Here is a 144,179-nt window from a genome sequence, read left to right as displayed (position 1 = left end):
TAGTAGGGGGCTTGGTGGTCCAGTGGTTAAAGAGTCAATCCCCGCTCAGCCATCGTGTCATGCTGAGTGTGTGAGACCCTGAGCAAGTCTCTTAACCTCCTTGTGCTCCGTCCCTCGGATGAGACGTTAAACAAACGAGGTCCGATTGGAAGTGACTCTGCAGCAGTTGTTGAGTTGCTTTGGATAAAAACATCTGTTAAATAACTAATTCATAATAATATAGAGCTATAAATATGTTTATAAAGATGAAAGTCTTAACAGGCACACATGGTTCCTTTCCTCTTATAAACAACATCTTCAATCTCTATATCAGTTTAAACATAAAACTACTTAATACATAAAACTCACAGACCCTACAACCGAATCCATTACACTACAACACTCAATGGTGTGAAATTTCGAAACAATCAAATAAATATCTTAAGTACAAATGGCTTCAAATCCCATTTACTAAGAAGCAAGTGTAAATGCTTCCCATCAGGTAAGAGAATAATTAATGGTACCGTTTATTAATAACTATGTATTAATCTGACATTCTAGTGCATACATTTCATTGGGGATTATCTGTGGTAACGGTACTTGAGAAATAAGACTCATGAATAACAGAGGTTTTAGTAATGACTAGTTAGTCAGGTAACCAGCTGAATCCCTTAACCACTGCTAACAGCTAATTTGACAGGTCCTTTCGTAAACTATTGAAATCAATAATGTGTTGTGCATTTTACAGGAAAACCTACAGAGCTGATATTTTCAACGTGAGCATATTATTATTATTATTATTATTATTATTATTATTATTATTATTATTATTATTATTATTATTATTATTAAGAATAAATAAATTAATTAATTACAGTATATATATATATATAATATGACAATGTATATTATGTTTTCAAACCTGTCGCATCACCTCTGTGTCGCTTCTGGTGTATGGTCATGTCGTTTCAAAAGTGTCTCATTGGCAATTTAAAAATCACATCGCGTCTGTGGTGTGGTGCTCGCGAGACTTCAACAGTGAGCTTTCTAATATAACTAAAGGCTGTACCAAGCGATCATTTATTAACAGCTGGGTTCTGCTGGAAGTTACCCTGTCGAGCTAGTTTGACCAAATAGATACAAAATAAAATTATGAGGGGTTTAGAGACCTCTTCATTCAGTTTTTTTTAACAGCATTTAATCAACATTTAAAATGATTGCCATTTGACTCTCAAAAGTGCTTTCATAGTTGTTTTAAGCAAGGTGTAAAAAAAAGTACTGACTGCTCTGTTTATATAGGAGGCTGTGTGGTCCAGTGGTTAAAGAAATCGGCTTGTAACAAGGAGGTTCTCGGTTCAAATCCCGCCTCAGCCACTGACTCATTGAGTGTCTCTGAGAAAGTCACTTAACCTCCTTGTGCTCTGTCTTTTGGGTGAGATGTAGTTGTAAGTGACTCTGCAGCTGATGCATAGTTCACACACCCTAATCTCTGTAAGTCGCCTTGGATAAAGGCGTCTGCTAAATAAACAAATAATAATAATAATAATATATGTACGTTTCATAATAAATATATATGCAGTCAAAAAAATGTATTAGAACACCCCGTTGCTTCTGTAGTTTTGATTTGTTGGTAGCTGTTAGTGATTTTATTAACAACATTACAATAGTATCTGTATTACCGTTACACAGTTCTCCCTGACAGCACTCATCTCGCGGGAAAGCTGTTGTTACAGTACAAGTTGATGCACATCCCTTGCTGACGGTGACACCTATCAACAAATCCAAAAAGAAAGTTAGTCATAATTCTATAACTATTATCTCATCAATTGACAAAGTGCTTTATTACTCTTGCCATTTCAAACATTGTATTAGAGAATAAAGACAGTGGGAAGCATGTAATAAAAAGTGTTTTAGCTTGGATTTGTAGGTGGAGGTACATTTACAAAACAACCCTGATTGTAGAGATCCATTTATCTGGCTTGAATACTATTGTTAGCTGATTGAATGGCGACTTGAATGTGGGAAACATTAGTGCAATGTAAACTTGACTCTTGTGATGGCTGCAAAGATGTTCTTGTGTTTATTTAGAAAGAAGCTGCTGGAAAAATCCATGTTAATCCCAACACTAAGTAGGAATGTGCGAGAGAAAGAGAAGTGAGGTAAACTTGTTATATTCAGAGAAACCCGGCTCATAGGGATCATTACTTACCAGTTCCAGTTAGTTTGTAAGTGGTTTTACAGAACTTGTCACCGAACCCACAGACTGTTATATCTTTACACTTAGTTTCGTCTGTCAAGTCGGTGCAGGTGTAGCATTTCAACAGGTCCACTGCAAAACAAGCCAGGGAGAGCCAATGAATAAGGAAGGAGAGGCTGGGCTACGGCTGGCTCAAATAGACACATAGCTGATAGTGTTTCAACACGTTTATCAATCTCTTCATAATGAAACATTTTTAAAGTCTTATTGATAAAACATTACTGTCTACCTGACATTTGTAAATGTGAACATTTCACTGCTCCCCATATCATTGACTGTTACCCAGCCCATCTCATCTCAGTATCTCTGCTAAAAGCCTAACCTGGATGCAGCTGAGTTATAACTATTAACTTGAACGATAACTATTTTTTAGCAATCTCTTTCTGCAATGAGATCCCATTTACCAGGGTGAAGTTGTGTGACTACACAAAGAGACAGTGTAGTGCAAGGATTCAATAAGGTTTCTAGTTTGAGCGAGAGCAGCTACACTGGAGGATGATTACAGCCCTTTTATTTTTTATTTTATTTCTGATTCCCGTTGTTTTGTTTGTTTGCCTCCAGGTGGTGTTTTGTTAAAGTTCTCCAGTTAGAACATGTGAACATGTGACCAATCAGTGTGCCACCTCAGTGACTGCCATTGTATAATTAACAATAACGTTAGCATTACCGTTACACTGAGATGTACCGCAGCACTTCACAGTAGCGGATGGTGTGCAAACCCCAGCACATGTCTTTGATACTGGAACATCTATAAAAGGGATACAACAAACAAGGTTCAGCACCAGACACCCTTGGCAATCAATTGACATTGAATGTATTCTCATTGTCAAGGGGGTCCTGGAAGGCACAACACCACTGCATGTAATGGATGTAAATATAGATCTCAATACCACCATCGTATGAACTCTTCATTAATCTCACAAGTGATTCCCACAGCCTGGGTGATATAACAACCCCTTATTAAAATACAGTGCAAAAAGGTCTGTGATAAAGTGCCATATAGAGCAAATTACAGGTCTGGAAAACCACAGTTAACTATTGTATTAATTTTATTGTTTATAAGTCAACTCAGAGTGTAATCATGAACCTGCAACCTTCAAGACTCTCACTGTACTTCACAAATACTACAACATACATTTACTATGGAGTGGACCCACAGGCTCTTGTCCTTTAAATGTGCAGAGGAGGAACGAGCTGGTGACAGAGACACAGGTATCAGTCACCTTTCCACTTGTGATCACAGCTTACCTGGTGCAGTGAGAGTATAAGTGCTCTGACATAGTTTGTCAGTTGCAGCGCAGGCTGTTGCTGCACATTTAGGTTCGTCAGCTTCATTAGAACAAGTGTTGCAACTCAAGGCGTTTCCTGAAAGTCAAACAAAGGGGTTTAATGAATAGGTCTCCAGCAGCTCATTGCACTGCCACCCAGAATCAAAGGCATGTAGGGCTATTCAACTGAGCTAAACTGTGGTCGATCTGTAATGGGTAATTAAAATAGGAGCCTGATGCTTTGTGTGGCAAATTTAAGAAAGTCAAACCTCTTCCTGTAGAAATTTCTATGTGAGCGAGGAGAAGGGCTGTCTTCATGATACAAACGAAGAGAGGATTTAGGGATTAGATCACTTGAATATTAATTTTAAACAATAAAAAGGGTTTATATAACACTTTAGTAATATTGTGTCCTTGTTTCTCATTTTGTAACATAAACCTACATTGTCTCTCTTCAAAAATGTAATAAAAATATAATTAATAAAACATCCCATGGTGTTTTTTAAACTATATACATATCCGAGATTAATGTGAAAATAAAACATACACAAGCAAACCAAAAATGTATCAATTTGGCGGATTTTAAGGCTTGGGTGGAACTGTTTTAACGTTTAATAGCAGCCTTACCATTACAATATCCCGTTTTGCAGCAAGTTGTCCTCACGTTTTTGTCTGCTGTATTGTCAACAGCTTTGCAATCAGCTGCACAGGACTTAGTGACAACAGGCACTCCTGTAAGGTGGAGAAAAGCAAGGTTAGTGGTGGCAGAACCAGCTAGTGCCAAATCAGTGATTCTGACAAATCAATAAGCAGGGCATTTATACAGAATCAAATCCTCTGTGACTCTACACTAACATGTACATATTACGGTACCAGCATTCTGCTTTTATTTTTACATGTGGGACAATATTGCATGCTCTTGAAAAAAGAAAGTGTCCACTGAAAGTTAATAGGTGAGGCATAAGTTACTGTACAAAATTATGTGTTCTGTTATTCTAAAACAGGGCTCTACCCTGCTTAATAATAGTCAGTTAATGTTAAGACAGTTATGTATTTTAAATCTCTAAACATGGGAAATGTGGATGCAAAGTAGCAATGAAGCAGTGAGGTGTATGTAATGTTAGATTTGAGGATTACGAAAAGGATTGCTAGGAATGGACTCCTTAGACATGAACACAACTGCTCTCAACGACCTCCGTTCACCAGCTGGAATTCACAAGCACCAAACTGGAAACGCAAAGAATAGAAACCCCAAATGAAGGAGAAGCGCTTACCTGCCCCGTTGAGTTTGTAGTCACTCTTGCAGAATGCTTCAGCTGCACATGGACTCGAAGTACAGGAACTTTCATCGGTTGTTTCAGCACATTTGAAGCAAATCAATTTATCTGTAAAACAAGCAAGACCTAGTTTAAACAATACGTTTGAGTTAGTAGGGGGCTTGGTGGTCCAGTGGTTAAAGAGTCAATCCCCGCTCAGCCATCGTGTCATGCTGAGTGTGTGAGACCCTGAGCAAGTCTCTTAACCTCCTTGTGCTCCGTCCCTCGGATGAGACGTTAAACAAACGAGGTCCGATTGGAAGTGACTCTGCAGCAGCAGTTGTTGAGTCGCTTTGGATAAAAACATCTGTTAAATAACTAATTCATAATAATATAGAGCTATAAATATGTTTATAAAGATGAAAGTCTTAACAGGCACACATGGTTCCTTTCCTCTTATAAAGAACATCTTCAATCTCTATATCAGTTTAAACATAAAACTACTTAATACATAAAACTTACAGACCCTACAACCGAATCCATTACACTACAACACTCAATGGTGTGAAATTTCGAAACAATCAAATAAATATCTTAAGTACAAATGGCTTCAAATCCCATTTACTAAGAAGCAAGTGTAAATGCTTCCCATCAGGTAAGAGAATAATTAATGGTACCGTTTATTAATAACTATGTATTAATCTGACATTCTAGTGCATGCATTTCATTGGGGATTATCTGTGGTAACGGTACTTGAGAAATAAGACTCATGAATAACAGAGGTTTTAGTAATGACTAGTTAGTCAGGTAACCAGCTGAATCCCTTAACCACTGCTAACAGCTAATTTGACAGGTCCTTTCGTAAACTATTGAAATCAATAATGTGTTGTGCATTTTACAGGAAAACCTACAGAGCTGATATTTTCAACGTGAGCATATTATTATTATTATTATTATTATTATTATTATTATTATTATTATTATTATTATTAAGAATAAATAAATTAATTAATTACAGTATATATATATATATATATAATATGACAATGTATATTATGTTTTCAAACCTGTCTCATCACCTCTGTGTCGCTTCTGGTGTATGGTCATGTCGTTTCAAAAGTGTCTCATTGGCAATTTAAAAATCACATCGCGTCTGTGGTGTGGTGCTCGCGAGACTTCAACAGTGAGCTTTCTACTATAACTAAAGGCTGTACCAAGCGATCATTTATTAACAGCTGGGTTCTGCTGGAAGTTACCCTGTCGAGCTAGTTTGACCAAATAGATACAAAATAAAATTATGAGGGGTTTAGAGACCTCTTCATTCAGTTTTTTTTAACAGCATTTAATCAACATTTAAAATGATTGCCATTTGACTCTTAAAAGTGCTTTCATAGTTGTTTTAAGCAAGGTGTAAAAAAAAGTACTGACTGCTCTGTTTATATAGGAGGCTGTGTGGTCCAGTGGTTAAAGAAATCGGATTGTAACAAGGAGGTTCTCGGTTCAAATCCCGCCTCAGCCACTGACTCATTGAGTGTCTCTGAGAAAGTCACTTAACCTCCTTGTGCTCTGTCTTTTGGGTGAGATGTAGTTGTAAGTGACTCTGCAGCTGATGCATAGTTCACACACCCTAATCTCTGTAAGTCACCTTGGATAAAGGTGTCTGCTAAATAAACAAATAATAATAATAATAATATATGTACGTTTCATAATAAATATATATGCAGTCAAAAAAATGTATTAGAACACCCCGTTGCTTCTGTAGTTTTGATTTGTTGGTAGCTGTTAGTGATTTTATTAACAACATTACAATAGTATCTGTATTACCGTTACACAGTTCTCCCTGACAGCACTCATCTCGCGGGAAAGCTGTTGTTACAGTACAAGTTGATGCACATCCCTTGCTGACGGTGACACCTATCAATGAATGCAAAAAGAAAGTTAGTCATAATTCTATAACTATTATCTCATCAATTGACACAGGGCTTTATTACTCTTGCCATTTCAAACATTGTATTAGAGAATAAAGACAGTGGGAAGCATGTAATAAAAAGTGTTTTAGCTTGGATTTGTAGGTGGAGGTACATTTACAAAACAGCCCTGATTGTAGAGATCCATTTATCTGGCTTGAATACTATTGTTAGCTGATTGAATGGAGACTTGAATGTGGGAAACATTAGTGCAATGTAAACTTGACTCTTGTGATGGCTGCAAAGATGTTCTTGTCTTTATTTAGAAAGAAGCTGCTGGAAAAATCCACGTTAATCCCAACACTAAGTAGGAATTGACGAGAGAAAGAGAAGCCAGTTAAACTTGTTATAGTCAGAGAAACCCGGCCCATAGGGATCATTACTTACCAGTTCCAGTTAGTTTGTAAGTGGTTTTACAGAACTTGTCACCGTACCCACAGACTGTTATATCTTTACAATTAGATTCATCTGTCAAGTCAGTGCAGGTGTAGCATTTCAAGAGGTCCACTGCAAAACAAGCCAGAGAGAGCCAATGAATAAGGAAGGAGAGGCTGGGCTACGGCTGGCTCAAATAGACACATACCTGATAGTGTTTCAACACGTTCATCAATCTCTTCATAATGAAACATTTTTAAAGTCTTATTGATAAAACATTACTGTCTACCTGACATTTGTAAATGTGAACATTTCAGTGCTCCCTTTATCATTGACTGTTACCCAGCCCATCTCATCTCAGTATCTCTGCTAAAAGCCTAACCTGGATGCAGCTGAGTTATAACTATTAACTTGAACGATAACTATTTTTTAGCAATCTCTTTCTGCAATGAGATCCCATTTACCAGGGTGAAGTTGTGTGACTACACAAAGAGACAGTGTAGTGCAAGGATTTAATAAGGTTTCAAGTTTGAGCGAGAGCAGCTACACTGGAGGATGATTACAGCCCTTTTATTTTTTATTTTATTTCTGATTCCCGTTGTTTTTTTTGTTTGCCTCCAGGTGGTGTTTTGTTAAAGTTCTCCAGTTAGAACATGTGAACATGTGACCAATCAGTGTGCCGCCTCAGTGACTGCCATTGTATAATTAACAATAACGTTAGCATTACCGTTACACTGAGATGTACCGCAGCACTTCACAGTAGCGGATGGTGTGCAAACCCCAGCACATGCCTTTGATACTGGAACATCTATAAAAGGGATACAACAAACAAGGTTCAGCACCAGACACCCTTAGCAATCAATTGACACTGAATGTATTCTCATTGTCAAGGGGGTCCTGGAAGGCACAACACCACTGCATGTAATGGATGTAAATATAGATCTCAATACCACCATCGTATGAACTCTTTATTAATCTCACAGGTGATTCCCACAGCCTGGGTGATATATCAACCCCTTATTAAAATACAGTGCAAAAAGGTCTGTGATAAAGTGCCATATAGAGCAAATTACAGGTCTGGAAAACCACAGTTAACTATTGTATTAATTTTATTGTTTATAAGTCAACTCAGAGTGTAATCATGAACCTGCAACCTTCAAGACTCTCACTGTACTTCACAAATACTACAACATACATTTACTATGGAGTGGACCCACAGGCTCTTGTCCTTTAAATGTGCAGAGGAGGAACGAGCTGGTGACAGAGACACAGGTATCAGTCACCTTTCCACTTGTGATCACAGCTTACCTGGTGCAGTGAGGGTATAAGTGCTCTGACATAGTTTGTCAGTTGCAGCGCAGGCTGTTGCTGCACATTTAGGTTCGTCAGCTTCATTAGAACAAGTGTTGCAACTCAAGGCATTTCCTGAAAGTCAAACACAGGGGTTTAATGAATAGGTCTCCAGCAGCTCATTGCACTGCAATCCAGAATCAAAGGCATGGAGGGCTATTCAATTGAGCTAAACTGTGGTCGAACTGTAATGGCTAATTAAACTAGGAGCCTGATGCTTTGTGTGGCAAGATTAAGAAAGTCAAACCTCTTCCTGTAGAAATAACTATGTGAGCGAGGAGAAGGGCTGTCTTCATGATACAAACGAAGAGAGGATTTAGGGATTAGATCACTTGAATATTAATTTTAAACAATAAAAAGGGTTTATATAACACTTTAGTAATATTGTGTCCTTGTTTCTCATTTTGTAACATAAACCTACATTGTCTCTCTTCAAAAATGTAATAAAAATATAATTAATAAAACATCCCATGGTGTTTTTAAACTATATACATATCAAAGACTAATGTGAAAATAAAACATACACAAGCAAACCAAAAATGTATCAATTTGGCAGATTTTAAGTCTTGGGTGGAACTGTTTTAACGTTTAATAGCAGCCTTACCATTACAATATCCCGTTTTGCAGCAAGTTGTCCTCACGTTTTTGTCTGCTGTATTGTCAACAGCTTTGCAATCAGCTGCACAGGACTTAGTGACAACAGGCACTCCTGTAAGGTGGAGAAACGCAAGGTTAGTGGTGACAGAACCAGCTAGTGCCAAATCAGTGATTCTGACAAATCAATAAGCAGGGCATTTATACAGAATCAAATCCTCTGTGACTCTACACTAACATGTACATATTACGGTACCAGCATTCTGCTTTTATTTTTCAATGTGGGACAATATTGCATGCTCTGGAAAAAAGAAAGCGTCCACTGAAAATTACTTTGTGAGGCATAAGTTACTGTACAAAATGATGTGTTCCGTTATTCTAAAACAGGGCTCTACCATGCTTAATAATAGTCAGTTAATGATAAGAAAGTTATGTATTTTAAATCTCTAAGCATGGGAAATGTGGCTGCAAAGTAGCAATGAAGCAGTGAGATGTATGTAATGATAGATTTGAGGATTACGAAAAGGATTGCTAGGAATGGACTCCTTAGACATGAACACAACTGCTCTCAACGGCTTCCGTTCACCAGCCGAATTCACAAGCACCAAACTGGAAACACAAATAATAGAAACCCCAAATGAAGGAGAAGCTCTTACCTGCCCCATTGAGTTTGTAGTCACTCTTGCAGAATGCTTCAGCTGCACATGGACTCGAAGTACAGGAACTTTCATCGGTTGTTTCAGCACATTTGAAGCAAATCAATTTATCTGTAAAACAAGCAAGACCTAGTTTAAACAATACGTTTGAGTTAGTAGGGGGCTTGGTGGTCCAGTGGTTAAAGAGTCAATCCCCGCTCAGCCATCGTGTCATGCTGAGTGTGTGAGACCCTGAGCAAGTCTCTTAACCTCCTTGTGCTCCGTCCCTCGGATGAGACGTTAAACAAACGAGGTCCGATTGGAAGTGACTCTGCAGCAGCAGTTGTTGAGTCGCTTTGGATAAAAACATCTGTTAAATAACTAATTCATAATAATATAGAGCTATAAATATGTTTATAAAGATGAAAGTCTTAACAGGCACACATGGTTCCTTTCCTCTTATAAAGAACATCTTCAATCTCTATATCAGTTTAAACATAAAACTACTTAATACATAAAACTTACAGACCCTACAACCGAAGCCATTACACTACAACACTCAAGAGTGTGAAATTTAGAAAGAATCACATAAATATCTTAAGTACAAATGGCTTCAAATCCCATTTACTAAGAAGCAAGTGTAAATGCTTCCCATCAGGTAAGAGAATAATTAATGGTACCGTTTATTAATAACTATGTATTAATCTGACATTCTAGTGCATACATTTCATTGGGGATTATCTGTGGTAACGGTACTTGAGAAATAAGACTCATGAATAACAGAGGTTTTAGTAATGACTAGTTAGTCAGGTAACCAGCTGAATCCCTTAACCACTGCTAACAGCTAATTTGACAGGTCCTTTTGTAAACTATTGAAATCAATAATGTGTTGTGCATTTTACAGGAAACCCTACAGAGCTGATATTTTCAACGTGAGCATATTATTATTATTATTATTATTATTATTATTATTATTATTATTATTATTATTATTATTATTATTAAGAATAAATAAATTAATTAATTACAGTATATATATATATAATATGACAATGTACATTATGTTTCAAACCTGTCGCATCACCTCTGTGTCGCTTCTTGTGTATGGTCATGTCGTTTCAAAAGTCTCTCATTGGTAATTTAAAAATCACATCGCGTCTGTGGTGTGGTGCTCGCGAGACTTCAACAGTGAGCTTTCTACTATAACTAAAGGCTGTACCAAGCGATCATTTATTAACAGCTGGGTTCTGCTGGAAGTTACCCTGTCGAGCTAGTTTGACCAAATAGATACAAAATAAAATTATGAGGGGTTTAGAGACCTCTTCATTCAGTTTTTTTTAACAGCATTTAATCAACATTTAAAATGATTGCCATTTGACTCTTAAAAGTGCTTTCATAGTTGTTTTAAGCAAGGTGTAAAAAAAAGTACTGACTGCTCTGTTTATATAGGAGGCTGTGTGGTCCAGTGGTTAAAGAAATCGGATTGTAACAAGGAGGTTCTCGGTTCAAATCCCGCCTCAGCCACTGACTCATTGAGTGTCTCTGAGAAAGTCACTTAACCTCCTTGTGCTCTGTCTTTTGGGTGAGATGTAGTTGTAAGTGACTCTGCAGCTGATGCATAGTTCACACACCCTAATCTCTGTAAGTCACCTTGGATAAAGGTGTCTGCTAAATAAACAAATAATAATAATAATAATATATGTACGTTTCATAATAAATATATATGCAGTCAAAAAAATGTATTAGAACACCCCGTTGCTTCTGTAGTTTTGATTTGTTGGTAGCTGTTAGTGATTTTATTAACAACATTACAATAGTATCTGTATTACCGTTACACAGTTCTCCCTGACAGCACTCATCTCGCGGGAAAGCTGTTGTTACAGTACAAGTTGATGCACATCCCTTGCTGACGGTGACACCTATCAATGAATGCAAAAAGAAAGTTAGTCATAATTCTATAACTATTATCTCATCAATTGACACAGGGCTTTATTACTCTTGCCATTTCAAACATTGTATTAGAGAATAAAGACAGTGGGAAGCATGTAATAAAAAGTGTTTTAGCTTGGATTTGTAGGTGGAGGTACATTTACAAAACAGCCCTGATTGTAGAGATCCATTTATCTGGCTTGAATACTATTGTTAGCTGATTGAATGGAGACTTGAATGTGGGAAACATTAGTGCAATGTAAACTTGACTCTTGTGATGGCTGCAAAGATGTTCTTGTCTTTATTTAGAAAGAAGCTGCTGGAAAAATCCACGTTAATCCCAACACTAAGTAGGAATTGACGAGAGAAAGAGAAGCCAGTTAAACTTGTTATAGTCAGAGAAACCCGGCCCATAGGGATCATTACTTACCAGTTCCAGTTAGTTTGTAAGTGGTTTTACAGAACTTGTCACCGTACCCACAGACTGTTATATCTTTACAATTAGATTCATCTGTCAAGTCAGTGCAGGTGTAGCATTTCAAGAGGTCCACTGCAAAACAAGCCAGAGAGAGCCAATGAATAAGGAAGGAGAGGCTGGGCTACGGCTGGCTCAAATAGACACATACCTGATAGTGTTTCAACACGTTCATCAATCTCTTCATAATGAAACATTTTTAAAGTCTTATTGATAAAACATTACTGTCTACCTGACATTTGTAAATGTGAACATTTCAGTGCTCCCTTTATCATTGACTGTTACCCAGCCCATCTCATCTCAGTATCTCTGCTAAAAGCCTAACCTGGATGCAGCTGAGTTATAACTATTAACTTGAACGATAACTATTTTTTAGCAATCTCTTTCTGCAATGAGATCCCATTTACCAGGGTGAAGTTGTGTGACTACACAAAGAGACAGTGTAGTGCAAGGATTCAATAAGGTTTCAAGTTTGAGCGAGAGCAGCTACACTGGAGGATGATTACAGCCCTTTTATTTTTTATTTTATTTCTGATTCCCGTTGTTTTTTTTGTTTGCCTCCAGGTGGTGTTTTGTTAAAGTTCTCCAGTTAGAACATGTGAACATGTGACCAATCAGTGTGCCGCCTCAGTGACTGCCATTGTATAATTAACAATAACGTTAGCATTACCGTTACACTGAGATGTACCGCAGCACTTCACAGTAGCGGATGGTGTGCAAACCCCAGCACATGCCTTTGATACTGGAACATCTATAAAAGGGATACAACAAACAAGGTTCAGCACCAGACACCCTTAGCAATCAATTGACATTGAATGTATTCTCATTGTCAAGGGGGTCCTGGAAGGCACAACACCACTGCATGTAATGGATGTAAATATAGATCTCAATACCACCATCGTATGAACTCTTTATTAATCTCACAGATGATTCCCACAGCCTGGGTGATATATCAACCCCTTATTAAAATACAGTGCAAAAAGGTCTGTGATAAAGTGCCATAAAGAGCAAATTACAGGTCTGGAAAACCACAGTTAACTATTGTATTAATTTTATTGTTTATAAGTCAACTCAGAGTGTAATCATGAACCTGCAACCTTCAAGACTCTCACTGTACTTCACAAATACTACAACATACATTTACTATGGAGTGGACCCACAGGCTCTTGTCCTTTAAATGTGCAGAGGAGGAACGAGCTGGTGACAGAGACACAGGTATCAGTCACCTTTCCACTTGTGATCACAGCTTACCTGGTGCAGTGAGGGTATAAGTGCTCTGACATAGTTTGTCAGTTGCAGCGCAGGCTGTTGCTGCACATTTAGGTTCGTCAGCTTCATTAGAACAAGTGTTGCAACTCAAGGCATTTCCTGAAAGTCAAACACAGGGGTTTAATGAATAGGTCTCCAGCAGCTCATTGCACTGCAATCCAGAATCAAAGGCATGGAGGGCTATTCAATTGAGCTAAACTGTGGTCGAACTGTAATGGCTAATTAAACTAGGAGCCTGATGCTTTGTGTGGCAAGATTAAGAAAGTCAAACCTTTTCCTGTAGAAATAACTATGTGAGCGAGGAGAAGGGCTGTCTTCATGATACAAACGAAGAGAGGATTTAGGGATTAGATCACTTGAATATTAATTTTAAACAATAAAAAGGGTTTATATAACACTTTAGTAATATTGTGTCCTTGTTTCTCATTTTGTAACATAAACCTACATTGTCTCTCTTCAAAAATGTAATAAAAATATAATTAATAAAACATCCCATGGTGTTTTTAAACTATATACATATCAAAGATTAATGTGAAAATAAAACATACACAAGCAAACCAAAAATGTATCAATTTGGCAGATTTTAAGTCTTGGGTGGAACTGTTTTAACGTTTAATAGCAGCCTTACCATTACAATATCCCGTTTTGCAGCAAGTTGTCCTCACGTTTTTGTCTGCTGTATTGTCAACAGCTTTGCAATCAGCTGCACAGGACTTAGTGACAACAGGCACTCCTGTAAGGTGGAGAAACGCAAGGTTAGTGGTGACAGAACCAGCTAGTGCCAAATCAGTGATTCTGACAAATCAATAAGCAGGGCATTTATACAGAATCAAATCCTCTGTGACTCTACACTAACATGTACATATTACGGTACCAGCATTCTGCTTTTATTTTTCAATGTGGGACAATATTGCATGCTCTGGAAAAAAGAAAGCGTCCACTGAAAATTACTTTGTGAGGCATAAGTTACTGTACAAAATGATGTGTTCCGTTATTCTAAAACAGGGCTCTACCATGCTTAATAATAGTCAGTTAATGATAAGAAAGTTATGTATTTTAAATCTCTAAGCATGGGAAATGTGGCTGCAAAGTAGCAATGAAGCAGTGAGATGTATGTAATGATAGATTTGAGGATTACGAAAAGGATTGCTAGGAATGGACTCCTTAGACATGAACACAACTGCTCTCAACGGCTTCCGTTCACCAGCCGAATTCACAAGCACCAAACTGGAAACACAAATAATAGAAACCCCAAATGAAGGAGAAGCTCTTACCTGCCCCATTGAGTTTGTAGTCACTCTTGCAGAATGCTTCAGCTGCACATGGACTCGAAGTACAGGAACTTTCATCGGTTGTTTCAGCACATTTGAAGCAAATCAATTTATCTGTAAAACAAGCAAGACCTAGTTTAAACAATACGTTTGAGTTAGTAGGGGGCTTGGTGGTCCAGTGGTTAAAGAGTCAATCCCCGCTCAGCCATCGTGTCATGCTGAGTGTGTGAGACCCTGAGCAAGTCTCTTAACCTCCTTGTGCTCCGTCCCTCGGATGAGACGTTAAACAAACGAGGTCCGATTGGAAGTGACTCTGCAGCAGTTGTTGAGTTGCTTTGGATAAAAACATCTGTTAAATAACTAATTCATAATAATATAGAGCTATAAATATGTTTATAAAGATGAAAGTCTTAACAGGCACACATGGTTCCTTTCCTCTTATAAAGAACATCTTCAATCTCTATATCAGTTTAAACATAAAACTACTTAATACATAAAACTTACAGACCCTACAACCGAATCCATTACACTACAACACTCAATGGTGTGAAATTTCGAAACAATCAAATAAATATCTTAAGTACAAATGGCTTCAAATCCCATTTACTAAGAAGCAAGTGTAAATGCTTCCCATCAGGTAAGAGAATAATTAATGGTACCGTTTATTAATAACTATGTATTAATCTGACATTCTAGTGCATACATTTCATTGGGGATTATCTGTGGTAACGGTACTTGAGAAATAAGACTCATGAATAACAGAGGTTTTAGTAATGACTAGTTAGTCAGGTAACCAGCTGAATCCCTTAACCACTGCTAACAGCTAATTTGACAGGTCCTTTCGTAAACTATTGAAATCAATAATGTGTTGTGCATTTTCAGGAAACCCTACAGAGCTGATATTTTCAACGTGAGCATATTATTATTATTATTATTATTATTATTATTATTATTATTATTATTATTAAGAATAAATAAATTAATTAATTACAGTATATATATATATATAATATGACAATGTATATTATGTTTTCAAACCTGTCTCATCACCTCTGTGTCGCTTCTGGTGTATGGTCATGTCGTTTCAAAAGTCTCTCATTGGTAATTTAAAAATCACATCGCGTCTGTGGTGTGGTGCTCGCGAGACTTCAACAGTGAGCTTTCTACTATAACTAAAGGCTGTACCAAGCGATCATTTATTAACAGCTGGGTTCTGCTGGAAGTTACCCTGTCGAGCTAGTTTGACCAAATAGATACAAAATAAAATTATGAGGGGTTTAGAGACCTCTTCATTCAGTTTTTTTTAACAGCATTTAATCAACATTTAAAATGATTGCCATTTGACTCTTAAAAGTGCTTTCATAGTTGTTTTAAGCAAGGTGTAAAAAAAAGTACTGACTGCTCTGTTTATATAGGAGGCTGTGTGGTCCAGTGGTTAAAGAAATCGGATTGTAACAAGGAGGTTCTCGGTTCAAATCCCGCCTCAGCCACTGACTCATTGAGTGTCTCTGAGAAAGTCACTTAACCTCCTTGTGCTCTGTCTTTTGGGTGAGATGTAGTTGTAAGTGACTCTGCAACTGATGCATAGTTCACACACCCTAATCTCTGTAAGTCGCCTTGGATAAAGGTGTCTGCTAAATAAACAAATAATAATAATAATAATATATGTACGTTTCATAATAAATATATATGCAGTCAAAAAAATGTATTAGAACACCCCGTTGCTTCTGTAGTTTTGATTTGTTGGTAGCTGTTAGTGATTTTATTAACAACATTACAATAGTATCTGTATTACCGTTACACAGTTCTCCCTGACAGCACTCATCTCGCGGGAAAGCTGTTGTTACAGTACAAGTTGATGCACATCCCTTGCTGACGGTGACACCTATCAATGAATGCAAAAAGAAAGTTAGTCATAATTCTATAACTATTATCTCATCAATTGACACAGGGCTTTATTACTCTTGCCATTTCAAACATTGTATTAGAGAATAAAGACAGTGGGAAGCATGTAATAAAAAGTGTTTTAGCTTGGATTTGTAGGTGGAGGTACATTTACAAAACAGCCCTGATTGTAGAGATCCATTTATCTGGCTTGAATACTATTGTTAGCTGATTGAATGGCGACTTGAATGTGGGAAACATTAGTGCAATGTAAACTTGACTCTTGTGATGGCTGCAAAGATGTTCTTGTGTTTATTTAGAAAGAAGCTGCTGGAAAAATCCATGTTAATCCCAACACTAAGTAGGAATGTGCGAGAGAAAGAGAAGTGAGGTAAACTTGTTATATTCAGAGAAACCCGGCCCATAGGGATCATTACTTACCAGTTCCAGTTAGTTTGTAAGTGGTTTTACAGAACTTTTCACCGTACCCACAGACTGTTATATCTTTACACTTAGATTCATCTGTCAAGTCGGTGCAGGTGTAGCATTTCAACAGGTCCACTGCAAAACAAGCCAGGGAGAGCCAATGAATAAGGAAGGAGAGGCTGGGCTACGGCTGGCTCAAATAGACACATACCTGATAGTGTTTCAACACGTTTATCAATCTCTTCATAATGAAACATTGATAAAGTCTTATTGATAAAACATTACTGTCTACCTGACATTTGTAAATGTGAACATTTCAGTGCTCCCCTTATCATTGACTGTTACCCAGCCCATCTCATCTCAGTATCTCTGCTAAAAGCCTAACCTGGATGCAGCTGAGTTAAAACTATTAACTTGAACGATAACTATTTTTTAGCAATCTCTTTCTGCAATGAGATCTCATTTACCAGGGTGAAGTTGTGTGACTACACAAAGAGACAGTGTAGTGCAAGTATTCAATAAGGTTTCAAGTTTGAGCGAGAGCAGCTACACTGGAGGATGATTACAGCCCTTTTATTTTTTATTTTATTTCTGATTCCCGTTGTTTTTTTTGTTTGCCTCCAGGTGGTGTTTTGTTAAAGTTCTCCAGTTAGAACATGTGAACATGTGACCAATCAGTGTGCCGCCTCAGTGACTGTCGTTGTATAATTAACAATAACGTTAGCATTACCGTTACACTGAGATGTACCGCAGCACTTCACAGTAGCGGATGGTGTGCAAACCCCAGCACATGTCTTTGATACTGGAACATCTATAAAAGGGATACAACAAACAAGGTTCAGCACCAGACACCCTTAGCAATCAATTGACATTGAATGTATTCTCATTGTCAAGGGGGTCCTGGAAGGCACAACACCACTGCATGTAATGGATGTAAATATAGATCTCAATACCACCATCGTATGAACTCTTTATTAATCTCAGAGGTGATTCCCACAGCCTGGGTGATATAACAACCCCTTATTAAAATACAGTGCAAAAAGGTCTGTGATAAAGTGCCATATAGAGCAAATTACAGGTCTGGTAAACCACAGTTAACTATTGTATTAATTTTATTGTTTATAAGTCAACTCAGAGTGTAATCATGAACCTGCAACCTTCAAGACTCTCACTGTACTTCACAAATACTACAACATACATTTACTATGGAGTGGACCCACAGGCTCTTGTCCTTTAAATGTGCAGAGGAGGAACGAGCTGGTGACAGAGACACAGGTATCAGTCACCTTTCCACTTGTGATCACAGCTTACCTGGTGCAGTGAGAGTATAAGTGCTCTGACATAGTTTGTCAGTTGCAGCGCAGGCTGTTGCTGCACATTTAGGTTCGTCAGCTTCATTAGAACAAGTGTTGCAACTCAAGGCGTTTCCTGAAAGTCAAACAAAGGGGTTTAATGAATAGGTCTCCAGCAGCTCATTGCACTGCCACCCAGAATCAAAGGCATGTAGGGCTATTCAACTGAGCTAAACTGTGGTCGATCTGTAATGGGTAATTAAAATAGGAGCCTGATGCTTTGTGTGGCAAGATTAAGAAAGTCAAATCTCTTCCTGTAGAAATAACTATGTGAGCGAGGAGAAGGGCTGTCTTCATGATACAAACGAAGAGAGGATTTAGGGATTAGATCACTTGAATATTAATTTTAAACAATAAAAAGGGTTTATATAACACTTTAGTAATATTGTGTCCTTGTTTCTCATTTTGTAACATAAACCTACATTGTCTCTCTTCAAAAATGTAATAAAAATATAATTAATAAAACATCCCATGGTGTTTTTTAAACTATATACATATCAAAGATTAATGTGAAAATAAAACATACACAAGCAAACCAAAAATGTATCAATTTGGCGGATTTTAAGGCTTGGGTGGAACTGTTTTAACGTTTAATAGCAGCCTTACCATTACAATATCCCGTTTTGCAGCAAGTTGTCCTCACGTTTTTGTCTGCTGTATTGTCAACAGCTTTGCAATCAGCTGCACAGGACTTAGTGACAACAGGCACTCCTGTAAGGTGGAGAAAAGCAAGGTTAGTGGTGACAGAACCAGCTAGTGCCAAATCAGTGATTCTGACAAATCAATAAGCAGGGCATTTATACAGAATCAAATCCTCTGTGACTCTACACTAACATGTACATATTACGGTACCAGCATTCTGCTTTTATTTTTACATGTGGGACAATATTGCATGCTCTGGGAAAAAGAAAGTGTCCACTGAAGGTAAATATGTGAGGCATAAGTTACTGTACAAAGTTATGTGTTCCGTTATTCTAAAACAGGGCTCTACCATGCTTAATAATAGTCAGTTAATGATAAGAAAGTTATGTATTATAAATCTCTAAACATGGGAAATGTGGCTGCAAAGTAGCAATGAAGCAGTGAGGTGTATGTAATGTTAGATTTGAGGATTACGAAAAGGATTGCTAGGAATGGACTCCTTAGACATGAACACAACTGCTCTCAACGACCTCCGTTCACCAGCTGGAATTCACAAGCACCAAACTGGAAACGCAAAGAATAGAAACCCCAAATGAAGGAGAAGCGCTTACCTGCCCCGTTGAGTTTGTAGTCACTCTGGCAGAATGTTGCAGCTGCACATGGACTTGGAGTACAGGAACTTTCATCGGTTGTTTCATCACATGTGAAGCAAATCAATATCTCTGTAAAACCACCAAGACGTATCAAACAAAGCTGTGGGGATTTATCATTCTCAAATAAAAGGGTAGACAGGGTTATTGGAGGGGGTTCTGCTAAACTTAAATCATTTACAAATACGAATTGCATTTACCTAAAATGAAATATGGAATATTCCAGTTACCAGTAGACCCATCCATGTTCATCTTGGGGGGGGGGGGGGCATTTTTATTAGGACTTGAAAACAATAAAACAAAGGAGGTCCTATTGGAAGTGACTCTGCAGCAGCAGTTGTTGAGTCGCTTTGGATAAAAGCATCTGTTAAATGACTAATTAATAATAATATAGAGCTTTACAGATGTTTATAAAGATGAAAGTCTTAACAGACACACATGGTTCCTTTCCTCTTATAAAGAACATCTTCAATCTCTATATCAGTTTAAACATAAAACTACTTAATACATAAAACTTACAGACCCTACAACCGAATCCATTACACTACAACACTCAATGGTGTGACATTTATAAACAATCAAATAAATATCTTAAGTACAAATGGCTTCAAATCCCATTTACTAAGAAGCAAGTGTAAATGCTCCCCAGCAGGTAAGAGAATAAATAAAGGTACCGTTTATTAATAACTATGTATTAATCTGACATTCTAGTGCATGCGTTTCATTGGGGATTATCTGTGGTAACGGTACTTGAGAAATCAGACTCATAAATAGGGGTCTACTTAAATCACGGTAAATTTATGTATTTTTCATGGGTATGTTTCTTAATAAAATTAAGATTTCGCAGACATTTCGCGGACCTGTTTAAACATTAAATAAACCTAAGTAGACAGTATTTCAGAACACTATAAATCCTAAAAATAGTGGTACTTGCTTCCTTACTAAAACAGAGATCTGTGTTGACTCTGTGGCGCATGTGTTGTACTGCAGAAATGGGGCAGCAGCCTCGTAGATCCGCCTGTCAGTCATGGAGAGGTGGGGAAGAGGGTGTGCTGGCTTTTCCTCTCTCTGAGTGGCTGAGAGGCGGGCGGGGGATTAGGGGATTGTACTGCACTTGGTTGTGCATTTGGGTGGCCGTGATTGGGAATACACAGAGACGCTGGCTGAGAAGGCCAGTGTAAACACAGACCAGGCAGGAACGCCAGTGGTTGGAGCGAGTGACCAAAACAGGCAAGCCGGCTGAGGAAGACAGCCAGTAATAAATAAACCATTTATTATAATATATTGTTACGTACCCGAGGGGTCGTGTGTAGTGATAGGGGAACCTTGGCCACCCCAGTGTAGAGTGCATAACAGCGTAGGATGGAGATCCCGAGCTGACCGGCTTAGCGGCAGTGGAGGCACTGCGTAAGCAGCACCTTTATTTTATAGTTTTATTACTGTGTTTTATTTTCCTTTTTCATTTCTCCTTTTGTTTTCATTATTATTTTGAGCACCTGTGAGTGTGCCAGCTTTTAACTGTTTACCAGTATTGGTATTTCTGTGGTCCTGTTTACCGTTGTCGGTACTCACGGTCAACAGCGCCCTCTGCGGCCTAAAAGAAATATCCAAAATATTAAAACTGGGCGCCAGTGCAGGGTTTTCAAATAAAACCTCTCCCGTGTGTTTCAGTGAATTACCCACCATCCTTCCACACAGACACTTTTATCCAAAGCAACTTACACAGCCTACACATATTAGATAACATAATTATTTAATATAAATAAATAACTACCAGATTAACACAAAGGGTCTTACCATTACACCCGGGTCCTATGCAGCATACCCCTACAAGAAATGCATCCAGTTGATTAATACAAGTCGCTCTGGTAGCACAGGCCTTTGACACAGAGTAGGTGGCAGTTGTCAGAAATTATTTTATAAGTTAGCCCTGTCCACTTCCGAGGATACGTACCAGTATTGGATTCCCAGTACCAGCAATGGGTGTATGGTCATGTTGTTTCAAAAGTGTCTCATTGTCAATTTTAAAATCACATTGCATCTGTCGTGAGGTGCTCGCGAGACTTCAACAGTGAGCTTTCTACTATAACTGAAGGCTGTACCAAGCGATCATTTATTAACAGCTGGGTTCTGCTGGAAGTTACCTTGTCAAGCTAGTTTGACCAAATAGATACAAAATAAAATTATGAGGGGTTTAGAGACCACTTCATTCAGTTTTTTTTTTTTACAGCATTTAATCAACATTTAAAATGATTGCCATTTGACTCATAAAATGATAGTTGTTTTAAGCAAGGTGTAAAAAAGTACTGAAGCTACTACAAATAAATAAAAACATGCGTAGTCCTTTGCAAGAAATACATAAATAAATCAATTACAAAGCCCTTTGCAAAGCTTTTTTAAAATACTTTACACTTGTGTTATCTTTGAGATCATTGGACAGCTGGTTGCTTTTAGAAATCTGAAAATCTTGGAAAATTGTAAAAATAAGCAAATTAGTCTAAATTAGTCTAAAAAGGAGCACATGGCTGTTTAAGAGTAAAGCACAAAGTGGTCTAACATTTTGACACAAGTGCCAATTGTTTGTATATCACTGATTACTGAGTGCAAAATGTAAATCACACAGGTAGGAATATAAAGCATAGAAATGACACATCTTGAGGTGTTCCGATACATTTGCACAATACTGTACGACTTTGTACGTTTTTGGTCAGCAAGTTTTCTCTTTTTCTTGTATTGTCATTTTCTAGCTCATTTACAAAAGTGTATTTAATTTCTTCTGTTTTTGGTAGAAACCCGAGTGTTTCAAGGTTTTTGTCTTTTCTTGTTTGAAATTGCAAGTCTATTTCAGTGTGTCAGGATGGTTCCATCAAGGAGGCTTGGTGGTCCAGTGGTTAGAGAAAGGGTCTTGATACCAGCAGGTTCCTGGTTCAACTCCCTGCTCCGTCACTGACAGGTCTTTGTTCAGATGTTAATGCAGAGTTCACGCCCTAGTCTTTGTAAATTGCTTTGGATAAAAGTGTCTGCTAAATGACTAATAATAATCAAAAGCACTTTATAATAAGGTCTGCTAATAAACACTTTATTATCCATATATTAATGATTAATAGATACTACATAAATATGAAAGCTCAAGCAAGAAATAGCTTTAGAACCATTTATAAATGAGATTATTAAGGTCAAATCGGTGGATGGAGCTGAGATTATTGAAGCACATTAGAAAAGTAGTTATTAATGATTTATAATGTCTGTTTTTGGGCCGGGGTACCCATGGGTGACTTAGAGGGGTCCCTCTCTGTGAGAACCAACATTAAAATAAGTGGCCCAGAGCGATTTAACCCCTGAAATACCCCAGTTACTTATTCAATTTGTGTTACATTTGCAGGATGCAAATGAGAAGCTGGAATGCGAATAAGAAGCTGGCGAATAAGAAGCCAACTTCAGCATCGTCTTTTCATTTCAAACCAGAAGTGCCTCATGTAAATACAGTAACGCAGAACGATTAGAATAAAGTGTGTCTGGCATCAAACACTTTATTTTTCATTATAAAGTGGGTTGGGAGATATCTGCGTCCTGATTGGCTGGTAGGCATTCCAAGCCATTGAATTATTACAGTACAATCAACAGGCAAGAACAAGTCCCAGCAACTACGGCCTCCTGCCTTACTATGCCCCTTGGCGTGCGGTTATTATTATTAGTTTATTCAGCAGACGCCTTTATCCAAAGCGATTTTACAGAGACTAGGGTGCTTGAACTATGCATCAGCTGCAGAGTCACTTACAACTACATCTCACCTGAAAGACGGAGCACAAGGAGGTTAAGTGACTTGCTCAGGGTCACACAGTGAGTCAGTGACTGAGGTGGGATTTGAACCCGGGACCTCCTGGTGACAAGCCCTTTTCTTTAACCACTGGACCACACAGCCTCCTTATTCTAGCACAACCAACACACTGTTGTGTCTTATTGCTTATAGCGTCTTACAGTGTCTTATTATATAGCTAGTTAAATGTAATCGCTTATTAACTTTGTTGCAATCTCGTTTGTACGTTCTGCTTGTAAATCAAAAATGAAGGCTGATGGCCAATTTAAAAGCCAATCTAGTGGTTTAAAAATAAATAAAAAATCGCCAACCCTGCTGTCTGGTCACTTTCTGAGATAAAATCAAGGCTGGTGTTAGCTTGTCCACTTCCAAGGATACGTATATTTTAATTTGTTATCCTAGTCTCTGTCTAAAATGATTTAGTGCAGGAACAAACAGTTTACCAGACAGGCATTGTAAGATTTTCTACCTTCACCAGTAGGGGAGACCAGGGCTTGCTGTCTCAGTGCTCACTAGATGGTGCAGGCAGGTGATACTAACACTGAAATGTGTGTTCTATTGTCTGGAACTCAACCATCTTGTAATTTGAGGTCAATTCCATCCAGCATAAAGGTTAGCACATATTTCATTTTGTTCATACCCAAAGTAAAACATGTATATCTTGTTATTTATGTTATAACTCTTAGTAGTATTGGAGTTTGTTTGAACTGATGGCCATGTTAATAGAACCAGATACTGGCTATTTTTTGGTGTAAAAACAAAACCAGTAGGTTCTCCCAGTAGTACTGAGAGAATTAAATTGTCATGTGGAGTCGGATTGGGGCAGGTTGTCACATAGTTTTTGGGGTTGGTTGTCACGTGTAAATCCTACAGGAAGAAGTGTTCTATTTTTTTCTTTCTACTTTTTTTACACCAACATGTGTACGGTGTCCATATTAGGACATGGTCATTTCTCACGTCTCAGCGTCAGTTATCAGGAACACACTACACTTACAGTATGCTTTTTTCGTAATGGCTTCAGTGAGTCTTGCAATTTCTTTATGGGTGTATCCACACATAAATACATTTCTAATAATAGAGTCTCCTAATGACACTTCAGGAATAAAGTGCGTTATTTTGCGTTTTATTCATTCACGTAGCAATACTAACATTTACTTCAAGTTATTTATTTTTTTTGTCTTCATATTTTTCATTTACATTTTTCAGTTGATTGACATTCGCAGTAGCCAATGAAAACTTAGAAACGTGATTGGCAGTCGCAGAAAAAATGCTGTCTGATGATTGACAGAGAATTTCATTGACAGAGGTTCGCCATGACTCGAAATTCGAGTGACACAATATACAAATGATACCTGATACAAATAATGGCTGACATAAAAAAAACACACGAGGGATGACAGAAAAAATGATTGAGAAATGACGACTTGTAGCATGGGTCAACATTTCAAATATATATAGCTCTATATTTTTTATGTTCACATAAAAAGTAAAAATACAATTTTTTTCTGTCATTGTACACAGTAGAAACTTTATGTTATTTAAAAAAAACAAAAAATGTTGCATTATTGTCTACTATTGTGTGACAACCAAACCCAGTATGGGGCAGGTTGTCACAGGTGACCAGCGCATTTTCAACCATATAAATATCATATTTGGAATAAAGTTAGGCTGAAATAAAAAACATAAATTTGTACGTGAAGAGTTATTCTTCAATATAACGAGGAAGCTCACAGAATGTCACCAGATCGAAGAAAATAATAAAGAGTGAAAAGTGTGACAACCAGCCCCGGTCTCCCCTATCCTTATAAACGTTGACTATGTTCAGTTTCTACAGTAATTTAGCAGTTTTCCTATAGTTATACAATACATTTACCATGCCTTTTTAATATGCTTTACCATACTTCGCTTGGCTTTGCAATGCATACCTGTGCTTTACCATTCTTTCACTACGCTTTGCTGTGCTTCTACGATGGGTAACTTTTATAAGGGTCGGAATACTTGATCTTGCTCAATATGTTCATCAGAGTCTTAATTTAGTCGCCAATAACTGGGTTTGACCAAAGAACTGCTTGAGGGTCAGGCAATAGTGTATCAGGAACGTCAAAACAGCTTTAAGACACTCACAGATTCCAACGCTAAATGCACAGGAAACTGGAAGGCTAGTAATAGTACTGTAACCTTCCAAACAGGGTTAAGCGCTTTACTCAACTCTAAATGTCATGTTCCTGAGGAAATTGTGCCAACAAATGGCTTTTGTACATTAACAGTACATCTAAAAAAGTTTCATTTTATTTTTGTTTTTTATAATGATCTACATATACCAATATTATTGACGTTAGAGTGACTGATTCGTTTTTATTTTCTAAACTGGAGCATAGCACTACAATTCCATCTTCCACTTGTCACTTTATAATATAAAGACATCAATTGCTATACTGTATCATAACTGTGATCTAAAATAGATTTAATGTAGCAAAACAAATATGCTGTACACTTTGCATATTCCAAAACCTATTGGGGTCAAAAGAGAGGTGGATCTTAATCCCGCCTCCCTAAAACAAAACATGTCTCAATCATAGACCTCTACCTTTAGTAAGGTTTTCAAGAATTAAACAAGGCTAGCAAAAAATAAACCAGCAGGTTACATGTAAGGTTGGCAGTGTTAAGATTGGGTGCTGTTTAGACAATTTGACCATTATCTGGATAGGTTAAGGAAGATCAATTACAAGAAGCAGCAGCATATAACAATGTAATACAATACAATATATGAAAGGTTGATCTTACCTTTTCAGAAGGATGGAGTAGCTTAGACTTTGAAGTAAAAAATATCAACGACTTCACTTGAAGACGATAAAAAGACTTTTCTAGTTGACATGTTTGTAATTGAACTGACAAGCTTTCCTTTATTTCTAAGTGTTTTTTTAAATAGATTTTGAAGTTGCTAGTATTAAGACTCTGATTAGACTTTATCTGGATGCATTAAGAAATATCAATTGCGAAAACGATACATTCAAATGGCATTGTATCTGAACTAAAATCAAATACATAAAGAAAGTCTCCACCTATCTTTACTTTCTTCCAAGTGCGTACTCTAAAAACCCATTGATTGAGGTCAATTCAAATACAATGGAAGAATATAATGTATGTGTTACCCTGTGCTGCGCAGTGGAGAAGAACCAGGATGCCCAACACGACCTTCATGGTGTTCTACAGAGACATATCCAGGTGAAATGGGTGGAGAGAGAGAACAGCTGCTTTTATACACACACTCTGGGCTGAAAACCTGTTCTTGTTTGAAGGAATCTGTAAATTTGCAGGTTGATGTGCAAAAACTGGTTGTGGAACTTTTTAGGCGTCCTATCTTCCTAATAATTATTACCAATTATTAGTCTAAGTAAGTAATTTAGAGCACAGTTGGTTTAATTATTTCAAGTTAAACACAGTGTTTGTGTGTTCAGAGCAGCAACACAGAGAACATTATCAGTTTACTTGGAAACAATTAGAACATCGCAAAAGTAGGAGCTACTTTTTTAAATATAATTTTAGGAAGTATTTGCTTTTGTGGGTTATGGATCCATCAGCACTTGGTTGTTACTGTATTCAGCTGAGCTTTGTCGTTTATCCTCTAATATTATACCATTGTATAGGACAATGTACTCCAACTCGGTATTATTATTATTATTATTATTATTATTATTATTTATTTCTTAGAAGACACCCTTATCCAGGGCGACTTACAATCGTAAGCAAATACATTTCAAGTATCACAGTACAAGTAATAATACAATTAAGAGCAAGTTAAATACAATGACTTTGGTTCAAGCAAGTACAAGTGTGACAAAATACAATTCAATAATACAGCAGATAACAGTGTCAGTGATAGTTACATCAGGATATGATTAAATACAAAATACTACAGATTAAACACTTGGCAGATTACAGTACTCTGAAGTTCAGGATTAAATGCAGTAAAATAGGGGGCAGATAAGAGCAAGTAAAGCACATTTAAGGAAGGGTGATAAGTGTCCCAGGGGGAAAAAGAGGAGTTTCTACAGGTGCTGTCTGAAGAGGTGAGTCTTAAGGATGCGCCAGAATGTGGTCAGGGACTGGGCAGTCCTGACATCTGTGGCAAAGTCATTCCACCACTGCGGAGCGAGGGTGGAGAAGGAGCGGGCTCTGGAGGTAGGGGAGTGTAGAGGAGGTAGAGCCAGTCTTCTAGTGCAGGCGGAGCGGAGAGGTCGAGTGGGGGTGTAGGGAGAGATGAGGGTCTGGAGGTAGCTGAGTGCAGTCTGGTCAAGGCATCTGTAGGCTAGTACAAGAGTCTTGAACTGGATGCGAGCGGTGATCGGGAGCCAGTGGAGTGAGCGGAGTAGTGAAGTTGCGTGGGAGAAGCGAGAGAGAGAACACCAGGCGGGCAGCGGAGTTCTGGATGAGCTGGAGCGGACGGGTGGCAGACGCAGGGAGGCCAGCCAGGAGGGAGTTGCAGTAGTCTAGGCGGGAGAGTACCAAGGCCTGGACCAGGATCTGGGTGACGTAGTTGGTGAGGAAGGGTCGGATTCTTCGGATGTTGCTCAGGAAGAATCGGCAAGTGCGTGCCAGAGTGGAGATGTGCTGGGAATAAGAGAGGCAGGGGTCCAGGGTGACTCAGAGGTTCTTAGCGGAGGAAGAGGGAGAGAGTGTATGGCATACGAAAGCAATAATATATAATAAAATAGATAATTAAGTACAACCACAATATGTTTTTCTTACGGTAGTGGTTTTATGCAATATAGAGAAACTGTTAAACATTTTACTGTTTCCAATCTATCCATATAATTTTCTTTTTTTTTTATCAGACTGCAAGTATAGGGGGCTGGACTCTGACTGGGCACCACCAAAAATTATATAAACCCAGCGCCTATATATATATATATATATATATAAAAGGTTAAATGATTAAAAAATAATATGTAATATGAGAGAATTGGTCAGGGGTCTGAATACTTTTGCAAGGAACGTGTGTATATATATATATATATATATATATATATATATATATATATATATATATATATATATATTCATGACACAACTAAAAGGTTTTATTTTGGGATGGACACAAAACGTTAAATGATTAAAAAATAATGTATTTTTGTGAGAACATAAGAAAAGTTTAAGAAAGAGAAAAGGTAATTTGGCCCGTCTAGACTCGTCCCTTGTTAGAAGGTTTAGTGGGCATCCTCCAATCCCATGACCAAGCCAGCTTCCAGCTGTCAGCGAGCTACCGCCCCCTGGAGGATCAAGGCCAACCCTGCAGGTGTCCGCTCTGAGCTCACCAGGCACCTGACCAGTAGTGAGGAGAAACAGTCTCTGATGGTTTTGCATGAAATCATTTTGTTAGCTACAAGCTGTGCTCCAGATAAGGTTTGGGGTCATTGATTAATGTACTCTCCAATTTTGACACTAAGTATTTTGGGTGAGTAAAATGCAACATTGCCTTGAAGTCATGAGTACTTTCAGGAAATACTGTACGTATGACTTTCCTTATTTTCCACCTGACAAAATCCAGCAATGTCTTTTTCATAAGATATTTAGTCCTGTCTTAATAATCTTAATAATATTACAGTCTGGGAAGTTGCTACTCTCGATGTTGTATGCTACTGTGTTCACTGACTCTCCTCCCACTAGTACTGGACTGTTAGAGTTTTACAGTTGCTTTCTGCAAATCTTCATTTCTCAGTCTGTTGTGCAAGCGAGTGGATAGATTACGTTTTTCTTTTCTATTGAAAACCACTATTGGTCATCGACAATGGATAATTGCAAAGCATATGACGTTGTATTTATATTTCCAGAAATCTTTTGACAAAGTCCTGCATACAAGATTAATTCTCAAACTGAACGCAGTAGGGATTCAAGGAAATGCATGCACATGGATTAGGGAATGGTTAACATGTAGAAAACAGAAAGTACTGATCAGAGGAGAAACCACAAAATGGAGCGCGGTAACCAGTGGAGTACCACAGGGATCAGTATTAGGTCCTAAATTCTAGTATAGCAAGCAAACTTGTTAATTTTGCAAATGACACAAAAATAGGAGGAGTGGCAAACACTGATGCAGCAGCAAAGGTCATTCAAAATGATATAGACAGCATTCAGAACTGGGCAGACACATGTCAAACAGAGAAAAGTATAAGGTACTGCAAGCAGGCAATAAAAATGTGCATTATAAATAGGGCTACTGATAAAACCCGATAAAAGACCCCCGATACAAACAAAAATTAAACCAGTGGATAGCCAATAAACACCAGAAAACACCAAAAAAACTGTGGAAATGGTTCATCTATTCACACTTACTTTGCCCTTTTCCCATTAAAAAGAAAACCTACTACAAAAATAATAATAAATACATTTCCCAGTGCTGCTAGGCAATGTCCCTCCTTCCTGACTTGCATCCATCACTGATTCGTTCTGAATACTTTAAACCCGCCCCAGCTACTGAGTGACAGCACATTCCTACATTTCTATTGGAGACTCCATTTGCAAGATTTAAAACTAGATTACAATAAGGATGGAGGCTTGTTAGAGGGGTTTAAAGCTGTATTACAGTTGGGATGCAGAGCATTTAAAACAGAATTGTTGTAAAATGTACAAAAATGCCTCTCACAAAAACCCCAGAAGAATGTGCCTGTGACCAGAGGGATTTCGCTGTGGAAGACAGCAAAGGAAAGAGGGTACAACTTAAGTGTGCAAGTACTGTCCAGTTACTATACATATTTTGACACACAAAAAAGAAAAACGCTCAAGCATTTTGGAAAGTAACCGAAAACACTAATTGCTTACACTATATCAAAAATGAAAGCCCCCCAAAAAAAGATATACATAAAACTCGAAAATAGCTAAAAATAAACACTGAAAAATACAATTAATAAAACCCAAAAAACAGAAGCTCTAATTATAAATAACATATGGGAGATACTAAAATTGAAGAAGGAATCTATGATAGGTGTTTATGTTGACTTAGAAATGTCTGCATCTAGACAATGTTGGGAAGTTATAAAAAAAGGCCAACAAAATGCTCAGATATATTGTAAAAAGTGTTGAATTTAAATCAAGGGAAGTAATTTTAAAACTTTACAATGCATTAGTAAGACCTAATCTACAATATTGTGTTCAGTTCTGGTCACCTCGCTACAAAAAGGATATTGCTGCTCTAGAAAGACTGCAAAGAAGAGCAACCAGAATTATACCGACTTTAAAAGGCATGTCATATGCAGACAAGCTAAAATAATTGAATCTATTCAGTCTTGAACAAAAAAGACTACGTGGCGATCTGATTCAAACATTCAAAATCCTAAAAGGTATTGAGAATGTCGACCCAGGGGACTTTTTCAACATGAAAAAAGAAACAAGGACCAGGGCTCACAAGTGGAGATTAGATAAAGGGGCATTCAGAACAGAAAACAGGATGCACATTTTTACACAGAGAACCATGGGAGTGTGGAATCAACTCCCCAGTAATGTTGTTGAAGCTGACACCCTGGGATCCTTCAAGAAGCTGCTTGATGAGATTCTGGGATCAATAAGCTACTAACGACCAAACGAGCAACATAGGCCAAGTGGCCTCCTCTCGTTTGTAACCTTTCTTATGTTCTTCTTATGTTCCTATGACGATGTTTCTGACAATTCCCAAGCAAGCTACAAGTTGTCCCATTATTTCTCTATCTACCGCATGCAGTGTATTCACAATTGACCATTGAGATGCTGGGGAACAATGAAGTACAAGAAGCTTGATAACATGCAAACTGCAGCGGCGCAGCAGCATTGCTCTGTGTATTTACATGCACAGTTTAATTATCACGTGTAAAATACCCAGTACACAGCTCATCTGGAGCGCTCACTACAACGCACCTTCAGGAGGCAGTGTGCTCCAATGGTTAAAGCAAAGGACTTGTAGCCAGGAGGTCTCCGGTTCCAATCACGGCTCACTGTGTGACCCTGAGCAAGTCACTTAACCTCCTTGTGCTCTGTCTTTCGGGCGAGACGTTGTTGTAAGTGACTTTGCAGCTGATGCAACAGTCTCTGTAAGTCACCTTGGATGAAGGCATCTGTTAAAAAAAAAAAATAATACCTTATGTGGAATGCTTTTAATGTCTCCACCTAGGAGTGCCTTGAAATTCCAATGTCTTTAATTACAGTTTTTCTCTATTGCTAAGACACTTTTAATGAAACTGGGGTCCACTTGATCTTCATCATAACCTAATGAGCACAACAGCATTCTTTTTTGCAAAACAGTGTGTCATTTCTCATTGCTTTCACACACAGTGCAAATGCTAAGCACATTTTTGCAAAACAGTAAACACAGCTCTCTACAAAAGATGCAAAACTCAGTTGAGTAAATCATGTCAAACAAAATTAAAACATTTGGTCACAGCTGATACAAATTGCTCCCATGAATGTGAACCTCTTCTGCATGTGTGCAAAACTTCTTTGCACAATTGTTCAATCAGCAATCAGTCCTTATTCATGCATAAAAGAGGTCACGTCTGAGTTGCTGTTTTCAAGAATGGACCAAGTAAGAGGCCTAGGGTGAGGGCAAGGACAAAGGAGAGGTAGAGGGGCCCATAGAGGAAGAGGGGTTCAGATGCGTGGTGGTGGAGTAGCTCAAAGGGGAATACAAAGAGCTAATGTTTCAGATGAAATTCATGCCACAATTATTGACCATGTTGTCAATCATGGCCTTTCCATGAGAGAGGCTGGGCAGCGGGTAGATCAGCTGTACATCAATAGTAACAATATTCAAGAATGAGAATAGGTAAGTTACAATGCTATACCTCACTGTATTTCAGTATTACTGTACTGTATACAGTACAATATATGTGCAAAACAGTTGTTCTGTCAATGCCCTTCATGTGACCATCAAAATGTCACAGTTTGTACATATTTAGTGTATTTATAGAATTCAAAGCAATCACACGCTGGTGGCAGAGGTAAAGTCTTCACTGCGGCACAGGAGGCTGCCATAGTGGATATGGTTGTTGCCAACAATTCCATAAGATTGCGAGAGATCCAGACAGCAGTCATTCAAGATCACAACATGTTCAGAAATGTCAACAGTGTGAGTTTAGCCACTATTGATCGGGTCCTTAAAAGACACAAAGTGGGAATGAAACAACTTTACAAGGTCCCATTCCAAAGAAACAGTGACATCATGAAGCAGACTAGACTCCAGTATGTACAGGTAAGGGTTTGTCACTGTAATGCCTTTTCTTACAGTAAAACATTGCATTGCATGCAGCTGGAATACTTTACAATGTATTTGCTTTATGTATACTTAAATACTGTGTTTCTATTGCATTTATAACTTTTCATTAGATAACAAGTTGTATGTTTTGATGGAGGTAGTTGATTTTGTGTCATGTATTTAATGTTTTGAGAGTCTTAGTGCATTTTGCAAATGAAATGTGTCATTTTGGCCAATGTGTTTCAGTTTGAGGCTGCGTGTTAATTGTTTTGAAAAAGTGAATTCTGTTTGGATAAATGTGCTCAAGCATCGTGAAAAAATGTAATTGGAAGCATACCGTTTGCATTGTAATCGTTTGTTTTTTTTTAATGCATCAAGGTGGCAAAGTGGCTGCTGATTGGAAACAGGTGCAGAGGTGATGCCATGCAGAAATAATCACACAGCAGGAAACTATAATCCGTTTTGGAAAAGGGGGTCTTTTGTTTTTAACTCCTGGTCTGGCGACCAAACAATAAACCTCCGTCAATACACACCAATGTGTAAAGCACGAAAGAAACAATAATAAATGGATTGCAGTCCAAATAATAAACACACGTTATCCGCCCCACAATAATACAATACACGGTCACCAGTCTGGGTGCGTGCAGTAGTGCTCGTGGTGGGTGATAACAATTATACAGTGACTGTGGTGGAGTGTTGTTCCGGGTACTGCTGACCCAAGGCGATAGCTCCGGAGACGTGTTAGCCATCTAGTGATTTACAAAAACAAAAGACAATTACTAACAGCGACTAAACAAACAAAACACTCACAAATCCTTTTTCTGATTTTTAGGCTTCTCCCTGTCCTTCCAGTTTCTTGTTTCTAAAAAACCAAGCGAAGGTGTAGATTGTGATTCTCAGTCCCCTTTATGCTGTCACACATGACCCCTTGGTAAACGAGTGCAGCTGTCTCTGCAGCTGCTACGTCGTTTCTCTTCTGGGTCAATACGTTCCTGCAACAGAGTCTTGCGTTCTTCCAGACTGACCGACTTCCCAGCCCCGGGGAAAGAACTGTCAGGCCACCCCATCCAAATAACACTACTTTAGCTGCTTAGTGCCCTCACAGGTCGGGAAGGAGATTATTTTTTTTTTATTAATTTAGTCGTTGCCAATTAGTATTTATTATTTTCTCCCTAATTTGAAATGCCCAATTATTTTTTTAGGCTCAGCTCACCGCTACCACCCCTGCGCTGACTTGGGAGGGGCGAAGATGAACACACGCTGTCCTCCGAAGCGTGTACCGTCAGCCGCCCGCTTCTTTACACACTGCAAACTCACCGTGAAGCCGCCTCAGAGCTACAGCGTCGGAGGACAACGCATCTCTTGGGGGGCTTACAGGCAATCCCGCAGGCGCCCGGCCAGACTACAGGGGTCGCTGGTGCGCGGTGAGCCGAGGACACTCTGGCCGACCTAACCCTCCCTCCCCGGGCGTGCTCGGCCAATTGAGCGCCGCCCCCTGGAAGGTCCCGTCCACGGTCGGCTGTGGTATAGCCTGGACTCGAACTCGCGACGTCCAGGCTATAGAGCGCATCCTACACTCTAGCGAGTGCTTTTACTGGATGCGCCACTCATTTCTATTTCTGTCACACACCACTTAGTAAATGAGTCCTTTAATGTAAAGTGCTTCTGTATTTTCATTTTTAAAAATGATCTCTGGTACTGCACCAGGTTAAAGATCTGTTTGCAGCCCTTGCTTCTGATGAGGAAGTATGTTGTTAGCTACAGACAGGTGATGTACAGATTTCTGTATGTACGCTATGTGTTTGTGGGTTGCTGTTGCTGTTACTATTATTAAATGCATATTTTCCTGTCATCTGAGGCAATTAAAAACATATATAATTGCATACTGTAACTGCTTATTACACAAGAATAATTTAATGTGGATGGGTCTGAGTAGCGTGACTTGGAACTGAGCCAGGAAACTTGACTTTGCAAAGCCGGTAGACCTGTTTTCCCACCCAGTGTGCTGTTTAAATACATAACGTGTTGATGTGGTCTAATTCAAGCACAACGCCTATTCAAGGCAATGTCAAGTCAGAAGCTTCCTAGACATGAAGTTTGAACCATAGCAGTTATTGTTTTGTTGCTCCTATTCTTTGAGTGACACCCATTTGTTTTCTTCACATTTTGAATATGTGTCTGGCAATGAAGCTGTTCTCTGTGGTGAGTGGTGATGTTTATTTAAAGCTCACCTATCCTGCAATTCTATCACATTTTACACTGTAACTTGAATAGACCCTGATCTTGGACACCTTGTTGTTACCATAGATAAGAATTGGATTGCCGCAATTTTCACAAAATGTACCCACTGCCGTGTAATATGTAGTTCCCTGTGGAAATTCAATATATATATATATATATATATATACAGACATGCTCAAATTTGTTGGTACCCTTACAGCTCATTGAAATAATGCTTCATTCCTCCTGAAAAGTGATGAAATTAAAAGCTATTTTATCATGTATACTTGCATGCCTTTGGTATATGTCATAGAATAAAGCAAAGAAGCTGTGAAAAGAGATGAATTATTGCTTATTCTACAAAGATATTCTAAAATGGCCTGGACACATTTGTTGGTACCCCTTAGAAAATATAATAAATAACTGGATTATAGTGATATTTCAAACTAATTAGTTTATTTAATTAGTATCACACATGTCTCCAATCTTGTAATCAGTCATTCAGCCTATTTAAATGGAGAAAAGTAGTCACTGTGCTGTTTGGTATCATTGTGTGCACCACACTGAACATGGACCAGAGAAAGCAAAGGAGAGAGTTGTCTGAGGAGATCAGAAAGAAAATAATAGACAAGCATGGTAAAGGTAAAGGCTACAAGACCATCTCCAAGCAGCTTGATGTTCCTGTGACAACAGTTGCAAATATTATTAAGAAGTTTAAGGTCCATGGAACTGTAGCCAACCTCCCTGGGCGCGACCGCAAGAGGAAAATCAACCCCAGAGTGAACAGAAGGATAGTGCGAATGGTAGAAAAAGAACCAAGGATAACTGCCAAAGAGATACAAGCTGAACTCCAAGGTGAAGGTACGTCAGTTTCTGATCGCACCATCCGTCGCTTTTTGAGCGAAAGTGGGCTCCATGGAAGAAGACCCAGGAGGACTCCACTTTTGAAAGAAAAACATAAAAAAGCCAGACTGGAATTTGCTAAAATGCATATTGACAAGCCACAATCCTTCTGGGAGAATGTCCTTTGGACAGATGAGTCAAAACTGGAGCTTTTTGGCAAGTCACATCAGCTCTATGTTCACAGACGAAAAAATGAAGCTTTCAAAGAAAAGAACACCATACCTACAGTGAAACATGGAGGAGGCTCGGTTATGTTTTGGGGCTGCTTTGCTGCGCCTGGCACAGGGTGCCTTGAATCTGTGCAGGGCACAATGAAATCTCAAGACTATCAAGGCATTCTGGAACGAAACGTACTGCCCAGTGTCAGAAAGCTCTGTCTCAGTCGCAGGTCATGGGTCCTCCAACAGGATAATGACCCAAAACACACAGCTAAAAGCACCCAAGAATGGATAAGAACAAAACATTGGACTATTCTGAAGTGACCTTCTATGAGTACTGATTTGAATCCTATCGAACATCTATGGAAAGAGCTGAAACTTGCAGTCTGGAGAAGGCATCCATCAAACCTGAGACAGCTGGAGCAGTTTGCTCAGGAAGAGTGGGCCAAACTACCTGTTAACAGGTGCAGAAGTCTCATTGAGAGCTACAGAAAACGTTTGATTGCAGTGATTGCCTCTAAAGGTTGTGCAACAAAATATTAGGTTAGCGGTCCCATCATTTTTCTCCATGCCATTTTCATTTGTTTTCTTATTTACAATATTATGTTGAATAAAAAATCAAAAGCAAAGTCTGATTTCTATTAAATATGGAATAAACAATGGTGGATGCCAATTACTTTTGTCAGTTTCAAGTTATTTCAGAGAAAATTGTGCATTCTTTGTTTTTTGTGGAGGGGTACCAACAAATTTGAGCACGTCTGTATATACATTCTAGATTCTAGATATATAAAAAAAATACCAAAGGCAATCATACCTCCCTCGTGTTGACAATCCAGTAAGATGGGTGAATGTTGCCAGAAATCTTCAAAGATGGAGGAAGTGCTGTGTGTGCAGCTAAAACCATCTGGTAGGTAATTTCAACAAAATACCAAGCCAAGTTTCTGAGAAGCAATCTCCCACACAGCCATGTTCAGTTCTCGTCACCTCGTTACAAAAAGGATATTGCTGCTCTAGAAAGAGTGCAAAGAAGAGCAACCAGAATTATCCCAGGTTTAAAAGGTATGCAGACAGGCTAAAATAATTGAATCTATTCAGTCTTGAACAAAGAAGACTAAGCGGTGATCTGATTCAAGCATTCAAAATTCTAAAAGGTATAGACAATGTCGACCCAGGGGACTTTTTTGACCTGAAAAAAGAAACAAGGACCAGGGGTCACAAATGGAGATTAGATAAAGGGGCATTCAGAACAGAAAATAGGAGGCACTTTTTTACACAGAGAATTGTGAGGGTCTGGAACCAACTCTCCGGTAATGTTGTTGAAGCTGACACCCTGGGATCCTTCAAGAAGCTGCTTGATGAGATTCTGGGATGAATAAGCTACTAACAACCAAACGAGTAAGATGGGCTGAATGGCCTTCTCTCGTCTGTAAACTTTCTTATGTTCTTATGTTCTTATTTTCTTATGTTCTTATGTTCTTATCTCACACGTCAGTTTGATTTTGCGGGTTGTACAATGACTGTCGTGGGTCTGCGGGTTCTAATGTCAAATTGAGGTTCACTTGGGTGGGTCTGAATTCCTTGTTTAGTTTTGAATTGTAACAATGCACCCCACCCCCCCTAGATTTCCACATCTATTTGGAATGTGTGCAGTGTTGTCAGATATTTGGCTTTTCTTCACAATCTAGGCAGTTTGGTGAACTGGGAGTGTTGTGTTTCCCAGCTCATAGTTCAGTCTCTCCTGTTGGTAAAGTAAGGGTTTCCCAGCTGACTCCACAACTCAGAACTGCAGACTGGCCTGGGCTGATCTCCCTACACAAGACAAGATCCTGACACTGGAACTGCTGGCTTTCTCTCATTTGCCCTCATCTATACAACTGAGGACCAAGCAAAGGCATTTCACTTCCACATTGAGTGATTTAACCCTTTAATGCATGGTGACCTCATGTAGGGACGCATAAACTCCTCTTTTCCATCTGGACACTTATCACTCTTCCTTAAATGCACTTTACTTGCTCTTATCTGCCCCCTATTTTACTGCATTTAACCCTGTACTTTAGAGTACTGTAATCTGTCACAAGTGTTATTTAATCTGTAGTATTTTGTATTTAATTATATCTTGATGTAACTATCTCTGACACTGTTATCTGCTCCGTTATTGAATCGTATTTTGTCACACTTGTACTTGCTAGAACTGAAGTCATTGTATTTTATCTTGCTCTTAATTGTATTAATGCTTGTACTGTGATTCTTGAAATGTATTTTTGTTTACGACTGTAAGTCGCCCTGGATAAGGGTGTCTGCTAAGAAATAAATAATAATAATAATAATAAAAAAATGAGATTTCAACCCCCCATATAAACAATGGAAAACAGTTGAAAAAAATGTCATTGAAAAATATATTTATTAAGTGACCAAAACTTTTTTTTCCATCTATTTTCAATATTGCATGCTTGAAAGGGTTAAGGGTTGACAGTTAAATGATTGAAGAGCCAATCGGTTCATCTCCTGCCCAGGACAGCAATCCCACAATTCACTGCTTGTTTCCATAGAAACGCGCCGTCTCAGCAAAGCGAAAATGAGGCAGTGAAATTAAAATGATTTTTTATATCAAACGGATAAAAGAAATGTAAGAGAAATAATCTCGGATAAAACGTGTTTTTTGATGATGACAGTTTCTATATTCAAATCACACTGTCAGGTTGCTATTGATTGGGACTCAATAATTAAGCAGACAAGGTCAAACGAGGGGACGCCTTGTTCTGCTGGGTGCAGGGTTAGGGTCAAATCCAATTCCATTTCCAAATCCATTTTAAATTCGATACCCAATTCCATTCGAAGCAATTGGAAGTGACATTTTAAAAGAAATACCAAGTGTTGTGATTGTGAAACTGCTTTCATTGGAAGACCATTTAATTGAGTAACAAACAGTGAATTAAATTAAATAACTGATTGTCACCGTGAGAAGCTCATTTGATCTGCTACTTGCAATTTTGATCAATGCTGTGTTGGAATTGATTGAAAGGGACTAGGAATTGGAATTGGAAATTGCTTTGAAAAAGGAATTAGAAATGGCAGTGTGACTGATGGACTCCTTCACATGACTTGTTTGTTTGTCACTCAATCCCACAGCTTCACACTGCAATTACACAAGCCTCATCTGTCACTGTCAACCTGGAACAGAGTATCTTAGTCATTTTTAAATATACAGTATATACAGATATGTGAGGAGATAACCCAAACTACCCTCCCTCCTCGTTGTCTTTCTGAATAGAAAAATCTACCCATTAATCAACAATTGAATCATTTTTCAGCCCTTGCTTAAGGGGAAGGCGGGCCTGAGTTAATTATTCATTAGTTTCATTGTTTTTATGTATCACATATTCTGCCAACACAGAGGCTGCTAATGAGCTCTTATCGACAAAGCTATGGGCCAACATTTTTCATATCTGTATGGGCATGTTTTATTAAAACAAGAGCTACACAAAATGACTGTTCTATAATTCAGAGTGAGGTCTCCATGCTCAGGTGAGTCTCAATGGTACTAGAATGTTAGGCTATTTTGCAAAAGGCGGGGAATACAAGTCTAGAGAGGTTATACTAAGATTATACAATGCCCTAGTTAGAACCCCACCTACAAAAAAGCATCATTGCACTTGAGAAAGTACAGAGAAGAGCAGGTAGGCTGATCCCAGGACTCAGTGACATGAGCTAGGAGGACAGGTTAAAATAATTCAATCTCTTCCGTTTACAAAAAAGAAGTCTTTGAAAGCATAAATGGTCTACATAGTTAATCTAAGACACTAATAATAATAATAATGCCTTCAAAAGATACATATTATTATTTATTAATTCCTTAGCAGATGCCCTTATCCAGGGTAACTTACAATTGTTACAAGATATTATGTTATTCTTACATACAATTACCCATTTATACAGTGGGGTTTTTATTGGAGCAATCTAGGTAAAGTACCTTGCTTAAGAGTACAGCAGCAGTGTCCCCAACCTGGGATTGAACCCACGACCCTCCAGTAAGGAGTCCAGAGCCCTAACCACTACTCCACACTGCTGCCCGTGCCGTTGCTAGGATCCTTATCAGATGGAAAAAACATGATCACATCACCCCCTGTCTTCCCAGCTGCACTGGCTACCTGTAAAGTTCAGGATTACTTTCAAAATTTCTCCTGCTGGCCTATAAGGCCCTTCATCACACAGGTCCTGTATCTCTGTCTCTCTGTCTCTCTGTATCTCAGTCTCTCTGTCTCTCTGTATCTGTCCCTCTGTCTCTCTGTTTCTCTCACAGCAGATCCCCCCACTCTTTCACAGTACCATATAAGTAAGGCTGTATTTTTTTCATGGTTATCACAGATTTCATGATTTCAGTGAAACGTTCCCATTGTTGTGTAATATGTCGTTCACTGTGAAAATTCCCATTTCTGTTAGAGTAGTGGAATTATACATATTGATGATCACTTCAAAATAAATACAGCAGTGACATTTTAATTCAATATTAGGGTCTCTCTTTATTTTATTTTCTTGAAACACATTTATCAAAGTGTGAATTCATCAGGAGCATGTAGAGACCAGAATACCAGTTACCAGTCACACTTCCTCTTTCTATGCACATGTATCTAATGGAATAGTTTTTGTACGAATCCTGCATTGCACTTCCTCACTGTGAGCCTCGAGCACAGTAATACACGGCAGTGTCTTCAGTCTTCAGGCTGTTCATTTGTAAATACAGCATGCTGTTGGAATCGTCTCTGGAGATGGTGAATCTTCCCTGGACAGACGGGGCATAGCATGTACTACCACCACCTGTGTTAATCCAAGCCACCCATTCCAGACCCTTTCCAGGAGCTTGTCGAACCTAGCCCATGTAGTCGCTGCTGAACGTGAATCCAGAGGCTTTACAGGACAGTTTATGGGACTCTCCAGGCTTTATAACTGCTGGTCCGGACTCAGTCAACACTACATCAGACCGGACACCTTGAGGAAAAAAGCAAACAACGTACAATAACTATATACAGAATCAATGCAGGCTAATTTCCACAAGTGTCAGATACTTACTTGATAGAGCTCTCATTATTATACAGAGAGCTGTTAAAATCCCCATTGTACTGCAGTATTGTGGTTATTGAAAGAAGAAAGTATTGTAACCAGCAGACAGGCTACCTCTCCTCCTGCTCCTATCTGCACTGCAGCAGAGTTAAATAGGAAGTGAAGCCCTGGACATTTGCATACGTTTCTCTGCATTATTTAAAGCAGCTTGTTTATATTGCTGACTCCCAGAAACACTGCACAGTGGAATCCCTCGACTATGATAGAGGGGCTGGGGAAATCCACAACCTTGGAACAGTGTTGATCAGTGGCATTTTAAACACAAACATTATGATCATGTTTTGGAGAAAGAAAATAGAGAGAAAGAAGAAAGAGAGGGGGAGATAGTTGGGTTTTTTGTTTGCTGTATTTTTAACAATATCCAGCCGTAAACTGTTTCCAATAAACCCTAAATGCTTCTTGACTTCTCTGTGTCCTATGAAGCTGCTGAGGTGGTGAAGTGTGACTGTGTTTTGCAGGCAGAACAGCAGACTGATCTCCCTGTTCCTGTGAAGCTCAGTAATGCACATGTGTCAGATCTTTATAGTTACAGTGCTGCCATTCTGTTTGGAGACACTGCCATCTAGTGTCAAGAAATGAGAACTGCTGCATGTAAAGCAATAGCACACAATGAGAAGGAAAGAGACAATGCACTGGTACAGCAGTCTTCAGATTGCAGGCTGTTCATTTGCAGCTACACCAGGGTGGAGGAGCAGTCTCTGGAAATCCTGAGCAAACTAATACGAGAGTTACTTGAGCTTTGTATTGACTGAAAGAGCTTAAAACAAGACAAACAAGCCCTGCCCCTGCTTAGCAAATTGTATTTTTTTTAGCTGCTAAAATATAGAAGATCAGACTCCTTGACAACTCAGTATCTCAGCATCCCTGAACAGAGAATTGTCCATCAATGTGGTGCCAGTGCAGTAGGGAGGACCATGAAAAAGTGTTTGAGCTTTTAGCCGAGATGTTTTGTGTAATGAATAAAGTTCTAAATTACACCTGGTGGTGGGGAGGGAGGGGGAGGGGGGTGTAACAAGGCCGCTTTTACAGTTTGTATTTTCCTGTAGAAAGTGTGGTCTGGTGTTCTAACAGACAGACAGTCTGAATCTCATGGTTGATCTACCACAACTCAACCATGAAAAAGAAAGCAGAACCTGTGAGTGATCAGTGCTGCAGTCCTGCAGTGTGCTGTAGAGCAGTCCACTGTGGGTAGAGTTTCAGTACGAGCAGAGCATTGAACTAACTCACTGTGCAGTAGCACAGTAATACACGGCAGTGTCTTCAGTCTTCAGGCTGTTCATTTGTAAATACAGCATGCTGTTGGAATCGTCTCTGGAGATGGTGAATCTTCCCTGGACAGACGGGGCATAGCATGTACTACCACCACCTGTGTTAATCCAAGCCACCCATTCCAGACCCTTTCCAGGAGCTTGTCGAACCCAGCTCATGTAGTCGCTGCTGAACGTGAATCCAGAGGCTTTACAGGACAGTTTATGGGACTCTCCAGGCTTTATAACTGCTGGTCCGGACTCAGTCAACACTACATCAGACCGGACACCTTGAGGAAAAAAGCAAACAACGTACAGTAACTACTGCTAAAACATCAAGTAATATACAGAATCAATGCAGGCTAATTTCCACAAGTGTCAGATACTTACTTGATAGAGCTGTCATTATTATACAGAGAGCTGTTAAAATCCCCATTGTACTGCAGTATTGTGGTTATTGAAAGAAGAAAGTGTTGTAACCAGCAGACAGGCTACCTCTCCTCCTGCTCCTATCTGCACTGCAGCAGAGTTAAATAGGAAGTGAAGCCCTGGACATTTGCATACGTTTCTCTGCATTATTTAAAGCAGCTTGTTTATACAGGTGCACTCCACTTATAACGGATGCTGTTCAGCGTTCCCTGTGAGGCTACAATGCGCGCATTTTTCACAATAACTGGCAACAGCCTTCGCACTCAGTTTACTAACTTTCACAAGTTATTATCATAAATATCCACCTCAATCGAGACTCCAAAATCGAGGTAAACATCTCATTTGAGAGCATTCTTGCAAAGCGTTAATATGAGAATATTTGCGTCTGTCGAATCGTGCAGCTGATTCGCTGATTTCCAGCCTTAAAAATATACGTCACATTAGTTCAGAGCTCGCTGCCAGCCGCGTAGGTCGGCCTATAAGCTCTGAGCAGAGTTGCCAAGTCCGCTTATAATAAGGATTGGGCTTGTTTTTTGAGAGTCTCGGGTTGGAATTTGCATCAGCGCCCGTACTCTAGCATGGGTTGCGCTTGATTTGGTCAGAAATCTGGCAGCCCTGGATCTGAGTTTACATGAACGTAACGTGCAGGGGAACATCATCACAGGATTGTAGTGAAAATACTAGCGATGCTGCACCTGCTGTTGCTAACCAAGAATGTGTTGAGAAAACATCTGCCCACCCTCCTTCCACAAATATCGCTCCTTCTACCGAGTTAAACACCAAGCACACAAGGAAACAACCTGCAAAGTGCGCTCTGGGACGCTTTTCTGGATGCGGTCTGATCCAAGACTTTTAGAGTTATCATTCCACAACGAACAAAACAAATGCTTCTGTCAGTGAGAATATCTCTCTCTGTATTATTATTATTATTATTATTATTATTATTATTATTATTATTATTATTATTATTATTATTATTATTATTATTATTACGTTAAATGGTGTTCACATTTCGACTGGTTTATTTTCACACTGTGCCGCATCTCTGAAGCCGCACATCCGCACATGTAGGAAAGCGTTTATTTGTATGATGTGTTTGCTGACTGAAAGGTATGAGGTATCAATGGGTGCCGATCACACAAGAAAACTACGCCTGACAGTGTGTGGATGCGCTAAATGAACCGCTTGAGTCAGACATTGTGAATGCTTTGCGAGAGTGGAAGTTCCGTACTTTGATTTGAGACGAAAGCACAGCCATAGCAACAGAGAAGCAGCCCCTGCTTTTCATAAAATATCTGTCACAAGTTAATTTACATTTAACTCGCACTCCCTGCCCTACGTTATCTATTGTAAAATATATACTGTATTAAGAATTGATGTGGCAGCAGCTACTGTCCAATACAGAACTCTTAAAGGATCGTAATGTAGCTCCTGACAAACCGGAGTCCTTAATACAAGATGGATCATTCTGATATTGCAGTTAGGACAAACTTTTAAAGCGATCGTGTGGAAACTGAAACACTAGTAATATCTAATAATGGTCAGTCTGTGTGGGGTTATCATGGGCTTCAGTTATTGATCATAGTTCTGTAACACAGCCTGTGTTCTTATTTAAGTGTGATCTAATAATAAATCCAACTATGTAATGATATATCCAATTGAAATAGATTTGAGCTGATCTATTACACTGTTGAGTGCACTAGTGTGGTTTGGTTTTATTTCTGTGCTTTTCAGTCAGAACTTCAGGTTAAGATTCTCGACAGGGTTGAAGGCAGTGCAGGTGCCAGTGTTTTATACAACATAAAGCAATGCTGTTCAGACCACCAGTTAAGCACACAGTCTATATCTATGATGCAGTTATGAGAGGACCTCACACAGGCTTCATGAAGGGAAATATATTCTGCATCAAAATATTTATTAGACATAATCAGAGGGTGATTGAGAATCACAGGCAGAAGAAATGTCTTCTATATGTTTAAAGGTAAAGCAAATTGTGAAATTGTTGAGATACTTCTCATGGAATATTGTTTCATAATTGTGCAAGGCAACACAAATAATAGATTAAACAGCTGATGCGATCGAACGTTTCTCACTGATAATTTCCCCTTTCTCAGTCGAAACAGCAAGTTCCTCAGCATCTACAAAGCTGAGAGGGAACGCTGTTTGGAATGTGATGCTTTGGAATGTGATGCTTTGGAATAACTGTAAGTCACCCTGGATAAGGGCGTCTGCTAAGAAATAAATCATAATAATGTAAGGACAGTACAGTATCAAGGACAGTACTGTGATCACAAAGCCATGCTTGATTCATTCCCAAGTGATCCCAGTATAATGAATCATTCCACTGTGGTTTCTCACTCAATACTATGGAATATGTTCCCTGGAATGAAAGTGCCATCCAGTCTTTCTTTCTCTTTATTTCTCATCAGTTCCTTTTGTTTCAATGCAATAGCTCAGTGTTGTGTTGGGATTCTCTGGGCTTGGGTTTCTTTCTGTATTATTTCTTTACAAGTTTCCCACGAGTGTAAAGGGGATCATGGGCGGAGTCGGGTTCACAGCACTAAATATCAGTGCTACAGGAGTCTCTTCCTTCTATTATTGTTAATCACATTTAATACAGTCTGATATGAGTTATTCAAGCTCATGTAGATGCCACAATACTAATTAGCATTCACAGTTCCCCTTTTTATCCACAGTATAATTTTGCTGTAGTTTTTGTACGAGTCCTGCATTGCACTTCCTCACTGTGATCCTGCAGCACAGTAATACAAGGCAGTGTCTTCAGTCTTCAGGCTGTTCATTTGTAAATACACCATGCTGTTGGAATTGTCTCTGGAGATGGTGAATCTTCCCTGGACAGACTGGGCATAGTATGTACTACTACCACCCTCGTTTATAGTAGACACCCATTCCAGACCCTTTCCAGGAGCTTGTCGAACCCAGCCCATGTAGTAGCTGCTGAATGTGAATCCAGAGGCTTTACAGGACAGTTTATGGGACTCTCCAGGCTTCGCAACTGCTGGTCCGGACTCAGTCAACACTACATCAGACCGGACACCTTGAGGAAAAAAGCAAACAACGTACAGTAACTTCTGCTAAAACATCAAGTAATATACAGAATCAATGCAGGCTAATTTCCACAAGTGTCAGATACTTACTTGATAGAGCTGTCATTATTATACAGAGAGCTGTTAAAATCCCCATTGTACTGCAGTATTGTGGTTATTGAAAGAAGAAAGTGTTGTAACCAGCAGACAGGCTATCTCTCCTCCTGCTCCTATCTGCACTGCAGCAGAGTTAAATAGGAAGTGAAGCCCTGGACATTTGCATACGTTTCTCTGCATTATTTAAAGCAGCTTGTTTATATTGCTGACTCCCAGAAACACTGCACACTGGAATCCCTCGACTATGATAGAGGGGCTGGGGAAATCCACAACCTTGGAACAGTGTTGATCAGTGGCATTTTAAACACAAACATTATGTTCATATTTTGGAGAAAGAAAATAGAGCGAAAGAGAGGGGGAGATAGTTGGGTTTTTTTTGTTTGCTGTATTTTTAACAATATCCATCTGTAAACTGTTTCCAATAAACCATAAATGCTTCTTGACTTCTCTGTGCCCTATGACGCTGCTGAGGTGGTGAAGTGTGACTGTGTTTTGGAGGCAGAACAGCAGACTGATCTCTCTGTTCCTGTGAAGCTCAGTAATGCACACGTGTCAGATCTTTATACTGTCACAGTGCTGCCATTCTGTTGGAGACACTGCCATCTACTGTCAGTAAATGAGACCTGCTGCATGTAAAGCAATAGCACACAATGAGAAGGAAAGAGACAATGCACTGGTACAGCAGTCTTCAGATTGCAGGCTGTTCATTTGCAGCTACACCAGGGTGGAGGAGCAGTCTCTGGAAATCCTGAGCAAACTAATACCAGAGTTACTAGAGCTTTGTATTGACTTTTTTATTGCAGAAACCCATTGTTTTCGGGTAATGTCCCCCCAGCCCGAGTCTGTTCCAAAACTTGCTAGGGAAGGGGTCTGACCTGTCTGTGTGAATTTACTGTTGGAGAACGTCTCTCTGTGTGGGTCACAGTGTTGTTTCATTGTATTGGGAGAAATGGGGAGGGACATTGTAATGAGGATAGTCAGTGCTTGTGTTTGAGTAAAGGCTTGAGCCACACGTAGGATATTCTAAACCACATTGTTATATTCTGTCTCTGTAACTGTAATGATGCCGTTGTGTGTTAACTGAAACAACACATGGACATGGGATGAATTCTCCATTGACATGAATGAGTGGATTCACACAAGTGGGTTTTTGTAAGGGCTCAGGCTTCACTTCTCTCACTGTGAGTCTCGAGCACAGTAATACACGGCAGTGTCTTCAGTCTTCAGGCTGTTCATTTGCAGCTATGCTGTGGTGGAAGTATCCATGGAAACCCGTAGAATGACCTTATATCGATGGACAGTATTGAATATTGGTTATGTACAGTTCAGCAACCATTCCAGAGCTTTCCCAGGAGCTTGCCGGATCCAGTGTATCCAATAGCTGCTGCTTAATGTGAATCCAGGGACTTTACAAGACATCTTTACAGACTCCCCTGGCTTTCTCAGTTCAGAACCAGACTGGCTCAAAACAATATCAGAGCAGACATCTGTAAACATTCACACTTCCTCTTTCTATGCACATGAATCTAATGTAATAGTTTTTGTACGAGTCCTGCATTGCACTTCCTCACTGTGGGTGTCGAGCACAGTAATACACGGCAGTGTCTTCAGTCTTCAGGCTGTTCATTTGTAAATACAGCATGCTGTTGGAATCGTCTCTGGAGATGGTGAATCTTCCCTGGACAGACTGGGCATAGCTTGTACTACTACCACCAGTGCTAATGTAGCCAACCCATTCCAGACCCTTTCCAGGAGCTTCTCGAACCCAGCTCATGTAGGCGCTGCTGAATGTGAATCCAGAGGCTTTACAGGACAGTTTATGGGACTCTCCAGGCTTTACAACTGCTGGTCCGGACTCAGTCAACACTACATCAGACCGGACACCTTGAGGAAAAAAGCAAACAACGTACAGTAACTACTGCTAAAACATCAAGTAATATACAGAATCAATGCAGGCTAATTTCCACAAGTGTCAGATACTTACTTGATAGAGCTGTCATTATTATACAGAGAGCTGTTAAAATCCCCATTGTACTGCAGTATTGTGGTTATTGAAAGAAGAAAGTGTTGTAACCAGCAGACAGGCTACCTCTCCTCCTGCTCCTATCTGCACTGCAGCAGAGTTAAATAGGAAGTGAAGCCCTGGACATTTGCATACGTTTCTCTGCATTATTTAAAGCAGCTTGTTTATATTGCTGACTCCCAGAAACACTGCACACTGGAATCCCTCGACTATGATAGAGGGGCTGGGGAAATCCACAACCTTGGAACAGTGTTGATCAGTGGCATTTTAAACACAAACATTATGTTCATTTTTTAGAGAAAGAAAATAGAGCGAAAGAGAGGGGGAGATAGTTGGGTTTTTTGTTTGCTGTCTTTAACAATATCCAGCCATAAACTCTTTCCAATAAACCCTAAATGGAGGAGGCTGTAGGTCCAGTGGTTAAAGAAAAGGGCTTGTAACTACGAGGTCCCCGATTGAAATCCCACCTCAGCCACTGACTCATTGTGTGACCCTGAGCAAGTCACTTAACCTCCTTGTGCTCCGTCTTTTGGGTGAGACGTAATTGTAAGTGACTTTGCAGCTGATGCATAGTTCAAACACCCTAGTCTCTGTAAGTCGCCTTGGATAACGGCGTCTGCTAAATAAACAAATAATAATAATAATAAATGCTTCTTGACTTCTCTGTGTCCTATGAAGGTGTTGAAGTGTGACTGTGTTTTGCAGGCAGAACAGCAGACTGATCTCTCTGTTCCTGTGAAGCTCAGTAATGCACATGTGTCAGATCTTTATACTTTGACTTGAGCTGCTATTTGGCATCCTTTGTTTTGTAGTTCATTCACTGGGGTAAAGTAAGACCTACACAACATATGCTTTAATCCTCGGATATTTCTCTATTTTTGTGTTAAGGTATTTTTTGTAAAGTCACACACAAGGGCCACGCCCCCTGCTGCACATTAATATAATGGCTTTTATTACTTTGAAAACAAACAAATATTTAAATTATAAGAACATAAAGTTTACAAACGAGAGGAGGCCATTCAGCCCCTCTTGCTAGTTTGGTTGTTAGTAGCTTATTGATCCCAGAATCTCATCAAGCAGCTTCTTGAAGGATCCCAGGGTGTCAGCTTCAACAACATTACTGGGGAGTTGGTTCCAGACCCTCACAATTCTGTGTGTCAAAAAGTGCCTCCTATTTTCTGTTCTGAATGCCCTTTTATCTAATCTCCATTTGTGACCCCTGGTCCTTGTTTTTTTTTCAGGTCAAAAAAGCCCCCTGGGTCGACATTGTCTATACCTTTTAAGATTTTGAATGTTTGAATCAGATCGCCGCGTAGTCTTCTTTGTTCAAGACTGAATAGATTCAATTCTTTTAGCCTGTCTGCATACGACATGCCTTTTATGAGTGAATATCTGAACATGAAAATGCAGTGATCGTCCCAGCACTAATGAATACATACCATCTTTTTTATTTAAACATTTATGTTAATTCAAGAGTGTTTACTTCATAAAGTGCCACCAAATTTATTAATAAAACGAAACAAAAATGCTAATGTTACCTGGAAAGTTAACTCTTTTCTATCTATTCAACTACGTTTTTTTACAATAGCAACGCAATGGGAACGGATGGATGGATGTACCCTTCTTATTCCTCCATTTATTATTATTATTATTATTATTATTATTATTATTATTATTTATTTCTTAGCAGACGCCCTTATCCAGGGTGGCTTACAATTGTTATAAGATATCACATTATTTTTTACATACAATTACCCATTTATACAGTTGGGTTTGGATTGTGGTTTTCGTTCATATCAGAACAAAAACCATAAAGTTCAAAGCATATTGTTCAAAATCAATACTTCCCATTGCATGTATGTATGGTTAATATGTGCAATATATACAAAGACATTGTAAAATCCTGAATTATGTTTTTTTTTATTCCAGTACAGGGCTGCTGAAAACCAACTAGCTTACCTTGGTTTAAACCAGGCAGTAAAGATGCAGGCTGTGAACATAAAGCAGGAAGTTTTAGAACCTGTCCACATTAAGGAGGAGCCTGCTGACCTAGAACCTGTGCAGTTTGCAAAGGATATCAGTGAACTGGGATTAATCCACATTAAAGAGGAGACCCGAGAAGCTGTATTAAGTAACAGCATGGGTCCCAATACTGAAGAGGAGACTGAGATGGGTCCCACTCCATTTAAACACCCCATCCAAATACATCCCTCCTTACAATCAAGAAATGGTTTGACAGTGAATCCAGTATCTGATAACCATTCACAAACTGCTGGCAACTTCCATCAGTGTGCTGAATGTGGAAAGTGTTTCAGTCTCTTAAAATCGCTCAAACGGCACTTACGAACTCACACGGACGGGAAGCCGTATCGCTGTATAGAATGTGGGAAGAATTTCAAGAAGATAAACGACCTTAAAAAGCATCTGGGAAGTCACACTGGAGCGAAACCGCATTCCTGTACAGAGTGTGGGAAGAGCTTCCAGGAATTGCGACACCTTCGAAGGCACCAGAGAATTCACACGGGAGAGAAACCGTTTCGCTGCTCCGAATGTGGCAAGCGTTTCAGTCAACTGGGAAGCCAGAAAAAACATCAACAGACGCACACGGGAGAGAAACCGTATATCTGTACGGAGTGTGGGAAGAGCTTTAGGGATTTCTACAATCTTAAAATCCACCAGAGAATTCACACGGGAGAGAAACCGCTACGCTGTCCAGATTGTGGGAAGAGTTTCCGACATTTAAATAGCTTTAAAATTCACCAGCAAGTTCATACGGGAGAGAAACCGTTTCACTGTACGGAATGTGGGAAGAATTTTAATCTGTTAGGAAACCTTAAAAAACATCAACGAGTTCATAAATAAAACTGGAATGTAAATAATAATAATAATAATAATAATTCGTCCCGTGACTTTTTGTGGTGGATTTGTTGTCTGTGTTACCCCACCCTCTGCTTAACCCTGTAATGCTTAGCCACTCTGCTGTAGTATTATCTTTGAAATCCAGCCTCACAGTCCAGTATTTTTCATATGCAGTACATTGTGTTGCCAGACATGAACAAAAAAAGTAGCTTTTCTCATTGGGCATTGGCCATTAAAAAATACATATCTGAAAGGACTGTTTTAAAATAAGTAGGCTTCCATTTAGATGTATTGGTTTTGTTGGTACAGTACTATAATTTCAACATTAGTATTTTAATTCAGGACGATAGGATTCTGAAAATATCACTTGCCAAAATTAAAGAGACGACATGTTAACTGTAATACAGGACATACTTTGAAATCCGGTACATACTGTAGCAGTGTGTAAAATTCCTCGTTAAGGACCCAACAGCAAAATCAATTCAAAATGTTATCCATGCACAGAACTTTGCCAAAAGAAAAAAAACACACAGAATTTAAAACAGTATCCCAAGTCAGTATTCAAAATTGCAGAATACATTGCTCGATAAGGCCCTGAGGAGTTTGAATACATTTGCACCCGACTCTAAGTGCTGCAGGTAATACTGTTGGAACAGAAGAGACTCATTGGATCCAGTGTCCTTCTGAAAGTCAGATGGCCTGGTCTCTATGACAACCAGGGCCCCTTTCTTGAGTTAATGATAATTGTGCTGAGCCTTCAAAAATATATATACCCAGAATGAGAAAGGGAGACTAGTTTGGTAACCATAACAACATGGATAAATTTGAGGCCCACTAAAGAGCTGCTAATTCAAGAATAATAAGAAGAACATAAGAAAGTTTACAAACGAGAGGAGGCCATTCAGCCCATCTTGCTCGTTTGGTAGCTTATTGATCCCAGAATCCCATCAAGCAGCTTCTTGAAGGATCCAGGGTGTCAGCTTCAACAACATTACCAGAGAGTTGGTTCCAGACCCTCACAATTCTCTGTGTAAAAACGTGCCTCCTATTTTCTGTTCTGAATGCCCCTTTATCTAATCTCCATTTGTGACCCCTGGTACTTGTTTCTTTTTTTTTCAGGTCGAAAAAGTCCCCTTTTAAACCCGGGATAATTCTGGTTGCTGTTAGAAATATAATTTAATTAACAGAGAAGAGAAACAAACCAAGCTAACAACTATGTAGCCTAAATAGAATGTTTCTATTTTTTGCAATCAACTGCGGGTTCTGTTGGATTCACGGCACTGATAGCGTTTTAAAACGCGCTCTAAATTATCACAACAGCGCGGACCATGGATCAAACCAATGTTTGTGTAGGGTGCGGTGTATCTTTTTTATTATCAATGTCGGCCTTCTGGAGTCGCCTGAATGCCTTTCCACTTTTTATTTAATTTTAAACAGTAACCGTAACAAAACATTGAATCATATTGCAAATACAAAGAGCAAAAAAAAAAAAAAAGTGGATGGACCAAAAACACATCGTCCCGTCTCACCCCCCACCAAAGAGCGGGTGGCACTGTCCTCTCTGCCCTACGGGTTACGTGGATATGCATACAGGCGTATTTGTGGGTTTTTTTGTCCTGTGGTTGCCTTTAATTTATATTTCTGCACATACTACTACTTTGTATATGATGTAGAATACGTGTTTATAAAATCTAGCACCATTACGTACAATACTCTTTCAAATAAACGTGTTATGATTTTGAATGTGCGCTTCTTAAGAACGCTATTATTGTCATTGCTCGCGACCCGGCACCTCTTTCTTTACACATTAAGCTCTGCGAACCAGGACAGTCTAGCGATAAGACAAATTAGTGAAACGTCTGATCACAGTGCCCCATAACTAATATAATCAACCTTATTTCTCAATTTTAAAAAATAATTACGTGTGTCCAGTGCACGAGAATACGAAAGAATGCAGAAACGCAATTGGCTAGGGACTTTCCAGCTCGTGAGCGCCCGCGCGGTTTATGTAAATATCACTCAGCCCGCTCAAATTAGTAAATCGGTGTTGCTCTATTAAGCGGAAGGCTTTTGCAATAAAAATAATAAACGTTTAAGAAAAATAAGAGAAAAGTTTCAAGGTAAGAAGCTTGATAAAAAAAAAATATATGTATATTGTGTTGGATACTATATTGTAACGTAAAACTTAAACAGAAGATGCGTCTGTATATTTAATTTAATTTGCTGCAGTATTTTGAGGTGTTAAATTGTCTTATTTTTTTAATAAAACGTGTTTGGTTCTTTTGTGCATCTCAGCAATGTAACAGAAAAGGAGATTAACAAATGAAGCTTTCTCTTCAGTCACTTCAAACAGGTTCGTCTGAAGTTCAGACAGGCTACTTGTGGTTTGTGTGCTTTTTATTAATCCACTTTAAAATTGTGTTTTAATATTTTTTTTTAGTTTTAGAGGATGTTCTAAAGCATTTTTTTCCAGTCTGAAAACATTTTGTTCCCTAAGATTTATTCATAATGTGAAAGTCCTTCCTTTACCAAGATGGTGGATGTACTGTGACATCATGCCAAGTGGCAGCAGTGACCTCTGACCTCTAGTATTATGTTAGATTTACTTTGACTGATCACTTCATGTGCAGCAGGTATTGGGCACAGGTGGATGCCTAACGCATGTGGCAGAGGAAAGTAATTCAGTTGTAAGAGCCTTGTTTAAGTGTAGTGCCAGCAGTGAATATATATTCTGGAAAATGAAGACAAAACTACATTTACAGATTAGTGTTTTACAATCTAGCCACAGTGTGCCAATGTCATATGACTATAGGTTTATTAATTATACAAGTATAGTGCATTCCAATTAATTACATACATGCTTACATATTCCTGTTAACTGTTACTGAAGAGAAGCACATTTCTTATAAAAATACAAACAGTAGATGCCTGTGAATTACATATCCCTGTGTGCCTCACAGTTCAATGCATTTACCTACAATAAGGAACATGCTTTTTCAAATCTACTTCTATGCTGATTTTAAAGAGGTATTAAAGGCAATTGTAAATGTTTTTTTTGGGGGGGTGGGGGGTGGGATCTGTCACTGTTATCACAGTCATGTCCTGAGAAGCTTACAGAGCTGTGGACTGTGGTTAACTGTGTTTTGTGTTTCATTAACATACATCTTTGTTGGCTGAAGGCAATCAGCTTTGATTCCTGCCTCTAACCTAACTACAGCCCTGTGTTAATGCGACAATAGTGAATGCCTGCAATACTAGTTAAACTGTATTGTTTGTTAGAGCTCTATTAAAATGAAATTGCAACAATATGATATTTTAATCCATTTCACCACTGCCAGCTTGTAATTTAGAAAAAGTGAGCAAATTATTATTATTTGTTTATTTAGCAGATGCCTTTATCCAAGGCGACTTACAGAGACTAGGGTGTGTGAACTATGCATCAGCTGCAGAGTCACTTACAACTACGTCTCACCCGAAAGACGGAGCACAAGGAGGTTAAGTGACTTGCTCAGGGTCACACAATGAGTCAGTGGCGGAGGTGGGATTTGAACCAGGGACCTCTTGGTTACAAGCCCGTTTCTTTAACCACTGGACCACACAGCAATGCCGTTTTGGCACACTTTCTTGGGCTTCTTAAATTTTTATGATTTCTAAAGTCTGGCTATGACCCTGTTATTTTTATAGAATTGTAATCCACTTTAAAATTGTTTTACTTGCCCTTCCTGTGGATAAGTGTGCTGGATGTGTCTGCTCAGAAGAGACAAACTAATACTCCTACCTTACACACTTAAACCAAGACAAGATGTGTTTTAAATGGCCACTGATTAGTTTTCAACCATTTAAGTTTCGCAACTAATAATGCCTCTGTTTTGAACATGTTCTATATACAGTATTTTCTCTTTCAGAATCTTGTGCACTATTCATCAGCTGCAGAACTACGTCTCACCCGAAAGATGGAACACAAGGAGGTTAAGTGACTTGCTATATACCGTGTTCCTTTGCAATGAAGTTAGACTTTTTGAAGCATTTTTATACACAGTAATAAGGCATGTATTAAAATCCCCTAGATATGACTACCGGAGTACGCAAACAGCAATGTGTCTGACTGCCGAGAAAAGATGAACCAGAACGTCGCTGCCCGATCTCGAATCATCCATCACATAAAGGCAGCCATTTACATATGTATAAATTAGTAGGACATGTTTTGTTAATTTGCAAGGGTTCAACATTAAAAAGGACACAGAAAAGAATGTATTTACTAAACAAAGCTGTAAGAATAGAAGTAATTCAAATCAATATACTTTTTTTCTTTTTCTTAAAAGGCTTGCAGAACTCCTAACCCTTAACATTACTACAAAAAGCTGAATTAACCTCCAGCGCTGATGGTTCGAGAATCAAAACGTCAATTTATAGTATTTCGGTTTGTACAATAGAAAATGAGCTTGCAGGACATATTCAAACGTTCAGGTATACGAAGGTTTGCAGAAAAAAAGTGTAGAAAGACCAGAAAATGGCATTTTACAGCTGTAGACCAAACATGAAAACGTGAAGTAAAAAAAACTGACAATGTATAGAAAAGATGGATAAAATGACTTCACACAATAGATGCACACCGGTATTTTGTAGATGCATTGATATATAATATGTGTTAATTATACTGCAGTGTGTTTCATATGCATGCAATTTTGAGTTCTTCAAAGCGCACATTCAGTGAAACTATTTTAAACGTTTTGTTTATAAATCTAAATAGTCCCTGTTGGATTGCATCAAAAGGAGCTTCGGTTACTGAAGCACAGAGTAGAAAGAGAGGGTGCGTCTGTAAAGAATATCAACAGCAGTTTATCATTACAACTGAAAAGACCACTATTGTAATTGTACCACAGAGAAAAGGTAACTTTGTTTTGTGGAAGGTAGTAAATATTATTACTCCCATTACAAATCTAATGCAATATTAGCAATATGATTACAGTAATGCGTTGTGTTACCCCCAACTCTGCATAGCAGACAAAAAACATTTACACAGAAAAAAGAGGTCTGATTTAACAATGATAGTGTCAGAAAAATATTGTTTATTGTACGAAACACGATACATGAACAACATATTCTGAAACACAAGCTAGACAGTAAGTACTGCAGAGTACAAGTCCTATAAGAAATCCCAAAGCCCAGAATTAAAGAAACTCCTCTCTGTGGCCTTGCATTAGCTGGAGCAGCATTATCACAGGCCCCCCTTTCTAGTGTTTCTCATCATTTGGTTCTGGTTTTGGTTCTATTTTTTTAATTCATGTCAGGCAGTTGTCTGAAATATAAATCCTCAATTAAATTACAAACAAACAAATGATTTCCACCACAACGAAAGAGGGGCTTAGTGACAAGACTGCGTACACTGAAGCACAGAAAACTAAGCCTTGGTGCCACTTACTACCGTTACAACCCACCTACATAATTCTTTACAAAGTTACCTTCCTTCCCTTTAAACTAAACTATAGCTACCACATAACACCTGAGTGAGTACTGTGTAATATATGCTCTGGTACTAAATACCTAAGTAATTGTTTTTAATGTATATCTTTCACAACCTGAATGACTCATTGTATTGCCAACCAATTCATTGCATTCAGAGTTTTTGGTGGTAGAATCCTCTCATGCTGATTTGAGCAGCATGGTGAGCAGGCTGATCGACACGGCCAGCAGGAGGGAGCTGGCTTGGGTGGACGGGGACGCACCTGTACCCCTTTCTTGGTTTTCGTTACACTGGCTGGCCTGGCAGCACTCTACAGTTTGGAAGACTGTGCTCGATGCTGTGCAAGTGGCCTCACAGGTCTTCGTGACAGCAGTCATTTTTCCTGAGAGGAAGAATTTACAAAGAAGGTTAACCTTCCCCCAGACTAAGTGCGTTCTCCAATCAGAAAGCAAAGATTTAAACATCCCAACTGCTTCAGAGTCAGGAGCTCCAGTCAACCTGTGAGGTCTCTTCAAGGGGCAACAGTAACATACCATCTGTCCAAAAACATAACCTGTCCAGAAAGTTAGAGCGACCAGCCATACAGAGATGTGATTTCTACAAACACGGCCAGGTTAGATATAAAAAAGGAGTCTGCCCTTTTTTATTTTTTGACTGCCTACCTCTCCTGATCTCTCCACAGATAATCCACCCCAACAACCTCTGGTCCACGTTTGTGCTCAGGGTCTTTGTTATGAATTCTGCATGTTTATATTCTAGACCGCACGTGGATCACTCATTTCAATCCCTAGTGCTGGGGTTAAGAGGGTGCTTACCTGCAATGGTGTTGCGAACTGTCTTGCAGAACTTGTTTTCAGCACTGCATGCTGTGACCGTGGTACACTGCTTTTCATCTGCCAGTCCATTACAGGTGTAGCAACTCAGTTTAGGCTCTGCATAACAAGCACAAGAAACACAGTAAACACAAGATGTAAAACTATTAGAAGCAGCTTACCTTTGATCCATGGCTTTTCAGGATCATTGGACACTTTGTGATTCTCATTTGGCAAATTAAGTAGAATTGAGGCAGGAGAACCTTCAAGGTATCACTGAACTTTTGAGATCTGCCAGGGAAAACCAGGGTGGGTACTAGTGTAACGGGCAGTGCTGTGAGATCCCCTGTCAGTGAGATGAGATTAAAAGCTCTAAAACCACGAGCGCAGACGAGCCCGGCTGTTTTAGCATTGTGGTTAAGACGCTCGCGTGCGATGCGCGGGTGTCGCCCATTCACGCCCAGCCTACGCCCTGTTACACTAGCACCTACTCATCTAAACAGAAACAGAATCATCTCTTTCTTTGTGGAAGTGTTTTTGAAAAATGTAGGGTCTGTCTTACCATTGCACAGGTCTGTAGTGCAGCAAGTTCTCCTCCTTGACAGATCATCAAGACTGGCACAGGTTCTGTCACAGCCCTTTCTGACGGTCGTTCCTAAGAGCAGGTTCAAAGAATATGATTAGCGTTCACCCACTCAAGAATATTAGTGTTTCTGAAATGCAGCCAGCAGGGTGAATGTGTGCAGCCACAACAGCCTCTTGTAACCTTTCTTTAAACCTCCCCTACAGTGGTGCTGGAAACAGTCACTGCTCTGCAGGTTGCATTAAGCACACTGCACTGTGAGAGTTTGGTTAGTTTGCCGTCTACTGTATAGGCCTTTATCACCTATATAAAAGAAGAAGTATCTTGTGTAAGTCAAGAATGACAACGTTATAGCATTACCTGTCCCTGCGTGCTGCTACAACTGTATAAATAATGTACCTGTCAGTTCTTTTCATCCTGACAACTTCTTTACACGTTTAACGTCTGTTTCAAAGCTGTTTTCAAAATGTCTGCTCTAGTGCCCTGGGGTTTGAGATCTGTCCTCTAAATCACTGCAGGAAGAGCAATAAAACAAAAAAAAATAATAAACCTGAACAAGTGCTCTGGCTGTTCTGTTCTGTGCCACATCATGGATCGTTATCATTGTGTTACTGGTTTGACAATGTGGGCAATAATCCTGACACTATTGGTGCACTAGAGCAGACATTGTAAAAAGAGCTTTGAAACTGACTTTAAAGTTAGAAGTGTAAAAATTTGTCAGGATGTTAACAATGAAAAGTGAAATGACAGGTGATTTATTGAAACAGTTGTAACAACATGCAATGAGAAGGCTGTGTGGTCCAGTGGTTGAAGAAAAGGGCTTGTAACCAGGAGGTCCCTGGTTCAAATCCCACCTCAGCCACTGACTCATTGTGTGACCGTGAGCAAATCACTTGTCCTCCTTGTGCCCCGTCTTTCGGGTGAGACGTAATTGTAAGTGACTCTGCAGCTGATGCATAGTTCACACACCCTAGTCTCTGAAAGTCGCCTTGGATAAAGGCGTCTGCTAAATAAAAAAAAAAACCATGTGGGGACGTGCAACGTTCTATTTTTCAGAACCCCGCAACTTACTCTTTAGAATCTGATGTTAATTGGATTGACCAGCAGCACAGAAAAAAAAAAAAAACGATGGAGCAGTGATGTTGTTTCTAGTGTGTGCTAAAGTAAATAATAAAGCATGGCTTAGCAGCCATTCAGTGTGTGTTGAGGTCCCCCTTTAGTTAATAAGAAAGTGGTGCAGACAGACTATACCTTTCTTTAACCCAGTACTGTCTGTGTGGGGGGTTGGGTGTAATGAGAAGTTCCTTTTCATGGGTAAGATATTAACTTTACTATGATTGCAAATGTGATATCATGTACTGGGCAACATATTAGTATGCTTTTTAACAATGGTGTTTATTTCTATAAATGACTAAAAGCTGGATAAATCTGCAGGGTATAAGTAATAGTTTTGTAAATGCTGTCTAAACAAAATAGTCAAAATGGTAACTTTCCATGAAGTGTCTCTAATTACTGTGCATTTACATAGTAAATACATGTGCACTCACACATAATGGCTCACCTGTTGGAGTTGTATCGTAATGGCTCACCTGTTGGAGTTGTATGGTAATGACTCACCTGTTGGAGTTGTATCGTAATGACTCACCTGTTGAAGTTGTATGGTAATGGCTCACCTGTTGGAGTTGTATGGTAATGGATCACCTGTTGGAGTTGTATCGTAATGGCTCACCTGTTGAAGTTGTATGGTAATGGCTCACCTGTTGGAGTTGTATGGTAATGGCTCACCTGTTGGAGTTGTATCGTAATGGCTCACCTGTTGGAGTTGTATCGTAATGGCTCACCTGTTGGAGTTGTATCGTAATGGCTCACCTGTTGGAGTTGTATCGTAATGACTCACCTGTTGGAGTTGTATCGTAATGGCTCACCTGTTGGAGGTGTATCGTAATGGCTCACCTGTTGGAGTTGTATCGTAATGGCTCACCTGTTGGAGTTGTATGGTAATGACTCACCTGTTGGAGTTGTATGGTAATGGCTCACCTGTTGGAGTTGTATCGTAATGGCTCACCTGTTGGATTTGTATCATAATAGGCAAAACAGAACCCGACACTGAAGTCGCAGGCAGTTAAGGTAGTGCAGTCAGTTTCAGACTTAATTTTGTTGCAAGTGTAGCATTTCAAAACTGGCACTGAAAAACAAGCATGAGAGAGATAATGAATATGCAGGAGGGTTTGTGTAATAACTGCACATCGAGGAGGGACAGGCGATGGTTATTTTTTAGTTAAGAACATAAGAAAGTTTACAAACGAGAGGTGGCCATTCGGCCCATCTTGCTCGTTTGGTTGTTAGTCGCTGATTGATCCCAGAATCTCATCAAGCTGCTTCTTGAAGGATCCCAGGCTGTCAGCTTCAACAGCATTACTGGGGAGTTGGTTCCAGACCCTCACAATTCTTTGTAAAAAAGTTCATCATTAGCAAACATTTCAATTACAATGCAAAAGACATACAGATACAACCTGGTACCTTGACTGTACCACAGACTAATTAGCACAAGTCTTTAGACTAGCTAATGTTAATTTAGGTAAGGCAGTCCAAGAGTAGTGCGAAACTGGCTCTGTGAAACTGGGCCATTGAATTAGCTGGAAAACAAAAGCACTTGTTTGATTTAAAAATGGGGGAAGCAATTAAATACTCCTGAGTTAAAACAATTTAAATAAGGCCCACACGGTCCTTCATCTCCTCCCTCCTCAACACCTCTCTACTTTCTGGTATCTTTCCCTCTGCCTTCAAAAAAGCCTCTATCACTCCCCTCCTCAAAAAACCTACCCTCGACCCCACCTCCCTCCAGAGCTACCGTCCTGTCTCCCTCCCACCCTTCCTCTCCAAAACCCTCGAGCGGACTGTACACCGCCAGCTCTCTGCTTTCCTGTCCAACCACTCTCTGCTTGACCCTCTCCAATCTGGCTTCCGCTCTGCTCACTCCACTGAAACCGCCCTCCTGTCTGTCACCAACTCACTTAAGTGTGCCCGAGCTGCCTCTCTCTCCTCTGTCCTAATTCTCCTCGACCTCTCTGCTGCCTTTGACACTGTTGATCACTCTATTCTACTATCATCTCTTGCTGACCTGGGGATCTCTGGCACTGCTCTGGCCTGGTTCTCCTCCTACCTCTCCAACCGCACTTACCAGGTAACCTGGCGTGGAGCAACCTCCACACCTCACCCTCTCTTAACTGGAGTCCCCCAAGGGTCAGTCTTGGGTCCTCTCCTGTTCTCTCTCTACACCCGCTCCCTGGGCCCCCTCATCGCATCCTATGGTTTCTCATACCATTTCTATGCTGATGATGCTCAGATTTTCCTCTCCTTCCCCACCTCTGACTCCACCATCTCCTCCCGTATCTCTACCTGTCTGTCTGCTATTTCCTCCTGGATGCACTCTCATCACCTCAAACTCAACCTCTCTAAATCTGACCTCCTTTTCTTTCCCTCCTCCTCCCCCTCCTCTGATCTCTCTATCTCTGTTCCTCTGGAATCTACCACACTCTCTCCCTCTTCCTCAGCTAAGAACCTTGGAGTCACCCTGGACCCCTGCCTCTCTTATTCCCAGCACATCTCCACTCTGGCACGCACTTGCCGATTCTTCCTGAGCAACATCCGAAGAATCCGACCCTTCCTCACCAACTATGCTACCCAGCTCCTGGTCCAGGCCGTGGTACTCTCCCGCCTAGACTACTGCAACTCCCTCCTGGCTGGCCTCCCTGCGTCCGCCACCCGTCCGCTCCAGCTCATCCAGAACTCTGCTGCCCGCCTGGTGTTCTCTCTGCCTCGCTTCGCCCACGCTACTCCACTACTCCGCTCGCTCCACTGGCTCCCGATCACCGCTCGCATCCAGGTCAAGACTCTTGTACTAGCCTACAGATGCCTTGACCAGACTGCACCCAGCTACCTCCAGACCCTCATCTCTCCCTACACCCCCACTCGACCTCTCCACTCCGCCTGCACTAGAAGACTAGCTCTACCTCCGCTATGCTCCCCTGTCTCCAGAGCCCGCTCCTTCTCCACCCTCGCCCCGCAGTGGTGGAATGACCTTCCTACAGATGTCAGGACTGCCCAGTCCCTGACCACATTCCGGCGCCTCCTTAAGACTCACGTCTTCAAACAGCACCTGTAGAACTCCTCTGTTTGTATCCTGGGACACTATCACCCTTCATGTAAATGTGCTTTATTCTGCTCTTATCTGCCCCCTATTTTACTGCATTTAATCCTGTACTTCAGAATACTGTAATCTGCCAAGTGTTTAACCTGTAGTACTTTGTATTTAATCACATCCTGATGTAACTATCACTATTTAATCATATCCTGATGTAACTATCACTATTATCTGCTGTATTATTGAATTGTGGTTTGTCACACTTGAACAAAAGTTATTGTATTTCTTGCTCTTATTGTATTACTTGTATTGTAACACTTGAAATGTATTTGCTTACGATTGTAAGTCGCCCTGGATAAGGGCGTCTGCTAAGAAATAAATAATAATAATAATAATAATAATATTGAGTGTACCAGAGACGAGGATTACTTGGGGCCCCAACATACGTCAAACTTTCAGTTTTTACGTGTAATTAGGTGGATGCACAGTACATCATGGTGCAGTAACATGAACTCGTGAAATATCTTTAAATATCTATTTTTAGACAGTGAAATGCTGTCTAATAAGTCACTTTTTACCATGACAAATACAGCCCTAATTTTTTCAGGATGTTTCCAATATGCTGCAACAATTTCAAAACTGTTCACATGGGAGCTACAAAGAGAATTGAAGTGTACAACATGTAAGAACAATGTGATTTGTTATATTAAAAGTTAATAAAATTAAACAGCCGAGTATGGATTGCTTAAACCAAGCACTTGCATCTGTTTAATAATGCAGCTTTTCATCTGGAATCACTGCGATACACCCGGTTAGGCTGAAGCTGGGTTTGAATGATTACAAATTGTGTAATGTTAATAATGAAAAAGCTATTCAGTGCAAACACATTATGAAAGAATTTACTGGCAAGGCCACATCGAGGGCATGGCATGCATTCACAAGGCATGGCATGCTAGTTCAAATCCTGTTTGTGCTGAGGTGCTAAGCGTGGCTGCCCATTGCTGTTTGCGTCCCTGTGGGTTGGGGAGGAAAATCCTCTGGTTTAGTCCACCTCTATAGCGACCCCTACTGACACGAGCCAGGCTGTGCCCAAACCTCCAGGATTCAGCTGGTAAAAAGAGGCTATTGTCTTAACAGTGGGAATAGAGGTTAAGTAAATACAGTGAAATTAGCAGTATTGGTATTACCATTACAGAGGTCCGTATCGCAGCATGTTGTCTGCTTGTTGCCCACTCTTCCAGGTACACAGGCACCACGAGACGCCTCACAGCCCTTTGTCACAGTGAGTTTACCTAACAGTGAAGTAAAAATAAAACATTCATCAGTCCACTCACTCACTGCTCAGGCACAAAAAAACATGTTAAGCTTCATCAATCAATCATATGAATTCCATGACTTTTTCTGAGCTCAATTGTAACTGTGTTTTGTTCTTATTTAAAGTAACTAAAAGAACGAGTTCCATTAAATGTCTAGGCAGTGCACATCTATGCGTCTCAAACGGCCAGAAACAGATGTTGTAGCACATGTGTATTTTCATTTCACAGCGTGATCTCTGGTGCTACACTTGGTTAAAGAAAACTATTAGGGAGCCATGCTTTCTGACTGTCTTCAACTTCCTGGGTCATTTCACCAGGAGAGTGAAATTGTTCCCACCCCTTCACTGGCTTCTTTCAACTCAATAACCAATCAGCTGCTTCCGCTATTGACTGACACACTTTCAGCAGTATTATGCTTTCAACCAGAAGACACTGCTGAGGTGAAATGACCCAGTGAGTACAAGTGCAAACATCGAACCAAGAAAAAGGAATAGAAATGAAGAGTCTCCTTTAACCTAAAGTAGAACCAGATAGCATGTTTTCTAATTTAAATACATGTGTGCTATAATGTGCACTGTTTAAATCTGCATATAGCTAATGGAGGTGCAAAATGGCTTCATGGAATGATCTACAATTAATTTAACTGCATAATTTGGAGGTTAAACTTGTACTACAGTTAAGTTCTTCATAAATCATATAGCACTCTTTTATCCAAAACAACTTATAGAGACTAGAGGGTGAACCATGCATCACAACTGCTGCTGCAGAGTCCCTTCCAATAGGACCTCGTTTGTTTTACGTCTCATCCGAAGGACGGAGCACAAGGAGGTTAAGTGGCTTGCTCAGGGTAACACACACACACACACAGTGTGTCAGTGGCTGAGGTGGGATTGAACCTGGAACCTCCTGGTAACAAGTCATTTTCTCTAACCACTGGACCACCAAGCCTGCAATTGTTCACACCGAGTAAAACAGAAAAAAAACATACATTGAAAGGGAAAGGATTTATATAAGCGGCAGACAGAGAAGGACAGGGTACAGAATTATCTCCAAAGCTGCCCATATCAGTCATTGCTTACCATCTACACCTGTTTCATAAACAGATGAACATTTTCCCGAAGCTGATCCGCAGGCTTTTACAGTTGTACACAGCATTTCATCACTCTGTTTGTCACAGGTATAACAGAACAAGGCTTTCACTGCAAAACAAGCAAAGGAGACACAATGAATAACGCTGAAAGGGTTGTTGGGTGATACCTGAGAGACTATGAAACTAGAAAGACCGGAGTTAGTTCCGTGATTAAGAGCAATGTCAGCATTACCATTGCAGTTGGATGTTTGGCAGCAGTTCACTGTGTTGGTCGCTGTGCAAGCGGACTCACATGTCTTTGTGACTTTGATGCTGGCTGTGATAGAGATACAAGAGAGAATGTTAGAGGCCACACACCCACGAGGTTCTGCACACTCTGTACAGATAGCTAGGGCTATATTTTTCAAAGATTCACATGCCATGTGTTTCCAGTGACTGCTGGGCATACAATCTTGTGCAGTACATTTCCTGAAAGGGATCCCAGCTTGTTTAGAGAGTATGACATGCTAATGAATTCCTAATTTAAACGCCAGCATTATTACATTTGAGCAGGAAATCTCACTCAATAGCAGTTGGATTCATTTATTTTATTTTATATATATTTTTTTACTTAAATTCGAGTTTTCACTTGCTTGTTCAGCCATAAAAGGCATAAATAAACCTCAGTGATGATATTACTTCATGAAAATGTGTCTTTTGCCACTTTGTTTATTGCAAAGAAGTGACAATGGCAGGAATTAAAAAAAAAAGTGATATCTGCTTTATTGACTTTTTATTTCTTTGCTTTGTAGATAATTCAGGGAGGGGAGGGTAAAGTAAGGCTTTGACAACCTATTCTTCTGGCCTATTTATTTTCAACTTTAATATCGTTTTAAATATGATGACTTTGACAATGTTTTGTAAATGAACGAATATCCAAGTAGCTGTCTGAATTTTGAACAGATATTTGAACATGAGAATACCAAGTTTATCCCAGTACTACTGTATGTACTATTTCTAGATAAATCTGTCAGTATTGACAAGAAGGAGGCTTATACAGCAGCAATAAGGCAAGAGGCTTGTAACATGGACTGCAGGAAGCCATACAGAGGAAACAGCTTTGCACAGTTAACCCTGCTGTTTACTGCTTACCAAGGTTAGTGAAGGTGTAGCTGTTCTGACAGAAAGTGCCTACAGTGCACACGCCCGCCTTGCACTGAGTTTCATCAGTCTGAGCATCACACTGCAGGCAACTCAAGGTGTTTACTGCAAAGCAAGCACAGGGGACACAATCAATAATAAGGCAGGCGTGCAGTAGTTTTACCCAGTATGAGTTGTGCATGGAGGGTCTGTGTCGTACTGAATCATCAGTTTTGAAACAAGTATACCAAAGACACCCCCACCAGAAATGTACGTTTGCACAACTCTGTCTGCAAAGTAACATAAAGTGGTAAAAAACAGAAAATACTGTATCCCTACTTAAAGTTTTTAAAAAAATCCAAGCTAAGCCAAGTGTGAAAAGCATTTTGGCTATAACATGATTTATAACACGATTTCTTGTTCTAGAACATAAACACTTAAGAAAAGTTTTAGAGCCTACTACTTCAGCTGGTTGGCTATTCCAAGCATTTCTAACTCTGTGTAAAAAGTGCGTCCTACTTTCTGTTCTAAATGTATTTTTACTTCCATTTAGGTCTCTCTGCTAAATTTGAAGTAGTGTCTTGGGCTAACTTTATCTATACCATTTATGGTTTTAAAGACTTCAGTCAAGTCCAATCTGATGCACTGATGTATACTTTAATGCACACTCTTTTGTAATTGCTGTACTGTGAATAACAAGAGATAACACTAATATCAATGAATAAGAAAATGCGCATTACCTCTGCAGTTCGATACCTGACAGCACGACGCTGTGTCACTTGCAGTGCATTGTGCTGCACATCCCTTTGTAACAGGGAATCCTGTAATCAGGATACAAAAAGGAGATTTAGACTCCAGCTGGTTTGGGAAAAGATATCCCCAGGACTAAAGAAACAGGATTCTGTGGGAAAAAGAACATTTGATAATCCAACACACATAACAGCTGAAACAGTGAAAAAATGATTTGGGTCACACGGTGAGAAATTATCAAGCTATGTTAAGGATACAGCATCATTTTTAAAAAGACCTGAATCACTAAAGCACAACCTTCCAGAGGATACAATTTTATTTTGCATGGATGTAAAATCTTGTACCCAAGTGTCCCTCGTAAAGAAACTTTAGAAGCTTGTCAAAAAGCACTAGATGATAGAAAACAGTTTTTACATTTGTTGATAAGAATTACAAACAAAACGATGGTACAGCAATAGGATCTAAATTAGGAATGCATTTTGCCAGTGCATACATGGAAATGGGAAGAACAATTACTTAAAAAATTGGAAAGAGAACCTTTAGAATACACTCGGTTTATAGATGATATTTTTAGGTTTTGGACACATGGAGAAGAATCTCTTTTCCAGTTTCATAAAATAGCAAATTAAATACACAGTAATATTAAGCTGGACCTTCGATGGACAAGAAAATAAATATAATTTTTAGGTACCACAGTAAAGCTTGTAGGTTCAATTGCACCAGTATTTACACATGTCCTCTGCACATCCAATACACACTAAAAGAGCAACCCCAAAGGGTCTAGGAATAAGAATACGAAGAATATGCTCAAAAGAAAGTGACTCTGTAAAACAAAGAAATGTATTAAAAACAAATCTTAAAAAAAGAGGATACAAAGAAATAATTAGAGACGGAGTTAAGAAAAGCAGATAAACTAAAAAGAGATGATCTACTAGATTATAAAAATAGAGATAAAAAGGACTCTCAAAAGAGTCCCATTAGTAATGACTTACTCTAAATTTTTCCTTAATATTTCTCAGATAGTTCGAAAACACTTGCAAATTCTACATAATTAAAAAAAAAAACTGAAAAAAATATTTCTTAAGTCCCCAGTTGTAGCATTCAAAGAGAAGCTAATTTAGGTGATATTTTAGTTCACAGTTAACATAAAAGAATAATTGACAGAATAGGTTCTACAAATAGCTTGGAGCTTTTAACCTCATCTCACTGACAGGGGACAGAATCCGTAACGGCAGTGCATTTCACAACACTGCCCGTTACAACAGCACAAACACTTTTTTTCAGGTAATGTATTTACAACACCATGAAGGCTAAACTATGATACTGTATCATAAAAGGGAACATCTGAAAAATAGAATTGGAACAGAGATGTATTTTAATCACATGGGTGTGCAGGCAACTGGTGGTAATTTTCATTTCAAGAAGAATTGCAAACTTTGCTCAGCTGTAACTCAGAGCTGGAGGAGGCGAGAGATGGCATGAATGTCAGGATGAAATGGAGAAAGACAAACTGATGGCAGAAATGTCGAGAGTTTCATTGCTTACCATCTTTAGTGAAGTCGATTTTTCTTTGGCAGAAGGAGCTAGGGGTTGCACAATCTTTCTCCGCACAGTTACTTTCAACCTTCTCATTATCACATGTCTGACAAGACTTGATTAGAGGTGCTGCAAAATAAGCCCAGAGAACACAGTGGATAATGTGGGAAGTAAAAAGATACACCATTTATAAATGTTTAAATATATTGTATAGATTATATAAATCAAATATAATTGGGATTTAAGGACAAAAATCTCTGAAGGGCCTGCTTTCACACCAGACTGCATGTCTCTGTAGAATCCAGAGTCTTACATGTTAATTTCTTCAGAAAAAAAGTAATATAATGTCCTTACTTATAACTTAATAAAAAAAAGTAGCTTGTTATATTTCTTTCTCTTTTCTTGGCCTGCAAAACAGTTGTGACTATTGCTTGCTTTTTAATTATACGTCTGGTCATTCATTTATTAACTGTGTCACACAGGTTTTTAAAATGTTTCTAGTATAAAGATTTCATTTCATTTTTGGCATAATTAAACATAATGTACTGTATATTTCCTGACTTTGAATAATTTTGCAGTATGAAGAGAAAATCATAGAAAAGTCAGAATTCAATAAAACCACAAATAGCAAATCAACAAAAAATCAATGATGTTTTTGAAGTCTGTCATTGGAATGTAGAGATACAATTTATTTTGTTCCTAGTGCTTAGCCTTATTCAAATACAAGGCTCAGAATGACTGATTTGATTGCCCCCTGGCTAATTATTGCTGTGTGACATCCCAGAAGAGAGTTTCAAGCCAAATGACTTTGTGTTCCCTCAGGTTTAGTGGTCATTTCTAAATCATCTTTGATCTTTTTCAGGACTGAAAATTGACATCATCTTGGTAAACCATCTAAGCAGAAATGGAAAGGAATGTGGATTTCAATGTTTGTATTATTTATCCTTGAAGTGAGATATATCTTCTCTTATTGTTCCTGGTCATAGTAACGACCAGAAAAAAAAAAACAAAGTGTGGATTCTCATGCAATAAAGGGACAGATTGACATGCTGTGATAAACTGTTGCTTCTGCTAAGCAAAACAAATCTGGTGGTAAAGCAGACTGTGAGTGTAAGGTTGTGGATTTAATTTCTTACATTCATAATACTGATTCATTTGACTCAGTATAAGTCCGATGCACTTATGCATCAGAAGAGAACAATATTAGAATGTTAAAATGGTCACTAGGCTCAAAACCATAGTTAGGTAGTCGGCCAGATTACCTTCCCATTGGGAGTCACGTTGGGCACACCTCAGCACGATGCTCGGGGAGGAGAATGGAAGCTGTCTCAAAAGTCTGTCTCTCTGAACGCCTGTGAGCACTCCCAGTTTATACAGACAGATAAACAGGCCTGTGTGCTGTGCTAAAATGACCTCTTATGTCTACATTCTTCTCAGCAGAGTTGTTTCCACAGAACGTTACTTTAATCACACTCTTACCACGTGCTGTTCCATTTCCTGCTCTGTCTCATGATTTTGCAGTTTGCTTACAGCATGCTTTTGCACTGAGTTTAGCAGCAGCTGAAGTCGTGCACCAGCGGTGACCTTTAAACCCCCCCCCCCCCCCCTCTTTGACACTCTTAAACACTTTAGCACTTAGTTATTTTCCACCCAAAGGTTACTGAGCATAAGTTATAGGTCACATTGCAAAGACACTCTCTTATACAGTCCAGTTGGTGTGCATGTGTGTTGGGGGCAGGTTTCAGATATACAGTGAGAAGGAAGACTGGTACTGACAGCAGGAGGTAGCTGTTAGTGATTTTATTAACAATATTACAATAGTATCTGTATTACCGTTACACAGTTCTCCCTGACAGCACTCATCTCGCGGGAAAGCTGTTGTTACAGTACAAGTTGATGCACATCCCTTGCTGACGGTGACATCTATCAACAAATCCAAAAAGAAAGTTAGTCATAATTCTATAACTTATCTCATCAATTGACACAGTGCTTTGTTACTCTTGCCATTTCAAACATTGTATTAGAGAATAAAGACAGTGGGAAGCATGTAATAAAAAGTATTTTAGCTTGGATTTGTAGGTGGTGGTACATTTACAAAACAGCCCTGATTGTAGAGATCCATTTATCTGGCTTGAATACTATTGTTAGCTGATTGAATGGCAACTTGAATGTGGGAAACATTAGTGCAATGTAAACTTGACTCTTGTGATGGCTGCAAAGATGTTCTTGTGTTTATTTAGAAAGAAACTGCTGGAAAAATCCATGTTAATCCCAACACTAAGTAGGAATGGACGAAAGAGAGGAGTGAGGTAATATTGTTATATTCAGAGAAACCCGGCTCATAGGGATCATTACTTACCAGTTCCAGTTAGTTTGTAAGAGGTTTTACAGAACTTGTCACCATACCCACAGACTGTAATATCTTTACACATAGATTCATCTGTCAAGTCAGTGCAGGTGTAGCATTTCAAGAGGTCCACTGCAAAACAAGCCAGGGAGAGCCAATGAATAAGGAAGGAGAGGCTGGGCTACGGCTGGCTCAATTAGACACATACCTGATAGTGTTTCAACACGTTTATCAATCTCTTCATAATGAAACATTGATAAAGTCCTATTGATAAAACATTACTGTCTACCTGACATTTGTAAATGTGAACATTTCAGTGCTCCCCTTATCATTGACTGTTACCCAGCCCATCTCATCTCAGTATCTCTGCTAAAAGCCTAACCCGGATGCAGCTGAGTTATAACTATTAACTTGAACAATAACTATTTTTTAGCAATCTCTTTCTGCAATGAGATCTCATTTACCAGGGTGAAGTTGTGTGACTACACAAAGAGACAGTGTAGTGCAAGGATTCAATAAGGTTTCTAGTTTGAGCGAGAGCAGCTACACTGGAGGATGATTACAGCCCTTTTATTTTTTATTTTATTTCTGATTCCCGTTGTTTTGTTTGTTTGCCTCCAGGTGGTGTTTTGTTAAAGTTCTCCAGTTAGAACATGTGAACATGTGACCAATCAGTGTGCCGCCTCAGTGACTGCCATTGTATAATTAACAATAACGTTAGCATTACCGTTACACTGAGATGTACCGCAGCACTTCACAGTAGCGGATGGTGTGCAAGCCTCAGCACATGCCTTTGATACTGGAACATCTATAAAAGTAATACAACAAACAAGATTCAGCACCAGACACCCTTAGCAATCAATTGACATTGAATGTATTCTCATTGTCAAGGGGGTCCTGGAAGGCACAACACCACTGCATGTAATGTATGTAAATATAGATCTCAATACCACCATCGTATGAACTCTTTATTAATCTCACAGGTGATTCCCACAGCCTGGGTGATATATCAACCCCTTATTAAAATACAGTGCAAAAAGGTCTGTGATAAAGTGCCATATAGAGCAAATTACAGGTCTGGAAAACCACAGTTAACTATTGTATTAATTTTATTGTTTATAAGTCAACTCAGAGTGTAATCATGAACCTGCAACCTTCAAGACTCTCACTGTACTTCACAAATACCACAACATACATTTACTATGGAGTGGACCCACAGGCCCTTGTCCTTTAAATGTGCAAAAGAGGAACGAGCTGGTGACAGAGACACAGGTATCAGTCACCTTTCCCCTTGTGATCCAGCTTACCTGGTGCAGTGAGGGTATAAGTGCTCTGACATAGTTTGTCAGCTGCAGCGCAGGCTGTTGCTGCACATTTTGGTTCGTCAGCTTCATTAGTACAAGTGTTGCAACTCAAGGCATTTCCTGAAAGTCAAACACAGGGGTTTAATGAATCGGTCTCCAGCAGCTCATTGCACTGCCATCCAGAATCAAAGGCATGGAGGGCTATTCAATTGAGCTAAACTGTGGTCGATCTGTAATGGCTAATTAAACTAGGAACCTGATGCTTTGTGTGGCAAGATTAAGAAAGTCAAACCTCTTCCTGTAGAAATAACTATGTGAGCGAGGAGAAGGGCTGTCTTCGTGATACAAACGAAGAGAGGATTTAGGGATTAGATCACTTGAATATTAATTTTAAACAATAAAAAGGGTTAATATAACACTTTAGTAATATTGTGTCCTTGTTTCTCATTTTGTAACATAAACCAACATTGTCTCTCTTCAAAAATGTAATAAAAATATAATTAATAAAACATCCCATGGTGTTTTTAAACTATATACATATCAAAGATTAATGTGAAAATAAAACATACACAAGCAAACCAAAAATGTATCAATTTGGTGGATTTTAAGGCTTGGGTGGAACTGTTTTAACGTTTAATAGCAGCCTTACCATTACAATAGCCTGTTTTGCAGCAAGTTGTCCTCACGTTTTTGTCTGCTGTATTGTCAACAGCTTTGCAATCAGCTGCACAGGACTTAGTGACAACAGGCACTCCTGTAAGGTGGAGAAAAGCAAGGTTAGTGGTGACAGAACCAGCTAGTGCCAAATCAGTGATTCTGACAAATCAATAAGCAGGGCATTTATACAGAATCAAATCCTCGGTGACTCTACACTAACATGTACATATTACGGTACCAGCATACTGCTTTTATTTTTCCATGTGGGACAATATTGCATGCTCTTGAAAAAAGAAAGTGTCCACTGAAGGTTAATATGTGAGGCATAAGTTACTGTACAAAGTTATGTGTTCCGTTATTCTAAAACAGGGCTCTACCATGCTTAATAATAGTCAGTTGATGATAATAAAGTTATGTATTTTAAATCTCTAAACATGGGAAATGTGGCTGCAAAGTAGCAATGAAGCAGTGAGGTGTATGTGATGTTAGATTTGAGGATTACGAAAAGGATTGCTAGGAATGGACTCCTTAGACATGAACACAACTGCTCTCAACGGCCTCCGTTCACCAGCTGGAATTCACAAGCACCAAACTGGAAACACAAAGAATAGAAACCCCAAATGAAGGAGAAGCTCTTACCTGCCCCGTTCAGTTTGTAGTCACTCTTGCAGAATGCTTCAGCTGCACATGGACTCGAAGTACAGGAACTTTCATCGGTTGTTTCAGCACATTTGAAGCAAATCAATTTATCTGTAAAACAAGCAAGACCTAGTTTAAACAATACGTTTGAGTAAGTAGGGGGCTTGGTGGTCCAGTGGTTAAAGATTCAATCCCAGCTCAACCATCGTGTCAAGCTGAGTGTGTGAGACCCTGAGCAAGTCTCTTAACCTCCTTGTGCTCCGTCCCTCGGATGAGACGTTAAACAAACAAGGTCCGATTGGAAGTGACTGCAGCAGCAGTTGTTGAGTCGCTTTGGATAAAAACATCTGTTAAATAACTAATTCATAATAATATAGAGCTATAAATATGTTTATAAAGATGAAAGTCTTAACAGGCACACATGGTTCCTTTCCTCTTATAAAGAATATCTTCAATCTCTATATCAGTTTAAAAATAAAACTACTTAATACATAAAACTTACAGACCCTACAACCGAATCCATTACACTACAACACTCAATGGTGTGAAATTTAGAAAGAATCACATAAATATCTTAAGTACAAATGGCTTCAAATCCCATTTACTAAGAAGCAAGTGTAAATGCTCCCCATCAGGTAAGAGAATAATTAATGGTACCGTTTATTAATAACTATGTATTAATCTGACATTCTAGTGCATGCATTTCATTGGGGATTATCTGTGGTAATGGTACTTGAAAATTGAGGGAGCTCTTCATTCTGTTTTTTTTTTTTTTTATTTACAGCATTTAATCAACATTTTAAATAATTGCCATTTGACAGATAAAAGTGCTTTCATAGTTGTTTTAAGCAAGGTGTAAAAAAAAGTACTGACTGCTCTGTTTATATATGTACGTTTTACAATAAATATATATGCAGTCCAAAAGAAATGTATTAGAACACCCCGTTGCTTCTGTAGTTTTGATTTGTTGGTAGCTGTTAGTGATTTTATTAACAATATTACAATAGTATCTGTATTACCATTACACAGTTCTCCCTGACAGCACTCATCTCGCGGGAAAGCTGTTGTTACAGTACAAGTTGATGCACATCCCTTGCTGACGGTGACACCTATCAATGAATGCAAAAAGAAAGTTAGTCATAATTCTATAACTATTATCTCATCAATTGACACAGGCCTTTGTTACTCTTGCCATTTCAAACATTGTATTAGAGAATAAAAACAATGTGAAGCCTGTAATAAAAAGTATTTTAGCTTGGATTTGTAGGTGGAGGTACATTTTCAAAACAGCCCTGATTGTAGAGATACATTTATCTGGCTTGAATACTATTGTTAGCTGATTGAATGGTGACTTAAATGTGGGAAACATTAGTGCAATGTAAACTTGTCTCTTGTGATGACTGCAAATATGTTCTTGTCCTTATTTAGAAAGAAGCTGCTGGAAAAATCTATGTTAATCCCAACACTAAGTAGGAATGTACGAGAGAAAGAGAAGCCAGTTAAACTTGTTATAGTCAGAGAAACCCGGCCCTTCGGGATCATTACTTACCAGTTCCAGTTAGTTTGTAAGTGGTTTTACAGAACTTGTCACCATACCCACAGACTGTTATATCTTTACAATTAGATTCATCTGTCAAGTCAGTGCAGGTGTAGCATTTCAAGAAGTCCACTGCAAAACAAGCCAGGGAGAGCCAATGAATAAGGAAGGAGAGGCTGGGCTACGGCTGGCTCAATTAGACACATACCTGATAGTGTTTCAACACGTTTATCAATCTCTTCATAATGAAACATTGATAAAGTCCTATTGATAAAACATTACTGTCTACCTGACATTTGTAAATGTGAACATTTCAGTGCTCCCCTTATCATTGACTGTTACCCAGCCCATCTCATCTCAGTATCTCTGCTAAAAGCCTAACCCGGATGCAGCTGAGTTATAACTATTAACTTGAACGATAACTATTTTTTAGCAATCTCTTTCTGCAATGAGATCCCATTTACCAGGGTGAAGTTGTGTGACTACACAAAGAGACAGTGTAGTGCAAGGATTCAATAAGGTTTCTAGTTTGAGTGAGAGCAGCTACACTGGAGGATGATTACAGCCCTTTTATTTTTTATTTTATTTCTGATTCCCGTTGTTTTGTTTGTTTGCCTCCAGGTGGTGTTTTGTTAAAGTTCTCCAGTTAGAACATGTGAACATGTGACCAATCAGTGTGCCGCCTCAGTGACTGCCATTGTATAATTAACAATAACGTTAGCATTACCGTTACACTGAGATGTACCGCAGCACTTCACAGTAGCGGATGGTGTGCAAGCCTCAGCACATGCCTTTGATACTGGAACATCTATAAAAGTAATACAACAAACAAGATTCAGCACCAGACACCCTTAGCAATCAATTGACATTGAATGTATTCTCATTGTCAAGGGGGTCCTGGAAGGCACAACACCACTGCATGTAATGTATGTAAATATAGATCTCAATACCACCATCGTATGAACTCTTTATTAATCTCACAGGTGATTCCCACAGCCTGGGTGATATATCAACCCCTTATTAAAATACAGTGCAAAAAGGTCTGTGATAAAGTGCCATATAGAGCAAATTACAGGTCTGGAAAACCACAGTTAACTATTGTATTAATTTTATTGTTTATAAGTCAACTCAGAGTGTAATCATGAACCTGCAACCTTCAAGACTCTCACTGTACTTCACAAATACCACAACATACATTTACTATGGAGTGGACCCACAGGCCCTTGTCCTTTAAATGTGCAAAAGAGGAACGAGCTGGTGACAGAGACACAGGTATCAGTCACCTTTCCCCTTGTGATCCAGCTTACCTGGTGCAGTGAGGGTATAAGTGCTCTGACATAGTTTGTCAGCTGCAGCGCAGGCTGTTGCTGCACATTTTGGTTCGTCAGCTTCATTAGTACAAGTGTTGCAACTCAAGGCATTTCCTGAAAGTCAAACACAGGGGTTTAATGAATCGGTCTCCAGCAGCTCATTGCACTGCCATCCAGAATCAAAGGCATGGAGGGCTATTCAACTGAGCTAAACTGTGGTCGATCTGTAATGGCTAATTAAACTAGGAACCTGATGCTTTGTGTGGCAAGATTAAGAAAGTCAAACCTCTTCCTGTAGAAATAACTATGTGAGCGAGGAGAAGGGCTGTCTTCGTGATACAAACGAAGAGAGGATTTAGGGATTAGATCACTTGAATATTAATTTTAAACAATAAAAAGGGTTAATATAACACTTTAGTAATATTGTGTCCTTGTTTCTCATTTTGTAACATAAACCTACATTGTCTCTCTTCAAAAATGTAATAAAAATATAATTAATAAAACATCCCATGGTGTTTTTAAACTATATACATATCAAAGATTAATGTGAAAATAAAACATACACAAGCAAACCAAAAATGTATCAATTTGGTGGATTTTAAGGCTTGGGTGGAACTGTTTTAACGTTTAATAGCAGCCTTACCATTACAATAGCCTGTTTTGCAGCAAGTTGTCCTCACGTTTTTGTCTGCTGTATTGTCAACAGCTTTGCAATCAGCTGCACAGGACTTAGTGACAACAGGCACTCCTGTAAGGTGGAGAAAAGCAAGGTTAGTGGTGACAGAACCAGCTAGTGCCAAATCAGTGATTCTGACAAATCAATAAGCAGGGCATTTATACAGAATCAAATCCTCGGTGACTCTACACTAACATGTACATATTACGGTACCAGCATACTGCTTTTATTTTTCCATGTGGGACAATATTGCATGCTCTTGAAAAAAGAAAGTGTCCACTGAAGGTTAATATGTGAGGCATAAGTTACTGTACAAAGTTATGTGTTCCGTTATTCTAAAACAGGGCTCTACCATGCTTAATAATAGTCAGTTGATGATAATAAAGTTATGTATTTTAAATCTCTAAACATGGGAAATGTGGCTGCAAAGTAGCAATGAAGCAGTGAGGTGTATGTGATGTTAGATTTGAGGATTACGAAAAGGATTGCTAGGAATGGACTCCTTAGACATGAACACAACTGCTCTCAACGGCCTCCGTTCACCAGCTGGAATTCACAAGCACCAAACTGGAAACACAAAGAATAGAAACCCCAAATGAAGGAGAAGCTCTTACCTGCCCCGTTCAGTTTGTAGTCACTCTTGCAGAATGCTTCAGCTGCACATGGACTCGAAGTACAGGAACTTTCATCGGTTGTTTCAGCACATTTGAAGCAAATCAATTTATCTGTAAAACAAGCAAGACCTAGTTTAAACAATACGTTTGAGTAAGTAGGGGGCTTGGTGGTCCAGTGGTTAAAGATTCAATCCCAGCTCAACCATCGTGTCAAGCTGAGTGTGTGAGACCCTGAGCAAGTCTCTTAACCTCCTTGTGCTCCGTCCCTCGGATGAGACGTTAAACAAACAAGGTTTGATTGGAAGTGACTGCAGCAGCAGTTGTTGAGTCGCTTTAGATAAAAACATCTGTTAAATAACTAATTCATAATAATATAGAGCTATAAATATGTTTATAAAGATGAAAGTCTTAACAGGCACACATGGTTCCTTTCCTCTTATAAAGAATATCTTCAATCTCTATATCAGTTTAAAAATAAAACTACTTAATACATAAAACTTACAGACCCTACAACCGAATCCATTACACTACAACACTCAATGGTGTGAAATTTAGAAAGAATCACATAAATATCTTAAGTACAAATGGCTTCAAATCCCATTTACTAAGAAGCAAGTGTAAATGCTCCCCATCAGGTAAGAGAATAATTAATGGTACCGTTTATTAATAACTATGTATTAATCTGACATTCTAGTGCATGCATTTCATTGGGGATTATCTGTGGTAATGGTACTTGAAAATTGAGGGAGCTCTTCATTCTGTTTTTTTTTTTTTTATTTACAGCATTTAATCAACATTTTAAATAATTGCCATTTGACAGATAAAAGTGCTTTCATAGTTGTTTTAAGCAAGGTGTAAAAAAAAGTACTGACTGCTCTGTTTATATATGTACGTTTTACAATAAATATATATGCAGTCAAAAAAAATGTATTATAACACCTGTAGTTTTAATTTTATAAACAATATTACAATAGTATCTGTATTACCGTTACACAGTTCTCCCTCACAGCACTCATCTCGCGGGAAAGCTGTTGTTACAGTACAAGTTGATGCACATCCCCTGCTGACGGTGACACCTATCAATGAATGCAAAAAGAAAGTTAGTCATAATTCTATAACTATTATCTCATCAATTGACACAGTGCTTTGTTACTCTTGCCATTTCAAACATTGTATTAGAGAATAAAAACAATGTGAAGCCTGTAATAAAAAGTATTTTAGCTTGGATTTGTAGGTGGAGGTACATTTTCAAAACAGCCCTGATTGTAGAGATACATTTATCTGGCTTGAATACTATTGTTAGCTGATTGAATGGTGACTTAAATGTGGGAAACATTAGTGCAATGTAAACTTGTCTCTTGTGATGACTGCAAATATGTTCTTGTCCTTATTTAGAAAGAAGCTGCTGGAAAAATCTATGTTAATCCCAACACTAAGTAGGAATGTACGAGAGAAAGAGAAGCCAGTTAAACTTGTTATAGTCAGAGAAACCCGGCCCTTCGGGATCATTACTTACCAGTTCCAGTTAGTTTGTAAGTGGTTTTACAGAACTTGTCACCATACCCACAGACTGTTATATCTTTACAATTAGATTCATCTGTCAAGTCAGTGCAGGTGTAGCATTTCAAGAGGTCCACTGCAAAACAAGCCAGGGAGAGCCAATGAATAAGGAAGGAGAGGCTGGGCTACGGCTGGCTCAATTAGACACATACCTGATAGTGTTTCAACACGTTTATCAATCTCTTCATAATGAAACATTGATAAAGTCCTATTGATAAAACATTACTGTCTACCTGACATTTGTAAATGTGAACATTTCAGTGCTCCCCTTATCATTGACTGTTACCCAGCCCATCTCATCTCAGTATCTCTGCTAAAAGCCTAACCCGGATGCAGCTGAGTTATAACTATTAACTTGAACGATAACTATTTTTTAGCAATCTCTTTCTGCAATGAGATCCCATTTACCAGGGTGAAGTTGTGTGACTACACAAAGAGACAGTGTAGTGCAAGGATTCAATAAGGTTTCTAGTTTGAGCGAGAGCAGCTACACTGGAGGATGATTACAGCCCTTTTATTTTTTATTTTATTTCTGATTCCCGTTGTTTTGTTTGTTTGCCTCCAGGTGGTGTTTTGTTAAAGTTCTCCAGTTAGAACATGTGAACATGTGACCAATCAGTGTGCCGCCTCAGTGACTGCCATTGTATAATTAACAATAACGTTAGCATTACCGTTACACTGAGATGTACCGCAGCACTTCACAGTAGCGGATGGTGTGCAAGCCTCAGCACATGCCTTTGATACTGGAACATCTATAAAAGTAATACAACAAACAAGATTCAGCACCAGACACCCTTAGCAATCAATTGACATTGAATGTATTCTCATTGTCAAGGGGGTCCTGGAAGGCACAACACCACTGCATGTAATGTATGTAAATATAGATCTCAATACCACCATCGTATGAACTCTTTATTAATCTCACAGGTGATTCCCACAGCCTGGGTGATATATCAACCCCTTATTAAAATACAGTGCAAAAAGGTCTGTGATAAAGTGCCATATAGAGCAAATTACAGGTCTGGAAAACCACAGTTAACTATTGTATTAATTTTATTGTTTATAAGTCAACTCAGAGTGTAATCATGAACCTGCAACCTTCAAGACTCTCACTGTACTTCACAAATACCACAACATACATTTACTATGGAGTGGACCCACAGGCCCTTGTCCTTTAAATGTGCAAAAGAGGAACGAGCTGGTGACAGAGACACAGGTATCAGTCACCTTTCCCCTTGTGATCCAGCTTACCTGGTGCAGTGAGGGTATAAGTGCTCTGACATAGTTTGTCAGCTGCAGCGCAGGCTGTTGCTGCACATTTTGGTTCGTCAGCTTCATTAGTACAAGTGTTGCAACTCAAGGCATTTCCTGAAAGTCAAACACAGGGGTTTAATGAATCGGTCTCCAGCAGCTCATTGCACTGCCATCCAGAATCAAAGGCATGGAGGGCTATTCAATTGAGCTAAACTGTGGTCGATCTGTAATGGCTAATTAAACTAGGAACCTGATGCTTTGTGTGGCAAGATTAAGAAAGTCAAACCTCTTCCTGTAGAAATAACTATGTGAGCGAGGAGAAGGGCTGTCTTCGTGATACAAGCGAAGAGAGGATTTAGGGATTAGATCACTTGAATATTAATTTTAAACAATAAAAAGGGTTAATATAACACTTTAGTAATATTGTGTCCTTGTTTCTCATTTTGTAACATAAACCTACATTGTCTCTCTTCAAAAATGTAATAAAAATATAATTAATAAAACATCCCATGGTGTTTTTAAACTATATACATATCAAAGATTAATGTGAAAATAAAACATACACAAGCAAACCAAAAATGTATCAATTTGGTGGATTTTAAGGCTTGGGTGGAACTGTTTTAACGTTTAATAGCAGCCTTACCATTACAATAGCCTGTTTTGCAGCAAGTTGTCCTCACGTTTTTGTCTGCTGTATTGTCAACAGCTTTGCAATCAGCTGCACAGGACTTAGTGACAACAGGCACTCCTGTAAGGTGGAGAAAAGCAAGGTTAGTGGTGACAGAACCAGCTAGTGCCAAATCAGTGATTCTGACAAATCAATAAGCAGGGCATTTATACAGAATCAAATCCTCGGTGACTCTACACTAACATGTACATATTACGGTACCAGCATACTGCTTTTATTTTTCCATGTGGGACAATATTGCATGCTCTTGAAAAAAGAAAGTGTCCACTGAAGGTTAATATGTGAGGCATAAGTTACTGTACAAAGTTATGTGTTCCGTTATTCTAAAACAGGGCTCTACCATGCTTAATAATAGTCAGTTGATGATAATAAAGTTATGTATTTTAAATCTCTAAACATGGGAAATGTGGCTGCAAAGTAGCAATGAAGCAGTGAGGTGTATGTGTTGTTAGATTTGAGGATTACGAAAAGGATTGCTAGGAATGGACTCCTTAGACATGAACACAACTGCTCTCAACGGCCTCCGTTCACCAGCTGGAATTCACAAGCACCAAACTGGAAACACAAAGAATAGAAACCCCAAATGAAGGAGAAGCTCTTACCTGCCCCGTTCAGTTTGTAGTCACTCTTGCAGAATGCTTCAGCTGCACATGGACTCGAAGTACAGGAACTTTCATCGGTTGTTTCAGCACATTTGAAGCAAATCAATTTATCTGTAAAACAAGCAAGACCTAGTTTAAACAATACGTTTGAGTAAGTAGGGGGCTTGGTGGTCCAGTGGTTAAAGATTCAATCCCAGCTCAACCATCGTGTCAAGCTGAGTGTGTGAGACCCTGAGCAAGTCTCTTAACCTCCTTGTGCTCCGTCCCTCGGATGAGACGTTAAACAAACAAGGTCCGATTGGAAGTGACTGCAGCAGCAGTTGTTGAGTCGCTTTGGATAAAAACATCTGTTAAATAACTAATTCATAATAATATAGAGCTATAAATATGTTTATAAAGATGAAAGTCTTAACAGGCACACATGGTTCCTTTCCTCTTATAAAGAATATCTTCAATCTCTATATCAGTTTAAAAATAAAACTACTTAATACATAAAACTTACAGACCCTACAACCGAATCCATTACACTACAACACTCAATGGTGTGAAATTTAGAAAGAATCACATAAATATCTTAAGTACAAATGGCTTCAAATCCCATTTACTAAGAAGCAAGTGTAAATGCTCCCCATCAGGTAAGAGAATAATTAATGGTACCGTTTATTAATAACTATGTATTAATCTGACATTCTAGTGCATGCATTTCATTGGGGATTATCTGTGGTAATGGTACTTGAAAATTGAGGGAGCTCTTCATTCTGTTTTTTTTTTTTTTATTTACAGCATTTAATCAACATTTTAAATAATTGCCATTTGACAGATAAAAGTGCTTTCATAGTTGTTTTAAGCAAGGTGTAAAAAAAAGTACTGACTGCTCTGTTTATATATGTACGTTTTACAATAAATATATATGCAGTCCAAAAGAAATGTATTAGAACACCCCGTTGCTTCTGTAGTTTTGATTTGTTGGTAGCTGTTAGTGATTTTATTAACAATATTACAATAGTATCTGTATTACCGTTACACAGTTCTCCCTCACAGCACTCATCTCGCGGGAAAGCTGTTGTTACAGTACAAGTTGATGCACATCCCTTGCTGACGGTGACACCTATCAATGAATGCAAAAAGAAAGTTAGTCATAATTCTATAACTATTATCTCATCAATTGACACAGGCCTTTGTTACTCTTGCCATTTCAAACATTGTATTAGAGAATAAAAACAATGTGAAGCCTGTAATAAAAAGTATTTTAGCTTGGATTTGTAGGTGGAGGTACATTTTCAAAACAGCCCTGATTGTAGAGATACATTTATCTGGCTTGAATACTATTGTTAGCTGATTGAATGGTGACTTAAATGTGGGAAACATTAGTGCAATGTAAACTTGTCTCTTGTGATGGCTGCAAATATGTTCTTGTCCTTATTTAGAAAGAAGCTGCTGGAAAAATCTATGTTAATCCCAACACTAAGTAGGAATGTACGAGAGAAAGAGAAGCCAGTTAAACTTGTTATAGTCAGAGAAACCCGGCCCTTCGGGATCATTACTTACCAGTTCCAGTTAGTTTGTAAGTGGTTTTACAGAACTTGTCACCATACCCACAGACTGTTATATCTTTACAATTAGATTCATCTGTCAAGTCAGTGCAGGTGTAGCATTTCAAGAGGTCCACTGCAAAACAAGCCAGGGAGAGCCAATGAATAAGGAAGGAGAGGCTGGGCTACGGCTGGCTCAATTAGACACATACCTGATAGTGTTTCAACACGTTTATCAATCTCTTCATAATGAAACATTGATAAAGTCCTATTGATAAAACATTACTGTCTACCTGACATTTGTAAATGTGAACATTTCAGTGCTCCCCTTATCATTGACTGTTACCCAGCCCATCTCATCTCAGTATCTCTGCTAAAAGCCTAACCCGGATGCAGCTGAGTTATAACTATTAACTTGAACGATAACTATTTTTTAGCAATCTCTTTCTGCAATGAGATCCCATTTACCAGGGTGAAGTTGTGTGACTACACAAAGAGACAGTGTAGTGCAAGCATTCAATAAGGTTTCTAGTTTGAGCGAGAGCAGCTACACTGGAGGATGATTACAGCCCTTTTATTTTTTATTTTATTTCTGATTCCCGTTGTTTTGTTTGTTTGCCTCCAGGTGGTGTTTTGTTAAAGTTCTCCAGTTAGAACATGTGAACATGTGACCAATCAGTGTGCCGCCTCAGTGACTGCCATTGTATAATTAACAATAACGTTAGCATTACCGTTACACTGAGATGTACCGCAGCACTTCACAGTAGCGGATGGTGTGCAAGCCTCAGCACATGCCTTTGATACTGGAACATCTATAAAAGTAATACAACAAACAAGATTCAGCACCAGACACCCTTAGCAATCAATTGACATTGAATGTATTCTCATTGTCAAGGGGGTCCTGGAAGGCACAACACCACTGCATGTAATGTATGTAAATATAGATCTCAATACCACCATCGTATGAACTCTTTATTAATCTCACAGGTGATTCCCACAGCCTGGGTGATATATCAACCCCTTATTAAAATACAGTGCAAAAAGGTCTGTGATAAAGTGCCATATAGAGCAAATTACAGGTCTGGAAAACCACAGTTAACTATTGTATTAATTTTATTGTTTATAAGTCAACTCAGAGTGTAATCATGAACCTGCAACCTTCAAGACTCTCACTGTACTTCACAAATACCACAACATACATTTACTATGGAGTGGACCCACAGGCCCTTGTCCTTTAAATGTGCAAAAGAGGAACGAGCTGGTGACAGAGACACAGGTATCAGTCACCTTTCCCCTTGTGATCCAGCTTACCTGGTGCAGTGAGGGTATAAGTGCTCTGACATAGTTTGTCAGCTGCAGCGCAGGCTGTTGCTGCACATTTTGGTTCGTCAGCTTCATTAGTACAAGTGTTGCAACTCAAGGCATTTCCTGAAAGTCAAACACAGGGGTTTAATGAATCGGTCTCCAGCAGCTCATTGCACTGCCATCCAGAATCAAAGGCATGGAGGGCTATTCAATTGAGCTAAACTGTGGTCGATCTGTAATGGCTAATTAAACTAGGAACCTGATGCTTTGTGTGGCAAGATTAAGAAAGTCAAACCTCTTCCTGTAGAAATAACTATGTGAGCGAGGAGAAGGGCTGTCTTCGTGATACAAACGAAGAGAGGATTTAGGGATTAGATCACTTGAATATTAATTTTAAACAATAAAAAGGGTTAATATAACACTTTAGTAATATTGTGTCCTTGTTTCTCATTTTGTAACATAAACCTACATTGTCTCTCTTCAAAAATGTAATAAAAATATAATTAATAAAACATCCCATGGTGTTTTTAAACTATATACATATCAAAGATTAATGTGAAAATAAAACATACACAAGCAAACCAAAAATGTATCAATTTGGTGGATTTTAAGGCTTGGGTGGAACTGTTTTAACGTTTAATAGCAGCCTTACCATTACAATAGCCTGTTTTGCAGCAAGTTGTCCTCACGTTTTTGTCTGCTGTATTGTCAACAGCTTTGCAATCAGCTGCACAGGACTTAGTGACAACAGGCACTCCTGTAAGGTGGAGAAAAGCAAGGTTAGTGGTGACAGAACCAGCTAGTGCCAAATCAGTGATTCTGACAAATCAATAAGCAGGGCATTTATACAGAATCAAATCCTCGGTGACTCTACACTAACATGTACATATTACGGTACCAGCATACTGCTTTTATTTTTCCATGTGGGACAATATTGCATGCTCTTGAAAAAAGAAAGTGCCCACTGAAGGTTAATATGTGAGGCATAAGTTACTGTACAAAGTTATGTGTTCCGTTATTCTAAAACAGGGCTCTACCATGCTTAATAATAGTCAGTTGATGATAATAAAGTTATGTATTTTAAATCTCTAAACATGGGAAATGTGGCTGCAAAGTAGCAATGAAGCAGTGAGGTGTATGTGATGTTAGATTTGAGGATTACGAAAAGGATTGCTAGGAATGGACTCCTTAGACATGAACACAACTGCTCTCAACGGCCTCCGTTCACCAGCTGGAATTCACAAGCACCAAACTGGAAACACAAAGAATAGAAACCCCAAATGAAGGAGAAGCTCTTACCTGCCCCGTTCAGTTTGTAGTCACTCTTGCAGAATGCTTCAGCTGCACATGGACTCGAAGTACAGGAACTTTCATCGGTTGTTTCAGCACATTTGAAGCAAATCAATTTATCTGTAAAACAAGCAAGACCTAGTTTAAACAATACATTTGAGTAAGTAGGGGGCTTGGTGGTCCAGTGGTTAAAGATTCAATCCCAGCTCAACCATCGTGTCAAGCTGAGTGTGTGAGACCCTGAGCAAGTCTCTTAACCTCCTTGTGCTCCGTCCCTCGGATGAGACGTTAAACAAACAAGGTCCGATTGGAAGTGACTGCAGCAGCAGTTGTTGAGTCGCTTTGGATAAAAACATCTGTTAAATAACTAATTCATAATAATATAGAGCTATAAATATGTTTATAAAGATGAAAGTCTTAACAGGCACACATGGTTCCTTTCCTCTTATAAAGAATATCTTCAATCTCTATATCAGTTTAAAAATAAAACTACTTAATACATAAAACTTACAGACCCTACAACCGAATCCATTACACTACAACACTCAATGGTGTGAAATTTAGAAAGAATCACATAAATATCTTAAGTACAAATGGCTTCAAATCCCATTTACTAAGAAGCAAGTGTAAATGCTCCCCATCAGGTAAGAGAATAATTAATGGTACCGTTTATTAATAACTATGTATTAATCTGACATTCTAGTGCATGCATTTCATTGGGGATTATCTGTGGTAATGGTACTTGAAAATTGAGGGAGCTCTTCATTCTGTTTTTTTTTTTTTTATTTACAGCATTTAATCAACATTTTAAATAATTGCCATTTGACAGATAAAAGTGCTTTCATAGTTGTTTTAAGCAAGGTGTAAAAAAAAGTACTGACTGCTCTGTTTATATATGTACGTTTTACAATAAATATATATGCAGTCCAAAAGAAATGTATTATAACACCCCGTTGCTTCTGTAGTTTTGATTTGTTGGTAGCTGTTAGTGATTTTATTAACAATATTACAATAGTATCTGTATTACCATTACACAGTTCTCCCTGACAGCACTCATCTCGCGGGAAAGCTGTTGTTACAGTACAAGTTGATGCACATCCCTTGCTGACGGTGACACCTATCAATGAATGCAAAAAGAAAGTTAGTCATAATTCTATAACTATTATCTCATCAATTGACACAGTGCTTTGTTACTCTTGCCATTTCAAACATTGTATTAGAGAATAAAAACAATGTGAAGCCTGTAATAAAAAGTATTTTAGCTTGGATTTGTAGGTGGAGGTACATTTTCAAAACAGCCCTGATTGTAGAGATACATTTATCTGGCTTGAATACTATTGTTAGCTGATTGAATGGTGACTTAAATGTGGGAAACATTAGTGCAATGTAAACTTGTCTCTTGTGATGACTGCAAATATGTTCTTGTCCTTATTTAGAAAGAAGCTGCTGGAAAAATCTATGTTAATCCCAACACTAAGTAGGAATGTACGAGAGAAAGAGAAGCCAGTTAAACTTGTTATAGTCAGAGAAACCCGGCCCTTCGGGATCATTACTTACCAGTTCCAGTTAGTTTGTAAGTGGTTTTACAGAACTTGTCACCATACCCACAGACTGTTATATCTTTACAATTAGATTCATCTGTCAAGTCAGTGCAGGTGTAGCATTTCAAGAAGTCCACTGCAAAACAAGCCAGGGAGAGCCAATGAATAAGGAAGGAGAGGCTGGGCTACGGCTGGCTCAATTAGACACATACCTGATAATGTTTCAACACGTTTATCAATCTCTTCATAATGAAACATTGATAAAGTCCTATTGATAAAACATTACTGTCTACCTGACATTTGTAAATGTGAACATTTCAGTGCTCCCCTTATCATTGACTGTTACCCAGCCCATCTCATCTCAGTATCTCTGCTAAAAGCCTAACCCGGATGCAGCTGAGTTATAACTATTAACTTGAACGATAACTATTTTTTAGCAATCTCTTTCTGCAATGAGATCCCAATTACCAGGGTGAAGTTGTGTGACTACACAAAGAGACAGTGTAGTGCAAGGATTCAATAAGGTTTCTAGTTTGAGCGAGAGCAGCTACACTGGAGGATGATTACAGCCCTTTTATTTTTTATTTTATTTCTGATTCCCGTTGTTTTGTTTGTTTGCCTCCAGGTGGTGTTTTGTTAAAGTTCTCCAGTTAGAACATGTGAACATGTGACCAATCAGTGTGCCGCCTCAGTGACTGCCATTGTATAATTAACAATAACGTTAGCATTACCGTTACACTGAGATGTACCGCAGCACTTCACAGTAGCGGATGGTGTGCAAGCCTCAGCACATGCCTTTGATACTGGAACATCTATAAAAGTAATACAACAAACAAGATTCAGCACCAGACACCCTTAGCAATCAATTGACATTGAATGTATTCTCATTGTCAAGGGGGTCCTGGAAGGCACAACACCACTGCATGTAATGTATGTAAATATAGATCTCAATACCACCATCGTATGAACTCTTTATTAATCTCACAGGTGATTCCCACAGCCTGGGTGATATATCAACCCCTTATTAAAATACAGTGCAAAAAGGTCTGTGATAAAGTGCCATATAGAGCAAATTACAGGTCTGGAAAACCACAGTTAACTATTGTATTAATTTTATTGTTTATAAGTCAACTCAGAGTGTAATCATGAACCTGCAACCTTCAAGACTCTCACTGTACTTCACAAATACCACAACATACATTTACTATGGAGTGGACCCACAGGCCCTTGTCCTTTAAATGTGCAAAAGAGGAACGAGCTGGTGACAGAGACACAGGTATCAGTCACCTTTCCCCTTGTGATCCAGCTTACCTGGTGCAGTGAGGGTATAAGTGCTCTGACATAGTTTGTCAGCTGCAGCGCAGGCTGTTGCTGCACATTTTGGTTCGTCAGCTTCATTAGTACAAGTGTTGCAACTCAAGGCATTTCCTGAAAGTCAAACACAGGGGTTTAATGAATCGGTCTCCAGCAGCTCATTGCACTGCCATCCAGAATCAAAGGCATGGAGGGCTATTCAACTGAGCTAAACTGTGGTCGATCTGTAATGGCTAATTAAACTAGGAACCTGATGCTTTGTGTGGCAAGATTAAGAAAGTCAAACCTCTTCCTGTAGAAATAACTATGTGAGCGAGGAGAAGGGCTGTCTTCGTGATACAAACGAAGAGAGGATTTAGGGATTAGATCACTTGAATATTAATTTTAAACAATAAAAAGGGTTAATATAACACTTTAGTAATATTGTGTCCTTGTTTCTCATTTTGTAACATAAACCTACATTGTCTCTCTTCAAAAATGTAATAAAAATATAATTAATAAAACATCCCATGGTGTTTTTAAACTATATACATATCAAAGATTAATGTGAAAATAAAACATACACAAGCAAACCAAAAATGTATCAATTTGGTGGATTTTAAGGCTTGGGTGGAACTGTTTTAACGTTTAATAGCAGCCTTACCATTACAATAGCCTGTTTTGCAGCAAGTTGTCCTCACGTTTTTGTCTGCTGTATTGTCAACAGCTTTGCAATCAGCTGCACAGGACTTAGTGACAACAGGCACTCCTGTAAGGTGGAGAAAAGCAAGGTTAGTGGTGACAGAACCAGCTAGTGCCAAATCAGTGATTCTGACAAATCAATAAGCAGGGCATTTATACAGAATCAAATCCTCGGTGACTCTACACTAACATGTACATATTACGGTACCAGCATACTGCTTTTATTTTTCCATGTGGGACAATATTGCATGCTCTTGAAAAAAGAAAGTGTCCACTGAAGGTTAATATGTGAGGCATAAGTTACTGTACAAAGTTATGTGTTCCGTTATTCTAAAACAGGGCTCTACCATGCTTAATAATAGTCAGTTGATGATAATAAAGTTATGTATTTTAAATCTCTAAACATGGGAAATGTGGCTGCAAAGTAGCAATGAAGCAGTGAGGTGTATGTGATGTTAGATTTGAGGATTACGAAAAGGATTGCTAGGAATGGACTCCTTAGACATGAACACAACTGCTCTCAACGGCCTCCGTTCACCAGCTGGAATTCACAAGCACCAAACTGGAAACACAAAGAATAGAAACCCCAAATGAAGGAGAAGCTCTTACCTGCCCCGTTCAGTTTGTAGTCACTCTTGCAGAATGCTTCAGCTGCACATGGACTCGAAGTACAGGAACTTTCATCGGTTGTTTCAGCACATTTGAAGCAAATCAATTTATCTGTAAAACAAGCAAGACCTAGTTTAAACAATACATTTGAGTAAGTAGGGGGCTTGGTGGTCCAGTGGTTAAAGATTCAATCCCAGCTCAACCATCGTGTCAAGCTGAGTGTGTGAGACCCTGAGCAAGTCTCTTAACCTCCTTGTGCTCCGTCCCTCGGATGAGACGTTAAACAAACAAGGTTTGATTGGAAGTGACTGCAGCAGCAGTTGTTGAGTCGCTTTAGATAAAAACATCTGTTAAATAACTAATTCATAATAATATAGAGCTATAAATATGTTTATAAAGATGAAAGTCTTAACAGGCACACATGGTTCCTTTCCTCTTATAAAGAATATCTTCAATCTCTATATCAGTTTAAAAATAAAACTACTTAATACATAAAACTTACAGACCCTACAACCGAATCCATTACACTACAACACTCAATGGTGTGAAATTTAGAAAGAATCACATAAATATCTTAAGTACAAATGGCTTCAAATCCCATTTACTAAGAAGCAAGTGTAAATGCTCCCCATCAGGTAAGAGAATAATTAATGGTACCGTTTATTAATAACTATGTATTAATCTGACATTCTAGTGCATGCATTTCATTGGGGATTATCTGTGGTAATGGTACTTGAAAATTGAGGGAGCTCTTCATTCTGTTTTTTTTTTTTTTATTTACAGCATTTAATCAACATTTTAAATAATTGCCATTTGACAGATAAAAGTGCTTTCATAGTTGTTTTAAGCAAGGTGTAAAAAAAAGTACTGACTGCTCTGTTTATATATGTACGTTTTACAATAAATATATATGCAGTCAAAAAAAATGTATTATAACACCTGTAGTTTTAATTTTATAAACAATATTACAATAGTATCTGTATTACCGTTACACAGTTCTCCCTCACAGCACTCATCTCGCGGGAAAGCTGTTGTTACAGTACAAGTTGATGCACATCCCCTGCTGACGGTGACACCTATCAATGAATGCAAAAAGAAAGTTAGTCATAATTCTATAACTATTATCTCATCAATTGACACAGTGCTTTGTTACTCTTGCCATTTCAAACATTGTATTAGAGAATAAAAACAATGTGAAGCCTGTAATAAAAAGTATTTTAGCTTGGATTTGTAGGTGGAGGTACATTTTCAAAACAGCCCTGATTGTAGAGATACATTTATCTGGCTTGAATACTATTGTTAGCTGATTGAATGGTGACTTAAATGTGGGAAACATTAGTGCAATGTAAACTTGTCTCTTGTGATGACTGCAAATATGTTCTTGTCCTTATTTAGAAAGAAGCTGCTGGAAAAATCTATGTTAATCCCAACACTAAGTAGGAATGTACGAGAGAAAGAGAAGCCAGTTAAACTTGTTATAGTCAGAGAAACCCGGCCCTTCGGGATCATTACTTACCAGTTCCAGTTAGTTTGTAAGTGGTTTTACAGAACTTGTCACCATACCCACAGACTGTTATATCTTTACAATTAGATTCATCTGTCAAGTCAGTGCAGGTGTAGCATTTCAAGAGGTCCACTGCAAAACAAGCCAGGGAGAGCCAATGAATAAGGAAGGAGAGGCTGGGCTACGGCTGGCTCAATTAGACACATACCTGATAGTGTTTCAACACGTTTATCAATCTCTTCATAATGAAACATTGATAAAGTCCTATTGATAAAACATTACTGTCTACCTGACATTTGTAAATGTGAACATTTCAGTGCTCCCCTTATCATTGACTGTTACCCAGCCCATCTCATCTCAGTATCTCTGCTAAAAGCCTAACCCGGATGCAGCTGAGTTATAACTATTAACTTGAACGATAACTATTTTTTAGCAATCTCTTTCTGCAATGAGATCCCATTTACCAGGGTGAAGTTGTGTGACTACACAAAGAGACAGTGTAGTGCAAGCATTCAATAAGGTTTCTAGTTTGAGCGAGAGCAGCTACACTGGAGGATGATTACAGCCCTTTTATTTTTTATTTTATTTCTGATTCCCGTTGTTTTGTTTGTTTGCCTCCAGGTGGTGTTTTGTTAAAGTTCTCCAGTTAGAACATGTGAACATGTGACCAATCAGTGTGCCGCCTCAGTGACTGCCATTGTATAATTAACAATAACGTTAGCATTACCGTTACACTGAGATGTACCGCAGCACTTCACAGTAGCGGATGGTGTGCAAGCCTCAGCACATGCCTTTGATACTGGAACATCTATAAAAGTAATACAACAAACAAGATTCAGCACCAGACACCCTTAGCAATCAATTGACATTGAATGTATTCTCATTGTCAAGGGGGTCCTGGAAGGCACAACACCACTGCATGTAATGTATGTAAATATAGATCTCAATACCACCATCGTATGAACTCTTTATTAATCTCACAGGTGATTCCCACAGCCTGGGTGATATATCAACCCCTTATTAAAATACAGTGCAAAAAGGTCTGTGATAAAGTGCCATATAGAGCAAATTACAGGTCTGGAAAACCACAGTTAACTATTGTATTAATTTTATTGTTTATAAGTCAACTCAGAGTGTAATCATGAACCTGCAACCTTCAAGACTCTCACTGTACTTCACAAATACCACAACATACATTTACTATGGAGTGGACCCACAGGCCCTTGTCCTTTAAATGTGCAAAAGAGGAACGAGCTGGTGACAGAGACACAGGTATCAGTCACCTTTCCCCTTGTGATCCAGCTTACCTGGTGCAGTGAGGGTATAAGTGCTCTGACATAGTTTGTCAGCTGCAGCGCAGGCTGTTGCTGCACATTTTGGTTCGTCAGCTTCATTAGTACAAGTGTTGCAACTCAAGGCATTTCCTGAAAGTCAAACACAGGGGTTTAATGAATCGGTCTCCAGCAGCTCATTGCACTGCCATCCAGAATCAAAGGCATGGAGGGCTATTCAATTGAGCTAAACTGTGGTCGATCTGTAATGGCTAATTAAACTAGGAACCTGATGCTTTGTGTGGCAAGATTAAGAAAGTCAAACCTCTTCCTGTAGAAATAACTATGTGAGCGAGGAGAAGGGCTGTCTTCGTGATACAAGCGAAGAGAGGATTTAGGGATTAGATCACTTGAATATTAATTTTAAACAATAAAAAGGGTTAATATAACACTTTAGTAATATTGTGTCCTTGTTTCTCATTTTGTAACATAAACCTACATTGTCTCTCTTCAAAAATGTAATAAAAATATAATTAATAAAACATCCCATGGTGTTTTTAAACTATATACATATCAAAGATTAATGTGAAAATAAAACATACACAAGCAAACCAAAAATGTATCAATTTGGTGGATTTTAAGGCTTGGGTGGAACTGTTTTAACGTTTAATAGCAGCCTTACCATTACAATAGCCTGTTTTGCAGCAAGTTGTCCTCACGTTTTTGTCTGCTGTATTGTCAACAGCTTTGCAATCAGCTGCACAGGACTTAGTGACAACAGGCACTCCTGTAAGGTGGAGAAAAGCAAGGTTAGTGGTGACAGAACCAGCTAGTGCCAAATCAGTGATTCTGACAAATCAATAAGCAGGGCATTTATACAGAATCAAATCCTCGGTGACTCTACACTAACATGTACATATTACGGTACCAGCATACTGCTTTTATTTTTCCATGTGGGACAATATTGCATGCTCTTGAAAAAAGAAAGTGTCCACTGAAGGTTAATATGTGAGGCATAAGTTACTGTACAAAGTTGTGTTCCGTTATTCTAAAACAGGGCTCTACCATGCTTAATAATAGTCAGTTGATGATAATAAAGTTATGTATTTTAAATCTCTAAACATGGGAAATGTGGCTGCAAAGTAGCAATGAAGCAGTGAGGTGTATGTGATGTTAGATTTGAGGATTACGAAAAGGATTGCTAGGAATGGACTCCTTAGACATGAACACAACTGCTCTCAACGGCCTCCGTTCACCAGCTGGAATTCACAAGCACCAAACTGGAAACACAAAGAATAGAAACCCCAAATGAAGGAGAAGCTCTTACCTGCCCCGTTCAGTTTGTAGTCACTCTTGCAGAATGCTTCAGCTGCACATGGACTCGAAGTACAGGAACTTTCATCGGTTGTTTCAGCACATTTGAAGCAAATCAATTTATCTGTAAAACAAGCAAGACCTAGTTTAAACAATACATTTGAGTAAGTAGGGGGCTTGGTGGTCCAGTGGTTAAAGATTCAATCCCAGCTCAACCATCGTGTCAAGCTGAGTGTGTGAGACCCTGAGCAAGTCTCTTAACCTCCTTGTGCTCCGTCCCTCGGATGAGACGTTAAACAAACAAGGTCCGATTGGAAGTGACTGCAGCAGCAGTTGTTGAGTCGCTTTGGATAAAAACATCTGTTAAATAACTAATTCATAATAATATAGAGCTATAAATATGTTTATAAAGATGAAAGTCTTAACAGGCACACATGGTTCCTTTCCTCTTATAAAGAATATCTTCAATCTCTATATCAGTTTAAAAATAAAACTACTTAATACATAAAACTTACAGACCCTACAACCGAATCCATTACACTACAACACTCAATGGTGTGAAATTTAGAAAGAATCACATAAATATCTTAAGTACAAATGGCTTCAAATCCCATTTACTAAGAAGCAAGTGTAAATGCTCCCCATCAGGTAAGAGAATAATTAATGGTACCGTTTATTAATAACTATGTATTAATCTGACATTCTAGTGCATGCATTTCATTGGGGATTATCTGTGGTAATGGTACTTGAAAATTGAGGGAGCTCTTCATTCTGTTTTTTTTTTTTTTATTTACAGCATTTAATCAACATTTTAAATAATTGCCATTTGACAGATAAAAGTGCTTTCATAGTTGTTTTAAGCAAGGTGTAAAAAAAAGTACTGACTGCTCTGTTTATATATGTACGTTTTACAATAAATATATATGCAGTCAAAAAAAATGTATTATAACACCCCGTTGCTTCTGTAGTTTTGATTTGTTGGTAGCTGTTAGTGATTTTATTAACAATATTACAATAGTATCTGTATTACCATTACACAGTTCTCCCTGACAGCACTCATCTCGCGGGAAAGCTGTTGTTACAGTACAAGTTGATGCACATCCCTTGCTGACGGTGACACCTATCAATGAATGCAAAAAGAAAGTTAGTCATAATTCTATAACTATTATCTCATCAATTGACACAGGCCTTTGTTACTCTTGCCATTTCAAACATTGTATTAGAGAATAAAAACAATGTGAAGCCTGTAATAAAAAGTATTTTAGCTTGGATTTGTAGGTGGAGGTACATTTTCAAAACAGCCCTGATTGTAGAGATACATTTATCTGGCTTGAATACTATTGTTAGCTGATTGAATGGTGACTTAAATGTGGGAAACATTAGTGCAATGTAAACTTGTCTCTTGTGATGACTGCAAATATGTTCTTGTCCTTATTTAGAAAGAAGCTGCTGGAAAAATCTATGTTAATCCCAACACTAAGTAGGAATGTACGAGAGAAAGAGAAGCCAGTTAAACTTGTTATAGTCAGAGAAACCCGGCCCTTCGGGATCATTACTTACCAGTTCCAGTTAGTTTGTAAGTGGTTTTACAGAACTTGTCACCATACCCACAGACTGTTATATCTTTACAATTAGATTCATCTGTCAAGTCAGTGCAGGTGTAGCATTTCAAGAAGTCCACTGCAAAACAAGCCAGGGAGAGCCAATGAATAAGGAAGGAGAGGCTGGGCTACGGCTGGCTCAATTAGACACATACCTGATAGTGTTTCAACACGTTTATCAATCTCTTCATAATGAAACATTGATAAAGTCCTATTGATAAAACATTACTGTCTACCTGACATTTGTAAATGTGAACATTTCAGTGCTCCCCTTATCATTGACTGTTACCCAGCCCATCTCATCTCAGTATCTCTGCTAAAAGCCTAACCCGGATGCAGCTGAGTTATAACTATTAACTTGAACGATAACTATTTTTTAGCAATCTCTTTCTGCAATGAGATCCCAATTACCAGGGTGAAGTTGTGTGACTACACAAAGAGACAGTGTAGTGCAAGGATTCAATAAGGTTTCTAGTTTGAGCGAGAGCAGCTACACTGGAGGATGATTACAGCCCTTTTATTTTTTATTTTATTTCTGATTCCCGTTGTTTTGTTTGTTTGCCTCCAGGTGGTGTTTTGTTAAAGTTCTCCAGTTAGAACATGTGAACATGTGACCAATCAGTGTGCCGCCTCAGTGACTGCCATTGTATAATTAACAATAACGTTAGCATTACCGTTACACTGAGATGTACCGCAGCACTTCACAGTAGCGGATGGTGTGCAAGCCTCAGCACATGCCTTTGATACTGGAACATCTATAAAAGTAATACAACAAACAAGATTCAGCACCAGACACCCTTAGCAATCAATTGACATTGAATGTATTCTCATTGTCAAGGGGGTCCTGGAAGGCACAACACCACTGCATGTAATGTATGTAAATATAGATCTCAATACCACCATCGTATGAACTCTTTATTAATCTCACAGGTGATTCCCACAGCCTGGGTGATATATCAACCCCTTATTAAAATACAGTGCAAAAAGGTCTGTGATAAAGTGCCATATAGAGCAAATTACAGGTCTGGAAAACCACAGTTAACTATTGTATTAATTTTATTGTTTATAAGTCAACTCAGAGTGTAATCATGAACCTGCAACCTTCAAGACTCTCACTGTACTTCACAAATACCACAACATACATTTACTATGGAGTGGACCCACAGGCCCTTGTCCTTTAAATGTGCAAAAGAGGAACGAGCTGGTGACAGAGACACAGGTATCAGTCACCTTTCCCCTTGTGATCCAGCTTACCTGGTGCAGTGAGGGTATAAGTGCTCTGACATAGTTTGTCAGCTGCAGCGCAGGCTGTTGCTGCACATTTTGGTTCGTCAGCTTCATTAGTACAAGTGTTGCAACTCAAGGCATTTCCTGAAAGTCAAACACAGGGGTTTAATGAATCGGTCTCCAGCAGCTCATTGCACTGCCATCCAGAATCAAAGGCATGGAGGGCTATTCAATTGAGCTAAACTGTGGTCGATCTGTAATGGCTAATTAAACTAGGAACCTGATGCTTTGTGTGGCAAGATTAAGAAAGTCAAACCTCTTCCTGTAGAAATAACTATGTGAGCGAGGAGAAGGGCTGTCTTCGTGATACAAACGAAGAGAGGATTTAGGGATTAGATCACTTGAATATTAATTTTAAACAATAAAAAGGGTTAATATAACACTTTAGTAATATTGTGTCCTTGTTTCTCATTTTGTAACATAAACCTACATTGTCTCTCTTCAAAAATGTAATAAAAATATAATTAATAAAACATCCCATGGTGTTTTTAAACTATATACATATCAAAGATTAATGTGAAAATAAAACATACACAAGCAAACCAAAAATGTATCAATTTGGTGGATTTTAAGGCTTGGGTGGAACTGTTTTAACGTTTAATAGCAGCCTTACCATTACAATAGCCTGTTTTGCAGCAAGTTGTCCTCACGTTTTTGTCTGCTGTATTGTCAACAGCTTTGCAATCAGCTGCACAGGACTTAGTGACAACAGGCACTCCTGTAAGGTGGAGAAAAGCAAGGTTAGTGGTGACAGAACCAGCTAGTGCCAAATCAGTGATTCTGACAAATCAATAAGCAGGGCATTTATACAGAATCAAATCCTCGGTGACTCTACACTAACATGTACATATTACGGTACCAGCATACTGCTTTTATTTTTCCATGTGGGACAATATTGCATGCTCTTGAAAAAAGAAAGTGTCCACTGAAGGTTAATATGTGAGGCATAAGTTACTGTACAAAGTTATGTGTTCCGTTATTCTAAAACAGGGCTCTACCATGCTTAATAATAGTCAGTTGATGATAATAAAGTTATGTATTTTAAATCTCTAAACATGGGAAATGTGGCTGCAAAGTAGCAATGAAGCAGTGAGGTGTATGTGATGTTAGATTTGAGGATTACGAAAAGGATTGCTAGGAATGGACTCCTTAGACATGAACACAACTGCTCTCAACGGCCTCCGTTCACCAGCTGGAATTCACAAGCACCAAACTGGAAACACAAAGAATAGAAACCCCAAATGAAGGAGAAGCTCTTACCTGCCCCGTTCAGTTTGTAGTCACTCTTGCAGAATGCTTCAGCTGCACATGGACTCGAAGTACAGGAACTTTCATCGGTTGTTTCAGCACATTTGAAGCAAATCAATTTATCTGTAAAACAAGCAAGACCTAGTTTAAACAATACATTTGAGTAAGTAGGGGGCTTGGTGGTCCAGTGGTTAAAGATTCAATCTCAGCTCAACCATCGTGTCAAGCTGAGTGTGTGAGACCCTGAGCAAGTCTCTTAACCTCCTTGTGCTCCGTCCCTCGGATGAGACGTTAAACAAACAAGGTCCGATTGGAAGTGACTGCAGCAGCAGTTGTTGAGTCGCTTTGGATAAAAACATCTGTTAAATAACTAATTCATAATAATATAGAGCTATAAATATGTTTATAAAGATGAAAGTCTTAACAGACACACATGGTTCCTTTCCTCTTATAAAGAATATCTTCAATCTCTATATCAGTTTAAAAATAAAACTACTTAATACATAAAACTTACAGACCCTACAACCGAATCCATTACACTACAACACTCAATGGTGTGAAATTTAGAAAGAATCACATAAATATCTTAAGTACAAATGGCTTCAAATCCCATTTACTAAGAAGCAAGTGTAAATGCTCCCCATCAGGTAAGAGAATAATTAATGGTACCGTTTATTAATAACTATGTATTAATCTGACATTCTAGTGCATGCATTTCATTGGGGATTATCTGTGGTAATGGTACTTGAAAATTGAGGGAGCTCTTCATTCTGGTTTTTTTTTTTTTATTTACAGCATTTAATCAACATTTTAAATAATTGCCATTTGACAGATAAAAGTGCTTTCATAGTTGTTTTAAGCAAGGTGTAAAAAAAAGTACTGACTGCTCTGTTTATATATGTACGTTTTACAATAAATATATATGCAGTCAAAAAAAATGTATTTGAACACCTGTAGTTTTAATTTTATTAACAATATTACAATAGTATCTGTATTACCGTTACACAGTTTTCCCTGACAGCACTCATCTCGCGGGAAAGCTGTTGTTACAGTACAAGTTGATGCACATCCCTTGCTGACGGTGACACCTATCAATGAATGCAAAAAGAAAGTTAGTCATAATTCTATAACTATTATCTCATCAATTGACACAGGCCTTTGTTACTCTTGCCATTTCAAACATTGTATTAGAGAATAAAAACAATGTGAAGCCTGTAATAAAAAGTATTTTAGCTTGGATTTGTAGGTGGAGGTACATTTTCAAAACAGCCCTGATTGTAGAGATACATTTATCTGGCTTGAATACTATTGTTAGCTGATTGAATGGTGACTTAAATGTGGGAAACATTAGTGCAATGTAAACTTGTCTCTTGTGATGACTGCAAATATGTTCTTGTCCTTATTTAGAAAGAAGCTGCTGGAAAAATCTATGTTAATCCCAACACTAAGTAGGAATGTACGAGAGAAAGAGAAGCCAGTTAAACTTGTTATAGTCAGAGAAACCCGGCCCTTCGGGATCATTACTTACCAGTTCCAGTTAGTTTGTAAGTGGTTTTACAGAACTTGTCACCATACCCACAGACTGTTATATCTTTACAATTAGATTCATCTGTCAAGTCAGTGCAGGTGTAGCATTTCAAGAGGTCCACTGCAAAACAAGCCAGGGAGAGCCAATGAATAAGGAAGGAGAGGCTGGGCTACGGCTGGCTCAATTAGACACATACCTGATAGTGTTTCAACACGTTTATCAATCTCTTCATAATGAAACATTGATAAAGTCCTATTGATAAAACATTACTGTCTACCTGACATTTGTAAATGTGAACATTTCAGTGCTCCCCTTATCATTGACTGTTACCCAGCCCATCTCATCTCAGTATCTCTGCTAAAAGCCTAACCCGGATGCAGCTGAGTTATAACTATTAACTTGAACGATAACTATTTTTTAGCAATCTCTTTCTGCAATGAGATCCCATTTACCAGGGTGAAGTTGTGTGACTACACAAAGAGACAGTGTAGTGCAAGGATTCAATAAGGTTTCTAGTTTGAGCGAGAGCAGCTACACTGGAGGATGATTACAGCCCTTTTATTTTTTATTTTATTTCTGATTCCCGTTGTTTTGTTTGTTTGCCTCCAGGTGGTGTTTTGTTAAAGTTCTCCAGTTAGAACATGTGAACATGTGACCAATCAGTGTGCCGCCTCAGTGACTGCCATTGTATAATTAACAATAACGTTAGCATTACCGTTACACTGAGATGTACCGCAGCACTTCACAGTAGCGGATGGTGTGCAAGCCTCAGCACATGCCTTTGATACTGGAACATCTATAAAAGTAATACAACAAACAAGATTCAGCACCAGACACCCTTAGCAATCAATTGACATTGAATGTATTCTCATTGTCAAGGGGGTCCTGGAAGGCACAACACCACTGCATGTAATGTATGTAAATATAGATCTCAATACCACCATCGTATGAACTCTTTATTAATCTCACAGGTGATTCCCACAGCCTGGGTGATATATCAACCCCTTATTAAAATACAGTGCAACAAGGTCTGTGATAAAGTGCCATATAGAGCAAATTACAGGTCTGGAAAACCACAGTTAACTATTGTATTAATTTTATTGTTTATAAGTTAACTCAGAGTGTAATCATGAACCTGCAACCTTCAAGACTCTCACTGTACTTCACAAATACCACAACATACATTTACTATGGAGTGGACCCACAGGCCCTTGTCCTTTAAATGTGCAAAAGAGGAACGAGCTGGTGACAGAGACACAGGTATCAGTCACCTTTCCACTTGTGATCACAGCTTACCTGGTGCAGTGAGAGTATAAGTGCTCTGACATAGTTTGTCAGTTGCAGCGCAGGCTGTTGCTGCACATTCAGGTTCGTCAGCTTCATTAGAACAAGTGTTGCAACTCAAGGCGTTTCCTGAAAGTCAAACAAAGGGGTTTAATGAATAGGTCTCCAGCAGCTCATTGCACTGCCACCCAGAATCAAAGGCATGTAGCGCTATTCAACTGAGCTAAACTGTGGTCGATCTGTAATGGGTAATTAAAATAGGAGCCTGATGCTTTGTGTGGCAAGATTAAGAAAGTCAAACCTCTTCCTGTAGAAATAACTATGTGAGCGAGGAGAAGGGCTGTCTTCATGATACAAACGAAGAGAGGATTTAGGGATTAGATCACTTGAATATTAATTTTAAACAATAAAAAGGGTTTATATAACACTTTAGTAATATTGTGTCCTTGTTTCTCATTTTGTAACATAAACCTACATTGTCTCTCTTCAAAAATGTAATAAAAATATAATTAATAAAACATCCCATGGTGTTTTTTAAACTATATACATATCAAAGATTAATGTGAAAATAAAACATACACAAGCAAACCAAAAATGTATCAATTTGGCGGATTTTAAGGCTTGGGTGGAACTGTTTTAACGTTTAATAGCAGCCTTACCATTACAATATCCCGTTTTGCAGCAAGTTGTCCTCACGTTTTTGTCTGCTGTATTGTCAACAGCTTTGCAATCAGCTGCACAGGACTTAATGACAACAGGCACTCCTGTAAGGTGGAGAAAAGCAAGGTTAGTGGTGACAGAACCAGCTAGTGCCAAATCAGTGATTCTGACAAATCAATAAGCAGGGCATTTATACAGAATCAAATCCTCTGTGACTCTACACTAACATGTACATATTACGGTACCAGCATTCTGCTTTTATTTTTCAATGTGGGACAATATTGCATGCTCTGGGAAAAAGAAAGTGTCAACTGAAGGTAAATATGTGAGGCATAAGTTACTGTACAAAGTTATGTGTTCCGTTATTCTAAAACAGGGCTCTACCATGCTTAATAATAGTCAGTTAATGATAAGAAAGTTATGTATTATAAATCTCTAAACATGGGAAATGTGGCTGCAAAGTAGCAATGAAGCAGTGAGGTGTATGTAATGTTAGATTTGAGGATTACGAAAAGGATTGCTAGGAATGGACTCCTTAGACATGAACACAACTGATCTCAACGACCTCCGTTCACCAGCTGGAATTCACAAGCACCAAACTGGAAACGCAAAGAATAGAAACCCCAAATGAAGGAGAAGCGCTTACCTGCCCCGTTGAGTTTGTAGTCACTCTGGCAGAATGTTGCAGCTGCACATGGACTTGGAGTACAGGAACTTTCATCGGTTGTTTCATCACATTTGAAGCAAATCAATATCTCTGTAAAACCACCAAGACGTATCAAACAAAGCTGTGGGGATTTATCATTCTCAAATAAAAGGGTAGACAGGGTTATTGGAGGGGGTTCTGCTAAACTTAAATCATTTACAAATACGAATTGCATTTACCTAAAATGAAATATGGAATATTCCAGTTACCAGTAGACCCATCCATGTTCATCTTGGGGGGGGGGGGGCATTTATATTAGGACTTGAAAACAATAAAACAAAGGAGGTCCTATTGGAAGTGACTCTGCAGCAGCAGTTGTTGAGTCGCTTTGGATAAAAGCATCTGTTAAATGACTAATTAATAATAATATAGAGCTTTACAGATGTTTATAAAGATGAAAGTCTTAACAGACACACATGGTTCCTTTCCTCTTATAAAGAACATCTTCAATCTCTATATCAGTTTAAACATAAAACTACTTAATACATAAAACTTACAGACCCTACAACCGAATCCATTACACTACAACACTCAATGGTGTGACATTTATAAACAATCAAATAAATATCTTAAGTACAAATGGCTTCAAATCCCATTTACTAAGAAGCAAGTGTAAATGCTCCCCAGCAGGTAAGAGAATAAATAATGGTACCGTTTATTAATAACTATGTATTAATCTGACATTCTAGTGCATGCGTTTCATTGGGGATTATCTGTGGTAACGGTACTTGAGAAATCAAACTCATAAATAGGGGTCTACTTAAATCACGGTAAATTTATGTATTTTTCATGGGTATGTTTCTTAATAAAATTAAGATTTCGCAGACATTTCACAGACCTGTTTAAACATTAAATAAACCTAAGTAGACAGTATTTCAGAACACTATAAATCCTAAAAATAGTGGTACTTGCTTCCTTACTAAAACAGAGATCTGTGTTGACTCTGTGGCGCATGTGTTGTACTGCAGAAATGGGGCAGCAGCCTCGTAGATCCGCCTGTCAGTCATGGAGAGGTGGGGAAGAGGGTGTGCTGGCTTTCCCTCTCTCTGAGTGGCTGAGAGGCGGGCCTTGGGGGATTGTACTGCACTTGGTTGTGCATTTGGGTGGCCGTGATTGGGAATACACAGAGACGCTGGCTGAGAAGGCCAGTGTAAACACAGACCAGGCAGGAACGCCAGTGGTTGGAGCGAGTGACCAAAACAGGCAAGCCGGCTGAGGAAGACAGCCAGTAATAAATAAACCATTTATTATAATATATTGTTACGTACCCGAGGGGTCGTGTGTAGTGATAGGGGAACCTTGGCCACCCCAGTGTAGAGTGCATAACAGCGTAGGATGGAGATCCCGAGCTGACCGGCTTAGCGGCAGTGGAGGCACTGCGTAAGCAGCACCTTTATTTTATAGTTTTATTGCTGTGTTTTATTTTCCTTTTTCATTTCTCCTTTTGTTTTCATTATTATTTTGAGCACCTGTGAGTGTGCCAGCTTTTAACTGTTTACCAGTATTGGTATTTCTGTGGTCCTGTTTACCGTTGTCGGTACTCACGGTCAACAGCGCCCTCTGCGGCCTAAAAGAAATATCCAAAATATTAAAACTGGGCGCCAGTGCAGGGTTTTCAAATAAAACCTCTCCCGTGTGTTTCAGTGAATTACCCACCATCCTTCCACACAGACACTTTTATCCAAAGCAACTTACACAGCCTACACATATTAGATAACATAATTATTTAATATAAATAAATAACTACCAGATTAACACAAAGGGTCTTACCATTACACCCGGGTCCTATGCAGCATACCCCTACAAGAAATGCATCCAGTTGATTAATACAAGTCGCTCTGGTAGCACAGGCCTTTGACACAGAGTAGGTGGCAGTTGTCAGAAATTATTTTATAAGTTAGCCCTGTCCACTTCCGAGGATACGTACCAGTATTGGATTCCCAGTACCAGCAATGGGTGTATGGTCATGTTGTTTCAAAAGTGTCTCATTGTCAATTTTAAAATCACATTGCATCTGTCGTGAGGTGCTCGCGAGACTTCAACAGTGAGCTTTCTACTATAACTGAAGGCTGTACCAAGCAATCATTTATTAACAGCTGGGTTCTGCTGGAAGTTACCTTGTCAAGCTAGTTTGACCAAATAGATACAAAATAAAATTATGAGGGGTTTAGAGACCACTTCATTCAGTTTTTTATTTTTACAGCATTTAATCAACATTTAAAATGATTGCCATTTGACTCATAAAATGATAGTTGTTTTAAGCAAGGTGTAAAAAAGTACTGAAGCTACTACAAATAAATAAAAACATGCGTAGTCCTTTGCAAGAAATACATAAATAAATCAATTACAAAGTCCTTTGCAAAGCTTTTTTAAAATTCTTTACACTTGTGTTATCTTTGAGATCATTGGACAGCTGGTTGCTTTTAGAAATCTGAAAATCTTGGAAAATTGTAAAAATAAGCAAATTAGTCTAAATTGTAAAACTGGACTAATATACTGATGATTTCAGTAGGCCACAAATGCAATGCATTAAAAAAATGAAGAGAAAAGGAGCACATGGCTGTTTAAGAGTAAAGCACAAAGTGGTCTAACATTTTGACACAAGTGCCAATTGTTTGTATATCACTGATTACTGAGTGCAAAATGTAAATCACACAGGTAGGAATATAAAGCATAGAAATGACACATCTTGAGGTGTTCCGATACATTTGCACAATACTGTACGACTTTGTACGTTTTTGGTCAGCAAGTTTTCTCTTTTTCTTGTATTGTCATTTTCTAGCTCATTTACAAAAGTGTATTTAATTTCTTCTGTTTTTGGTAGAAACCCGAGTGTTTCAAGGTTTTTGTCTTTTCTTGTTTGAAATTGCAAGTCTATTTCAGTGTGTCAGGATGGTTCCATCAAGGAGGCTTGGTGGTCCAGTGGTTAGAGAAAGGGTCTTGATACCAGCAGGTTCCTGGTTCAACTCCCTGCTCCGTCACTGACAGGTCTTTGTTCAGATGTTAATGCAGAGTTCACGCCCTAGTCTTTGTAAATTGCTTTGGATAAAAGTGTCTGCTAAATGACTAATAATAATCAAAAGCACTTTATAATAAGGTCTGCTAATAAACACTTTATTATCCATATATTAATGATTAATAGATACTACATAAATATGAAAGCTCAAGCAAGAAATAGCTTTAGAACCATTTATAAATGAGATTATTAAGGTCAAATCGGTGGATGGAGCTGAGATTATTGAAGCACATTAGAAAAGTAGTTATTAATGATTTATAATGTCTGTTTTTGGGCCGGGGTACCCATGGGTGACTTAGAGGGGTCCCTCTCTGTGAGAACCAACATTAAAATAAGTGGCCCAGAGCGATTTAACCCCTGAAATACCCCAGTTACTTATTCAATTTGTGTTACATTTGCAGGATGCAAATGAGAAGCTGGAATGCGAATAAGAAGCTGGCGAATAAGAAGCCAACTTCAGCATCGTCTTTTCATTTCAAACCAGAAGTGCCTCATGTAAATACAGTAACGCAGAACGATTAGAATAAAGTGTGTCTGGCATCAAACACTTTATTTTTCATTATAAAGTGGGTTGGGAGATATCTGCGTCCTGATTGGCTGGTAGGCATTCCAAGCCATTGAATTATTACAGTACAATCAACAGGCAAGAACAAGTCCCAGCAACTACGGCCTCCTGCCTTACTATGCCCCTTGGCGTGCGGTTATTATTATTAGTTTATTCAGCAGACGCCTTTATCCAAAGCGATTTTACAGAGACTAGGGTGCTTGAACTATGCATCAGCTGCAGAGTCACTTACAACTACATCTCACCTGAAAGACGGAGCACAAGGAGGTTAAGTGACTTGCTCAGGGTCACACAATGAGTCAGTGACTGAGGTGGGATTTGAACCCGGGACCTCCTGGTGACAAGCCCTTTTCTTTAACCACTGGACCACACAGCCTCCTTATTCTAGCACAACCAACACACTGTCGTGCCTTATTGCTTATAGCGTCTTACAGTGTCTTCTTATATAGCTCGTTAAATGTAATCGCTTATTAACTTTGTTGCAATCTCGTTTGTACGTTCTGCTTGTAAATCAAAAATGAAGGCTGATGGCCAATTTAAAAGCCAATCTAGTGGTTTAAAAATAAATAAAAAAATCGCCAACCCTGCTGTCTGGTCACTTTCTGAGATAAAATCAAGGCTGATGTTAGCCTGTCCACTTTCAAGGATACGTATATTTCAATTTGTTATCCTAGTCTCTGTCTAAAATTATTTAGTGCAGGAACAAACAGTTTACCAGACAGGCATTGTAAGATTTTCTACCTTCACCAGTAGGGGAGACCGGGGCTTGTTGTCTCAGTGCTCACTAGATGGTGCAGGCAGGTGATACTAACACTGAAATGTGTGTTCTATTGTCTGGAACTCAACCATCTTGTAATTTGAGGTCAATTCCATCCAGCATAAAGGTTAGCACATATTTCATTTTTTTCATACCCAAAGTAAAACATGTATATCTTGTTATTTATGTTATAACTCTTAGTAGTATTGGAGTTGTTAATCCCACCTCAGTCACCATGTTATGGCCATGTTAATAGAACCAGATACTGGCTATTTTTTGGTGTAAAAACAAAACCAGTAGGTTCTCCCAGTAGTACTGAGAGAATTAAATTGTCATGTAAAGTCGGATTGGGGCAGGTTGTCACATAGTTTTTGGGGTTGGTTGTCACGTGTAAATCCTACAGGAAGAAGTGTTCTATTTTTTTCTTTCTACTTTTTTTACACCAACATGTGTACGGTGTCCATATTAGGACATGGTCATTTCTCACGTCTCAGCGTCAGTTATCAGGAACACACTACACTTACGGTATGCTTTTTTCGTAATGGCTTCAGTGAGTCTTGCAATTTCTTTATGGGTGTATCCACGCGTAAATACATTTCTAATAATAGAGTCTCCTAATGACACTTCAGGAATAAAGTGCGTTATTTTGCGTTTTATTCATTCACGTAGCAATACTAACATTTACTTCAAGTTATTTATTTTTTTTGTCTTCATATTTTTCATTTACATTTTTCAGTTGATTGACATTCGCAGTAGCCAATGAAATCGTAGGATATGCAAACTTAGGAATGTGATTAGCAGTCCCAGAAAAAATGCTGACTGATGATTGACAGAGAAATTCATTGACAGAGGTTCGCCATGACTCGAAATTCGAGTGACACAATATACAAATGATACCTGATACAAATAATGGCTGACATAAAAAAAAACACACGAGGGATGACAGAAAAAATGATTGAGAAATGACGACTTGTAGCATGGGTCAACATTTCAAATATATATAGCTCTATATTTTTTATGTTCACATAAAAAGTAAAAATACAATTTTTTTCTGTCATTGTACACAGTAGAAACTTTATGTTATTTAAAAAACAACAAAAAATGTTGCATTATTGTCTACTATTGTGTGACAACCAAACCCAGTATGGGGCAGGTTGTCACAGGTGACCAGCACATTTTCAACCATCTAAATATCATATTTGGAATAAAGTTAGGCTGAAATAAAAATCATCAATTTGTACGTGAAGAGTTGTTCTTCAATATAACGAGGAAGCTCACAGAATGCCACCAGATCGAGGAAAATAATAAAGAGTAAAAAGTGTGACAACCAGCCCCGGTTTCCCCTATCCTTATAAACGTTGACTACGTTCAGTTTCTACAGTAATTTAGCAGTTTTCCTATAGTTATACAATACATTTACCATGCCTTTTTAATATGCTTTACCATACTTCGCTTGGCTTTGCGATGCATACCTGTGCTTTACCATTCTTTCACTACGCTTTGCTGTGCTTCTACGATGGGAAACTTTTATAAGGGTCGGTATACTTGATCTTGCTCAATATTATTATTATTATTATTTATTTCTTAGCAGACGCCCTTATCCTGGGCGACTTACAATTGTTACAAGATATCACATTATTTTTTACATATAATAACCCATTTATACAGTTGGGTTTTTACTGGAGCAATCTAGGTAAAGTACCTTGCTCAAGGATACAGCAGCAGTGTTCCCCAGCTGGGATTGAACCCACAACCCTTTGGTCAAGAGTCCAGAGCCCTAACCACTACTCCACACTGCTGCCCCAGAGTCTTAATTTAGTCGCCAATAACTGGGTTTGACCAAATAACTGCTTGAGGGTCAGGCAATAGTGTATCAGGAACGTCAAAACAGCTTTAAGACACTCACAGATTCCAACGCTAAATGCACAGGAAACTGGAAGGCTAGTAATAGTACTGTAACCTTCCAAACAGGGTTAAGCACTTTACTCAACTCTAAATGTCATGTTCCTGAGGAAATTGTGCCAACAAATGGCTTTTGTACATTAACAGTACATCTAAAAAAGTTTCATTTTATTTTTGTTTTTTATAATGATCGACATATACCAATATTATTGACGTTAAAGAGTGACTGATTCGTTTTTATTTTCTAAACTGGAGCATAGCACCACAATTCCATCTTCAACTTGTCACTTTATAATATAAAGACATCAATTACTATACTGTACCAAAACTGTGATCTAAAATAGATTTAATGTAGCAAAACAAATATGCTGTACACTTTGCATATTCCAAAACCTATTGGGGTCAAAAGAGAGGTGGATCTTAATCCCGCCTTCCTAAAACAAAACATGTCTCAATCATAGACCTCTACCTTTAGTAAGGTTTTCAAGAATTAAACAAGGCTAGCAAAAAATAAACCAGCAGGTTACATGTAAGGTTGGCAGTGTTAAGATTGGGTGCTGTTTAGACAATTTGACCATTATCTGGATAGATTAAGGAAGATCAATTACAAGAAGCAATTACAATGAATAGTACAAGTAAAAGGCTTACCATTGCAGCCGATCGTATTGCAACAGATTGTTGTTGGGTCAGGTTCACAAGTGGTCGCGCAGCCTTTTTCAACAGTGATGGTGCTTCCTAAGAGAGCAATGCAGAAAGAAATTCAAACTGTTCAGAGATCCCATAACCACAAACTCAAGATGCTTTGTCCATCGTTCAACATTGGACCATTTTTTATTTTTAAGATAATGGAAATATAACCCTACTTATTACTATTCTTAAGGTAACAAATGATACACAGTGTTAAAGCCCTGGTTTTAGTTTTCTATCCATCACTGTCATTGTTTGCTTCATTATCTTGTTCATTAACACACATCCCCACACCCACCACTTGTCCAATGTTGACAATTTAATGAGTTTGTGATTGTAAGAGAGAGTGAGAGAGTATGGGTGTAAGAGAGTGCGTCTGCACTGATCTTACCTGTGACTGTATGAGTATTGAAACACCATGTTTCATCACCTGCGCAGTAAGTAATCGTCGTACAAGAGGCTTCATCAGTCCCAGCAGCACAAGTATAGCATGACAGGGTTTGCACTGTGAGGAAAGCACAAGAAGAATTCAAATGACACATTCATATCACCCTTGTTAATTAAGCAGTACAGCACAGTCTGTTCATTTCTGGTGTTAGCCCTGTCCACTTCCGAGGATACGTACCCGTATTGGATTCCCAGTACCAGCAATGGGTGTATGGTCATGTTGTTTCAAAAGTGTTTCATTGTCAATTTTAAAATCACATTGCGTCTGTGGTGTGGTGCTCGCGAGACTTCAACAGTGAGCTTTCTACTGTAACTGAAGGCTGTACCAAGCGATCATTTATTAACAGCTGGGTTCTGCTGGAAGTTACCCTGTCAAGCTAGTTTGACCAAATAGATACAAAATAAAATTATGAGGGGTTTAGAGACCACTTCATTCAGTTGTTTTTTTTTTACAGCATTTAATCAACATTTAAAATGATTGCCATTTGACTCATAAAATGATAGCTGTTTTAAGCAAGGTGTAAAAAAGTACTGAAGCTACTACAAATAAATAAAAACATGCGTAGCCCTTTGCAAGAAATACATAAATAAATCAATTACAAAGTCCTTTGCAAAGCTTTTTTTAATTCTTTACACTTGTGTTATCTTTGAGATCATTGGACAGCTGGTTGCTTTTAGAAATCTGAAAATCTTGGAAAATTGTAAAAATAGGCAAATTAGTCTAAATTGTAAAACTGGACTAATATACTGATGACTTCAGTAGGCCACAAATGCAATGCATTAAAGAAAACGAAGAGAAAAGGAGCACATGGCTGTTTAAGATTAAAGCACAAAGTGGTCTATCATTTTGACACAAGTGCCAATTGTTTGTATATCATTGATTACTGAGTGAAAAATGTAAATCACACAGGTAGGAATATAAAGCATAGAAATGACACATCTTGAGGTGTTCCGATACATTTGCACAATGCTGTACGACTTTGTACGTTTTTGGTCAGCAAGTTTTCTCTTTTTATTGTATTGTCATTTTCTAGCTCTTTTACAAAAGTGTATTTAAATTCTTCTGTTATTGGTAGAAACCCGAGTGTTTCAAGGTTTTTGTCTTTTCTTGTTTGAAATTGCAAGTCTATTTCAGTGTGTCAGGATGGCTCCATCAAGGAGGCTTGGTGGTCCAGTGGTTAGAGAAAGGGTCTTGATACCAGCAGGTTCCTGGTTCAACTCCCTGCTCCGTCACTGACAGGTCTTTGTTCAGATGTTAATGCAGAGTTCACGCCCTAGTCTTTGTAAATTGCTTTGGATAAAAGTGTCTGCTAAATGACTAATAATAATCAAAAGCACTTTATAATAAGGTCTGCTAATAAACACTTTATTATCCATATATTAATGATTAATAGATACTACATAAATATGAAAGCTCAAGCAAGAAATAGCTTTAGAACCATTTATAAATGAGATTATTAAGGTCAAATCGGTGGATGGAGCTGAGATTATTGAAGCACATTAGAAAAGTAGTTATTAATGATTTATAATGTCTGTTTTTGGGCCGGGGTACCCATGGGTGACTTAGAGGGGTCCCTCTCTGTGAGAACCAACATTAAAATAAGTGGCCCAGAGCGATTTAACCCCTGAAATACCCCAGTTACTTATTCAATTTGTGTTACATTTGCAGGATGCAAATGAGAAGCTGGAATGCGAATAAGAAGCTGGCGAATAAGAAGCCAACTTCAGCATCGTCTTTTCATTTCAAACCAGAAGTGCCTCATGTAAATACAGTAACGCAGAACGATTAGAATAAAGTGTGTCTGGCATCAAACACTTTATTTTTCATTATAAAGTGGGTTGGGAGATATCTGCATCCTGATTGGCTGGTAGGCATTCCAAGCCATTGAATTATTACAGTACAATCAACAGGCAAGAACAAGTCCCAGCAACTACGGCCTCCTGCCTTACTATGCCCCTTGGCGTGCGGTTATTATTATTAGTTTATTCAGCAGACGCCTTTATCCAAAGCGATTTTACAGAGACTAGGGTGCTTGAACTATGCATCAGCTGCAGAGTCACTTACAACTACATCTCACCTGAAAGACGGAGCACAAGGAGGTTAAGTGACTTGCTTAGGGTCACACAATGAGTCAGTGACTGAGGTGGGATTTGAACCCGGGACCTCCCGGTGACAAGCCCTTTTCTTTAACCACTGGACCACACAGCCTCCTTATTCTAGCACAACCAACACACTGTCGTGTCTTATTGCTTATAGCGTCTTACAGTGTCTTATTATATAGCTCGTTAAATGTAATCGCTTATTAACTTTGTTGCAATCTCGTTTGTACGTTCTGCTTGTAAATCAAAAATGAAGGCTGATGGCCAATTTAAAAGCCAATCTAGTGGTTTAAAAATAAATAAAAAAATCGCCAACCCTGCTGTCTGGTCACTTTCTGAGATAAAATCAAGGCTGATGTTAGCTTGTCCACTTCCAAGGATACGTATATTTTAATTTGTTATCCTAGTCTCTGTCTAAAATGATTTAGTGCAGGAACAAACAGTTTACCAGACAGGCATTGTAAGATTTTCTACCTTCACCAGTAGGGGAGACCAGGGCTTGTTGTCTCAGTGCTCACTAGATGATGCAGGCAGGTGATACTAACACTGGAATGTGTGTTCTATTGTCTGGAACTCAACCATCTTGTAATTTGAGGTCAATTCCATCCAGCATAAAGGTTAGCACATATTTCATTTTTTTCATACCCAAAGTAAAACATGTATATCTTGTTATTTATGTTATAACTCTTAGTAGTATTGGAGTTGTTAATCCCACCTCAGTCACCATGTTATGGCCATGTTAATAGAACCAGATACTGGCTATTTTTTGGTGTAAAAACAAAACCAGTAGGTTCTCCCAGTAGTACTGAGAGAATTAAATTGTCATGTGGAGTCGGATTGGGGCAGGTTGTCACATAGTTTTTGGGGTTGGTTGTCACGTGTAAATCCTACAGGAAGAAGTGTTCTATTTTTTTCTTTCTACTTTTTTTACACCAACATGTGTGTACGGTGTCCATATTAGGACATGGTCATTTCTCACGTCTCAGTGTCAGTTATCAGGAACACACTACACTTACGGTATGCTTTTTTCGTAATGGCTTCAGTGAGTCTTGCAATTTCTTTATGGGTGTATCCACGCGTAAATACATTTCTAATAATAGAGTCTCCTAATGACACTTCAGGAATAAAGTGCGTTATTTTGCGTTTTATTCATTCACGTAGCAATACTAACATTTACTTCAAGTTATTTATTTTTTTTGTCTTCATATTTTTCATTTACATTTTTCAGTTGATTGACATTCGCAGTAGCCAATGAAATCGTAGGATATGCAAATTTAGGAATGTGATTAGCAGTCTCAGAAAAAATGCTGACTGATGATTGACAGAGAAATTCATTGACAGAGGTTCGCCATGACTCGAAATTCGAGTGACACAATATACAAATGATACCTGATACAAATAATGGCTGACATAAAAAAAACACACGAGGGATGACAGAAAAAATGATTGAGAAATGACGACTTGTAGCATGGGTCAACATTTCAAATATATATAGCTCTATATTTTTTATCTTCACACAAAAAGTAAAAATACAATTTTTTTCTGTCATTGTACACAGTAGAAACTTTATGTTATTTAAAAAACAACAAAAAATGTTGCATTATTGTCTACTATTGTGTGACAACCAAACCCAGTATGGGGCAGGTTGTCACAGGTGACCAGCACATTTTCAACCATCTAAATATCATATTTGGAATAAAGTTAGGCTGAAATAAAAATCATCAATTTGTACGTGAAGAGTTGTTCTTCAATATAACGAGGAAGCTCACAGAATGCCACCAGATCGAGGAAAATAATAAAGAGTGAAAAGTGTGACAACCAGCCCCGGTCTCCCCTATCCTTATAAACGTTGACTACGTTCAGTTTCTACAGTAATTTAGCAGTTTTCCTATAGTTATACAATACATTTACCATGCCTTTTTAATATGCTTTACCATACTTCGCTTGGCTTTGCGATGCATACCTGTGCTTTACCATTCTTTCACTACGCTTTGCTGTGCTTCTACGATGGGAAACTTTTATAAGGGTCGGTATACTTGATCTTGCTCAATATGTTCACCAGAGTCTTAATTTAGTCGCCAATAACTGGGTTTGACCAAAGAACTGCTTGAGGGTCAGGCAATAGTGTATCAGGAACGTCAAAATAGCTTTAAGACACTCACAGATTCCAACGCTAAATGCACAGGAAACTGGAAGGCTAGTAATAGTACTGTAACCTTCCAAACAGGGTTAAGCGCTTTACTCAACTCTAAATGTCATGTTCCTGAGGAAATTGTGCCAACAAATGGCTTTTGTACATTAACAGTACATCTAAAAAAGTTTCATTTTATTTTTGTTTTTTATAATGATCGACATATACCAATATTATTGACGTTAAAGAGTGACTGATTCGTTTTTATTTTCTAAACTGGAGCATAGCACCACAATTCCATCTTCAACTTGTCACTTTATAATATAAAGACATCAATTACTATACTGTACCAAAACTGTGATCTAAAATAGATTTAATGTAGCAAAACAAATATGCTGTACACTTTGCATATTCCAAAACCTATTGGGGTCAAAAGAGAGGTGGATCTTAATCCCGCCTTCCTAAAACAAAACATGTCTCAATCATAGACCTCTACCTTTAGTAAGGTTTTCAAGAATTAAACAAGGCTAGCAAAAAATAAACCAGCAGGTTACATGTAAGGTTGGCAGTGTTAAGATTGGGTGCTGTTTAGACAATTTGACCATTATCTGGATAGATTAAGGAAGATCAATTACAAGAAGCAATTACAATGAATAGTACAAGTAAAAGGCTTACCATTGCAGTCGATCGTATTGCAACAGATTGTTGTTGGGTCAGGTACACAAGTGAGCGCGCAGCCTTTTTCAACAGTGATGGTGCTTCCTAAGAGAGCAATGCAGAAAGAAATTCAAACTGTTCAGAGATCCCATAACCACAAACTCAAGATGCTTTGTCCATCGTTCAACATTGGACCATTTTTTATTTTTAAGATAATGGAAATATAACCCTACTTATTACTATTCTTAAGGTAACAAATGATACACAGTGTTAAAGCCCTGGTTTTAGTTTTCTATCCATCACTGTCATTGTTTGCTTCATTATCTTGTTCATTAACACACATCCCCACCCCCACCACTTGTCCAATGTTGACAATTTAATGAGTTTGTGATTGTAAGAGAGAGTGAGAGAGTATGGGTGTAAGAGAGTGCGTCTGCACTGATCTTACCTGTGACTGTATGAGTATTGAAACACCATGATTCACCACCTGCGCAGACTTGGGTCGTACAAGTGGCTTCATCAGCAGTCCCAGCAGCACAAGTTAAGCATGACAGGGTTTGCACTGTGAGTAAAGCACAAGAAGAATTCAAATGACACATTCATATCACCCTTATTGATTAAGCAGTACAGCACAGTCTGGTCATTTCTGGTGTTAGCCCTGTCCACTTCCGAGGATACGTACCAGTATTGGATTCCCAGTACCAGCAATGGGTGTATGGTCATGTTGTTTCAAAAGTGTCTCATTGTCAATTTTAAAATCACATTGCGTCTGTGGTGTGGTGCTCGCGAGACTTCAACAGTGAGCTTTCTACTGTAACTGAAGGCTGTACCAAGCGATCATTTATTAACAGCTGGTTTCTGCTGGAAGTTACCCTGTCAAGCTAGTTTGACCAAATAGATACAAAATAAAATTATGAGGGGTTTAGAGACCACTTCATTCAGTTGTTTTTTTTTTTACAGCATTTAATCAACATTTAAAATGATTGCCATTTGACTCATAAAATGATAGCTGTTTTAAGCAAGGTGTAAAAAAGTACTGAAGCTACTACAAATAAATAAAAACATGCGTAGCCCTTTGCAAGAAATACATAAATAAATCAATTACAAAGTCCTTTGCAAAGCTTTTTTTAATTCTTTACACTTGTGTTATCTTTGAGATCATTGGACAGCTGGTTGCTTTTAGAAATCTGAAAATCTTGGAAAATTGTAAAAATAAGCAAATTAGTCTAAATTGTAAAACTGGACTAATATACTGATGACTTCAGTAGGCCACAAATGCAATGCATTAAAGAAAACGAAGAGAAAAGGAGCACATGGCTGTTTAAGATTAAAGCACAAAGTGGTCTATCATTTTGACACAAGTGCCAATTGTTTGTATATCATTGATTACTGAGTGAAAAATGTAAATCACACAGGTAGGAATATAAAGCATAGAAATGACACATCTTGAGGTGTTCCGATACATTTGCACAATGCTGTACGACTTTGTACGTTTTTGGTCAGCAAGTTTTCTCTTTTTCTTGTATTGTCATTTTCTAGCTCTTTTACAAAAGTGTATTTAAATTCTTCTGTTATTGGTAGAAACCCGAGTGTTTCAAGGTTTTTGTCTTTTCTTGTTTGAAATTGCAAGTCTATTTCAGTGTGTCAGGATGGCTCCATCAAGGAGGCTTGGTGGTCCAGTGGTTAGAGAAAGGGTCTTGATACCAGCAGGTTCCTGGTTCAACTCCCTGCTCCGTCACTGACAGGTCTTTGTTCAGATGTTAATGTAGAGTTCACGCCCTAGTCTTTGTAAATTGCTTTGGATAAAAGTGTCTGCTAAATGACTAATAATAATCAAAAGCACTTTATAATAAGGTCTGCTAATAAACACTTTATTATCCATATATTAATGATTAATAGATACTACATAAATATGAAAGCTCAAGCAAGAAATAGCTTTAGAACCATTTATAAATGAGATTATTAAGGTCAAATCGGTGGATGGAGCTGAGATTATTGAAGCACATTAGAAAAGTAGTTATTAATGATTTATAATGTCTGTTTTTGGGCCGGGGTACCCATGGGTGACTTAGAGGGGTCCCTCTCTGTGAGAACCAACATTAAAATAAGTGGCCCAGAGCGATTTAACCCCTGAAATACCCCAGTTACTTATTCAATTTGTGTTACATTTGCAGGATGCAAATGAGAAGCTGGAATGCGAATAAGAAGCTGGCGAATAAGAAGCCAACTTCAGCATCGTCTTTTCATTTCAAACCAGAAGTGCCTCATGTAAATACAGTAACGCAGAACGATTAGAATAAAGTGTGTCTGGCATCAAACACTTTATTTTTCATTATAAAGTGGGTTGGGAGATATCTGCATCCTGATTGGCTGGTAGGCATTCCAAGCCATTGAATTATTACAGTACAATCAACAGGCAAGAACAAGTCCCAGCAACTACGGCCTCCTGCCTTACTATGCCCCTTGGCGTGCGGTTATTATTATTAGTTTATTCAGCAGACGCCTTTATCCAAAGCGATTTTACAGAGACTAGGGTGCTTGAACTATGCATCAGCTGCAGAGTCACTTACAACTACATCTCACCTGAAAGACGGAGCACAAGGAGGTTAAGTGACTTGCTTAGGGTCACACAATGAGTCAGTGACTGAGGTGGGATTTGAACCCGGGACCTCCTGGTGACAAGCCCTTTTCTTTAACCACTGGACCACACAGCCTCCTTATTCTAGCACAACCAACACACTGTCGTGTCTTATTGCTTATAGCGTCTTACAGTGTCTTATTATATAGCTCGTTAAATGTAATCGCTTATTAACTTTGTTGCAATCTCGTTTGTACGTTCTGCTTGTAAATCAAAAATGAAGGCTGATGGCCAATTTAAAAGCCAATCTAGTGGTTTAAAAATAAATAAAAAAATCGCCAACCCTGCTGTCTGGTCACTTTCTGAGATAAAATCAAGGCTGATGTTAGCTTGTCCACTTCCAAGGATACGTATATTTTAATTTGTTATCCTAGTCTCTGTCTAAAATGATTTAGTGCAGGAACAAACAGTTTACCAGACAGGCATTGTAAGATTTTCTACCTTCACCAGTAGGGGAGACCAGGGCTTGTTGTCTCAGTGCTCACTAGATGATGCAGGCAGGTGATACTAACACTGGAATGTGTGTTCTATTGTCTGGAACTCAACCATCTTGTAATTTGAGGTCAATTCCATCCAGCATAAAGGTTAGCACATATTTCATTTTTTTCATACCCAAAGTAAAACATGTATATCTTGTTATTTATGTTATAACTCTTAGTAGTATTGGAGTTGTTAATCCCACCTCAGTCACCATGTTATGGCCATGTTAATAGAACCAGATACTGGCTATTTTTTGGTGTAAAAACAAAACCAGTAGGTTCTCCCAGTAGTACTGAGAGAATTAAATTGTCATGTGGAGTCGGATTGGGGCAGGTTGTCACATAGTTTTTGGGGTTGGTTGTCACGTGTAAATCCTACAGGAAGAAGTGTTCTATTTTTTTCTTTCTACTTTTTTTACACCAACATGTGTGTACGGTGTCCATATTAGGACATGGTCATTTCTCACGTCTCAGTGTCAGTTATCAGGAACAACTACACTTACGGTATGCTTTTTTCGTAATGGCTTCAGTGAGTCTTGCAATTTCTTTATGGGTGTATCCACGCGTAAATACATTTCTAATAATAGAGTCTCCTAATGACACTTCAGGAATAAAGTGCGTTATTTTGCGTTTTATTCATTCACGTAGCAATACTAACATTTACTTCAAGTTATTTATTTTTTTTGTCTTCATATTTTTCATTTACATTTTTCAGTTGATTGACATTCGCAGTAGCCAATGAAATCGTAGGATATGCAAATTTAGGAATGTGATTAGCAGTCCCAGAAAAAATGCTGACTGATGATTGACAGAGAAATTCATTGACAGAGGTTCGCCATGACTCGAAATTCGAGTGACACAATATACAAATGATACCTGATACAAATAATGGCTGACATAAAAAAAACACACGAGGGATGACAGAAAAAATGATTGAGAAATGACGACTTGTAGCATGGGTCAACATTTCAAATATATATAGCTCTATATTTTTTATGTTCACACAAAAAGTAAAAATACAATTTTTTTCTGTCATTGTACACAGTAGAAACTTTATGTTATTTAAAAAACAACAAAAAATGTTGCATTATTGTCTACTATTGTGTGACAACCAAACCCAGTATGGGGCAGGTTGTCACAGGTGACCAGCACATTTTCAACCATCTAAATATCATATTTGGAATAAAGTTAGGCTGAAATAAAAATCATCAATTTGTACGTGAAGAGTTGTTCTTCAATATAACGAGGAAGCTCACAGAATGCCACCAGATCGAGGAAAATAATAAAGAGTAAAAAGTGTGACAACCAGCCCCGGTCTCCCCTATCCTTATAAACGTTGACTACGTTCAGTTTCTACAGTAATTTAGCAGTTTTCCTATAGTTATACAATACATTTACCATGCCTTTTTAATATGCTTTACCATACTTCGCTTGGCTTTGCGATGCATACCTGTGCTTTACCATGCTTTCACTACGCTTTGCTGTGCTTCTACGATGGGAAACTTTTATAAGGGTCGGTATACTTGATCTTGCTCAATATGTTCACCAGAGTCTTAATTTAGTCGCCAATAACTGGGTTTGACCAAAGAACTGCTTGAGGGTCAGGCAATAGTGTATCAGGAACGTCAAAACAGCTTTAAGACACTCACAGATTCCAACGCTAAATGCACAGGAAACTGGAAGGCTAGTAATAGTACTGTAACCTTCCAAACAGGGTTAAGCGCTTTACTCAACTCTAAATGTCATGTTCCTGAGGAAATTGTGCCAACAAATGGCTTTTGTACATTAACAGTACATCTAAAAAAGTTTCATTTTATTTTTGTTTTTTATAATGATCGACATATACCAATATTATCGACGTTAAAGAGTGACTGATTCGTTTTTATTTTCTAAACTGGAGCATAGCACCACAATTCCATCTTCCACTTGTCACTTTATAATATAAAGACATCAATTGCTATACTGTATCATAACTGTGATCTAAAATAGATTTAATGTAGCAAAACAAATATGCTGTACACTTTGCATATTCCAAAACCTATTGGGGTCAAAAGGGAGGTGGATCTTAATCCCGCCTCCCTAAAACAAAACATGTCTCAATCATAGACCTCTACCTTTAGTAAGGTTGTCAAGAATTAAACAAGGCTAGCAAAAAATAAACCAGCAGGTTACATGTAAGGTTGGCAGTGTTAAGATTGGGTGCTGTTTAGACAATTTGACCATTATCTGGATAGGTTAAGGAAGATCAATTACAAGAAGCAGCAGCATATAACAATGTAATACAATACAATATATGAAAGGTTGGTCTTACCTTTTCAGAAAGATGGAGTAGCTTAGACTTTGAAGTAAAAAATATCAACGACTTCACTTGAAGACGATAAAAATTTGTAATTGAACTGACAAGCTTTCCTTTATTTCTAAGTGTTTTTTTAAATAGATTTTGAAGTTGCTAGTATTAAGACTCTGATTAGATTTTATCTGGATGCATTAAGAAATATCAATTGCGAAAACGATACATTCAAATGGCATTGTATCTGAACTAAAATCAAATACATAAAGAAAGTCTCCACCTATCTTTACTTTCTTCCAAGTGCGTACTGTAAAAACCCATTGATTGAGGTCAATTCAAATACAATGGAAGAATATAATGTATGTGTTACCCTGTGCTGCGCAGTGGAGAAGAACCAGGATGCCCAACACAACCTTCATGGTGTTCTGCAGAGACAGATCCAGGTGAAATGGGTGGAGAGAGAGAGAACAGCTGCTTTTATACACACACTCTGGGCTGAAAACCTGTTCTTGTTTGAAGGAATCTGTAAATTTGCAGGTTGATGTGCAAAAACTGGTTGTGGAACTTTTTAGGTGTCCTATCTTCCTAATAATTATTACCAATTATTAGTCTAATTAAGTAATTTAGAGCACAGTTGGTTTAATTATTTCAAGTTAAACACAGTGTTTGGACGGCCAGAGCAGCAACACAGAGAACATTATCAGTTTACTTGGAAACAATTAGAACATCGCAAAAGTAGGAGCTACTTTTTTAAATATAATTTTAGGAAGTATTTGCTTTTGTGGGTTATGGATCCATCAGCACTTGGTTGTTACTGTATTCAGCTGAGCTTTGTCGTTTATCCTCTAATATTATACCATTGTATAGGACAACGTACTCCAACTCAGTATTATTATTATTATTATTATTATTATTATTTATTTCTTAGAAGACACCCTTATCCAGGGCGACTTACAATCGTAAGTAAATACATTTCAAGTATCACAGTACAAGTAATAATACAATTAAGAGCAAGTTAAATACAATGACTTTGGTTCAAGCAAGTACAAGTGTGACAAAATACAATTCAATAATACAGCAGATAACAGTGTTAGTGATAGTTACATCAGGATATGATTAAATACAAAATACTACAGATTAAACACTTGGCAGATTACAGTACTCTGAAGTACAGGATTAAATGCAGTAAAATAGGGGGCAGATAAGAGCAGAATAAAGCACATTTAAATGAAGGGTGATAAGTGTCCCAGGGGTAAAACAGAGGAGTTCTACAGGTGCTGTCTGAAGAGGTGAGCCTTAAGGATGCGCCAGAATGTGGTCAGGGACTGGGCAGTCCTGACATCTGTGGCAAAGTCATTCCACCACTGCGGAGCGAGGGTGGAGAAGGAGCGGGCTCTGGAGGCAGGGGAGTGTAGAGGAGGTAGAGCCAGTCTTCTAGTGCAGGCGGAGCGGAGAGGTCGAGTGGGGGTGTAGGGAGAGATGAGGGTCTGGAGGTAGCTGGGTACAGTCTGGTCAAGGCATCTGTAGGCTAGTACAAGGGTCTTGAACTGGATGCGAGCGGTGATCGGGAGCCAGTGGAGTGAGCGGAGTAGTGAAGTTGCGTGGGAGAAGCGAGACAGAGAGAACACCAGGCGGGCAGCGGAGTTCTGGATGAGCTAGAGCGGACGGGTGGCAGACGCAGGGAGGCCAGCCAGGAGGGAGTTGCAGTAGTCTAGGCGGGAGAGTACCAAGGCCTGGACCAGGATCTGGGTGACGTAGTTGGTGAGGAAGGGTCGGATTCTTCGGATGTTGCTCAGGAAGAATTGGCAAGTGCGTGCCAGAGTGGAGATGTGCTGGGAATAAGAGAGGCAGGGGTCCAGGGTGACTCAGGGGTACTTAGCAGAGGAAGAGGGAGAGAGTGTATGGTATACGAAAGCAATAATATATAATAAAATAGATAATTAAGTACAACCACAATATGTTTTTCTTACGGTAGTGGTTTTATGCAATATAGAGAAACTGTTAAACATTTTACTGTTTCCACAATCTATCCATATAATCTTCTTTTTTTATCGGGCTGCAAGTATAGGGGGCTGGACTCTGACTGGGCACCACCAAAAAATATTTAAACCCAGTGCCTATATATATACTGTATATATATATATATATATATATATATATATATATATATATATATATATATATATATATATATAGATAGATATATAAAAGGTTAAATGATTAAAAAATAATATGTAATATGAGAGAATTGGTCAGGGGTCTGAATACTTTTGGAAGGCACGTGTATATATATATATATATATATATATATATATATATATATGATTTCCATTACACAAGAGTAGATGTTAAAACTTCATGCTGATTTGAACTCGGCTCTCGCCAAGATAAGCACCAACTAAGACGTTGCTTTACAGTAAACTAATGTGATCCATATGTGTCTCCATCCATTTACGTTTCCTTCCATATGATGATGTAGATATCCTTCTGTCTGGTGTTAATGGCTGAAGTGTAATGCTGGCTCCAGGGATCAGCTTATTTTGCCTCTCTGGCGCTTCAGCACACACAACGGCTGCGATGCTGGCTCCGGGGATCAACCAAAGTGCGGCCCCCCCAGCGCATCAGCATGACAACCGTCTGGATTGAGCTAAGTAGGGTACATCTCTGGGGTTTTCAAGTGGGCACCTTCCATCCTCAGTGTTTCGTCGACTAGCCCACGACACCTCAAGAGGGCTCTGGTGATTCTGGCATCCCAGCATCACCCCCCCCCCCGTCCCCCACTCAACTCAGCCCAGCTTACTTACCTGTACATCAGCGTTTCTTTCTTTCTATTGTGCTTGAGATCCCCAGCCAGAATCTTTCCGTCTCAACCACAGCCAGTTGCTGCTCCTCTCTGCTGCTTCAGATAAGTTCTTCACTGTGCGATGCAACTCTTGGCCACTGAATCCGACGTCTCTGAGAAACTGGGTTGTAGAGTGTGCCACAAATCCTCGACAACCCATTTCCACTGGGTAAACCCGGACTCTCCATCCTCGCTGTTCTGCTTCAGTGGCTAGTTGAGCATACCGCAGTTTCTTCCTCTCATACGCCTCATCTACAGCATCCTCCCATGGCACTGTTAACTCTACCAGGTGAACAAGGCGTGCTGATCCAGACCACAAGACAATATCTGGTCGAAGGTTAGTGGTGGCAATCTCAGGTGGAAAAATAAGCCGTTGACCAACATCTGCCAGCATTTTCCAGTCTCTAGCAGCTTCCAGTTGTCCTGGGCGAGGATTGGTTTTAACACCTTTTCTTGGTGGTTGCTCTCCTGGGCGGAGGAATGTTGTCTTTTGTGTGTAATGTTTTGATGGAACAGGTGACAACTTATTGTCTTGTCTTCCAATGCTAAGGCCAAACATCGCAGCACCTGGTCATGGCGCCAAGTAAACTGTCCTTGGCTATGAGGGATCCTCTCCTACCCAGAGGTTTAGGTTGTGTGGTGATGGGAGAACATCATATGTTGACCTGATGATGAAACTGATCCTGCTCTGTTCCATTGACCATAGGTCTTGCCAGCCAATCTTGCGTTGTTCCACACTCTCCCATCTCATCCATTCTCCCTGCTTGGCCTGGGAAATGGCCTTTATACACCTCATCCTCTCCTCCTGCTTTTGCACCTCATTGACTACCAGCTTCCTCCTTTGAGCTGGGGCTGCCTTGTGCCATGTAGGAGGAGCTGAACTGAAACCAAGACCCGCTCTTCCATGCTGAACTTGCCCCATGATATCACCAATTCGAAGGGCAGCCTTTGCATCTTCCACAGCTTTCTTTGCCGCCCACTTTCTTCCAGTTTTCAACACAGGTGCTGCCTCCCTTACGCATTTGTCGCGTGACTCTACTAATGTCATTCATGACACAACTAAAAGGTTTTATTTTGGGATGGAAAGAAAACGTTAAATGATTAAAACTAATGTACTTTTGTGAGAACATAAGAAAAGTTTAAGAAAGAGAAAAGGTCATTTGGCCCATCTAGACTCGTCCCTTGTTAGAAGGTTTAGTGGGCATCCTCCAATCCCACGACCAAGCAAGCTCAGCGAGCTACCGCCCCCTGGAGGATCAAGGCCAACCCTGCAGGCGTCCACTCTGAGCTCACCAGGCACCTGACCAGTAGTGACCGCTGTGGCGCGCTGAGGAGAAACAGTCTCTGACGGTTTTGCATGAAATCATTTTGTTAGCTACAAGCTGTGCTCCAGATAAGGTTTGGGGTCATTGAGTAATGTACTCTCCAATTCTGACACTATGTATTTTGGGTGAGTAAAATGCAACATTGCCTTGAAGTCATGAGTACTTTCAGGAAACACTGTACGTATGACTTTCCTTATTTTCCCCCTGGCAAAATAAGATATTTAGTCCTGTCTTAATAATCTTAATAATATTACAGTCTGGGAAGTTGCTACTCTCGATGTTGTATGCTACTGTGTTCACCGACTCTCCTCCCACTAGTACTGGACTGTTAGAGTTTTACAGTTGCTTTCTGCAAATCTTCATTTCTCAGTCTGTTGTGCAAGCGAGTGGATTGATTACGTTTTTCTTTTCTATTGAAAACCACTATTGGTCATCGACAATGGATAATTGCAAAGCATATGACGTTGTATTTATATTTCCAGAAATCTTTTGACAAAGTCCTGCATACAAGATTAATTCTCAAACTGAACGCAATAGGGATTCAAGGAAATGCATGCACATGGATTAGGGAGTGGTTAACAGGTAGAAAACAGAGTACTGATCAGAGGAGAAACCACAAAATGGAGTGTGGTAACCAGTGGAGTACCACAAGGATCAGTATTAGGTCCTAGATTCTAGTATAGCAAGCAAACTTGTTAATTTTGCAAATGACACAAAAATAGGAGGAGTGGCAAACACTGATGCAGCAGCAAAGGTCATTCTAAATGATATAGACAGCATTCAGAACTGGGCAGACACATGTCAAATAGAGAAAAGTGTAAGGTACTGCAAGCAGACAATAAAAATGTGCATTATAAATAGGGCTTCTGATTTTCGGTTTTAACTGATAAAACCCGATAAAACACCCCCGATAGAAACAAAAATTAAATCAGTGGATAGCCAATAAACACCAGAAAACACCAAAAAAAAAACTGTGGAAATGGTTCATCTATTCACACTTACTTTACCCTTTTCCCATTAAAAATAAAACCTACTACAAAAATAATAATAAATACATTTCCCAGTGCTGCTAGGCAATGTCCCACCTTCCAGACTTGCATCCATCATTGATTCGTTCTGAATACTTTAAACCCGCCCCAGCTACTGAGTGACAGCACATTCCTACATTTCTATTGGAGACTCCATTTGCAAGATTTAAAACTAGATTACAATCAGGATGGAGGCTTGTTAGAGGGGTTTCAAGCTGTATTACAGTTGGGATACAGAGCATTTAAACAGAATTGTTGTGAAATGTACAAAAATGCCTCTCACAAAAACCCCAGAAGAATGTGCCTGTGACCAGAGGGATTTCGCTGTGGAAGACAGCAATGGAAAGAGGGTACAACTTAAGTGTGCAAGTACTGTCCAGTTACTATACATATTTTGACACACAAAAAAAGTAACCGAAAACACTAATTGCTTACACTATATCAAAAACGAAAGCCCCCCAAAAAAAAGATATACATAAAACTCGAAAATAGCTAAAAATAAACACTGAAAAATACAATTAATAAAACCCCAAAAACAGAAGCTCTAATTATAAATAACGTATGGGAGATACTAAAATTGAAGAAGGAATCTATGATACGTGTTTATGTTGACTTGGAAATGTCTGCATCTAGACAATGTTGGGAAGTTATAAAAAAGGCCAACAAAATGTTCGGATATATTGTGAAAAGTGTTGAATTTAAATCAAGGGAAGTAATTTTAAAACTTTACAATGCATTAGTAAGACCTAATCTAGAATATTGTGTTCAGTTCTGGTCACCTCGCTACAAAAAGGATATTGCTGCTCTAGAAAGACTGCAAAGAAGAGTGACCAGAATTATCCCGGGTTTAAAAGGCATGTCATATGCAGACAAGCTAAAATAATTGAATCTATTCAGTCTTGAACAAAAAAGACTACGCGGTGATCTGATTCAAACATTCAAAATCCTAAAAGGTATTGAGAATGTCGACCCAGGGGACTTTTTCAACATGAAAAAAGAAACAAGGACCAGGGCTCACAAGTGGAGATTACATAAAGGGGCATTCAGAACAGAAAACAGGATGCACATTTTTACACAGAGAACCATGGGACTGTGGAATCAACTCCCCAGTAATGTTGTTGAAGCTGACACCCTGGGATCCTTCTAGAAGCTGCTTGATGAGATTCTGGGATCAATAAGCTACTAACGACCAAACGAGCAAGATGGGCCAAGTGGCCTCCTCTCGTTTGTAACCTTTCTTATGTTCTTCTTATGTTCCTATGTACATGTTTCTGACAATTCCCAAGCAAGCTACAAGTTGTCCCATTATTTCTCTATCTACCGCATGCAGTGTATTCACAATTGACCATTGAGATGCCGGGGACCAATGAAGTACAAGAAGCTTGATAACATGCGAACTGCAGCGGTGCAGCAGCATTGCTCTGCGTATTTACATGCACAGTTTAATTATCATGTGTAAAACACCCAGTACACAGCTCATCTGGAGCGCTCACTACAACGCTACCTTCAGGAGGCAGTGTGCTCCAATGGTTAAAGCAAAGGACTTGTAGCCAGGAGGTCTCCGGTTCTAATCACGGCTCACTGTGTGACCCTGAGCAAGTCACTTAACCTCCTTGTGCTCTGTCTTTCGGGCGAGACGTTGTTGTAAGTGACTCTGCAGCTGATGCAACAGTCTCTGTAAGTCACCTTGGATAAAGGCATCTGTTAAAAAATAATAATAATACCTTATGTGGAATGCTTTTAACGTCTCCACCTAGGAGTGGCTTGAAATTCCAATGTCTTTAATTACAGTTTTTCTCGATTGCTAAGACACTTTTAATGAAACTGGGGTCCACTTGATCTCTATCATAACCTAATGAGCACAACAGCATTCTTTTTTGCAAAACAGAGTGTCATTTCTCATTGCTTTCACACACAATGCAAATGCTAAGCACATTTTTGCAAAACAGTAAACACAGCTCTCTACAAAAGATGCAAAACTCAGTTGAGTAAATCATGTCACACAAAATTAAAACATTTGGTCACAGCTGATACAAATTGCTCCCATGAATGTGAACCTCTTCTGCATGTGTGCAAAACTTCTTTGCACAATTGTTCAATCAGCAATCAGTCCTTATTCATGCATAAAAGAGGTCACGTCTGAGTTGCTGTTTTCAAGAATAGACCAAGTAAGAGGCCTAGGGCGAGGGCAAGGACAAAGGAGAGGTAGAGGGGCCCATAGAGGAAGAGGGGTTCAGATGCGTGGTGGTGGAGTAGCTCAAAGGGGAATACAAAGAGCTAATGTTTCAGATGAAATTCATGCCACAATTATTGACCATGTTGTCAATCATGGCCTTTCCATGAGAGAGGCTGGGCAGCGGGTAGATCAGCTGTACATCAATAGTAACAATATTCAAGAATGAGAATAGGTAAGTTACAATGCTATACCACACTGTATTTCAGTATTACTGTACTGTATACAGCACAATATATGTGCAAAACAGTTGTTCTGTCAATGTCCTTCATGTGACCATCAAAATGTCACAGTTTGTACATATTTAGTGTATTTATAGAATTCAAAGACAATCACACGCCGGTGGCAGAGGTAAAGTCTTCACTGCGGCGCAGGAGGCTGCCATAGTGGATATGGTTGTTGCCAACAATTCCATAAGATTGCGAGAGATCCAGACAGCAGTCATTCAAGATCACAACATGTTCAGAAATGTCAACAGTGTGAGTTTAGCCACTATTGATCGGGTCCTTAAAAGACACAAAGTGGGAATGAAACAACTTTACAAGGTCCCATTCCAAAGAAACAGTGACTAGACTCCAGTATGTACAGGTAAGGGTTTGTCACTGTAATGCCTTTTCTTACAGTAAAACATTGCATTGCATGCAGCTGGAATATTTTACAATGGATTTACATTATGTATACTTAAATACTGTGTTTCTATTGTATTTTTTATCTTAGAGAATAATGGAGCTTGAAGCAGACACAACACCCCATACATTCATTTATGTGGATGAAGCCGGCTTCAACCTTTCAAAAGTAAGGAGACGAGGGAGGAACCTCATTGGTTAGAGGGCCACCGTAAATGTGCCAGGGCAAAGGGATGCAACATCACCATGTGTGCCGCTATCTCCAGCGATGGTGTTCTTTGCCTCATCCCTACAATTGGCCTATACAATACAGAACGTCTCCTCGCATGTCTTGATGCTTTGCACCAGAGAGTGGTACCACCAGAAGAGAGAGGGCTGGTGAGGCCTGACATGTCCCGCTTCGTCATCATATGGGACAATGTTGCTTTCCAGCACTCCTGTCTGGTTACTGAATGGTTTGCTGCCCACCCACGAATGATGATGCAATTTCTCCCTCCATACTCTCCTTTTCTCAATCCAATCGAGGAATTCTTCTCTGCGTGGAGGTGGAAAGTTTATGATGACCGTCCACATGACCAGATGTCCCTCCTAGACGCAATGAATGCCGGTTGTCTGGCAATCACTGCAGAGGACTGCCAAGCGTGGATGCGCCATGCAAGGAGATTTTTTCCTCGCTGCATTGCAAGGGAAAACATCCAGTGTGGTGTTGATGAAAACATGTGGCCTGATTGACATGAACGAATGGGCTGAATGTGGTGTATACTGTATTTGTGTTGCCTTTTTTGACATTGCTTTGCTTGTGCAGTGATTTGTTAGCTTGGTGTATTTTATTATCCGTATATACAGCATCATTGAATTTGTAAAGGACAAAATGAAAAAAGGTAAAAATAAAGCCTTTTGTTTCTGGATATTCATGCTCTTGAGTGACATTCTTTCTGCATTGGTCATCTTTGGTAAAATCATTTTAGGAAAAAAGAATACAGCCCATGCTGTGATAATATGTTTACTTGCCTTTTATGGTGCATACTATAATTATAGTAGAACAAATGGCACAGACTCATAAAAGAGGGTTAACCATGTTAGGGTATATTGATAGTTAGTATTTATTGGGCCATTGTGTAGCGATTGATTGAAATAACTTTCCATCAGATAACAAGCTGTATGTTTTGATGGAGGTGGTTGATTTTGTGTCATGTATTTAATGTTTTGAGAGTCTTAGTGCATTTTGCAAATGAAATGTGTCATTTTGGCCAATGTGTTTCAGTTTGAGGCTGCATGTTAATTGTTTTGAAAAAGTGAATTCTGTTTGGACAAATGTGCTCAAGCATCGTGAAAAGCTGTAATAGGAAGCATACCGTTTGCATTGTAATCGTTTGTTTTTTTTAATGCATCAAAGTGGCTGCTGATTGGAAACAGGTGCAGAGGTGGTGCCGTGCGGAAATAATCACAGAGCAGGAAACTATAATCCGTTTTGGAAAAGGGGGTCTTTTGTTTATAACTCCCTGTGTGGCGACCAAACAATAAACCTCCGTCAATACACATCAATGTGTAAAGCACGAAAGAAACAATAATAAATGGATTGCAGTCCAAATAATAAACACACGTTATCCGCCCCACAATAATACAATACACGGTCACCAGTCTGGGTGCGTGCAGTAGTGCTCGTGGTGGGTGATAACAATTATACAGTGACTGTGGTGGAGTGTTGTTCCGGGTACTGCTGACCCAAGGTGATAGCTCCGGAGACGTGTTAGCCATCTAGTGATTTACAAAAACAAAAGACAATTACTAACACCTACAAAACAAACAAAACACTCACAAATCCTTTTTCTGATTTTTAGGGTTCTCATGGTCCTTCCAGTTTCTTGTTTCTAAAAAATCAAGTGAAGGAGTAGATTGTGATTCTCTGTACTGTATTCTCTGCACTGCACCAGGTTAAAGATATCTGTTTGCAGCCCTTGCTTCTGATGATCTTGCACTTGTATTGTAACAATAAGAAGTATGTTGTTAGCTACAGACAGGTGATGTTTTGACTTCGGTATGTACACTATGTGTTTGTGGATTGCTGTTGCTGTTTTACTATTATTAAATGCATATTTTCCTGTCATCTGAGGCAATTAAAAACATATAAAACTCATTCTGTAACTGCTTATTACACAAGAATCATTTAATTTGAATGTGTATGACTAGCGTGACTTGGAACTGAGCCAGGAAACTTGGCTTTGCAAAGCCGGTAGACCTGTTTTCCCACCCAGTGTGCTGTTTAAATACATAACGTGTTGATGTGGTCTAATTCAAGCACAACGCCTATTCAAGGCAATGTCAAGTCAGAAGCTTCCTAGACATGAAGTTTGAACCATAGCAGTTATTGTTTTGTTGCTCCTATTCTTTCAGTGACACACATTTGTTTTCTTCACATTTTGAAAGTGTTTGGCAATTAAGCTGTTCTCTGTGTTGATGTTTGTTTAAAGCTCAACTATCCTCCAATTCTATCACATTTTACACTGTAACTTTCATAGACCCTGGTCTTGGACACCCTGTTATTACAATAGATAAGAATTGGATGGCCGCGATTTCCACAAAATGTACCCACTGCTGTGTAATATGCAGTTCCCTGTGGAAATTCAATTTTCTGAAAGAATAGTGTGTATGTGTGTCTATATATATATATATATATATATATATATATATATATATATATATATATATATATACACATTGGTTTGCAGAAGTATTCACCCCCCTGCAGTTTTCACATTTTGTTGAATTACAAATAATGTATGCACATTTTTTCAAACAAACTTTTTTTTTATTCAAAGCTGCAGTGGTTAAACTGAACACTGTTATATGAGGAGGAGGTTAAATGTCAGCAAAACTTGCAAAGAAAATGTACAAAATGAAATTTACTGGTTGCATAAGTATTCAGCCCCTTAAGTCAGTACTTGGTAGAAGCACCTTTTGCAGCAATTTCTGGTATGAGTCTTTTTGGATCGGTCAACCTGGATGTGTTTGGTGGAAGCGACTTTTTCGGAAAGTGTGATACTCTGAAAACTGCTTTTCGGCGAGTTGAAAAAAAACTGCTGCTAAAAACGAAAGCAGCATGCTGTGCCGTATCCAACACATATGTATTGCGAGGACGAGCGGCACAAATACTTTACTGTACATCTAATATTGAAGTGAGCCAAATGTGTCACATTGAAATATTGCACAGGGCTCTTAACTGCCAAGCCTGGATATGTGTTTTATAGGTGTACAAATAAAACACAAACAAAAGAAAACAAAGGAGGTTTTTTTGTTTTGCTTCTAGATATAAAAAAAAATACCAAAGGCAATCATACCTCCCTCGTGTTGGCAATCCAGTAAGATGGGTGAATGTTGCCAGAAACCTTCAAAGATGGAGGAAGTGCTGTGTGTGCAGCTAAAACCATCTGGTAGGTAATTTCAACAAAATACCAAGCAAAGTTTCTGAGAAGCAATCCCCCACACAGTCATGTTCAGTTCTGGTCACCTCGTTACAAAAAGGATATTGCTGCTCTAGAAAGAGTGCAAAGAAGAGCAACCAGAATTATCCCAGGTTTAAAAGGTATGCAGACAGGCTAAAATAATTGAATCTATTCAGTCTTGAACAAAGAAGACTAAGCGGTGATCTGATTCAAGCATTAAAAATCCTAAAAGGTATAGACAATGTCGACCCAGGGGACTTTTTTGACCTGAAAAAAGAAACAAGGACCAGGGGTCACAAATGGAGATTAGATAAAGGGGCATTCAGAACAGAAAATAAGAGGCACTTTTTTACACAGAGAATTGTGAGAGACTGGAACCAACTCTCCGGTAATGTTGTTGAATCTGACACCCTGGGATCCTTCAAGAAGCTGCTTGATGTGATTCTGGGATGAATAAGCTACTAACAACCAAACGAGTAAGATGGGCTGAATGGCCTCCTCTCGTCTGTAAACTTTCTTATGTTCTTATGTTCTTATGTTGTTATCTCACACGTCAGTTTGATTTTGCGGGTTGTACAATGACTGTCGTGGGTCTGCGGGTTCTAATGTCAAGTTGAGGGTCACTTGGGTGGGTCTGAATTTCTTGTTTAGTTTTGAATTGTAACAATGCACCCCACTCCCCCCTATATTTCCACATCTATTTGGAATGTGTGCATTAAAAATAAAACCTACTACAAAAATAATAATAAATACATTTCCCAGTGCTGCTAGGCAATGTCCCGCCTTCCTGACTTGCATCCATCATTGATTCGTTCTGAATACTTTAAACCCGCCCCAGCTACTGAGTGACAGCACATTCCTACATTTCTGTTGGAGACTCCATTTGCAAGATTTAAAACTAGATTACAATCAGGATGGAGGCTTGTTAGAGGGGTTTCAAGCTGTATTACAGTTGGGATGCAGAGCATTTAAAACAGAATTGTTGTTAAATGTACAAAAATGCCTCTCACAAAAACCCCAGAAGAATGTGCCTGTGCCCAGAGGGATTTCGCTGTGGAAGACAGCAAAGGAAAGAGGGTACAACTTAAGTGTGCAAGTACTGTCCAGTTACTATACATATTTTGACACACAAAAAAAGAAAAACGCTCAAGCATTTTGGAAAGTAACCGAAAACACTAATTGCTTACACTATATCAAAAACGAAAGCCCCCCAAAAAAAAGATATACATAAAACTCGAAAATAGCTAAAAATAAACACTGAAAAATACAATTAATAAAACCCGAAAAACAGAAGCTCTAATTATAAATAACGTATGGGAGATACTAAAATTGAAGAAGGAATCTATGATAGGTGTTTATGTTGACTTGGAAATGTCTGCATCTAGACAATGTTGGGAAGTTATAAAAAAGGCCAACAAAATGCTCGGATATATTGTGAAAAGTGTTGAATTTAAATCAAGGGAAGTAATTTTAAAACTTTACAATGCATTAGTAAGACCTAATCTAGAATATTGTGTTCAGTTCTGGTCACCTCGCTACAAAAAGGATATTGCTGCTCTAGAAAGAGTGCAAAGAAGAGCGACCAGAATTATACCGAGTTTAAAAGGCATGTCATATGCAGACAAGCTAAAATAATTGAATCTATTCAGTCTTGAACAAAAAAGACTACGCGGCGATCCGATTCAAACATTCAAAATCCTAAAAGGTATTGAGAATGTCGACCCAGGGGACTTTTTCAACATGAAAAAAGAAACAAGGACCAGGGCTCACAAGTGGAGATTAGATAAAGGGGCATTCAGAACAGAAAACAGGATGCACATTTTTACACAGAGAACCATGGGAGTGTGGAATCAACTCCCCAGTAATGTTGTTGAAGCTGACACCCTGGGATCCATCAAGAAGCTGCTTGATGAGATTCTGGGGTCAATAAGCTACTAACGACCAAACGAGCAAGATGGGCCAAGTGGCCTCCTCTCGTTTGTAACCTTTCTTATGTTCTTCTTATGTTCTTATGTACATGTTTCTGACAATTCCCAAGCAAGCTACAAGTTGTCCCATTATTTCTCTATCTACCGCATGCAGTGTATTCACAATTGACCATTGAGATGCTGGGGACCAATGAAGTACAAGAAGCTTGATAACATGCGAACTGCAGCTGCGCAGCAGCATTGCTCTGCGTATTTACATGCACAGTTTAATTATCACGTGTAAAACACCCAGTACACAGCTCATTTGGAGCTCTCACTACAATGCTACCTTCAGGAGGCAGTGTGCTCCAATGGTTAAAGCAAAGGACTTGTAGCCAGGAGGTCTCCGGTTCCAATCACGGATCACTGTGTGACCCTGAGCAAGTCACTTAACCTCCCTGTGCTCTGTCTTTCAGGCAAGACGTTGTTGTAAGTGACTCTGCAGCTGATGCAACAGTCTCTGTAAGTCGCCTTGGATAAAGGCATCTGTTAAAAAATAATAATAATACCTTATGTGGAATGCTTTTAACGTCTCCACCTAGGAGTGGCTTGAAATTCCAATGTCTTTAATTACAGCTTTTCTCGATTGCTAAGACACTTTTAATGAAACTGGGCTCCACTTAATCTCCATCATAACCTAATGAGCACAACAGCATTCTTTTTTGCAAAACAGTGTGTCATTTCTCATTGCTTTCACACACAATGCAAATGCTAAGCACATTTTTGCAAAACAGTAAACACAGCTCTCTACAAAAGATGCAAAACTCAGTTGAGTAAATCATGTCAAACAAAATTAAAACATTTGGTCACAGCTGATACAAATTGCTCCCATGAATGTGAACCTCTTCTGCATGTGTGCAAAACTTCTTTGCACAATTGTTCAATCAGCAATCAGTCCTTATTCATGCATAAAAGAGGTCACGTCTGAGTTGCTGTTTTCAAGAATAGACCAAGTAAGAGGCCTAGGGCGAGGGCAAGGACAAAGGAGAGGTAGAGGGGCCCATAGAGGAAGAGGGATTCAGATGCGTGGTGGTGGAGTAGCTCAAAGGGGAATACAAAGAGCTAATGTTTCAGATGAAATTCATGCCACAATTATTGACCATGTTGTCAATCATGGCCTTTCCATGAGAGAGGCTGGGCAGCAGGTAGATCAGCTGTACATCAATAGTAACAATATTCAAGAATGAGAATAGGTAAGTTACAATGCTATACCACACTGTATTTCAGTATTACTGTACTGTATACAGCACAATATATGTGTAAAACAGTTGTTCTGTCAATGCCCCTCATGTGACCATCAAAATGTCACAGTTTGTACATATTTAGTGTATTTATAGAATTCAAAGACAATCACACGCCGGTGGCAGAGGTAAAGTCTTCACTGCGGCACAGGAGGCTGCCATAGTGGATATGGTTGTTGTCAACAATTCCATAAGATTGCGAGAGATCCAGACAGCAGTCATTCAAGATCACAACATGTTCAGAAATGTCAACAGTGTGAGTTTGGCCACTATTGATCGGGTCCTTAAAAGACACAAAGTGGGAATGAAACAACTTTACAAGGTCCCATTCCAAAGAAACAGTGACTAGACTCCAGTATGTACAGGTAAGGGTTTGTCACTGTAATGCCTTTTCTTACAGTAAAACATTGCATTGCATGCAGCTGGAATATTTTACAATGTATTTGCTTTATGTATACTTAAATACTGTGTTTCTATTGTATTTTTTATCTTAGAGAATAATGGAGCTTGAAGCAGACACAACACCCCATACATTCATTTATGTGGATGAAGCCGGCTTCAACCTTTCAAAAGTAAGGAGACGAGGGAGGAACCTCATTGGTTAGAGGGCCACCGTAAATGTGCCAGGGCAAAGGGATGCAACATCACCATGTGTGCCGCTATCTCCAGCGATGGTGTTCTTTGCCACATCCCTACAATTGGCCCATACAATACAGAACGTCTCCTCACATTTCTTGATGCATTGCACCAGACAGTGGTACCACCAGAAGAGAGAGGGCTGGTGAGGCCATGTCCCGCTTCGTCATCATATGGGACAATGTTGCTTTCCAGCACTCCCGTCTGGTTACTGAATGGTTTGCTGCCCACCCACGAATGATGATGCAATTTCTCCCTCCATACTCTCCTTTTCTCAATCCAATCGAGGAATTCTTCTCTGCGTGGAGGTGGAAAGTTTATGATGACCGTCCACATGACCAGATGTCCCTCCTAGACGCAATGAATGCCGGTTGTCTGGCAATCACTGCAGAGGACTGCCAAGCGTGGATGCGCCATGCAAGGAGATTTATTCCTCGCTGCATTGCGAGGGAAAACATCCAGTGTGGTGTTGATGAAAACATGTGGCCTGATTGACATGAACGAATGGGCTGAATGTGGTGTATACTGTATTTGTGTTGCCTTTTTTGACATTGCTTTGCTTGTGCAGTGATTTGTTAGCTTGGTGTATTTTATTATCCGTATATACAGCATCATTGAATTTGTAAAGGACAAAATGAAAAAAGGTAGAAAAAAAGCCTTTTGTTTCTGGATATTCATGCTCTTGAGTGACATTCTTTCTGCATTGGTCATCTTTGGTAAAATCATTTTAGGAAAAAAGAATACAGCCCATGCTGTGATAATATGTTTACTTGCCTTTTATGGTACATACTATAATTATAGTAGAACAAATGGCACAGACTCATAAAAGCAGGTTAACCATGTTAGGGTATATTGATAGCTAGTATTTATATGGCCATTGTGTATCGATTGATTGAAATAACTTTCCATCAGATAACAAGCTGTATGTTTTGATGGAGGTGGTTGATTTTGTGTCATGTATTTAATGTTTTGAGAGTCTTAGTGCATTTTGCAAATGAAATGTGTCATTTTGGCCAATGTGTTTCAGTTTGAGGCTGCATGTTAATTGTTTTGAAAAAGTGAATTCTGTTTTGACAAATGTGCTCAAGCATCGTGAAAAGCTGTAATAGGAAGCATACCGTTTGCATTGTAATCGTTTGTTTTTTTTAATGCATCAAAGTGGCTGCTGATTGGAAACAGGTGCAGAGGTGGTGCCGTGCGGAAATAATCACAGAGCAGGAAACTATAATCCGTTTTGGAAAAGGGGGTCTTTTATTTATAACTCCCGGTGTGGCGACCAAACAATAAACCTCCGTCAATACACACCAATGTGTAAAGCACGAAAGAAACAATAATAAATGGATTGCAGTCCAAATAATAAACACACGTTATCCGCCCCACAATAATACAATACACGGTCACCAGTCTGGGTGCGTGCAGTAGTGCTCGTGGTGGGTGATAACAATTATACAGTGACTGTGGTGGAGTGTTGTTCCGGGTACTGCTGACCCAAGGTGATAGCTCCGGAGACGTGTTAGCCATCTAGTGATTTACAAAAACAAAAGACAATTACTAACACCTACAAAACAAACAAAACACTCACAAATCCTTTTTCTGATTTTTAGGGTTCTCATGGTCCTTCCAGTTTCTTGTTTCTAAAAAATCAAGTGAAGGAGTAGATTGTGATTCTCTGTACTGTATTCTCTGCACTGCAACAGGTTAAAGATCTGTTTGCAGCCCTTGCTTCTGATAATCTTGCACTTGTATTGTAACAATAAGAAGTATGTTGTTAGCTACAGACAGGTGATGTATAGACTTCGGTATGTGTTTGTGGGTTGCTGTTGCTGTTACTATTATTAAATGCATATTTTCCTGTCATCTGAGGCAATTAAAAACATATATAATTGCATACTGTAACTGCTTATTACACAAGAATAATTTAATGTGGATGGGTCTGAGTAGCGTGACTTGGCACTGAGCCAGGAAACTTGGCTTTGCAAAGCCGGTAGACCTGTTTTCCCACCCAGTGTGCTGTTTAAATACATAACGTGTTGATGTGGTCTAATTCAAGCACAACGCCTATTCAAGGCAATGTCAAGTCAGAAGCTTCCTAGACATGAAGTTTGAACCATAGCAGTTATTGTTTTGTTGCTCCTATTCTTTCAGTGACACACATTTGTTTTCTTCACATTTTGAAAGTGTTTGGCAATTAAGCTGTTCTCTGTGTTGATGTTTGTTTAAAGCTCAACTATCCTCCAATTCTATCACATTTTACATTGTAACTTTCATAGACCCTGGTCTTGGACACCCTGTTATTACAATAGATAAGAATTGGATGGCCGCGATTTCCACAAAATGTACCCACTGCTGTGTAATATGCAGTTCCCTGTGGAAATTCAATTTTCTGAAAGAATAGTGTGTATGTGTGTCTATATATATATATATATATATATATATATATATATATATATATATATATATATATATATACACATTGGTTTGCAGAAGTATTCACCCCCCTGCAGTTTTCACATTTTGTTGAATTACAAATAATGTATGCACATTTTTTCAAACAAACTTTTTTTTTATTCAAAGCTGCAGTGGTTAAACTGAACACTGTTATATGAGGAGGAGGTTAAATGTCAGCAAAACTTGCAAAGAAAATGTACAAAATGAAATTTACTGGTTGCATAAGTATTCAGCCCCTTAAGTCAGTACTTGGTAGAAGCACCTTTTGCAGCAATTTCTGGTATGAGTCTTTTTGGATCGGTCAACCTGGATGTGTTTGGTGGAAGCGACTTTTTCGGAAAGTGTGATACTCTGAAAACTGCTTTTCGGCGAGTTGAAAAAAAACTGCTGCTAAAAACGAAAGCAGCATGCTGTGCCGTATCCAACACATATGTATTGCGAGGACGAGCGGCACAAATACTTTACTGTACATCTAATATTGAAGTGAGCCAAATGTGTCACATTGAAATATTGCACAGGGCTCTTAACTGCCAAGCCTGGATATGTGTTTTATAGGTGTACAAATAAAACACAAACAAAAGAAAACAAAGGAGGTTTTTTTGTTTTGCTTCTAGATATAAAAAAAAATACCAAAGGCAATCATACCTCCCTCGTGTTGGCAATCCAGTAAGATGGGTGAATGTTGCCAGAAACCTTCAAAGATGGAGGAAGTGCTGTGTGTGCAGCTAAAACCATCTGGTAGGTAATTTCAACAAAATACCAAGCCAAGTTTCTGAGAAGCAATCCCCCACACAGTCATGTTCAGTTCTGGTCACCTCGTTACAAAAAGGATATTGCTGCTCTAGAAAGAGTGCAAAGAAGAGCAACCAGAATTATCCCAGGTTTAAAAGGTATGCAGACAGGCTAAAATAATTGAATCTATTCAGTCTTGAACAAAGAAGACTAAGCGGTGATCTGATTCAAGCATTAAAAATCCTAAAAGGTATAGACAATGTCGACCCAGGGGACTTTTTTGACCTGAAAAAAGAAACAAGGACCAGGGGTCACAAATGGAGATTAGATAAAGGGGCATTCAGAACAGAAAATAAGAGGCACTTTTTTACACAGAGAATTGTGAGAGACTGGAACCAACTCTCCGGTAATGTTGTTGAATCTGACACCCTGGGATCCTTCAAGAAGCTGCTTGATGTGATTCTGGGATGAATAAGCTACTAACAACCAAACGAGTAAGATGGGCTGAATGGCCTCCTCTCGTCTGTAAACTTTCTTATGTTCTTATGTTCTTATGTTGTTATCTCACACGTCAGTTTGATTTTGCGGGTTGTACAATGACTGTCGTGGGTCTGCGGGTTCTAATGTCAAGTTGAGGGTCACTTGGGTGGGTCTGAATTTCTTGTTTAGTTTTGAATTGTAACAATGCACCCCACCCCCCCCTAGATTTCCACATCTATTTGGAATGTGTGCATTAAAAATAAAACCTACTACAAAAATAATAATAAATACATTTCCCAGTGCTGCTAGGCAATGTCCCGCCTTCCTGACTTGCATCCATCATTGATTCGTTCTGAATACTTTAAACCCGCCCCAGCTACTGAGTGACAGCACATTCCTACATTTCTGTTGGAGACTCCATTTGCAAGATTTAAAACTAGATTACAATCAGGATGGAGGCTTGTTAGAGGGGTTTCAAGCTGTATTACAGTTGGGATGCAGAGCATTTAAAACAGAATTGTTGTTAAATGTACAAAAATGCCTCTCACAAAAACCCCAGAAGAATGTGCCTGTGCCCAGAGGGATTTCGCTGTGGAAGACAGCAAAGGAAAGAGGGTACAACTTAAGTGTGCAAGTACTGTCCAGTTACTATACATATTTTGACACACAAAAAAAGAAAAACGCTCAAGCATTTTGGAAAGTAACCGAAAACACTAATTGCTTACACTATATCAAAAACGAAAGCCCCCCAAAAAAAAGATATACATAAAACTCGAAAATAGCTAAAAATAAACACTGAAAAATACAATTAATAAAACCCGAAAAACAGAAGCTCTAATTATAAATAACGTATGGGAGATACTAAAATTGAAGAAGGAATCTATGATAGGTGTTTATGTTGACTTGGAAATGTCTGCATCTAGACAATGTTGGGAAGTTATAAAAAAGGCCAACAAAATGCTCGGATATATTGTGAAAAGTGTTGAATTTAAATCAAGGGAAGTAATTTTAAAACTTTACAATGCATTAGTAAGACCTAATCTAGAATATTGTGTTCAGTTCTGGTCACCTCGCTACAAAAAGGATATTGCTGCTCTAGAAAGAGTGCAAAGAAGAGCGACCAGAATTATACCGAGTTTAAAAGGCATGTCATATGCAGACAAGCTAAAATAATTGAATCTATTCAGTCTTGAACAAAAAAGACTACGCGGCGATCCGATTCAAACATTCAAAATCCTAAAAGGTATTGAGAATGTCGACCCAGGGGACTTTTTCAACATGAAAAAAGAAACAAGGACCAGGGCTCACAAGTGGAGATTAGATAAAGGGGCATTCAGAACAGAAAACAGGATGCACATTTTTACACAGAGAACCATGGGAGTGTGGAATCAACTCCCCAGTAATGTTGTTGAAGCTGACACCCTGGGATCCATCAAGAAGCTGCTTGATGAGATTCTGGGGTCAATAAGCTACTAACGACCAAACGAGCAAGATGGGCCAAGTGGCCTCCTCTCGTTTGTAACCTTTCTTATGTTCTTCTTATGTTCTTATGTACATGTTTCTGACAATTCCCAAGCAAGCTACAAGTTGTCCCATTATTTCTCTATCTACCGCATGCAGTGTATTCACAATTGACCATTGAGATGCTGGGGACCAATGAAGTACAAGAAGCTTGATAACATGCGAACTGCAGCTGCGCAGCAGCATTGCTCTGCGTATTTACATGCACAGTTTAATTATCACGTGTAAAACACCCAGTACACAGCTCATTTGGAGCTCTCACTACAATGCTACCTTCAGGAGGCAGTGTGCTCCAATGGTTAAAGCAAAGGACTTGTAGCCAGGAGGTCTCCGGTTCCAATCACGGATCACTGTGTGACCCTGAGCAAGTCACTTAACCTCCCTGTGCTCTGTCTTTCAGGCAAGACGTTGTTGTAAGTGACTCTGCAGCTGATGCAACAGTCTCTGTAAGTCGCCTTGGATAAAGGCATCTGTTAAAAAATAATAATAATACCTTATGTGGAATGCTTTTAACGTCTCCACCTAGGAGTGGCTTGAAATTCCAATGTCTTTAATTACAGCTTTTCTCGATTGCTAAGACACTTTTAATGAAACTGGGCTCCACTTAATCTCCATCATAACCTAATGAGCACAACAGCATTCTTTTTTGCAAAACAGTGTGTCATTTCTCATTGCTTTCACACACAATGCAAATGCTAAGCACATTTTTGCAAAACAGTAAACACAGCTCTCTACAAAAGATGCAAAACTCAGTTGAGTAAATCATGTCAAACAAAATTAAAACATTTGGTCACAGCTGATACAAATTGCTCCCATGAATGTGAACCTCTTCTGCATGTGTGCAAAACTTCTTTGCACAATTGTTCAATCAGCAATCAGTCCTTATTCATGCATAAAAGAGGTCACGTCTGAGTTGCTGTTTTCAAGAATAGACCAAGTAAGAGGCCTAGGGTGAGGGCAAGGACAAAGGAGAGGTAGAGGGGCCCATAGAGGAAGAGGGATTCAGATGCGTGGTGGTGGAGTAGCTCAAAGGGGAATACAAAGAGCTAATGTTTCAGATGAAATTCATGCCACAATTATTGACCATGTTGTCAATCATGGCCTTTCCATGAGAGAGGCTGGGCAGCAGGTAGATCAGCTGTACATCAATAGTAACAATATTCAAGAATGAGAATAGGTAAGTTACAATGCTATACCACACTGTATTTCAGTATTACTGTACTGTATACAGCACAATATATGTGTAAAACAGTTGTTCTGTCAATGCCCCTCATGTGACCATCAAAATGTCACAGTTTGTACATATTTAGTGTATTTATAGAATTCAAAGACAATCACACGCCGGTGGCAGAGGTAAAGTCTTCACTGCGGCACAGGAGGCTGCCATAGTGGATATGGTTGTTGTCAACAATTCCATAAGATTGCGAGAGATCCAGACAGCAGTCATTCAAGATCACAACATGTTCAGAAATGTCAACAGTGTGAGTTTGGCCACTATTGATCGGGTCCTTAAAAGACACAAAGTGGGAATGAAACAACTTTACAAGGTCCCATTCCAAAGAAACAGTGACTAGACTCCAGTATGTACAGGTAAGGGTTTGTCACTGTAATGCCTTTTCTTACAGTAAAACATTGCATTGCATGCAGCTGGAATATTTTACAATGGATTTACTTTATGTATACTTAAATACTGTGTTTCTATTGTATTTTTTATCTTAGAGAATAATGGAGCTTGAAGCAGACACAACACCCCATACATTCATTTATGTGGATGAAGCCGGCTTCAACCTTTCAAAAGTAAGGAGACGAGGGAGGAACCTCATTGGTTAGAGGGCCACCGTAAATGTGCCAGGGCAAAGGGATGCAACATCACCATGTGTGCCGCTATCTCCAGCGATGGTGTTCTTTGCCACATCCCTACAATTGGCCCATACAATACAGAACGTCTCCTCGCATGTCTTGATGCATTGCACCAGAGAGTGGTACCACCAGAAGAGAGAGGGCTGGTGAGGCCTGACATGTCCCGCTTCGTCATCATATGGGACAGTGTTGCTTTCCAGCACTCCCGTCTGGTTACTGAATGGTTTGCTGCCCACCCACGAATGATGATGCAATTTCTCCCTCCATACTCTCCTTTTCTCAATCCAATCGAGGAATTCTTCTCTGCGTGGAGGTGGAAAGTTTATGATGACCGTCCACATGACCAGATGTCCCTCCTAGACGCAATGAATGCCGGTTGTCTGGCAATCACTGCAGAGGACTGCCAAGCGTGGATGCGCCATGCAAGGAGATTTATTCCTCGCTGCATTGCGAGGGAAAACATCCAGTGTGGTGTTGATGAAAACATGTGGCCTGATTGACATGAACGAATGGGCTGAATGTGGTGTATACTGTATTTGTGTTGCCTTTTTTGACATTGCTTTGCTTTTGCAGTGATTTGTTAGCTTGGTGTATTTTATTCTCTGTATGTACAGCATCATTGAATTTGTAAAGAACAAAATGAAAAAAGGTAAAAATAAAGCCTTTTGTTTCTGGATATTCATGCTCTTGAGTGACATTCTTTCTGCATTGGTTATCTTTGGTAAAATCATTTTAGGAAAAAAGAATACAGCCCATGCTGTGATAATATGTTTACTTGCCTTTTATGGTACATACTATAATTATAGTATCAACAAATGGCACAGACTCATAAAAGAGGGTTAACCACGTTAGGGTATATTGATAGTTAGTATTTATTGGGCCATTGTGTAGCGATTGATTGAAATAACTTTCCATCAGATAACAAGTTGCATGTTTTGATGGAGGTGGTTGATTTTGTGTCATGTATTTAATGTTTTGAGAGTCTTAGTGCGTTTTGCAAATGAAATGTGTCATTTTGGCCAATGTGTTTCAGTTTGAGGCTGCGTGTTAATTGTTTTGAAAAAGTGAATTCTGTTTGGACAAATGTGCTCAAGCATCGAGAAAAACTGTAATTGGAAGCACACCGTTTGCATTCCCATGAATGTGAACCTCTTCTGCATGTGTGCAAAACTTCTTTGCACAATTGTTCAATCAGCAATCAGTCCTTATTCATGCATAAAAGAGGTCACGTCTGAGTTGCTGTTTTCAAGAATAGACCAAGTAAGAGGCCTAGGGTGAGGGCAAGGACAAAGGAGAGGTAGAGGGGCCCATAGAGGAAGAGGGATTCAGATGCGTGGTGGTGGAGTAGCTCAAAGGGGAATACAAAGAGCTAATGTTTCAGATGAAATTCATGCCACAATTATTGACCATGTTGTCAATCATGGCCTTTCCATGAGAGAGGCTGGGCAGCAGGTAGATCAGCTGTACATCAATAGTAACAATATTCAAGAATGAGAATAGGTAAGTTACAATGCTATACCACACTGTATTTCAGTATTACTGTACTGTATACAGCACAATATATGTGTAAAACAGTTGTTCTGTCAATGCCCCTCATGTGACCATCAAAATGTCACAGTTTGTACATATTTAGTGTATTTATAGAATTCAAAGACAATCACACGCCGGTGGCAGAGGTAAAGTCTTCACTGCGGCACAGGAGGCTGCCATAGTGGATATGGTTGTTGTCAACAATTCCATAAGATTGCGAGAGATCCAGACAGCAGTCATTCAAGATCACAACATGTTCAGAAATGTCAACAGTGTGAGTTTGGCCACTATTGATCGGGTCCTTAAAAGACACAAAGTGGGAATGAAACAACTTTACAAGGTCCCATTCCAAAGAAACAGTGACTAGACTCCAGTATGTACAGGTAAGGGTTTGTCACTGTAATGCCTTTTCTTACAGTAAAACATTGCATTGCATGCAGCTGGAATATTTTACAATGGATTTACTTTATGTATACTTAAATACTGTGTTTCTATTGTATTTTTTATCTTAGAGAATAATGGAGCTTGAAGCAGACACAACACCCCATACATTCATTTATGTGGATGAAGCCGGCTTCAACCTTTCAAAAGTAAGGAGACGAGGGAGGAACCTCATTGGTTAGAGGGCCACCGTAAATGTGCCAGGGCAAAGGGATGCAACATCACCATGTGTGCCGCTATCTCCAGCGATGGTGTTCTTTGCCACATCCCTACAATTGGCCCATACAATACAGAACGTCTCCTCGCATGTCTTGATGCATTGCACCAGAGAGTGGTACCACCAGAAGAGAGAGGGCTGGTGAGGGCTGACATGTCCCGCTTCGTCATCATATGGGACAGTGTTGCTTTCCAGCACTCCCGTCTGGTTACTGAATGGTTTGCTGCCCACCCACGAATGATGATGCAATTTCTCCCTCCATACTCTCCTTTTCTCAATCCAATCGAGGAATTCTTCTCTGCGTGGAGGTGGAAAGTTTATGATGACCGTCCACATGACCAGATGTCCCTCCTAGACGCAATGAATGCCGGTTGTCTGGCAATCACTGCAGAGGACTGCCAAGCGTGGATGCGCCATGCAAGGAGATTTATTCCTCGCTGCATTGCGAGGGAAAACATCCAGTGTGGTGTTGATGAAAACATGTGGCCTGATTGACATGAACGAATGGGCTGAATGTGGTGTATAC

General features: G+C 38.9%; 2 protein-coding genes, 7 long non-coding RNA genes and 2 gene segments (V, D, J or C); all 11 read right to left on the bottom strand.

Annotated features, from left to right (window-relative positions):
• Window positions 1-1,654: 1,654 nt before the first annotated feature.
• Window positions 1,655-4,884, bottom strand: LOC131723284 (uncharacterized). The gene is made up of 6 exons (XR_009320200.1): window positions 4,779-4,884; window positions 4,132-4,236; window positions 3,485-3,601; window positions 2,904-2,984; window positions 2,189-2,308; window positions 1,655-1,748 (listed from the first exon to the last, which is right to left on the bottom strand). It is a non-coding gene; the product is annotated as an uncharacterized LOC131723284 (long non-coding RNA).
• A 7,871-nt stretch (window positions 4,885-12,755) lies between these two features.
• LOC131723290 (uncharacterized) lies at window positions 12,756-14,734 on the bottom strand. The gene is made up of 4 exons (XR_009320209.1): window positions 14,629-14,734; window positions 13,983-14,087; window positions 13,337-13,453; window positions 12,756-12,836 (listed from the first exon to the last, which is right to left on the bottom strand). It is a non-coding gene; the product is annotated as an uncharacterized LOC131723290 (long non-coding RNA).
• Window positions 14,735-16,416: 1,682 nt separating this feature from the next.
• LOC131723285 (uncharacterized) lies at window positions 16,417-19,646 on the bottom strand. Its single transcript, XR_009320201.1, has 6 exons — window positions 19,541-19,646; window positions 18,894-18,998; window positions 18,247-18,363; window positions 17,666-17,746; window positions 16,951-17,070; window positions 16,417-16,510 (listed from the first exon to the last, which is right to left on the bottom strand). It is a non-coding gene; the product is annotated as an uncharacterized LOC131723285 (long non-coding RNA).
• Window positions 19,647-45,417: 25,771 nt separating this feature from the next.
• On the bottom strand, window positions 45,418-45,984 carry LOC131723277 (Ig heavy chain V region 6.96-like). The segment is given in 2 exon segments: window positions 45,418-45,749; window positions 45,850-45,984. Coding segments are annotated over 2 exon segments (363 nt in total).
• A 1,410-nt stretch (window positions 45,985-47,394) lies between these two features.
• On the bottom strand, window positions 47,395-47,987 carry LOC131723276 (Ig heavy chain V region 914-like). The segment is given in 2 exon segments: window positions 47,395-47,739; window positions 47,840-47,987. Coding segments are annotated over 2 exon segments (363 nt in total).
• Window positions 47,988-55,786: 7,799 nt separating this feature from the next.
• Window positions 55,787-70,749, bottom strand: LOC117398096 (keratin-associated protein 10-1-like). The gene is made up of 13 exons (XM_059016913.1): window positions 70,626-70,749; window positions 69,911-70,030; window positions 69,385-69,474; window positions 67,561-67,680; window positions 66,006-66,086; window positions 65,278-65,391; window positions 64,379-64,462; window positions 64,136-64,255; window positions 62,928-63,032; window positions 59,662-59,781; window positions 57,576-57,668; window positions 57,017-57,133; window positions 55,787-56,583 (listed from the first exon to the last, which is right to left on the bottom strand). Exons 2-13 carry the CDS (start codon window positions 69,981-69,983, stop codon window positions 56,381-56,383), a joined length of 1,320 nt encoding a protein of 439 aa, XP_058872896.1. The 5' UTR covers window positions 69,984-70,030; window positions 70,626-70,749; the 3' UTR covers window positions 55,787-56,380.
• Window positions 70,750-71,211: 462 nt separating this feature from the next.
• On the bottom strand, window positions 71,212-74,865 carry LOC117969776 (uncharacterized). The gene is made up of 5 exons (XR_009320194.1): window positions 74,763-74,865; window positions 73,518-74,167; window positions 72,499-72,609; window positions 71,852-71,956; window positions 71,212-71,322 (listed from the first exon to the last, which is right to left on the bottom strand). It is a non-coding gene; the product is annotated as an uncharacterized LOC117969776 (long non-coding RNA).
• A 4,587-nt stretch (window positions 74,866-79,452) lies between these two features.
• On the bottom strand, window positions 79,453-81,865 carry LOC131723278 (uncharacterized). Its single transcript, XR_009320193.1, has 4 exons — window positions 81,758-81,865; window positions 80,740-80,850; window positions 80,093-80,197; window positions 79,453-79,563 (listed from the first exon to the last, which is right to left on the bottom strand). It is a non-coding gene; the product is annotated as an uncharacterized LOC131723278 (long non-coding RNA).
• Window positions 81,866-83,588: 1,723 nt separating this feature from the next.
• On the bottom strand, window positions 83,589-85,984 carry LOC131723280 (uncharacterized). Its single transcript, XR_009320196.1, has 4 exons — window positions 85,894-85,984; window positions 84,876-84,986; window positions 84,229-84,333; window positions 83,589-83,699 (listed from the first exon to the last, which is right to left on the bottom strand). It is a non-coding gene; the product is annotated as an uncharacterized LOC131723280 (long non-coding RNA).
• Window positions 85,985-91,828: 5,844 nt separating this feature from the next.
• LOC131723279 (uncharacterized) lies at window positions 91,829-95,478 on the bottom strand. The gene is made up of 5 exons (XR_009320195.1): window positions 95,376-95,478; window positions 94,131-94,780; window positions 93,114-93,224; window positions 92,469-92,573; window positions 91,829-91,939 (listed from the first exon to the last, which is right to left on the bottom strand). It is a non-coding gene; the product is annotated as an uncharacterized LOC131723279 (long non-coding RNA).
• A 483-nt stretch (window positions 95,479-95,961) lies between these two features.
• Window positions 95,962-119,545, bottom strand: LOC117398159 (keratin-associated protein 9-3-like). 4 transcript variants are annotated; one of them, XM_059016909.1, is made up of 14 exons: window positions 119,454-119,545; window positions 114,125-114,238; window positions 113,695-113,781; window positions 108,733-108,846; window positions 108,303-108,389; window positions 103,185-103,214; window positions 101,355-101,465; window positions 100,708-100,812; window positions 100,061-100,177; window positions 99,480-99,560; window positions 98,235-98,884; window positions 97,249-97,359; window positions 96,602-96,706; window positions 95,962-96,072 (listed from the first exon to the last, which is right to left on the bottom strand). In XM_059016909.1, exons 1-11 carry the CDS (start codon window positions 119,500-119,502, stop codon window positions 98,757-98,759), a joined length of 1,023 nt encoding a protein of 340 aa, XP_058872892.1. In that variant the 5' UTR covers window positions 119,503-119,545; the 3' UTR covers window positions 95,962-96,072; window positions 96,602-96,706; window positions 97,249-97,359; window positions 98,235-98,756. The 4 variants fall into 4 exon arrangements, with proteins under 4 accessions (XP_058872892.1, XP_058872893.1, XP_058872895.1 ...); XM_059016910.1 differs by lacking the exon at window positions 103,185-103,214; XM_059016912.1 differs by lacking the exons at window positions 108,303-108,389; window positions 108,733-108,846.
• Window positions 119,546-144,179: the final 24,634 nt, after the last annotated feature.

Source organism: Acipenser ruthenus, chromosome 54 (genome assembly GCF_902713425.1).
Source record: "Acipenser ruthenus chromosome 54, fAciRut3.2 maternal haplotype, whole genome shotgun sequence".
Taxonomy (NCBI): domain Eukaryota; kingdom Metazoa; phylum Chordata; class Actinopteri; order Acipenseriformes; family Acipenseridae; genus Acipenser; species Acipenser ruthenus.
This window is presented reverse-complemented; position numbering and strand designations above follow the sequence as displayed.

Bases quoted from the DNA above. Each gene is read 5' to 3' on its own strand.
- LOC117398096 (XM_059016913.1), bottom strand. From the start codon at position 69,983: ATGTGTAAAGATATTACAGTCTGTGGGTATGGTGACAAGTTCTGTAAA. The intron at 66,087-67,560 runs GTAAGCAATGAA...TCCTGATTACAG, and splicing joins AATCGACTTCACTAAAGATG to GATTCCCTGTTACAAAGGGA. The intron at 56,584-57,016 runs GTAAGCACCCTC...TCTTCCTCTCAG, and splicing joins AGTTCGCAACACCATTGCAG to GAAAAATGACTGCTGTCACG.
- LOC117398159 (XM_059016909.1), bottom strand. From the start codon at position 119,502: ATGAAGGTTGTGTTGGGCATCCTGGTTCTTCTCCACTGCGCAGCACAG. The intron at 108,847-113,694 runs GTAAGCCTTTTA...CTTTCCTCACAG, and splicing joins CAATACGATCGACTGCAATG to TGCAAACCCTGTCATGCTAT. The intron at 100,178-100,707 runs GTAAGGCTGCTA...TTTGACTTTCAG, and splicing joins CAAAACGGGATATTGTAATG to GAAACGCCTTGAGTTGCAAC.